General features: G+C 41.5%; 5 protein-coding genes across 9 annotated transcripts; 2 read left to right on the plus strand and 3 right to left on the minus strand.

The window, feature by feature from the left end:
• Positions 1–2,218: 2,218 nt before the first annotated feature.
• POMK (protein O-mannose kinase) lies at positions 2,219–6,343 on the minus strand. Its single transcript, XM_058838222.1, has 2 exons — positions 6,050–6,343; positions 2,219–5,503 (listed from the first exon to the last, which is right to left on the minus strand). Exons 1-2 carry the CDS (start codon positions 6,335–6,337, stop codon positions 4,730–4,732), a joined length of 1,062 nt encoding a protein of 353 aa, XP_058694205.1. The 5' UTR covers positions 6,338–6,343; the 3' UTR covers positions 2,219–4,729.
• A 338-nt stretch (positions 6,344–6,681) lies between these two features.
• On the plus strand, positions 6,682–18,921 carry HGSNAT (heparan-alpha-glucosaminide N-acetyltransferase). The gene is made up of 17 exons (XM_058838221.1): positions 6,682–6,933; positions 7,207–7,346; positions 7,868–7,989; positions 8,916–8,985; positions 9,587–9,656; positions 10,713–10,819; positions 11,276–11,352; positions 11,966–11,996; positions 12,863–13,023; positions 13,376–13,485; positions 14,214–14,335; positions 14,731–14,857; positions 14,977–15,063; positions 16,195–16,272; positions 16,384–16,454; positions 16,593–16,705; positions 17,722–18,921. Exons 1-17 carry the CDS (start codon positions 6,682–6,684, stop codon positions 17,901–17,903), a joined length of 1,920 nt encoding a protein of 639 aa, XP_058694204.1. The 3' UTR covers positions 17,904–18,921.
• A 106-nt stretch (positions 18,922–19,027) lies between these two features.
• INTS10 (integrator complex subunit 10) lies at positions 19,028–39,891 on the minus strand. Of its 4 annotated transcripts, none has more exons than XM_058838273.1 (18): positions 39,716–39,891; positions 38,780–38,847; positions 37,978–38,081; positions 36,837–36,976; positions 36,260–36,341; positions 35,816–35,956; positions 35,234–35,405; positions 34,613–34,782; positions 30,935–31,068; positions 30,028–30,181; positions 29,309–29,391; positions 28,317–28,469; positions 27,089–27,197; positions 26,654–26,733; positions 26,005–26,167; positions 25,089–25,182; positions 21,292–21,369; positions 19,028–19,409 (listed from the first exon to the last, which is right to left on the minus strand). In XM_058838273.1, exons 1-18 carry the CDS (start codon positions 39,842–39,844, stop codon positions 19,253–19,255), a joined length of 2,211 nt encoding a protein of 736 aa, XP_058694256.1. In that variant the 5' UTR covers positions 39,845–39,891; the 3' UTR covers positions 19,028–19,252. The 4 variants fall into 4 exon arrangements, with proteins under 4 accessions (XP_058694256.1, XP_058694255.1, XP_058694254.1 ...); XM_058838272.1 differs by having other exon boundaries at positions 30,028–30,184; XM_058838271.1 differs by lacking the exon at positions 21,292–21,369.
• Positions 39,892–45,214: 5,323 nt separating this feature from the next.
• CSGALNACT1 (chondroitin sulfate N-acetylgalactosaminyltransferase 1) lies at positions 45,215–86,455 on the plus strand. 2 transcript variants are annotated; one of them, XM_058837987.1, is made up of 10 exons: positions 45,215–45,350; positions 45,836–45,904; positions 70,525–70,781; positions 72,365–73,278; positions 79,496–79,712; positions 80,886–80,987; positions 81,779–81,957; positions 82,308–82,402; positions 85,462–85,543; positions 85,896–86,455. In XM_058837987.1, the coding sequence occupies exons 4-10, from the start codon at positions 72,645–72,647 to the stop codon at positions 86,177–86,179; spliced, it is 1,593 nt and encodes a 530-aa protein (XP_058693970.1). In that variant the 5' UTR covers positions 45,215–45,350; positions 45,836–45,904; positions 70,525–70,781; positions 72,365–72,644; the 3' UTR covers positions 86,180–86,455. The 2 variants fall into 2 exon arrangements, with proteins under 2 accessions (XP_058693970.1, XP_058693971.1); XM_058837988.1 differs by lacking the exon at positions 45,836–45,904 and having other exon boundaries at positions 45,244–45,350.
• Positions 86,456–89,801: 3,346 nt separating this feature from the next.
• On the minus strand, positions 89,802–100,300 carry SH2D4A (SH2 domain containing 4A). The gene is made up of 9 exons (XM_058838948.1): positions 99,784–100,300; positions 98,858–99,017; positions 98,180–98,342; positions 96,055–96,120; positions 95,513–95,648; positions 94,084–94,300; positions 93,547–93,677; positions 92,923–93,143; positions 89,802–91,410 (listed from the first exon to the last, which is right to left on the minus strand). The coding sequence occupies exons 1-9, from the start codon at positions 99,956–99,958 to the stop codon at positions 91,318–91,320; spliced, it is 1,362 nt and encodes a 453-aa protein (XP_058694931.1). The 5' UTR covers positions 99,959–100,300; the 3' UTR covers positions 89,802–91,317.
• Positions 100,301–108,540: the final 8,240 nt, after the last annotated feature.

Here is a 108,540-nt window from a genome sequence, read left to right on the forward strand (position 1 = left end):
ACGCTAGAAGAACTTGAGAACCACTTTTTTCTTGTTCCCAGGGTCTCTTGACTGTTGGTAAAATGTTACAGTCATAATGATAGAATCGGTTTACAGTTGCATATTCTGCCAAATAGCTCACAAATTATATTTGGCAAACAACACTGCCTCTGTTTCACAAAGATAATGATCTGATGTTTTGTTTATGTGGCACCAAAGCTAAATATTATTTCAGAGCTTGTGACAGAATTTCAAAAACTTTGTGTGGTATTCTAAACTTCTGATGCATTTACAAGTTACCACTCTATTAAATACAGAGTAACACAGATTTTCAACCAGTCCTTCAAAGAGAAAAAAAAAAAAAAATCAAATGTTCAATTACATACATTGTGTCCATTTTATTTCTTCCATATTTACTCAGACCTACACAACAGGTGGTAGAGATATTAATTCACTACTTTTTCTGTCTGATGGTGTCAAACATACAGGTGAGTTTCCATATAGGCTTCTCACCCTTACAGGATTTAATGTTACAGGAATGCTTTCAGGATGTAGTCTGAAATCCATAGTGCAAAATGGGAAATGCTCCATCAGACTTGACCCCCCAGAAGTGTGCAGCCAGCAGGCATTTTGGAAAGGAAAACAGCATAACCTTGGCAGTGCTATTCTTCAGGTGGCTCCGAGGAGAAAATGAAAGGAGCAGCGGGGGGTTTGAACTGAATCTGGGACTCTGCTCTGAGACAGGTGGTTTCCATTCTGTAACCTGCAGTACAAACCTACCTGGTAAGAGCAAAACTTTAGTGGGGAATCCACTGGGAATTGTTTTGGCAACAGCATTGGGCCAAGGATAGATTGCACCATACCAGCAGTGGGCCCTGACACAGCTGACACACGCAACCAGACTGTCAGCAGGCTCAGTTAGCATGCCCTAAGTGTGCTGATCTCCACTGCTAGCACAGCAGTGTCCCAGCAGAGTTCAGTCTGGGAACCAGGTGCTATTTCTTGAGTCTGGGAGACTGCTTCTGCTTTGATTCTTTGTCTAGCAGCTGGGTGGGTGGTGGTGGGTGAAATATGTTGTGGGACTGCTGCAGGCATGGCAGAGGAGGCATTGCCCAAACCGGAAGGGCCAGGTGGTTACAACTAACATCAGCAAAAGGGTGGCCCTGTCCTTGGAAAGGGGTCAGACCGAGGGCCTTCATCTTGCTGATGACAGCAAACAAAAGCCCTGGAATGACTGGGATCACATCTGCCACGGCACTGACTACCTAGGGTGGTATGGGGAACCTTCTCTGAAGTTTCCTGAAGGAGATAAGCATCAGTAGCTGTCCTTCTCCTTGTGTGACCTGCACATCTGTGTAGTTTCTTTGACTGGACTTTTGGGATGGAAGAACAGTAATACAATGAGAAACATGGCAATGACCATCCCCAGAGAAGCATCTTTTGTGGGAAAGGACGGGGAATGTGGGACACTTGATCTGAGCTTGAGATAAGAACCAGCAGCTGTTGTTGAGGTTAGGCAGAACTGTGGCAGTGGTCTTAGCAGGGGAGGTCATGTCCACAGGTCTAGAGCTGGCTGAGAAACGGGTGAGCAGAGAGGGACTTGCAGGCTCCCAGCTGTAAACAGGCCTCTTCCTGTCCTCCATCTTTTGATGTTTTCCACTAGACAGATAAGAGCCGCTTGTACTGAGGCAGCAAAGTCCCTGAATGTTTATCAAAGGCTGTGATTGGTGCTAAAGACTGAAATGTCCAGAAAAGTGAATTGGAAAGAGGGGAGACTATTGCATGTAGGGCTGTCCTGCCTCTTTTCCCCCTTTCTGTGATGCCTTGCCTCCCTCTTCCCTTTAAGGGAAAAGAAGCTGGAAACTTGGGAAGGACTGGATTAATGCAATCTTGAGATTGCAGAAGGAGCTAGCAGGGAAGAATAGAAAGATGCACAGGGTACAACCATCTGATTTTACTGAAAGACTGGAACGAGGTGACACGCAAACTTGGTTTTCTGTTTCACCAGGTTGAGACAGAAACAGTTAAGTACACAGAGACCATGAGCAAGTAAAAGGGGAAGTGGCACGTGTGGCTAACAGGTCAGCCCCTTTATCTAGCTGTCTTGTTCCTTCAGACTCACTAAAGCCAACACAAAGAGATTTTTAAGGGGTTTATGGGAATTTGCTATGAAAATACCGGCTGCAAGGCCAGATTCTGGCTAGGTCTGGGCTTCAGAGGCGGCTGCTAGCAACTAATGCTTCTAAGTAACTGACCTTCATGCTCCATCTAGTGTTTCCTCACAGAGAAACAACATCCCAGAAAAGAAACTGCAGCTCCATAATGCTGTATTCAGAATAAATCTGATTTATTACTGTTGAAATACAATGCTGAACAACACACAACCTGAAGGAGAGGGAATGGGAAAGAGACATGGAGAAGCCACTGCTCAGGGTGAATGTTTAGGGAGACACCTTTCCTTAAAAAAAAATTGTAACTATTTCATCCAGGAGCAGAGAGGCAAGATAATTATTCCAAACAAGAATTTTTCCTAACATTTTTCACTCTATGAAATTAATATGGCTGTTTGCAAGGTGCAACAGTACACGAAATCCCAGCAGAAGCTTGTCTTAACAAAGAGAGACCAGCACAAGATGTTTGTCAGGTTCTTGTCTCTCCTTGCTACACTCATAAAAACCCCTCATGGGATGGTTATTTACAGCCATTTTGAAATTATGATTTCCTTTTCAAGTCCACATGATGGCTAATAAAAGGTAACAAATTATTGTGAGGGAAACATGCAAAAGATTTGGTTCTTGGCCCTTTAGAGCCTTATCCCTGGCTTCAAGGAGCTGTAACAGGAGACTTTTCCCACTGTTGCACATCCTTTTATTCATGCTGGAACTGTAAAACTAACCCTAACAATAACAAGTCAAGATTTCATGGGCTGGATGTTGCATTTACAACTGAGCATTTCTTTTCCCCATACTTCTTTTAGGCATTTTGAGTCAAAGTCCAAAACAAACCCAAAGCATCCACAAACACTGCTTATTTTTGGAGACTTTGATTTCCAAGCTTTGTCTCCTGACAACCTGAACAGGAAAGCTGCAAGGAAAGAATGGATAAGTGAAAAATGGCAAAAATCTAATTAAAGAAATCAGACTTCCCAGAGGGAAAGGAAAGACATAATCAGCAGCTTTTAAATGACTCCTGGTGGCATTGTATGATATCAGGAATGAATTAACTAACTTGTAGGAAATTTTTCCTATTTATAATAAAATCTTGGATTTGAACATTATGCATATGAAATGACTGCATGATCTCAGTACAGTCAGAATATGGCCGGTTTATGTGAAGAGGAATAGCAGCACAGAAAAGAACAGAACCAAACTTCAAAAAGGAGCAAAAAGGACAGTGTACTCTGCTTACAAATCGCCTCTCAGGTCAAAACATGGAAGTTGTCTCTTAGGCCTTGCAAAGATTTAGTCCACTGAAACAGAAGGTCCTGACAAAAAGTCCTCAAGTGGACAGTGGTGGAATCCATGTTTCTCATTCATATTATTCCTGTTTTTTCTCCAAGAGAGCTACATCCCAGATCCCAGTCCCACCAAAAAGAACCTATTGCTGGATTAAGGCATCATTGTTCTTCCTCTCCAGCTGCTGGTACCAGGCTGTTACATCCATGTAGGTTACCTCAAGCTTTTTCCTAACACACCAAACACAGCTACTTTTTAGCAGCCTTCTGCTATCCTTAGTGGACTTTGAATTCAGACCCAATAGAATTGTATGCTCTGAAAACAGGAATTTTCTTTTCCAAAGCTTGTGTTTTAACGCTCATTTCTGTGGAAGTCACATTTCTCTTTCAGTTCCTTGTAATCTTCCTTTCCATCAAATCATGATGACACTAAGCAAGGATAAGTGAATGGAAAAAAAAGACACACTTAAGCTCTCTTCCACAGTGTCCAGCATTTCTGTGGATTACAGAGGAGCAAGAGACTTGCATTTGACAGCTTCACCTCTCAAAAGCCCATCTGAGAATACCATAGGACAAAGGCTTGAAAACCAAGAACCTGTGTCTATAAGCAGACTTTTCAGAATCTGCATCATCTTCTTGCTTCCAAAGTGGCCACACACTTGCTGGTGTGGGATACAGGGCCCACAGAGCAATGACCATACATCTCCAGGAGCAACCTATGCCCCAGCCAGCAGGGAGAGACCGCCACTGCGGTCTGGCAGTGGGACTCACCAAAATCTGAAGTGAAATGGGGTACTCATTTCTAAGTGACCACTGCTTTTACTACATGGGAAAGTAGATGAGGGCTTTGTGGATACAACATAGGCCAAAGCCACAGCAATCAGCACAAAGCTTGTAGGGGGCATGCCATGGTCTCTGTTCTCCAGTCCTCTGCCAACAAGTTAAGGTAGACTAATATGTTTCTAGCTGTTTTTCTGTAATGTTTAAGATATTTTTTGTGTAAATGTTGCAAAAGAAAATTTATCATTTCTTATGGAACAAATTTTCCCTGCCCCCACACAACTTCATTTCTCTCTTTCCTCCTCTTCCAATGGTAAATTAAACATGCCAATGGAAAGCCTGCACAGCTCTTGGATTGGGTGGATTTTATTTTATTTTTTTTTAATCAAGAGGAACAAGTTCAGTTGTTTTTTTCTTCTCAGTTTTGGGGACAGAGATTTTGCCCATCAGGCAAAGCTACATAAATAGGAAGGACTTCAACCTAAATCATCAGTATGTTGTTTGTCTTGTGATTCACTATAACATTTCTCTAGTACTAGGCACGGCTGCCTCCCGAATAAGCAGAGTCAAAACTTTCCTATAGGTGTCTAAGACCTCTTGGGCAGAGGGTCGTTCTGCCGGGTCCTTCTTCTTACACGCTGCATGGATGTCAAACAGATGCAGTCGTACAATGTCACTTCCTTCAACATGGCCCAAGAAAAAATTGGAGACATCTGGGATTTTCCAGATGTCTGTTTTCTCATCATAGGGAGGCATGAGGTCATCTTCGAATGGCACATCTTCTCCATAGGGCCAACGCTGCTCAGGAGCTACAAACTCACCCCGGAGCTCCCTGTGACCACACTTCACCAGCCTGCCAGCACTCCTGTTCACAAGAGGCAAAGCGTCCAAGTCGTTCACCAGGACATGAAAGTCACTAGTTAGGAGATACTGGGAGAGAACCTTGTCCAGGTCATTCGAGTCGCACATCACTAAGGTGCCCAGGGGGCTGCTGTGCAGGTACCGAATGACACCCACATAGTCTATAGCAAGCATCAGCCTGCGATGCCAGGTGTTCATGCCCTTGTACTTGGGAATGTGGAGAGTTTCATTCAGACCTCTCAGTGAACCAAGAGGATGGTATTCGGTGAGGATTGTGAACTGCTGCTCACAGTAGCCAAGCAGACGGACAACATGCTTGCTCTGAAGGGCTTTCAGCATCTTCAGTCCATGGAGAAAATCCTCCTTCAGCTCTGAGTTGGTGAGCTGTGAAAGGACCACTTTCTTTTCCTTCCACTCAGAAAGGAAGACCTGAGAACACACAAGAAACACATAAGACACGTGGAGAACCTTCTGCTGTGAACTGCTACCATCTGCTGCTGAGCTCTTCCTGTGACTGGTTAGTCACAACTGCAAATTACAGTTGTAATTTAATTACAGCAGGCACACACCAGGCACAGTCAGCTTTAGGTAGAGCCATGTACCTGTCACAGCAAGCCCTTTCTGATGCCAGTCATGTCACGATTTCATAAGTTTTCTTTGTAATGGACAATGCATTTGAATAAAGTTATTTTGTGTCACTCAAATAGCCAGTCTTACTCTGCCATGATTGTACCAATCTGCGATTTTGCTTGTGTAGCTGGAAGTCGTTTGGTGCAGGAGAGGTGGCCCAGGTCATGCTCTCGTATCTGCTGTGTTCACCTCATCAGTAGCCCTATGGTCCTGGATGCCTACAGTAATTAGCTGCTGAGAGGACAATCATAACAGCAGTAGTGCATTAATTACATTAATTAATTAATTAATTAAACTGTGAAAGCTCTTTATCCAGAGGAGAGAAGAAAAGAAATCCAAACTCACCTTTTTCACAGCACCTTCACCAACACACTTGAGTTTCCTGACTTCCCTATTTATGGCCTCACAGGAAAGCCACGGGGTACAATTCTTCAGCGCTCCGAATTTGAAATGCCCAAAAGGGCAGAGGCCAGGGTCCGTTTCGACACGTCCCAGAGAGCTGTAAAACTTGTTGAGGTACAGGTAGAGAATGGCATTAAGGAGCAGGACGACCGCAAGCAGTAACGCCAGCGAGATGGGTGGCACCTCTCTGGGAAGAAACTCCCTCCTAACGAAATGCGGTTTCTTTTCCATGGCCGTGCCTTCCGCATCCTCGGTGAAAGACGAAGGCTAAGCAGGACCCTCTTCCCAGCCCGGGGATGAACGCCTGTACTGCTTTTTCAGCGCCGGCTGCCCAGCCGTCCCGCAGGCACGGCGGTCCGGAGCCCGCAGCCCGCGACGCGAGGCCAGGCGTGACGAGAGGCGTTGAAGGCGGCTGCGAGCTCGACGCTCTCCGCGCTGCGCATCCTCCCGTGTTTCCGCGCAGGCGGGCCCGCGCTGCGGGCGGCGCGGCCCGGGACGCCTGACCCCGGAAAGCAGCGGGAAGCGCGGGGAGGCGGCGGTGGCGGCGGCCCCGCCCCGAGGCGGAGCGCGGCGCGATGGCGGCGGCGGCGGGGCTGGCGGCGGCGGTGGCGCTGGTGGCCGCGGTGGCGGCGGCGCTGGGCGCGCTGCTGATGGCGCCCGGCCTCTCGCAGCCCGACGGGCAGGGCGCGGCCGGGCCCCGCGGCGAGGCGGCGGCGGCGGCCGAGCGGCGGCGGCCGGGGAGGATGGACCAGGCGCTGCTGCTCGTCCTCAACGAGCTGCCCGCCCCGGGCCTGAACCTCGCCGCCCGCTCCGGCTCCTGCCACCAGGTGAGGGGCTGTGCCGGGCGGGGGTCACCCCCCGGCCTCCGCTTCTGACAGCCCGGCCCCCGGTGGGGCTGCTCGGCTTCTCCTGCGTCTCCCCGTGGCTTCGTCAGGTCGCTTCGCTTCGGTTTTACCTTCGAGCAGCACGCAGGGAATTCCCGCAGCAGGAGATGCTCCAGCCCCGTGGCATCTTTCCTTGTCTTTGCCACCATGCAAGGGAGAACCCCCTTTCGCTCTCCTTTGGTATTAATGAGCTCCCCTCACCCTCTTCTTCCACAGTGCTTGTATCAGCTCCTGGCGTTTATCCCACCAAGCAACGAGAGCCTCAGAAAACCAGGCACGGCGTCGGTAATGGTTGATACCCAGCATCCACTCACCCTGCTGCTCAACAGCTCTGTGGGTGACAGAAATCTCTGCAAGTAGGTGGCCCAGCCCCGGGGAATACATGGAGAGCTCTGTCCTGTATTTGTGTTGGTTTGGTTTGTTGTTGCATTTTGTGGTTTTTTTTCCCTTGGAGCCATGTGCCTCTTCATTGCCTGCTCATCACCTGCTTTTTCCCAACTATTTAGACCTAGAGCTCAGTCTTCACCCCACTGCTGTAACAGTGGTGTACTTTGGAATTGTGCTGAAAGAATCCAGGTGCAAGCAGAGACAAAATGGTGTTCACTGAGGCAGCATGTGCAAGCACCTGGTTTCTCTTGCAGGGAGTCTAGTTCAAGAAGACAAATTACAGCAGTGCATGTGTGATAAAGAATTGGTGTTGGGCTAGGGGAGAATAATGCTTGGAAGAGGCAAGTTCCATGCTGGATCACAATGTTGGTCCAAGTTTTTGGCTTGCCTTTCATAAAGCATTCAGGCTTACAGCCCCCCTAAGTGCTGCAGTGGTACCTGCATGTACTGGGGGTGGCTCACCAAATTTTGTTTCCTTTATCATTTGCAGGATTCAGTATCATTTTGGAGAGTTTGGCAATTATTCCCTTGTGGTAAAGACCCTAAGTACAAGCACCCAAAGTGTTTCTTGTGACCTAATCATCAATGAAGGCCCTATCAACAGCTACCTCCGTATGTAGAACTCTATTTTTCCCTTTCATTCTACAACTTGCATGTCTCCCAGCAGAACCAGCTTCCTAAGAAGCCTGTGCAACCACTCATGCTGTGCTGAAAGAGTTGTCATGGTCCTGCTCCTTTCTCAACATCCTTGCCTCCTTATGTTTTATACATCCATCTTGAGGCCCTGACCAGGATCAGGCCTATTCACATGATGTACCGTCTGCCCACAACATTTTTGCAGCAGGCATTAGTACAGAAAAATCAGTGGGTATGTGTCTGGAGGGAGATATTAGTTCCTGTTTTTCTTCATGTACACAGAATCCTCCCTTTTCTTCCCTCTATCTTCTCTCACAAAATGGGAAACAATTCACACAGCGTTTGGATTTTTGTTTGTTGTTGCACTTTTAAAACCTGATCTTTTTGTTCATCTCTTATCCAGGACTGTTTCAAGCTCTTGTCTATGTCTATTCCATTCTTCTCCTATATTATTACATTATTCTTCAATCCTTCCAGTTTCCTAACTGTAAAGAAAAATTCACCATGCTTGCTAATGTAATGCTAGGTGTATTGCCCTTTCCCCTATCTTCTTCATGTTGAGGCTGTTTTTAAGTCTCTACTTCTTCAGAACATATTGCAGCACATCAACTCTTCGCTCACTAGTGTCTTGTGATGCAACGCGGTTTTATTTTGCTCATTTTATGCCGAGATGTGGAGTCACTGAGCTGCACTTTGAAACTAGCCTGCTTATGTGTTGGGTAGCTTGGGGGTTTCACTGTGGGTTTTTATTTTCCTCTGGGATTTATATTGCATGGATAAGATGGTATGATGATCAGTGAGTTGGGCTTTGTGTCATGTTGGTGTCACAGCTGGACAAGCCCAGGTCACTGAATGGTTTTGTTAGATGGTTTATAGAGTTGTGTTCTCCTCTTTCTGTGTAGCTATTCTCTTTGCTTTCCTGGTTTACATGGGGATCCTTGCTATCCTGATTGCTGGGCGTCTTCTAATGAAGTAAGTGAGCTTCCTTCTTGCACATGCCAGTTTAAGACCATGCAGCATAGTGTGGTAATGCTTTGGAGTCCCACTTGTAGCTCTGCTTGCAGATCAGATCCTGTTATCAGGTGCCATGTGCACATTGTGGCACATGTGGCAAGAAATGCAGAGTGATGCAGTTTCACTCAAGGGATATCTTGCAGCCTTGGTGGTTTATGTGCGGAGCAGCTGATGTTCACTGTAAGCTCACACACGCCCTGCTGCACCCTCGTGTCCCTTGTTCTTTGTCTAGCTCTGGATCAGTAATCCGAAGCAGTGGGACCAAAGTGCATGTAACAAATGCAGCTTTCTACCCTTTACTAAATGGTGTAAGTCATCCTTGCCTGTAAGCAACCTGAGAATAAAACCCCCAAACATGAGCTTGTGTCAGTGTAATTCCACAGCTGGACTTAACTGAGAACCTAGGTGCTGGCTGAATCTCAGTATTACCTGTGTGAGCTGTAAAAACAGAATTAGGAACTGTCCAAACTTGTTTTATGCTGCTAAAAAGCTTCTATTAAGGTGACATTAACTATAAATTTGGCTTTGTTTTGTGTTTTAAACTGTTACTCATTTTCAGAATTGATCCAGTCAGAAACTGGGTTTACAAGAAACTGAATCCCAGGGCAACTGATCGTATGATTAACTCCGTGAGTGACCACAGTATCTTTAGTTTGCGTTCTGTAGTGTTTTCATCTCTGAGAAACACATTCTATCTGGACATCTGGGGACTTGTTTATTACTAATCACCTTCCCCTTGTGTGTGTTCCCCTTAGCAAATCTTGTCAGATAGGCAATTTTATGTCAATGGAGAGTCCTAGACTGGGTTTCCATGCAAGTTTAGTGGATTCCCTGTAAAGCTCTTACAAGTTTTGAACATACAGCTTTGTGCCCCCATTAGTTCCCTTGAAACAAATGTGTTGGTGAAATGTCCCCTTCTGACACAGTCAGCGTAAGGGAAATCACAGCCCTCATGGCTGCTCCCAGCACAGCAGGAATTTTAGCAAAAAAATGAAGTCATAATTTATCTGGGACCCCTAGCACTAGCATTTCTGTGTGACCCTCATTTTGTACTAGAATATAGATAGTTCACCACAGTCTGGGCTTCAAATCTAAGAGGTCCAAACCTGCCTAGAATCAAAAGACTTGGAAGCAGAGCTCTACATCAATTCTTGTAGTTCATCTCTTACCACTGGGATATTGTGATGTTTCCTTCTTTATGCTGTCATTGGGTCTGATCAGAATGGTTTGGGAAGCTCAGTTGCAAAAAAGCCACTCCTGTATTTAAAAGGATTAGTTTTCAACTGGTTTAACTCTCAAAACAGTCTCTCCGTGGTGTCAGACAAGTGCTGATGGGTTGGGGCGGGCCCTGTTTGAGAGCTGGCAACCGGATCTGCTCAGCTTTGTTGCAAAGCACTACACAGAGTGTTGGCAAGCCTCTGGCTGATTTGGAAGGGACCCAGCTCTGATGAGTCTCAAGCACAGGCTCATTTCACTGCTTTTGTTTCACATTGTTGTTTCTACCTGGTCAGAGGTAGATTCCGGAGCATCTGCAAACGTTATTGTAATGTGGTGAAGCCACGGAGAGGAAGACAGAGAGAATAAAGACAGAGTGTGTGTGAAAGTTTGAGTTTACTATCCTTTGTTCTCTAGTCAGCTGGTGCAGCTGCTGACTTGCTCTTCATGTGTCTGGTTTGTTCTGGAAGGAGCTGGGATCCCCAAACACAACAGACTCCATTAACTGTGATCCTGCCCCGCAATCGTGGAGCACAGGCTCTCGGCAGCGGCTGCGTTCCCTTGACACGTTCCGAGGGTGAGCATAAGAGCTTGCTCAAAAGCAGCTCTTCCAAGGGGAATGAGGTTTTTCCAGTGGTGGTTTGACAGTGCATGGTGATATATAGCAGATGGACAGTTCAAGGTGGTCTCTTTTACTTGGAAGTTAATAAAGATTTTAATTCTCAGATTTTTTGTACTTTGTAATTGCTCTAATTTGAGGAAATGTTAAAGTTGAGGCAGAGCGTGCAAAAGAACAACGCGTTCAGTGTGAAAATGCAATGCAAAGGAGCTTGCTTTGGTTCACCACCAGTCATGATTTTTGAAACACGACTTACTGGTTGGTAAAGCTAGAAACCTTGGAAATCTTGCTTTAAAAATAAAATAAATCAAATCTCCGAGTCAGAAATGCATTAGTGGGAGTCGTAATCATTAACTTTGTGTTCATAAGTAGCATTTCATCATCTGATACTTCGTGGTTCTGTTGTCTTTTTAGGCTCTCTCTTGTAATTATGGTGTTTGTTAACTATGGAGGAGGAAAATACTGGTTCTTCAAACATGAGAGTTGGAATGGTAAAGTACAATTGAGACAGTTACTCTGGGTTTTAACTGCAGCCGTGTCTAGAAATGGTTGGTGTTGCAGCTGCTGCAGCAAGCTGTTGCTCAGCCAAAAGCTGGGGCGCTATGCTGCTTTGCCTCAGCAGGGAATCTGCTGGTTGTTAATGGGCAAAGCAGTGTATGGTCCTCCTCATCATGCAGGACAGGATGGTTTCACATCACAGTCTGTGTGTAACCTCTTCATTTGTGATACAGGGTCATATCTTTAACTTTCCTTATTGCTTAGTGACCACAGTCAGACTGATGTTGCTCAGTGCTGTAAAAACATAACGCCTTGATTGGTAATGAAGTCAAACATTGTAATGCCCTCGTGGAGAATAGCAAGGATCCCATCCCTGGAATCTTTACCAAGGCACAGCAATCAGTTCTGACCCTATTCTTGTAAAGTGCCAAATGCAGTGAAACAAGATGATTAGCTCTTTGTAGGTTTTGTTTATAACATGTTTTAGACTTTTGGGACATGAATACTTGCTAGCAGCCTGCAATTCCTCTAGAAACTCAACACTAATATTGTTAAATTTGAGGAGGGTTCAAGATAAATAACATGCTCCTTCATATTTCTCTGTAGGATTAACAGTGGCAGATCTGGTGTTTCCGTGGTAAGTTTTCCTCAAGAATAGTTTTTGTATGAAGTGATTCTTTATATTAAAAACTGCAAGTAGAACTTTGTGTGCACTTTGCCTCTATGTAGAAATGTATTTGGGTGTATTTGTGTTAAACAGTTAATAGGAATCTGCCCCTAAAAATAACAACATAACCCTTATGAACCAGTAGAAGAGCTAAGTGGTTTTGGTGCCCCACATCCTCCTCCTTCCCACACACAAGGCCCAGGGCTACCCTGCCAGTGGAAGTGCAGTATCCCTGAGAAGCTCAATGCCATGCCACTGTGTTAAAAGCTGCCAGTCTGGCAAGATTCAAAGCTGGACTGGTGTGTATCCATAGATAAAAGGGCCAAGTAAACTTTCAATTAAGCTAATATTTCTATAACCAGAGAATGGTCTTATGGGGAAGTATCTGCCCCTAACATGCTTCTCTACACCAGCTGTGGTTTCTATTGGAATAGGGAGCTGGACCTGGACTGTGAACCTGATCTAGAGGGAAGGAGAGGGTCAGTTCTGAATTTGAAACATAGATTTGAAGCTGGTGTTTGACTGATCTGAAGATGGTAATTTAATTTTGGGTAATGGAATTTTTTGGTAGCATATGAATTGCAGGAGAAAGAGCAAACTGCAGTTACAACCCTACTTCAACTGACCAATGAAAAAGGTAGAAGTGTCCCATAGTGCAAGCTCAGTAGCCTAGAAATTCCTAACAATCAAGAGGAAATAAAATCACCCAGTTTCACTCAGTGCATGCATCTCTGCTGGGCCAATGCAGGACGCTCTGTCAGCTTTAGTGTTTGCTGTTACTCATACATGTTATGAGACATCTGCCAGCTCCATTTCCCATCTGCTCTGTTCTCCAGGTTTGTGTTCATCATGGGGACATCAATAGCATTGGCACTGGGCTCCATGCTGAGGTGGGGAAGTTCCAAGTGGAAGGTGCTTAGAAAAATCCTTTGGAGGAGTTTTGTGCTAATCCTGCTGGGAATCATAGTTGTGAATCCCAATTACTGCCTTGGACCTTGTGAGTGGAACTTGCTGTCTTCCTTGCATTGCTGTAACTTTTTCCTGCCTCCTTGGCTGGGCTGTTGCAAGAACTGCAAGAACTGTGTCAGCAGTTTGATGGTATCTTGTGGAGTGCTGTTCAGTTCCGCACTGATTCAATTCTCTCTGTTAGACTCTTGTACTAACCACCGTTGATTGTCTTAGTGGCTTTCCCAGGATTATGATATACAGAAAATTGGGATGGCAGAGTGGAGGTGTCCCTTGTACCTGCAGGTGCAGTGGATCTCAGCTCTCCCTGAAGAAGGGTCATTCTTGTATTTACTGCAGAGCCCATGTCTGCTCCTCTTTCACATTGCTTGCATGTCTTCCAGTGTCCTGGGATAATCTGCGTATTCCAGGGGTGCTCCAGAGGCTGGGATTCACATACCTGGTGGTTGCTGCTCTTGAACTCCTGTTTACAAGAGCTGATAGTGGGACCTGGGTGAGTTATGTGGGGAGATGACAATTGAATGGATACTGGAGCAGGGTTTGGGAGCCTTTGCTCTTGTTTGGGCAAAAAGAACACATGAGAAATGATAAGAAAACATGAAACATCTTACTTGATGTGTGTGACCTGTGTGATGTGCAGTGTGACCTGGCAGGGGTCAGTGTTGGGTATGTACACCCTTCAGTGTCCCAGTCTGCATTTTGTCACATCTAGCTTTACTGTATTTGAGGATTTCACCAATCCATTCAGATAATGCTTAAAAACAGGCATTCCAAAACACTTTTGATGACTTTTCCACTGCCAAGGAAGCCCAGGGACAGCGTATCTATGCTGAATCCTGTAGTCTGTGTTTTGTTCAGTTAATTTTGGCAAGGTTTTTTTCACAGCAGGGGAAAGTAGTGCTGGGTTTTGGCCTTTCTAGAGTCTGTTTTCCCAAAAGGCTTTGTTCTACTCATGCATCAAAGTTCCTTTTGACATTTTCCAAGTTAAAAAACATTAAGGGCTTTTGTTTCGGTTTGTTTCTCCTCCCTTGCCCCAAGTAACTAAGTGTCTGGAAATTGCTTCTGAAAATGAAAGGTCTATTGGTAGAACCCAGTTTTGTAATGACATCTCCCTCTTTTATCTGGGGTGGAAGACTGCCTGCCAGGAAGTACAGGTTGTCCCCAAGGGCATGGTTTTTTTTTTACTTGCCAGATAACACCCCCTCTCTCTATCTCATGCAGGAAGGACGATTCCCTGCTCTGCAAGATATTCTGCCCTACTGGCCACAGTGGATTTTTATTCTGGTGTTAGAAACAATTTGGCTCTGCCTGACCTTCTTGTTACCAGTGCCAGATTGTCCTAGGTAAGACTGTGCACTTGGACAACTTAATGTGGGGTATCAGCTTGGTTCTCTTCTACTGAGTAGAAGGTACATTTTTTTAGCCATAGGAAAAGAATGAAGGGAAGAGCTTTCAGGCCAGCAGGGTTAAAAGAAGCATCCATCATGTAAAAGAACTTTACTTTGGCACTAAAGTACCAGGTGTTATACAGGTGATGTCATTCTTCCTTTCTATTTAAAGAGGATTAAAATCTCCCTGAAGTCTGTGTACAGCAATATATGATCACTGCAATGCCATCAATGTGTGCCTCTGGCCTGGGAAAACACTGAGCCTTTGGTGTGCAGGGTCAGTGAGCCAGCTGCTGTGCAGCTGGGCTGTAACAACACTATGTGCTACAACCTCTCTGCCTCTGTCCTAGGGGCTATCTTGGGCCTGGGGGCATTGGGGACTTTGGAAAGTATCCCAACTGCACTGGAGGAGCAGCTGGTTACATTGACCGTTTGCTTCTTGGAGAAAAGCATATGTATCAGCATCCCTCTTCAGGTGTAAGTAGTTTTTTGTTTGCAGTATGTCAGGAGTGGCTTGGGAATGATACGTTCAGGAGGATTTAAAATAAAGGAGTTTGTTTGCTTGGGTGCTCTGTAACAGCTGTTTTCTCTCTAAGGTGACTTACCAATCAACGATGCCGTATGATCCTGAAGGGATCCTGGGGACCATAAATAGCATTGTTATGGCATTTTTGGGACTGCAGGTACCTCTTTTTCTTTCTGGATCCATGCTATAATGGGAAGATTTGAAGGAAACTTAGAAGTGGGGAGGCAACTGGGTTTCTTTACTTAAAGCTAAGACTGGTTCTAATAAAACATTTTTCAGAGCAATGCTTTCACGATGACTTAGCCTGAGGTGGGTGCCAAAGTGGAAGCTAATACAGCAGTAGCTTGCATTAGGTACACTGAGACTTCTCAGTTTTTGTAAGGGATGGACACAAGAAACTTGCAAAATAGCCACCTGGTGTTTAAAGGTTGGGCTTAAGTTAGGATTAGGCTGGCTCTGTATGTTGGAAAATAAGGCTGAGACACACAAACTTCACAGCTTCATTGTAAGGGTTTCAAAAGTTGCAGGTGTACTTGTTCCCCCTTGCTGATTTTCTGCTTGTGCAGTGACAGCCATCTTGCACAGGTGCTGTGTGCTCACCTTCCCTGACAAAGAGATGCAGGCGTTCATACTGGTGTTACCAACACCAAAAGCTCGCACCGCTCACAACTGTTTAAATATGGCACTTTTTGATGCGGTTTTGATGCACTGCTGGCTTTTCTGACAGTGCAGCAGCTGTGAACCGAACTGGAACTCACTCTTCTGCTGGGAAAGGAATGTTACCACATGTAGCACTGGGTAAAAATTGATTTGGAATATCTGTGAGGCAGAGCTTGCAAAAGAAGTGTGACACTGAGGAGTGAATTATCAGGACACATTGCTTAGTGGCATACAAAAAGAAGCACATGCTCTGAGCAGGCCAGGGATGCTGTGGAGAAGCTCTTGGGGCTGGTTCTGGTGGTGTTCTTCATGCAATCTTTACCGAGGGAGAGGGAGCTCAACTTACGTTGTCTTTACCTAATTAAGATGCTTGTCCCCTTCCTCAGCGAACATAGTAAGAAAGGGAGAGAAAGTGCACCTCTACTGCTGATTGGGTTGCATTTACATGTTTTCCACTTGTGTGTCCATTCTTTACAAAGAGTCCTCATTTTGAGCCTTTCAGCAACTTGGCTGATAGAAATCCCATTTGTGGTCTCTGTCCTAGCTCAGGTAGCTGGTGGAAAATGTATCTGCCTCTTGAAATGTACTTATATTAATGGGCATTTTTTTTTTGTATTTTTTTTATAAGGCAGGAAAAATTACTTTGTTCTACAAAGACCAGCCCAAACAAATTATGAGTCGGTTCGTCATATGGGGCCTAGTAACAGTAAGTCTGATAGTTATGTAGCTCTTTTAAAGACATGTATTTTAATGCAATGCAAATATTTCTGAAACATACTGCAGTGGTTATATAAACTTTACCGACTTTCTATTTCAGGGAATTATTTCTGCTATCTTGACAAAATGTTCTAAAGAAGAAGGGTTTATTCCCATAAACAAGAACTTATGGTAAGCAAAGGGATGGAAGATTTTGTATGATTTTGTTAAAGCATTATTTTAGCTCAGGGAATGTTTTACCTTGTGTACATTGACATCTGTATGACATAGTTCTCTAAATATTACTATTTCTACTGAAAATGTTTGTAGGTCAGTATCATATGTGACAACCATGAGCTGCTTTGCCTTCATCCTCTTACTGCTGATATATTACCTTGTGGATGTCAAGAAATGGTGGTCAGGTGCTCCATTTTTATACCCAGGTCAGTAAAATCACATCAGGAGACATACTCCTTATGCAGATTCTTTCTGCACTGATACTTATCCTTTTGTTTTCTGTGCTTCCGTTGTCTGTAAGAGAGTAGGGATTTAGACCGAGGTAACCTGAAGGATTCCAGAATGATTAAATTGAGCGGAACCTTTGCACAGAACTGGGATATTTGAGACCAGATATTTAGGAGAGAGGGACAATCAGTTCTTTAAACTAGAGCTGCAAGCTGCTATTGCCTAATGACTGTTCTGAGTTTGATACCAAGTCAAGGTCCCAGTGAACAGCTGCCTAGTACCAAGCAAAATACCACAGCTGTTCAAAGTTGGTTTTGGAAAGGACTGCTGAGACTTGTGTAACCTAGTGGGAAACTCAAAGGCCTGTCAACAGATTAATACTGCTTCTGAAAATGGGGAAGACAAAATCCCCTGGGCGGCTGTGTAGGTTGTGTCTCTGTGATTTTAGATAAGCACATTTCCCAAAGTATCCCACCCTGGTTTTAACCACACTGGGCACACAACAAACATGAGTAGAGAATGCAGAGCCACAGCAGAGGGGACCTTTCAGCAGCTTTGGTCCCTGGTGTCTGGATAGGGAAATAGGCAGAGTGACAGCAGGGTATCATACCTCCTACCAGAAACCCCAGAGCTTTGGAGGGCAGTCAGCATTTGTTTGTAAAGGCAGCAGATCTGACCAGATTGGTTGGCACTCGTCCACCCTGGAAACAGTAACTGTTATTATTCTTATTATTAATATAATTGCAGCATACCGATTTGTTTGTATTTTCAGTTTAGCACAGAGATTATTTGTATTTCTTTTAATAAATGTCTTGGGAGAGAGAACCCCTCAGACTGTATTTGAAAACAGTGTGTAGCATCTTTGGGACAAATGACATTAGCTGTTGTTGCCTTGGTGCCACTGTCTTTTATAAGCCTGCCACGCCTCTGCCTCTTGCTCTGAAGCAAGCCCATACCTGCTATTTCAGATGGTATAACCTGTGCTTCCTTTCAGGAATGAACTCAATCCTAGTCTACATTGGACACCAAGTGTTTGCAAACTATTTCCCTTTTAAGTGGAAGATGCAAGACAGTCAATCCCATGCAGAGCATCTGACTCAAAACCTCACTGCAACAACTCTTTGGGTCATAATATCATATATACTTTACAGGAGAAGGATATTCTGGAAAATCTGATAGAGGTGGTCATGGTCTAGCAGGCCTAGATTCTGATGAGGCAAGGCAAATGGATTAACCTGAAATATGGTGGATTAGCCTGAAATATTGCTACTCACACTGTATTACTAAAAAGGGATACTAGTTCAAGTTTACAGTGCCATGGAAGTCCATCATCAAGACTTTTATGTGACTTAAGGGACAGTATTTTCCTATTTAGCAAAACTTACTATTGTATTACAGTTGCTCTGTTTTCTGTCTTTTGTAAATATTTTACTGATTTCCCTCCTTCACACAGAGAAGCTGAACATACCTTAACAGTTGTGCAGTCTAAGACACTCTGATAGTGAAGGAACTGCAAGGGATGGGGGTGGTGGCTGCAAGGGGTTATCAGAAAGGGCCCGTGGTAACAGTCCCTGCCTGTGACACCCCCTAACTCAGGTGCTCTGGGCTTTGTATGTACCCTTGGCACCTCTTGCGTGCCTGTCCCCTCTGGCTACTGGCACATTTAACTTGGCCAGTGACTACCTGGGAAAGCTCTGGGGCACCTCTGTGTCAGTCTGGTGGTGCTCTCAGGTGATCATGCTTCACTGTATTCTTCCCATTTCTTTGACCAAACCTCAAACTTTAGGTTTAGGATGCTGCTGAAGCCTAAAATCTCTTCTGTTGGCTTATTAATCAGCAGGCTGCTCCTACAGGTTTAGCAGCTCATCTGTGCATGTTCTGGGCCTTTGTGTAACACGCCTCTTGCATGGACAAGGTCTGAGTTCCACATGCTACACTCTAGGAGTGCAGAAAGGCCATTTCCTACTGACTTTGTATAATCACTTGGATATTACCAAATTTCAATCAAAACAATTCTCTTTCTACATGAATTTACTTAAAGACACTGAATCCGAAAACCAGCAATATAGGTAGAATTCTTCTGAGAAGGAAGACCTAACACACCAATTCAATGTAAAATAACAGTTTTTGGAAATTTAGGAAATTCACTTGTGCTGTGATTTCCAAACTAGTGCTAATAAAAAAACTGAAATACCTTGCTATGTTCTCTGTGTATGTGTAAAGATGGAAAGAACTATGACACACACCTTAGTATAATGCTATGGGAAAAAAAAAAACCCAAACAAATAGGATATTACAAAGACTTCTAAAACAAAGTTTTATTTCGAAAGTTTGATCTACTCACATAAGAAAACCAAGCAGTGAACAAACACTTGAGTAGTGTTTGTGTACTGCAGAACCTGTAACTTACAGGGAACTTCTTGACCATCTGAACAAGAGATTTTTCCACTGCTATGCTGCTTGTTCATACAAAGAAGAGCCTTCCCCTCTCTCCACAAAAGACACTGCAACAGGATCCAGTCCATTCAAGCAAGAGTCTGCAGCAGCAGTATTTTCTCGTTAATGCAGAACCTATGCAAGACCACCATCAGATTTTCCCCACAGCGCGAGACCTGGCGCTCCATGGCCAGGCGGAAGTCTTCCTTCACTCCTTTAGTTATACCCCGGGTAACTGTGTGGTGCCTTAAGCCATGAAGGAAAGAGAGACAGACAAAATCAAATCACGGTTATCTAGTGAACTACAGTCATTTAAAAGGTACTGCATGTCACTTATTATATATTTACGGTCCATGTCTGAGTTTATTTAATGAGAGTCAAAGAGCCTGTGCTATGCTATTTTTAAAAAAATCATGTTTAGTAGCTTACAAGTCTTTAAACAGTTAGAAGCTGCAAAAGAGTCTATATTCTCACTGCTTTGACTATGACTGCTGAAGGGGGAAATAACGTTAATGTTCTGGATAACAGGAAAATCTATTCTCTTAACCCAGCAAGTGGAGAGTTCTCCTTGGGGAAAGGAATTTTTTTTTCCTCTCTACACTTTGCTGCCCAGGCCACCTCCTCCCTGTAATCACTTCCATAAATGGTTGGGGTTGAAAGAAGCGTGAAAAGATGAACTTGCTTTCTCTGGAGCACAGGTGCCACCATAAAGAGCAGAGGGCATCTTCTACCAGTATCGAAGTGCAGGAAGGAGCTTTATAATCCTGTGGACACTGATATTGCTGTGACTAGTGAAAGGCTGAATGAGCAGCACTTCACAAAACCCAAATCAATCCAGGCTGCATCAGCAGAAGCCAGTGAGTCTGCATCAGTAGAAGCCAGCTCTTAGGAAGATACTAGACACCAGGCAAGGGGTAACATTTATTCTGAGCACAAGTTGAGGTCCAGCTACTGAGCAAGCTAAAGCAGTGCTGGCTGGGGAAACTTATGGGATATTGCCTTGTAAAGGCCATTTTAATGAACAGTTCTTTGTCCTCATGCTGGTCTCCTAAACCTTAAAACAATGTTCTGCAGCACCAAAGCACTTTGCTAGCACTGGTCCAGAATTGGGTAAGATTGATCAAGACTTTGTAACATCTACTTGCAAGCCCTACTTGGGAAGGGGAGAAAAAGACATGCCCTGAAATGAGAACCTTAACAATACTTGAGAACCAGCATAAACTAATTTAGAGAGAAAAGCATAATGCTAATGCTGAGATGAGTCATGGGTAAGAAGGGAAGAGCTGGTCAGAACCCAGCAAGCCTACTGAAGGACAGAAAAGAAAATAAAAAATAAAGGGTGAGGGCATCTGTGCCCATCCAGAGATGCTGGGAACAAGGAAGGGAAACACCTCAGAATTACCCTCAAGAACAATACTACCCAACTTTCATGTAAATAAAGAAGTCTGGCATTTGAGAAGAGTCTTCTCTGCCAAAACAGTAAAGACCTTTGCAATACATGAAAAAGGCAAAGTCTACTGGGCAATTCCTTGGTGAGCTATGCTAAGTGAAGCAAACCTGCACTGAAAACACTCCAGTATATTCAAAGGCTATGGGTAAGTGCTGTTTCCAATCTTTATTGTCTTAAACATTGTTGGCAGCTGAGTGCTATCTATGGTCAGTTACAGCCTAAAGGAGAATATGCAACCTACAGTTCCTGAGTGAGCCAGCAGCACTTTGGAAGATGTGTGTTGTATTACAGATGGAAAACACAAAACAGAATTCAGAACAACCTAAATGAAGGAAAGTTGCTACAAATGGATCCAGGAACCAGTATCTTGAAAATAAAGGGTTATGCTCTTGCTAATATATGACTGAACATCGGCAAAACTTTTGAGGATTTCTACATTATTGTTTAAATTCAATAGCGATTACTAAATTCAAAGGACACAGATACTGGCAACTTATGGGAAAAAGAAAAATAAATGTTACAATAGAACAACATGGTTTGCCAGGCAATGTAGGCACAAATGAAGAAATAATAAAAAAGAAAAGATAAATATTGAGTAACGAATTTCTGAAAACCATGGGCAGTAAAACATGTTGACAAAACACAGCACACTATGAGCAGGGTTTTTCCACTTGGTACCTGTCAGCAGTCTGTATGCTGGGCTGTAGCACAGGTATGAATTCCTGCTGCAGTAACCCCATGGGAGGGCTAGAGGTCCTTTAAAAAACAGCAAATAGCAGCATTCAAACACCCACACACCAACTCCCCCTCTGGTGCAAAACAACTCTCCAAAAAAGGAGTAACAGAAAACTAGGGTGAGCTCACACAGCAGTTTGACCACCTAGCAGCCAAAGGTGTGCAGGACTAACAGCATCAAACATGCAAATATCCCCAGTTTTCATTGCAAGGCTGTTCTACAGTTGTGGTCTAAATACATACACATATTTTTGGACAGTTACACCAGGAGAAAGGACAGCAGCAGGTGCAAAACCAGTATGCAGTTGTACTATGATGAACTGTCACAGCTCTTCCAAGGAAGCATGTCAGTCAGAAAAGATTTAATCATGGGAGTGCTGCAGATACCACAGCTTCCCTCCAGTACTGGCAAGAGCATGTCAGCAAACTGGGAGAGCCCACAGCTTGGAGTCAAGGGATTGGCTGCTGAGCCCAAGCCGAGTGCATGCACAGCGGGTATCGGCCAGGTTGAGAACATGGCAGTATTTGTTAAAGGTTGCCCAAGTATCTTTTCATTAGCCCACTGATGGGCTTTTCCACCTTCACAAATTCAAACTCCATATAAAAACAGCTGTTAGGGCATGGCACAATGCCAGAGCATAAATGCCCACTCAGAGCAACTTCCTATTTTTGACCAGGGCCACAGGAACTAACTACCAAAAGCTGTCTTAGCTGTAAGACAGTTTGTCTTATCCAGGAAATTAAATTTTTATCTCTGTGTGCTATCTAAAACAAAATTTCTGTGTGCTATGTAAAACAAGATAATAACAGAGACGCACAACTTGTACTTAGATTTGTGTAATTCTGAGTTAGGTGCCTACCTTCAGATCTCACAGGTAGGCATTTGGGTTAGTATCTACAGATATTAATAGATATGGAGCTTATAAATGTCAAATAAAGATGGGACATTTAACACTGTAATATAGCTACAATAACCTGAAATAAAATAGTCACAAAAATTATTCAATCAAATGGGATAATTTTTCAAGAGTTCTTGGCATGAGTAAGTCCAGTACTTGCAAGAATGGATATAAGAAGCAGAAAATACAGAGGACCAGCAAGATGTTATTGGTCCCAGAGTGGCAGATGATTGCAAAAAGATGATTGCAATTGTGTCTTCACTACTGTTTGCAAGATCTGCAGTCAGAACTAAGCACACCCATGTGCAGAGTAAAAAATTACACTTTCAAGATACTTTGTTTCACTTCAAAGCAACCTTCTCCATCCCCAAGGAGACGTGATGGGAATATGAGTAAAATGAAGGACAAAGCTTTCAGATCAAGTTTATGCAATTGGGTAGGCTAGATTAGATTAATTAGAGTAAGATTTATCACAAAGAGGAGTAAGATATTAAGCAGCAATTTCCTGCATATTGCTCTTTTCCTCTTTAGCCTCACCAGCTAACACTGTCCCTACTGACATGAATATCAGATAAACTGTGAAACTTTGCTTTTCTAGAAGGGAGCTCAAAAGCACTTCCTGGTGCTGGATTCAAAGCTCATACAACAAATCTTGTTAACGCCACAAACAGAATGAGCTGGCTTTATCACCAGTTAAAACCAAAACCACAGACCTTCTCATTCCCACAGTGGATGCCAGCAAAGGAAAGGTTACAAATCTATATATATATATATTTTTTGCAGAGACCAATTGTAAGTCTGCAGACTACCCAGATCTTACTTCATCTTTTGTAAAAGCACACTGCAGTTCGCTTCACTGAGTTCAGAAAAATGAATATAATTTCCTTTGAAGTTTAAAGTACTTAGAAAAAAGTACTGGAAGAAGAATGAGGAATTCACCTGGGGAGAAAATGCCCTGTAAGTCATCAAACAAAAAGCAGTCCTTATAAAAGACATATGATATCTGCAATACATTTCCCACCATTAAGATGCAGGATTGCTACATTTATGCTGAGAAAAGATCAGACAAAGAAACAACTGCTTTATCTTTGGCCTGTTGTGTCAAATTCAAGAGTCTTTCTGAGCATGAATGAACAGCATCTGAGCTGTCTCTGCTAATTCATGGGAGGATGGTGCAGCAGCTCATCCAACCAGAACTGGTGATAGTTTTAAAAGATGTAAGCAGTCTGCAGATACTGAGCCTACCAACATTGTCCCAGGATGTGTGGCTATACTGGCACACTATCAAAAACCCCAGCTGGGGAAGACTGTGAGCTAACCAGGTCAACACTGCTGGGTGACACCATCCCTGGGCCTCACAGACAGTCCAGCTAAAAAAATATCTGCGGTACCAGGGGAGTAGACATCATCTCCGACCAGTGGCCCATGCCCTGAACTATCCCTTCCATCGGCTCCCTGATGAAGTGCTTCCAGCCCTACACAGCCACATAAAGGATGCTGTACACAGCTTTTCCAGCTGGACAGGATATTTGACTGTTTTGGCTCAGTGAGCACAAAGAAACGGACTTCTCTTCTACAAGTCTTTCCCTCATTGAGGAAACATCACTGATCAAAAGGAGGTCAAAGAGAGATTCTGTCCTGCTAGAAACACTTCTCGCTGCCTCCTTCCTGCCTGGGGGAGGTCAGAACAGAAAGTAACTGTGGCCACGCCAATCAAACAGAGCCAAGAGAAACAGCGCTGAACTACTGCAATGAAATGGAGACAGCAGGTAAGAAGTTACCAGATGGAGTCTTCATAAGCTTGCTGGCAAAGCTTATTACTTAACACCATATGTGGTTCAGCATGCCCTGAAGCTTGTTTTCATACAGCTGGTTACAAGCAGTGAGATATGGCAAGGGTAAGAGTTTGAAAATCTAGAGCTTAAAAGAAAAAATTCTCCATCACATAATTAAGCATTTGAATTTCTACTTTTCCTTTAATTACACCTAGTATCTCATTTTTGTGTTGGTTATCTAGATCTCTGGAAAATCTATTTACTGGTTAAAATTTGGATCCTGTTGTCTGACGTTAGGCTCCCATTTTGAAAACTTCAGTCCACTTCTGGTTAGTAAATAGCCAAGTGAAATTTCAACAAACTTTAAGCAGTCCCCCTTTTAGGAAGCAAAATACTACAAATTCTCAGAAGCAACCAGGATAACCCAAAACATTCTGCCACTAAAACCCTGCAGCAGACAGTTCTGAGTCAAGATGGAGTAAGAAAGAACACCTAGGAAGCTAATCCAAATTATTAATTTGCTTCAGCATCTTGTAATAAGCTAAGCAGAATAAGATGACCTGCTAATTCAAACAAAAAGGTTACGGGAGTGTAGCTGGAGTGCAATTTAATTGATATTTTATACGGAAGTATTTCATCATTCAGTGGTCTTCCATAGGAAAAAATAAGCAAAATAGTGCTTTCTGCTCAGGATTACTTTTCAGCAAAATTACAAACAATACCTTGCACTCATGCCTAATTATTTGAAGAATTCCTGCAAAGCGCAACTGTCTACTTGAAAGATCACAACTGTAATCACTTAAATATCTACCACTCTAAAGCAAATGCCACACTCAGAAATAAAGTCCTGTAAAAGCAGGAATTAAAGCTGAAGAACCCCCCCCAAAAGAATACACAGATCGGCAGGAGAGTCAGAAAAAGAAACTCGCGGCCTTGTTTGAACTCCTTGAATTTAAGCTCAAAGACATGACAAACTAGCCAGAAGATAACATGAAAGCAAAGACAACCAGAACATACTCCCTTTTTTTTTTGCCAAAGAAAACACTAAATGCTTTTTTATCCTTACTTGATCAACATTGCTTGATTTGGCAGCAGTTCCAGATGAATTTTTCCTCCTTCCTGTGTTCTTAAATAAGCAAATTCCTCCAACATATCAATATCTGAAGAAAACGTTAAAGACTTGAGTAGGGAAACAATGATTGAGAACATTCTTTCTTATGCCTCACATCTGAGGCCACATTGCTGAAAGGAGAGTCCACCTGAAAAGCTACTGATGCACCTCATTATTAAAAATGATAGAGAAGATCACAGCATGTATTCCTAATCCTCCACAAACTGATAAGAAATGGCTTTTCAAAGGTTAGAACACATCCGTTAGTTTCTTTTCTTTCTTTGTTTCTTCATATATATTCAGAGGTAAAGATGACATCTCAAAATTCCCTGAGTTTCACTTCCTTTTTCTGCACTGCAGGTTATGAAAGCAGTGCAAACTGAGGCTGCACCTGAAGCAAGTGGCACTTTATAACACTTTTTAGTTTTCTATTTTGATCTCTTATTTAGCTGCTTGTTTTGTTCTTTCCTTTGGGTTTTTTTTTCTTTCTTTTAACACCACACCTTATTTAGTTGTCTCAGATAGGAGTTAGACTCCCCTGCTTCCTGAGGCCCATGGCTGGATGTCTATCTACCACTTTGTCATTTTTGTTAACAGCTGTGTACATAATGCCCTATATTTCTTAATGAAGAGATTGCTGCCACGTGCATGGGCAGCAATGGAAATGCAATGGCAGTGTACTTAAGGCTACTCTCAAATGCCAGGAGGCATATTTACAGTCTATTGTGTACTGAGCCTCCTACAAGAGGTTTTCCTGGTGTGAAAATAAATACAGAGTATGATTCAGGGAAAGAGCTGCTGTTCAAACTAACAGCTTTTTCAACACTACAGCACAGGATGTGAAAGACATTCTTGGTTAGAGAAAGGATACTTGTGACATAGTTGAAAAAATTCTCATACTGGAAGTTTCCTTGCTGGCAGATTTTGTTGATGGCTTTCAGGAACAAGTTCTCACCCCTTGGCCACTCATGCTGAAGCAGAACAACTACGTGGCCCAGGGCCATATCATCTCTGCCGTCTGTGAAAGCTCTGAGCTTCAGGGAAAAAAATTACATTCAGACAATCAGGAAATACATGTTGCTTTCACAAACATACAGGATTTATCTCACCTAGATCTGTGCAAATAGAGAAGTTCTTTAAAAGTATATATACTTTCAAGGCAGAATTATTTTTACTTTAGAAGTGTATTCACTTCTAAAGTAGGTTGGAAATTTCCAGCTAAAATATCAAATCCTCCCCACTAACCTATAAGAGAAGTCTGAAGAGAGACAGAAATTTTGAGATCTGTTATGTCTTCTCTGCTCAAAACTCAAACAAATAGAGAAAAAAAGAGAAAACAAACCCTTCTTCATCAACACTCCACTCCCCTCTCCAAAAGAAGACCCTCCCCCAACCCATTTAGGCAAGAAGGATTGAGGCACAGCCCTTCAGTCACAGCACTGGGATATGGCCATGCAGGAATTTCAGGATACATAAACTAGGCCTTAAGGACAAGAAAGCTCCAACTGACCCTACATTACCTTGAAACAAGCTAACAACAGATGCAGGCAGTAAGGCATGATAGCTCTACTGGTACATGGCCAAAGCTTCAAATCAGACCCTGCAACAGAACAGTTCTTTAGAGGTTTCACAATAGGTAGGTTGAAAGAAATTGAAATGGAGAAAAACAAATTCAAAGTTACCCCATTAGGGAGGAAAGCTTTGAATGTAAATTATGACTGATTCAAAATGTGAAGTTAAACATGTAAATTTTTCTTCTTCACTTCTCTTTTCCTGTGGTAGGACTTTGCCACCAATATACTTTAAAAGGTACAAGCAAGAAAACCTCGATACAAGAGTGAATAAAGAACTTCCTCCCTTTTTATAATACAAAATGAGAATAATTATATACTCAACCAGAACACATGAACTAAAATTGAGCTGACACTGAGTTTAGGGTAATAGCAACTCCATACCTTTCCTGAATTTTGACTTGACTTTAGGTTGCTCCTCTTGTACTTTACCTCCTTCTTGTATTGGAAGTAAAATACAGCACATGAGGTCAAGCACTTTTTCACATGTTTGCTGTAAAAGAAGGGACATGATAATGCTGAATTAAAAGTTCTTAAAAATACGTTAATAACAATTAAAAATTTCAGACACCACAAAAGGAAAAACAAAAATAATCACAAAATTCTTTGCTAGAACTTGAACTGACTTAATACACAGTACTGTCTGGCTAAGCAAAAAGACTTAGCTGTCACTAAACAGCCTCTGAGAGCCTATATACATCATTTTAATGGTGAAAAAATTATACTGGTATTCTTCATTTCAAAAGGGTAAGATCAATATAACTGCAATCAAAAATTATTTTGAAGGATTAAGTTTTCAAAAGAATTCTTAGAATAGTTTTGTAAAATATGTTATGTTAATGGTAAAAATACAAAGGAAAATGGCAATATGACAGCATGATAGAAATTCATTGAATTTTTATGGGTACTTCCTAGCAAGAGGTCTGTGGGAATATATGAACACATTTCCAGTGAAAAAGTATTAAAGTGGAAGGGACAAAAGCACTTGTCCAGCAGTACTAGGATGACGTTAGATCCTAAGAGACAGAGCCTTTATTGTCAGTGCTGACACTGACTGACCTCAGACCACCATGCACTCCTGGAATATTAAAAACACAAAACATATATTGCAAAAGTAGAGCAAGTTCAGAGGTCAGGGCAGACAATATTGTTCTGGTGTCTCTTATATCATCGGTTAATAACTAACTCTCTTTTAAGATGATCACAGAAGTTCCTTTACTTTTCCTTCCCCTGCCACATGAAACCTGTACCTAAAAGAATTCCCCCTCGATTTAAGGAAATAATTCAGTAAAGTTAAGGAATGCAAATTAAGGTTGCATTTACAGACAGCTCAAACACATGTAGCCATGAAAAGTCATAACTAACTCCCCAAATCTTCACTATCAAACAGACAACAAACATTTTATTTATTTATTTAAAGAGTTGCTAATGGACAATCAGTTAACGTGGCAGGAAGTATAATTCTCCCAGTAAAGCATAGATGTTTCAGTAGACCCTGGTTTATGTTCGATATCCTGCTGAAAGCAGGCTAACAGGAAAATTCTGTGGAAAAAGAGAAATGGGAACCACAGGGCAGCTGATGAAGGCCCAGTGTGTGGAATGCTGTACATACCCGATATTCTCCAAGGGCAAAGTGGCACGATGCTAACTGGATTAGTGCTCTCTGATTTTCTAAAGATCCTTGTCCTGTAATTTGCTGGGGAGAATGAGAGCCCTGAAGAGCTGCCAAGTGATGTAGGCTGCTAATTGCTTTTTTGTACTGCCCCTTTGAAAAAGAATATTAAAAAAGAAACTGTTAGGGTCTTTTCTATACAATAAGTAGAGAGAGAAAAATAGTCTCTTACAGGAAGCTTTCAAAATGGAGTGTGTCCAAGTAACAAGGCTTCAAAATTTTAATCAAGACTAATAATCTCCAGTTATGAGTTATGTACAAGACTGTAGGTCAATCATTTGTAAGGCAGTCAGAAGACAAACAAAATTAAAAAGCCAGTTTACAAAATCATATTTGTAACTGAATCAAATAATTATATTCTTGAGTTAACTGTTACTTTATTTAGACTAATAAAGTTTGAAATAGCTCTTGTTCAGGCACAAGAAGAGGCAAAAATAAGACTTCCAAAAGAAAAATAAAGAACAAGCTTTCTTCTGTAGATGGTATTGGAATGAGCACAGTCAGCCTCATTTTTGTGAAGTACAGAAGTTAACTGAGACATGTTAAAACCTTCTACTGCTTGAAAATTCTCTCCCTTTTCAAATACAATGCTCTGACAGACTAATAAAATGCACTTATCTTCCATAACACTATGTATATATCCACTGGTCAAAATGCCAGTATAGATGTCTCTTCCACATGCCAAAATTAGCTGGACTCAAACAACAGCTATTGGGACAGGAATATACAAAGTAAGGTACCAAGCTTGTGGTGCAAACAGTGTAGTTCTATCCCCAGGAGTCATAATTTAAGGTATAAAATCAGTAGACACTATAAGCAGTCAAACTGGCTAATCACAATTACTATTTACAAGAAGGAAGTAAATTACTATTTACTAGAAGGAAGAGCAACACAATGGTGTTTTTCCTGATTTATACAATTTTTTCTTTTACCTGGTAGATGATCATGTCTGTAAGAAAGATTCTTAACCAAAGCCAGGTTTCTGTCTTCCATGACAAACAAATTCTGGTGAACTCTGTGTTAAGTGGTTACAGAAGAAAAAGAGAAGATGAAACATTTCACAGCTTTGGGTTAAACATCAATAATATATATAAAAAAGCTGAATTTAAAAATGGAAAAAATGGCACCAAATGGTAAGAGGATGAAATCCTTCACATACAGTATATTCTCTTCCTAGACAGTCGTTTTTTGATTATGCTTCTGTTCACAATGTCCAACAAACCTAAAAGCAGCTAGGTGGTACTGTTCACCTGCTTTCTACAAGAGAAACTTTTTTCAAGATTATCACACCAGTTATTATCAGAAAGGGAGGCACAGTAAAAACACATGTTCTTATTTGTGAACTAAAGAAGCCATTAGCAGCATGTCCTCACTGAGCACTATCAGCCCTACTGCTGACCTATTGCTCCAAGAGAACTGGGGGCGAGTAAACAAAGATGCCTCAAGAATGAAATGAAATACAGGAACAAAATCTTCAGAAATGTAACAACTGATAAAGCTTCCCTCTGGAACTTCTATCAGAAGTACTCAGGACCCTTTGCAATTTCAATTTTAAGGATTCATAATGGCAGGAATTCCATTTTAACAGTAAAAAGTGATTTCTACGCAGAGCAATGAAGTCCAAATGCAATTCTAAAAGCAGTTACCTTACCTTTGTCAAGTGATTCCAGAGAATACAGCAGCTCCCAGCTCTCTCTTGCCAGTTTGAAACTCTCTAATACTTCAATGGAGTTTGCAAGATCAGCCTTATTTACTGTAATATGTCGACTTCTTGCTTTCCCCGAAGGATCCTCATCATCTGAGCTCTGCTTAGAAGTCAGTATAAAACACCAAGATTAACTTCTTAATTTATACTTGTTTCAGAGAACTCTACAGTCACAGAATTTCCACTGAGCACAGGAAAACAACTGTGTAGAGAGGTGCCCTGGTCCTAGTTTAAGTGGCTTTAAGTGATTTTTCACTTAGTTTGTTCAAGGTTAGACCAATCTGGTTTGCTGTCAAGAACTCAGTGGCACAGTGTGATGAGCAGTATCCCAGACAAATTTATTCTGTTAAATGTGGTATACCACCACTGAGCTTCAGCCAGATTATCTGTTGAAGTACATACACACTTTACACTTTATGGCTCAGTTAAAGCCTACAGCATAATGCAAAGAAAATCCTTTATAAGAATTCTCTTTATAGCAGAGAAATTCTATAAAATAGTGATTTTCTACCATTAAATCAATAGATATATTGACAGTTCCAATCATGAAAAGTCAATTACTTTGGAAGTTTACCTGTAGAACATCTGGCTGCTATAGCTACCTTTTTAAGTGCCTCTGCTGAACTCCTTCAAGTTAAGCATTCACAACAGTACATGTATCTACAGCAACTGCTGCAAAAATGGTTTTATTCTTACTAACTGTAGGAAAAAAAAGTTTGAAAATTATGGTCATAAACAGCTAATTCAGGGTAGCTCTAAAATATGTCTTTTAGATCTATGTCAAAACCACTGCTGTCTAAATTCCAGTAGCAATGCCATTCTTGTTATGAATTAGAAAGTCTACAAAAGTTACCATTGTTTTTTCTCTTCCTTCAGCAAGTTTCCTTTTTTTGTGTATGTGTTTGTTACGATCAATATCTGTATCACCGTAGATGTTGGGTACATCCTCAAGAAGAACCAGAGGAGTTTGGTTTGGAGCATTTGGACCTGGATATAAAGATACATTAATTCACAAATGCCCTAAACTGATCTGAAAGATCTTATGCCTACAACAAGCTGAGTTTTTTTTTCTTCAAAAGTAATGACTATAATGCTACAGAAAACAATAAAGTCACTTAAATTGCTTAAACTATGCTGGTAAAACTATGGTTTCCTCAACACAGCCATGCAGTGAAGGTCAGAGTGCATTTACCAGACATCACCAGAGTCTGATCGAGAGTTTCAGAGTATTTTGGAATCCCTTTCTTCTGGAGTAGTCACAAGATATACCTGAGTATACCAGGTATCCAGTTCACCAGCAGGTGTCCTCTGATCAAGCATTATTTGCTTTTATGTAAGTACAATTATTCAACAGATAAACAACACAAATGGCTCTGAAGTTAACAGCCACAAATATGGCAAAGCACAACAATATTCTCAAAATATTTTTCATGAGAAACCAAAGCAATATGCTGAAAGGCACTGACCCCTCAAAGAAGTTTGTGCATTTTATGACAAGATTTCCTTAGTAGGATCACTCAGTGTCAGCTTTGCCACTGATTTTACAGAACAGAATTAAACCTTTAGTTAACTGCCAGAGCTCATCTTCACTCCCAAAAAATAGAAAAGCCTCATTTTGAAACACAGAAAACAATTTCTACTTTCACTGGTGTCAAAGAACATCCAGTAGGATCTGGTACCTGTTACCTCACACACCAATGCTTAACTTCATTAGACATAAAATAGGAACAATACTTCTTAATCTCAAACAATATTGATATGTAATCACTACTGAGACAGCTTTCCTTCCAAAAACATTTTCTCTTTCTGCACAATCAGGTTGCATATAGATGTGCAAAGCTCAGTCAAAGAAAATATAACGGAGAGAGTAATCCTTTAATGTTTTTTTTTTCATTCTGAAATCTCTGCCCAGTAAGACAGTAGTGCAAACAAGAATTTTCAGTTTGTGTATTTCTTCTATTTGCAGAAAGATATGAGGCTAAGGCCTCATTCATAACTAATTTGAGAGTTTAGTAGAAGGACAATTTGTTTCATCTCCTGACCTAAAAAAACCAACTTCTATCAAGCTTCTCCCATCTACTCAAAAGTGGTGTGTAAGGAGTTCACTACAATAGAAGCTTCTGTTAGAACAGCCAATCTGCTCTAACTAACAAATACAGGTCAATTAATCCAACCACAATAACCAGGTCAATAGATACCACCATTGAAATTGTACCTACAGCACATTGCAATCATCTCTCCTGTACCATCATGTATTCCACTACAGAATCTAATCTGTGTGAACTGAAAATAGATTCAAGACATAACACAGAAGATTCATATCTGATTCTCATGGATGTAAAGTACCACAGCTGGGATGCTGGAAGAGTTTCACCACTAGAACCTCAAGAGCTGCCTAGTTCTAACACCTGAGAAGAAACAAATTGGATTTTTCTTTTACTCATATTGACTTAAACTAACACCAGCTAAGTGCTTTGCCTTCCAAACAAGTGTTCTCTTCCCAGCACCAGAAATGCACTGTAGTCTTTATTCCAAAACCTCCAGTCCTAAAACAAAAGAAAATCCATTATCACCCTTGACTGGGGCTGCAGACCCTCTCTTACAGTACTGAAAGTTACACAGGGATACAAAGAGCAGCGTTGTGTTTTTCTGTCTGAGCTCTAGAATCTAAGCTTACAGAGTTTTTAATTATTTTCTAGCAGAGAAATATATAAATAAATTTATAAATAAACCTCCAAAAGCATCAGCCCAAATAGCAACTCCTGCCAAGCCTGGAGGCAGCCTCAAAGTTATGAGAGGTGTGAATTGCCTCATTCATTTCTCAAGCCTCCAGCAAAGCAGATACACATTATGTACAAGAAATGCATAGAAAAATCTTCCCTCGAGAGGCTTCTTGTAAATCCACGCACATGAGAAGAGAGTCACAGACCTAATCCTCACAGATGAGGAGACAGCGTTTTTCTCCGTGACCATGCCTCCAAAAATATCTAGGATTCTACATTTCTACAGTAAGCCCTCCAGAGAGAAGGAGGAAAAATTTGCATGATAGAAAAGCTATGAAAGGTACTGAATACCACTGGACTTCAATGCCAAAGCAGAAATGAGTAAAAGTTGTCTTGGAAATACTTTCCTGGTATCAGAAAATGACAGAGGGTACCAGCAAAGCTGCACCAAAGGAACTGCACTCTGTGACCTCAGTATACATTCTTTTTCTGGTGGTTCATTCAGAAAACATGAGCTTTGAAATACTCAATTGTACAACTTAGAAAGGAGCATTTTCATTAGTTCTTCTCTTCCTTTCTTCTTTAACTTGGAATCAAGCAGCTGAAACTTCATGCACACCTGAAGCATCCTCCTGCCCACCATAACCCTTTCTTCCTCTGGACTGAACAAAACACTTGACTCATTAGTTAATTAGTTCCTATTACTCTATGTTCTTTGCACACCAATTGCCATGTCATTTGTCCTCTGAGTATAGCTATCTACTGACATTGTTCAACTGATCACCTAACACTGTACAGTTGTTTAAAACCCGTCATTTGTATTGACTGCTTCCTTACTCAAATGATCATTTGCTCCATACAGAAAAATATGATGAAACTTATGATCACAAGACACAGAATTGAAATTGTAATTTTAACATCAATCAATAATTGTAGTATTAATAAGTATTAATTACCTAGGGTGACAATTGTTACTGTTGCAAGGAATTTCCTGTCACATTATTAAGAGTTGAAAATTCCTCTTTATGATGCTGATTATTTCAGTAAATTCTAAACAAAATGGAACTGAAAAAATTTTCCTCAGTTTCTAGACCACTCCTGAAAAGCCCCATCAGTCCCAGAAGAAGCAATTCAAGGTGTTCCAAGCAATCTAGTATGTCCCAAATGCAGATGTGAGTGGATAGGAAAATGCACAGGTAGCACAAATATGTTCAACATTCAATTTACAAATTAATTACAAATCAGAAGTAATGTGCAAAACACACCTCAAAGATTATGCTTTAACTATATAAAGAAAGACAAGTTGGAAGCTTGTGAACGTCAGGAAATCTTTTCCTATTCAGCTTTTTTTTGCTCAATTACAAACTTCTTGTGTGTTCCAAATGCAAAAGTATCTTCACTTACTTTGACTGAAGGAAAGCAGGAAAATTTCAGCTTCAAAAAAACAAAATCAGAGGAGAAAATGAAACAAACATGATGCTCATGGAAGGGTAGGAATCAACCCCAGGAATGTTTCCTATAATATCTGGTCTGTTACTTTTCTCCTTGCTAGACAATCAACTGCTTCTGGCCAAGGTTGAAACCACAATACTAAGCTAGATTGATCTTTGGTCTGCTTCACCACACATTTGTTATGAATTAGCGTTGGTAAGATTAATGGCTTGAGAGAATTGTAACAAGTTATAGCAACACATAAATGTTGCTTTGTGAGATGACAGTTTCAAAAGACTAATGAAAAAAGATTTTTAAGACATTAGCAATGAAATCACAAAGAGCTTATTACAGAAGTTGAAATGTTAGAAACTAACCTTGAAAGAGTGATGGCTGGATGTTGCTGACATACTGAAAAGCATTTTTAAAGAAGACCAACATCGTGGAATACACTACTTGATTCTTGTATTTAATGTGGGCTTCACTATCAAAGTTACTGATGTATCTGCAGAGATCCTTCATTCGATGCAAAATGTCACCGTAACTTCTGAGGGGAAAGAGATAACAAGAATTCAAGATGCTACACAGACTCTGCAACTAAAGAAAAGAATGCATACTGAATATGAAAATGGTTCTGCTGAGGATATCCTCCAGCATACAGTCAGTGGAAGCTGGGAATACATACTAGTGAAATTTCACAAAACATTTACCATGTATGTTTCTCTTTACTGAGGCATGTAGGGAAGGCTACCCCACAGCACTACAGTGCTTATGCAGGACTTTCATCATCAAAAGTTGATTTCAGAGACTAATTTGAAAGTGCTCTCTAGAGCCATGCTTTTGCTTTATATTGTGCAGTCTTGAAAGAAAAGCTGCTGTCAACTTACACAAAATGCTCTTGTGTTAAAATTGTTCCTCAATGAGAATTTATCTTATTAAGAATCAAAAAGCCAAATTCTCCATCAGGGGAAATATCCAGCAAAGTAGAGCTTTCTTACCTTCTTCCCTTATCCATTTGCCACTCACACCTCATTCCCACAACAGATAATATTTTAAACAGCCTCTCCCAAGGATCTGTAATCTGGGATGATTTCTCTGTGAGACCATCTATTACATATTTCTGAGAGCTGCGCTTGCTTGGAGACATAATATCAGAAGAATCTTGTGAACCTAGGAAAACCAGCACATTCTTCTCTTCATAAAGAAATCAAACTGATTAATTTTCAAGAAGACATGTAAAAATTATGTTGGAACTTTCAGGGTAACCATTCTTTACACAGAAGGCTAACAGGGAGCAGCAGGCATTTCTGCCTCTGTACAAGAGAGCTGGTAGGCTGGATAAGGGTATCTTGGACATTTTATCCCACTTCTCATATGCTGAAGCACCATGAGCATCACGACTAAGTAGCTGAACTAATATTTTGGTATTTTGGAATCAAAGAACTAAGAAACACTAAATACTACTTTTAATCCTTGTCTATGGGATACATTACATAAAAACAATGCATTTTTTAATTTGTGGACATCAGTGATACTAAGACACATTCTAAAAAAGCTTAATTTTTAAAAAGTATTCTTACCTTGATATTGACTTTCTGTCTGTGTAGATCTAGTTACATAATTAATATAAAATTCTGCTGCTTTATTCAGATATTTATATAACAAGCTGGCAGGAAGTCGTACATCAGGGTTGTTAATTATCAAAGGAAGGACATCACAAACTAAAATAGAAAACAAAAAAAAAAATCCTTTAGATTTGTGGGGGTTTTTGTTCTATTTCTCCTAGGTAAGTTTTCTCAATCAGCAATGTGAGCCTTCATCTCTGGCTGACCATACACCAGAAAGAACCTCACATGAACCAGGACCAATCTGTACCATACATTCAGCCTGGATTAACAAGGCCTGAGCCTCTTCTGACCAAAGCAGTTTTCTAACCATAGTACCATGAAGGAAGTCTACTGACCTCAGAACCTTGCCATACTAAAAAGTTGCACAGTAAAACAAGAACATTAGTATTTTCTTACCAAATAATTTTCTAAAACAATTCACTGGGGATTCTTGGTCTTCAATACTTTCAGCATCTAATAATGTTTCTCCAAGGCCTACCTGTGAGAGCAAAGGTGAAAATCAAACACCAGAACAGGGATTTTAGAAACTTTTTGAACTGCAGCTCAGTGGGGTTGAACACTAATTCAGTAACAATCCTATGGCAACAGCATGTGCAAGACTCCAAATACATAGTTAAACTCTCCACACTTAATAGAAGGTGAAAAGCAGTGTCAGAAGACAGCAAAACTAGATCAAGAGAAAAACTCTGCATAAAACTGTCAGTAGACATGCACAGACAGGTGAAAGCAATAGATGACTGATATTCTTTCATTTACAAAACAAAGGACTGTTTTATTTGCTTCCATTTGTATTCTGCCCAATCCCTTCCTGGTGGTAAGATCAAGATACAGCAGTCTGAACTATTAGTCACAATTAAACATGAATAAAAAGACCCACCCTCTCATTAAGGCAAAGGAAAACATGTTTCAGCAAAATCTCAAAAAACTGAGTGCCAATAACCTGAATAATTATTATGAGTTTCTCTTCTCTTACCCCATGCTGCACCACAGTCTCTGGGAAACGCCGCAGAAGGAGAAGGAGCATTTCTGCCCTTTCTAATGTGTTAAAGCACTGCTCTGTTGCCTTCAGGAGCATTTCACACTGGACCCGACCAGGAAGGGTCTCAAATAAGCCTTAAAAAAAAGAAAACATTTAACTTGTTGGGTCTGAATTGTAAAGATGACTGACAAAGCATAAAAGACCATCAATGTCACCTCACTATGCTTAACAAAAAGGGATTTCCTTATGCTTTTTCTGCTTTCAATACACACCTGGAAAAAATGTTTGTTTCTTTCAGAGAAGACCAAAAAAATATTTATATGTAATAGTGTTTATTTGGGTGCAAGGAATTTGAATTGACAAGACTGCTAGTAAGTGGAATACTCAAAAGCCTAATACTTATGTATTTGGCATTTCAAGATACTTTCTCCAAACTGTTAATTTTTTTACTTACATTCTACTTCTACGATTATTATTTCATTATTAAAATGTAGAGGTTTTTCAATTTAAACACCTAGTGAGGCACTAAAAAGAAACTCACATATTCTCCCTGTATGTTTCATGTACTCTGAAAAATAAACACACCCCATGAAAAATAAAATGTTTTCTTAACTGGAATATTCATAGAGCTTCTGAAGCACAGACTCAAACAGCAGATTATAGTTTGTCAGGTGTAAATCCTGCTTTCAAAATTGCCTGTGGTTGCCAGCAGTGAATGCCAAGCCCTTCTGGACACCATTCATTTTTTTTATATATTTTTATATTTTATACCTCACTATATAAATAAATAAGAATTCACCCCATTTTTACGATCATACACTGTTCTCTGCAATCTGTGGGACAATGATTTTTAAGTCCCATTCCACTCACTTCCTATCCAATTGCTCCTCTATGTGCTTCTTGTTCCGGCAGAGTAAGCCTACCCATATCAGAGATAAAGCAACGGGAACCAACTTATCATGTCCCTTTGTTTTCCTAAGCCTAACACACCAAATTAAGTCTCTAAAGCTGAATTGAGGGAAAAAAACAAACCCTGCACTCCACAGGCAAAGTAAGAAAAACTGACATTTACTTGTTGAACTGGATAAATAATCAGAGGGCTTATCTTTAGATTACTTCAGGAAAGAATCCTTACCTCTTAAAAACTGTGTCTGCTTGTCCTGGGAGTCATTCCTTAATGCTGATGTAATAACACTGATCTCCCTCCATACAGCAGGTTGGTCTGGAAAATTCACAAACCTGTAACAAAGTTTAAGGCAAGAAATTTACAGTGATCCCAAAATCTGTCTCAAAGACAAAACCTTTCCACAGAAGTATGTGTTTGGGCAAAACAGAAAATAAAACCTTCCTTTTTACAGTTTATTCTTAATTAATTAGCTCTTTTGTGCTTAATTTATCCGCACAGATTTCCAAAAATACTAAATTTATATTTTTTGGAAATCCAGACATTTATCCAGAGAAGGGCAGTGCAGCTGCTGCAGTGTCTGGAGAACAAGTCCTCTGAGGAGTAGCTGAGGGAGCTGGGGTTGTTCAGCCTGAAGAAAAGGAGTCTCAAGAGTGACCTTATCACTCTCTCCAAGTCCCTGAGAGGAGAGAGTAGCCAGGTGAGAGGGTCAGTCTGTTCTCCCAGGCAACCAGTGACAGGACAAGAGGACACGATCTGAAGATGCACCAGGGGAGGTTTAAGCTGGACATTAGGAGGAATTTCTTCACAGAAAGAGTAATTAGAATTGGAGTGGGCTGCCCAGGGAGGTGGTAGAGTCATCCTCCCCAAGGTGTTTAAGGAAAGACTGGATTTGGGACCTGGTGCCATGGTCTGGTTGGCAAGGTGGTATTTAGTCATAGTCTGGACTCAATCATCTCAGAGGTCTTTTCTAAACTGCTTCCATGAGTGGAGCACCTGGGATAAACATGGAGTTCCAGCTCTGATTACTTACATGTCGTAGAGCAGCCTGCCTGCAGATGCTGTCCTTTCAGCATTCCTCTCAATAGTGTACATCTCATACTGCAGGATGCAAGAACAGAACATCAGCTTTCCTGAATACATTTATCAATCACATTAGTCCTTCCACTCTAAAAAGCTGCCCTCGATTTGCCACAGCAGTGTGCATAACAGAAAACCAAAGGACTGCAACACTTTCTGGACAAATTAGAAAACATTTAGACTATTTAATAACATAAATTTAGGCATAAAACTCTGCATGACAATATACTTAATATTAGTAACACTAACAATGTGCTAGTATCTAAAGGAGGCCAACAGAGAAGTCAGAGAAGGACTCTTCATCAGGAAGTGCTAGGACGAGTAGCAATGGGTACAAACTGAAAGAGAAGAACTTCAGATTATATATCAAGAAGGAATTCTCTAGTATGAGTGGGGAGACACAAGAACAGGCTGCCCAGGGAAGCCGCGTGTGCCCCATCTCTGGAAGTGTTCAAGCCCAGGCTGGACGGAGCTTGGAGCAACCCAGTTAGTGGGAGGTGGCCCTGCCCATGGAAGTGGGGTTGGACTAGATGATCTTCAAAGTCCCTTCCAGCCCTTAACATTCCATGGCCCTGTGAACACGCTGGCTTAACTTTTACACAAACTGAAAACTTGGAATGCAAAGAGTTCTTTGCCCAGGGTTTGCACCCAGCCAAATGCATTGCAAAGCTCCCAAGGTGCCACAAAAGCCATAATCAGAAGAGGTACTTTAACTAAAAGTACTACTATTAGTAGTATTCTTTTGTTTTTTAACCGCGCAGTGAGGGCGGCAGCCAGCGGCCCCGCCCCTCCCCTCCCCATTGGCCGAGCTGCCTGTCAATCAGGCAGGGCCGCAGAGAGGCCGCGCGGGGCCCCGCTGCCGATCGTGTGCGACAGCAGCGCTGCTCACTTGTATGTTGAAGTCTGCGGGGTAGAGGCTCCGCGCTGTGATGAGCCAGGCCTTGGCCGCCCATAGGTCCCCCGGCACCAGCTCCCGGGCCCGCTTCACCAGGAACTCACAGTCCCCCTGCGCCGACATCTTGCACCCGCGCTCCGCCCCGGCCGCCGGGCGCCGCGCATGCGCCACGGCGCTCCCCGAGCCCCGCTCGCCCGCACTTCCGCCCCAGCCGGGCGCGGAGGGGGCCCCGGAGCGCCCTCAGCCGGCGGCGGCGCGGGAGCGGGCCAGGCATTGCCCGGGTTCCGTCACTGCTGGGAGCGGCAGCGCAGCGCTGCCCTCCTGAAACTGGGGTTGCTGCAAGTGAGAGCCCACTCTGAAAGTCCAAGGCACTGCTGCCTGGCCTAGTGCCTACAGTTCTTACAGTCCACTAGTAAAGTCACCACAGGCAAATGCGAAGGAAAAGCAGGACCTTTGACCACAGATGGGAATCCACCTTTCAGCTGCTTGGAACTGAGTCTTGCTTCTTTATCATTAGGTTTTAGTGTTAGAATGCTTGATTCCAAACACAACCTTTTACTTACTTAGTAGGAATTCTCTGTCTCTTTCCTTGTTACTTTCTTGTTTCCTCCTTTCAGGTGGGCTCTTTCTTTCTGATGTCGCAACAGACCTTACAGACTTTGCACATGAGGGCTTCCACTGATCAATTCCATAAATCTACAAAATAATGCAATAATCCCTTCAGCAAACAGTTTTAACAGAAATCCTTGCTTTCCTGCTGAGGTGACTGTGGCCATTCAGAGAGGTGACAAGGGCATTGCAGAAAGCCAGTCTCTCATAAAACAGGTGCCTCTTCCTCTTCTCCTGCTCTTGCTATCAAACTACAAACTGCTGTGGGACGGTCCCTAAAAATGGCTTCACAGCCCTGCAATCCCCTGCAAGAGCAGCAATGTTAATCACTGGCTGGTGCATAGGTCTACCCACAGCTCTTCCCCACATCTGTGCAGATGTATGCAGCCAAATTTGATTGAATAATAAAAATAATAATTTAATATTTTTGCACTGCGAGATTGAATATGGTAATAAAGTTGTGTATTCTGTCTCTTTGGAAGATGCCCAGCAAGAGCTGATGGGCTGGTTGGGGCTCCCCATATGCTGCTTGTGAGGCCAGAATCAGGATGCTGCAGGAGTGAAATGGATGGCAGGGTATTACCAAAAGTTACTTCTGAAAATTAATAGAGGTGTGAGGAGTGCCCTGAAAAATTGCTGGTGAAGAATTAAGACACCAGCTAGGCAGGGAGTTGGCAGGTTTTGAACCAGTTTCACAAGGTGTCCTGAAAGCATGTTGCTTTCAATGTATTTAATCCACTAGGCAAGGGGGAATACTTTCAGTAAATTAGAAACACCCTTTTATTTATTTGATTTTTTTGTGTATGTGTGCCTGTGTGTCCGCTGGACATTGGATTTTTTAATTATATTTTTAAAATTTATTTTAAAGCTGTAAATAATCTGGAGTGGGTTTTTTTTTTTTTCAAGTGAAGTATTGCAGCCTCTTGTGGAGATTTGTTGAATCCTTGCCTCTGTGGTCCTAATGGTCCATGTGTTTGCCAGTCTACTCAGCCCTTCCAGGCAAGGAGAAGTTGAGAGTTCACTTTTGTATGTTACAAACAGCATAACTTGACAGAAGAGAAGTCTGAAGGGGAGATAGGCAAAGATGGTTGAGGCTTGGAAGAGTTTAAACCTAAGGAAGGACTTTCATCAAGGCTGCCCAACCCCTGGACTTAGGAGGTAAAATTGTTTGCTCTGTGATCCTGACATAGATACAAAACAGGCAGCAGGATCAGACTTGCAGGGGATTGGGGCAAGTGATTCCACTGAGCAAGCAGGAAACACCACCAATGTTTCATTCGTGGATGGGAGGAAAAGAAGCACTGTGGTTCTTCAGAACATGGGCACTGTGTCTGCAACAGGTGACATAATATTTGAATGTACTTGGAACATAAGCTACAGTTTTTAGCCAGGCCCAGAGTTTAGAGCCACTGCTGTACTAAACTTGAACTACTGATGTGCCAGTGGCATTGCATGCTCATCTCGCATTACTAGAGCCAAGCATGTAGGTGGTGTTGAGTCTGGGCTATGCCTGTCAGGGTGTGAAGCTTCCTCTCCAATTAAAGCGGCATTCCTGAGTTCTTGCCCTGAATGTGCTGATTTGATTTCCTCAGTGCAGGGCATGCTGAGTCTCAACATTTTAGCCAGACAATTGGAAGTGCACACAGCCTTCTTCCTGCAGGAATACAGGACTCAGCTGAAATGCTTACATGAGCCTTGTTTTTCAGGAAGATGCTTTGTGACCTTCTATAGCAGGAAAGAGGCATCATTGACCTCAAGGCAGTAGTGAAGGATGATTTTTCCCTGAGAAGATCATCCCATTTCTTGAGGAAGGCTTGTGAGTAGCAGAGATAATGCTAGCTGTGGATTCAGGCAGTGTAGCTGATGCAGTACAGGGACAGACACATGATGTGTGTGAAGGCCATATTGTAGACCTTGGTGGTAGCGCTTCAAATTTCTTTTGCACCACCACAGTCTCCATGAGCCAGGAGAGTGGAAGGTGTTAAGCTGGCACTTGGCAGCAGCAAAGGGCTTTGAATGTCATTCTCCACCTACATTTCTGGATCAGTAAAATCCCAGGAGATAGCATCCATTCTATGTTGGATTTCCTGGCTTGGTGCCATAGGCTGCTGTCACTTACACAGGGACTGGTGTATTAACAACAAGCCCTAAGGGCACATAGGTTAGGGTTTTAGGTATGGGATTAAGTGGTCTTTGATGTGGCACTGCAGAGGTTGGGATAACTGCTGTGCTAAATGATGTGGGCTTGAATTGATAGTCATTCCTTAGGCCTGGGGAGCAGGAATTGATGTCTGGCACGGGTAACAAGGAACATAAATCTTGGCATAATACAGAAAAGATTTGAATAGGGTCATCTTCTTAATGTCTTCTGAGTGAGGCCTTGGAGAAGACAGTCTGTGTTGAGCTAGCAGTGTGGTGGAGTCTACACAAAAACTAGGGATCATGCAAAAGGTTTTGTTATTTTGTAGATTTTTTTAGTCAATTTTGCGTCCTTTTCTTTGTGCAGAGGGGTTTCTACAGCTGATGTAACTTGCCTGGGCTTTCAGTCACTCGTAATTCTCAATGTCTTCTTTGTCCCTTGCAGCTGAAAGACACTAAATTGAGATTGGATGACTGGGTGATAGATAAGAAGGGAAAAATAAAAGGAGATTGGGAACCCAAGGGTGGAACAGTAAGGGATGTGTGGGAACCAAAACAGCCCTCTCCATAAAGTGATATCCATTAGTGACCTCATAGATGGCAATATCATTACAAATGCTTATGGTTTCAACAGATCTGGTAGCTTCTCCTGAAGTTACGGAATGGAGATCTTTTGACTCTGAAACTGCAGTTGACAGTTGAATCCAAATTATGGCTTCAAAACACTGAAGCTGGCCACAGTCCACTTAATTTCTGTAATAGCCTAAGGCAGCTTTTAATAATTGACCTCATTTTCACAGAATCAAAATAGTTTAGGTTGAAAGGGACATCAGGACATCATCTGGACCGGCCACCTGCTCAACCTGCAAATCCATCTACTTTTATTATACTAAGATAAACGAAGAATCCATTTCAAGAAAAGAGCAAATATTACCAGTTTCCTTCAGCCTGTGGTTTGATAGTGTTGAGTGCTGGGGAGTCTGGATTTATAGGGGGAAACATTTAGGTAATCTTATGAGCAGGTATTATTATGAGAAGTGTTAAAGTAACTGCCTAGCTTTTAGATCTGGGAAACTTAACCAGGTTGTAATTATCTTCCACGCAGCACAGACAAAGTTAGAAATCACTCTACTCTCGTATGGCCAAATCTACACCCATATGACTCCAGTGACACTACAGCTGGGGCTTTGGACACAGTGAGTTGTTGGATATTGTGAGAACACAGTAAAGCAGCACACTGCTTGGTGCACAAATAGGACCGTGCATTAAATTTACCGGGCTAAAAGTTTAGAAAATACTGTATTTCACTTCTAAGATGAAGGTACTTTTTGCAGAAACTTAGTCTGTCATTTATGGAAACACTTCTTAGGAGAGAAATTCATTTTCACCTGGAAGGGCTTCAAGAGAAGCTGTTAAACCAGTATTTTTTCCATATAAAGTTCACAAAGTAGAGAAAGAACACAAATAGAGTATCCTGCATATAGTTCATTTCCTTCTGCTGCCTTCCCACACATTCAGGCTCATAATGTCCCTGTGGCAACTCTGAAAGATACAGAAATAGAAGAGAAATTCTAAATTAACCAGCTGCATATGTTTGTCCCCACTTTTAATTCTGCAGTCACGTTGAAAAGTGCATTCCACAGTTTGTATTTTCCCTTTCCTATTCCTGTCCCTTACCAATGCCATTCTTCCTTGCAAGTTCTTTCTGCACACATGTTGCAGGCATTCATCACCTTGTCATTTGGAGTGGCACTCATCTCTAAAAATGTTGCTGTCTGCAGCCTCTTTTTGGGAAAGCCTTCGTGGGTTCCCTTTGTAGGCAGTGAAGCCTAGAAGGTGGTTCAGTGGACCAGATGCAGGTTGGAATAGGTTGAACTGTGCTCTGAATGCCTTTGCTTAAGTCTCCATGGCTTGTAAAAGTGATGCAGGGCGGTGTCCTTACCTGCAGAGACCTATGTGGTGGTTTCCTGTATGTGGTGAAGAATGTGGCTCTACTAATGTTTAACCAGACTGCTCACTCTGTTCACCATGTGTACACAGATTCAGCATCCAGAGATGGCCTCAGTAGTGGAGCCATCATTCCCAGGAGGGACAGTTCACTCATCCCATGTAGCTGCAGTCTCTGGTAGCTCTGTGAGCTCTCTGCACTACACACAAAGTTGGGCAGCATGTGACTACTCATTTCCTTTAATCAGAGAGCATTGCTGGGGCTACAACGTCCCAGTGGAATTGCATTAGAGGTTTCCTCTCTAAGTACTGCGCCTTTCAGGATTGATTTCCAACAGCACAGTGAATGGTCTAAGTGGGGAAGGGAGTTTTAGCAAGCAGTCATTCTTCAATAGCATCCTGCTCTTAAGCCAAGGTAATGATGGCTAGTTTGAGTGTGCCTGCATTTTCCCCAAGTGTGTGCAGGTCTGCTCCTTGAATGCAGGTATGTGTACATGTGCAATTGCCTGTCTCGTGTGCAGCCAAGCCAGGAGAACAGTGTGTTTATAGAAACTGTCCTTAAGAGTGATTGCCTCTTGAAGGAGTAGAGCCCATATAAGAGGAGTGGGACTGTCTCCAGCCAGCCCTGGGAGACGATGCTGAGAGCATATTGAAAAGCTGTCTTCAGCAAAAGCTTGCCAGTTTAACAACTCTGTTCTCTGTTCCTATTGCACAGTGGGCTCTTTGACGCAACAGAAAGAGCTGCCTCTTTTTTTTTTTTTTTTTGCTTCCTCTTAAATCCGCCTGGCCAATTTAAAGCTTGTGGATATTTCTTCCCCCTCGGGGAAAGCTTATATGAGGATTTTCTTTTTTAACAGTTCATTCCGTGAAACCATTTTTTTTCCTTGATTTCTGTTAGAAAATGTTGGAGCTGAACATAAGGCTTTCAGTGCAGGTCAGTGACTGAACTCTTGACCAAAGTATTTAACATTTAGTAAGTGCTTTAGTAAGCACTGTAGTTTGGGAGAAAAAAGCAAGTTAATAAGGTTGTATCATGTGAACCCATGTGTGCCTACTACTGGAATAGGAATCTTTTTATGTGCTGAGTGTCTGAGTTCTGTGTGGATGGATTTATAATCTTCCTTTTGTAGACAAATGTACTGAATGAATATTTTAGTGAGAATTGAGGTAATATCACAGTTAAGTCTATATTATCTAATTCCTGAATGTCTCTACTCCCTTAAAATGCAATAAATTATACTGTGAATGTCAAATATAAAGTTCTTGTCATTTTAATTTGCAAGGATTGTCTTTTTGAGTTTTAATTTTTTAATTACTTTTTTACTTATTTTCTGCACACTTTACTGGGAAGTGTGTTATTCCTGGGCACATGTTCTCTGCAGGGAAGACAGTTATTTGGTATTTTGTATTTCTTCTTAGATTGCTATCAAGGGAACTAAAAGAGGATGTAGGCATATTGTTAATGTCTCTCTTCAGGCTGTATTTGAGGTAAGGCAATTTTTTATCCTTATCTCTGAAATTAGAATATGAAGTAAATGCAGTATTTATTTTCTTTATAGTTACTAAGATTATCCTGGTGCTATTTGATTTTCTTAATGATAAAATGTGTTTATACTTGTCACAAAACTGTTCCTTGTCTATGCGACACTTAAAATCCTGTATTTTTATTTCAACAATATCTACTACCTATCTGCATGTTCCTATCAGCTTGTGTTCTCTGGATCAATGAAAGGCTATTTCTTGTAATTGCTTTGGTTTTGTCCTCTATGCTTATCACAAAGCATGGGAGTGAGTGGATTTGTTTCCCTGGCTGGACAATTCTTATGCAAACTTTGTAAAACTGAGTTTCAAATTGTTTCCACTGTGAATCACTTTCCTTGTAAGAGGATGACTTTTATGGTAATGTTTAACTTGTGCAGAATTGTTTTCAAACATACACAATGTATTTTTTGTGTATTCTTTTTTAAGAGCAGTTCAAATAAAAAAGTAATTCATATCAAGCTGTTTACTTCCTTGTCTACTTAATGTTGCTTCTTAGAGGAAGTATATAGCTTTAAAAGGTTGAATCATTATTTATGAGCATCAGAATAGCTGAAAGGTGTCACTGCAACATTGCCCAATGCAACTGCATTGAAAATGGATTTGTGTGGGAAACCACTGTTGGTGAGTTATGATTAGTGCATGGGGAATTAGAAAATACTACTTCTTGTTCATATTTCTTTTCAAGCAATTTAAGAGCTTTCCATTCAAGGGATGTTAATTTTTCTTTACTGTATCAAGGTTACAGTTTTTATAATTCAAGATTTTTGTTCATGCTTTCTATAGTTGTCTCATTATTTAAATTAATCCATCTGAATATTTGGGACATCTCTTACAAGGGGAGTCTTTTAAGGCACACATGCTGTACTGCATGTCCAGAAACACTTTTGATTTAGCAAAGTGTTTTAAATCTATCTTGTTTGGCTCCTCACATTTCTGAAGCTGTTTGCTCTTTGAATTACACCTAGTGTTAACTCCATTCAGAAGTGTCCCTTAACAGTTTGTTGAGAGGTTTTTTACTTGGAAAGGGGTAAGGAATGATAGAGAGTAGAGTTACAAAGTTACAGTAAACGATTTTTAATTTTATAGAACAAAAATATTTACTACTATAATCATTTACAATACTTAAATTAAATTAATTCTAAGGTGTTTTAAAACCCATTTAGGTTTAACTTTCTGTAATCAACATTATGCCAAATCTTATTATTTTCTGTCATCTTATTTTTTGGAGCTGTAAATCCATATCGTGTCATCGTTCAACACTTTATGTCTGCATCCTGTTTTCTACTGTCCAAAAAATAAAAATCTCTCTTATTCCCTATTGTTAAAGTTATATGAAGTTGAATGTTCCTTAAAATTAAGAAGTATAATAAACTAATGCAGTCTTCATATGACATGTTTTCTGAACCTTTTTCTGAAAAAATTAGATAGGATCTCTGATCCACCATCACTGGCAGAGGGTGTATTGGGCTGCCCCCTTTCCCTTCTGATCTCTGGTTTGTGAGGTAGCCAGTCCTGCTTTTCAAAGACAATCTTATTAGCATCCCACCATGATGTGTTGACATTTCTTTGGACATAAATTTTCCAGAAAACATGAATGAGGAAGGAGGATAAGTGATGTGGGTAGCTTGGTGTGTTCTTTGGGATCTTTGGAGTTGATGCACTACTGATTTCCATCCCAACAGTTACTAGAAGGTATTTATTTGTTTTTCCTGATGTTTGTGGTGCCAGCTTTCCACCGAGTCAATGTAGCAGAGCTCATGGCTTGCTGTATTTCTCCTTGCATGCCCTAACTGGGTTCCTGTTACCTGGTTAACTGGGTGCTTGTTTTCTTACCCTTGTGACCTGGTCTGTATCTTGCCACGGCCTTAGTAAAGAAAGGCTAGTTAGTCTAAACAACGCACAAGTCAAGACAGGGTAAGAGGAAATGTTCTATGAACTTTTGTTTGTAACAGTTAAAATCAGCAATGCACTTAGAAACATGAAAGATATAGACAAAAAACATAAGGCAAAAATGCTGAATCTGTTTATACTTAATTTTTATTTTCTTTCACCAGGTCGTACTGAATTGATCCTCTTCTGACAAAATTTTCTTGTTTGCAAGTATCTTACTTTTCAGATCACATCTACTAGAAAAAGCCTGCTCACAATCTTCCATCAGTTAGTTACCCTCTGGTGAGAGAAAGCTCTGTCACACCATGTCTTTGGCCATACCAGCATATCTCAGGCCATTATCTGATTCCTGAAGAAACTCTCATTTTTTATTCAGTTGCACTATAATAGTTTTTAGACAGTGCAGTGTTAATCTTTCATCCCTAAACCGTTTCATTTGTGTTTATCCAGCTAAGATGTCATCATTGTTCTTAATGATTTCCATGTTAGGGACTCACAGATATCTTTATTAGTGTATGTGTTACATTCTTATACTTGACTGGTTAGTCAAAGCAGGAGTAAATGTCTTCACCTCCCTTTGGGACTTAGTTTTTAAAGAAAATGTCTTCATGATGTATTCTCTACCAATGAGTAAATTAACATATTCAATGTTGACCAGAGCTCTTTCTTTCTTCTGATACAGAAACAGAAAGTTGTTTGTCAGAAGATAGCAGAGAGCTGTGTGATTTTTTGGTTTTTTTAAGGTACCTCAGTTTCAGAGTAGTTACAGTTCTGGATTCTGTTTTCAGGTTCATCATCAACAGGTTCTGTGTTTTAGGCTAAACTGTACTATGCTATCCCTGTTCCATGCCAATGGGAATGTTCTTAAAAGTACATTAGCATTGAACAGTGTTCAAAGATCATCTAGTTCCAACCCCCCTGCCATAGGCAGGGACATCTTCCACTAGATCAGGTTGCATTGCCTTGATAACAGAGAAACGTTATTCAGTCACTTGGACATGGGCAACATCTTCCTAAAGTAACAGAACTGTGATAGAAACTCTACTGAAGTTAAATCCTCAGAACCCTTTTTTCCTTTTTCCTCTCCATTGTGTGTCTGACAGTGGTTTGGCAATTTACTGGCAAGAGGACATGGAACAATATGCACTCCAGCAACCTTGGAACAGTATGCAGATACCCCTGGGAATTATTTCTACTGGAGGTGGTTGAGGCAGCAAGAGGTTTTTGGCTTGTTATTTCTTACAAGATTTTTTTTTTTTTAATAGCTGATGCTATAAATAGTTGACAGTTCTTAAATTGAATAATCCCAGCTTCCTTTCCAGGATAAGAAACTGGATCAAGATTTTCAAAGCCAAAACTCTGCAGCTCAATATATCTCTTAATCATCTGCTTATAATGTTGCTCAGATTTTGAGGCAATTCTCTTATTGTTCCTTTTTTTTTTGTGCATGGCGAAAAATCTCAGACAGAATCTTTCCAGTGGGCCAGTGGCAAAACCAAAAGCTGGACTTAAATGTCCTGCATTTAAGGTCAGTTTTGCCTACTAGATCATCTTTTATTGTATAGCCATATTTAGAAATTAGAATCACTTAGTTTTCAAACCAGTCTAGCTATCTGTAACTCCACCTAGTTTACTAAGAGATCATTTCTTTTGGAAGTTGTCTTAATAAGAGTTACAGGCCAAGATGTTCAAACCACAGGAGTGTTTGAACATCCAAAGGCCTCCTAGGCACATGCACCAAGGCAGAGAGCTTCAGAGGGTTTCATGTTACCCAGACCAGTACTGATGGTCACTGGTTTGTGTTGCACTCACATGTTTTTCTGGGATGTGAATTGTGAAAGGTAAGGAGATGTTGTGTCATCTGTGCTGCCATTTCTGCTACCAAGCTGGTACTTCAACTACATCTGGAAAGGCAGAACATTCCAGTCTTAAAAGTGGGGCTTTAATACTTGTAGGGTTTTAAGATTTTTTTTTCAGCATTTTCCCCTGTGAATTGATTTCACAGAAGGTAGTTATTAAAGTGCTGGCCATGATCATAACAGAGTTAGAGCTACATGTGCCAGGGATCAATGGTAATCACTCAGTGAACCAAGTGGCTTCCAGTTTTGAAAGGTGCATTTGGTTCATTTCTATTTTTTAGCTTTTGTAGCCAGTCACCCAACCTCTGATAGGACAGTTAGATTTCAACTTGCCCAGACCAGAGTATGTGTATATTTGGATTCTTTGGATTCATGATATTTTCATTAACATTTAGAATGACCACATACGTACCAACCTCCTTCACAGAGGGAAACTTTCAGTTGTATTGATTTTGAAAGGAGGAGCTTCACATCAAATAGTCTTTCCTGTGTGTGCTTTTAATGTGGAGCCAGTATTTTAGAAAAGCATTCTTCTTCGGTTAGAATAGTCTGAAAATCGAGGTGACAGTTTTGAAACACCCTTTATACAGGAAACTTTGTATTATTTTATTTGTGAGAAGGTGTAGCCTCTTGATTTCAGGGAAGAGATTTTAAATAAACTTTGGGAAAACTTGTAAAAAGCTATTAGCAAAATGTATGGTGGTGTGTATTGTGAATCATGTTGCCTGCATTGATTTTTTCTCATCATACTGCTATTAGGTAAAAAAACTATCTGATGATAATATGTAATAAATCATAATATTACCTCTAATCCTAGCAAATTTAAACAGAAATATTTTAGATTAATGAATTCACTGTGTAAATAACGGTTGCTAGTTTAGAAACTGATACAGAGATTTGTTTGAGCCACAGGGATAGAAAACATGCCACTGACCTTTTAATTTACAGGATAGTGTAAGGTGATTTTATGAGATAAAAGTCAGTGGTGAAGTTTTCCGATGCTTAATTGAACCATGTATGTAAATTTATGAATTAATAAGATATTCCAAAAATATAGCGGCTTTCTCTGAAAATTGTTCAGGAAATGAAAAGCACTTATGTAATGTTAAAGGAATGAAAGGAAAATTTCTTAGCATTACAGAAAGGAAAATACAGCTTCACTCTAAAATCCTTAGGAACTAACTACACTAAGAAACTAGATCTTTGCAAATGTAAGGTCCATGCAAAACTGTTTTGAGAGTACATCTCAGGACCTTTTAAAAATTTTGTCATGAATTGGTAGCCCTAGTTTTCAGATGGGGACAAAAAATGTTTAGAATTCTATATGCATGCATGTTTGCATTTGTCCAGTGTGGTTTAGACTTAATTTTTCTTCCTTGCTATTGGATCTGCCTTTTGCTATGACAGCCAGGTAGAAGAAGCTGAAGAAGAAACAAGGTTGCTGTAACATCTTGTTTGCCAGCAGTTCCAGGGAGTGGCAGGAGAGGTAGAGCTGTACGGGGCCTGGATGTGCTGCGTGCTCAAGCTGCAGGAGTATGTGGGAAGCAGAGCACTTCAATTTCACCAAAACACCTCTTATACTGGAGTGCTGGTTCTTCCTGGTTAGCACAGGTGGGAAAGTGAGTCACATCCAAGGGAAATATATGCCTTTTTAAAAAGATTTTACGGACATATGTGACAGAATTTTTCCAGTAAAGTTCAAGACTGTAATTTTCTTACTTTCTTTGCAGTGTGTCTGCTTGAGTTGGTGAAAACAGGCTCATCTGGTGGTAAAGCTTTTTGGTTTTCCTAAGGTACTTGTCCATTTCTCATACTCTGATTAGAATCTTTTGGGCTATTAACTACTACTAAGGTCAAAACTTCAGAGCCCAAGTAAAAATACGTACCTTCCAGCTACTTAGTAGTCTTGTAAACCTATTAATCATCAAGAACAAAAGAGACACAAAGGTGTAGATTAGAGTTATGAATTAGGATTTAAAATAAAATCTCAGTTTTACCTCTTTCCCTGGAGAAAGGAGCCTGTAAAATGCATTTGAAAAGGCTTTGCCTCTCTGTTGGAACCCTCTGGCATTTTACTGAAGTAATCTTGATTTGTTTTCTAACCTCTATTACTGATATCAAGGACTTTTCACTTGTTTAATATTACACTGTGATTTCACTTTCATGCAACTCCAGCATGCCCTTTATGTGGGTCACATATTCTTCGTCCTCCTCTATGTTGGTCTAGGATATCCAATTATTTCCATATTCATGGAGCTCAGTCACTACACAGCCAATTGAAACAGGCAGGCTGCTCAATGTCTTTTCCACTCCAGGAGTAATTTAATCAGGGAGTGACTGCATTATATTTTCAGAGAGCTGAACTGTGTGTGCCAGGTGATCTGCAGTGGAGAACAGCATCATTATTAAAAGGCTTAGACATTCCATGCCATTTGTGCTTCTGCGACATATGTAGTGCAGGTAATGGTACTGTCCTGATGTTTTTTCTCATGTGCATGATTCAAATATAGTCATTTAGAGGAGGTAGAAAAGAGGGTGAGTCAGGGGACTGTATTTATGCTGTATGAGATTGAGTTTCAAAGATGTTGGGTTGTGCGAGATCCTTCATCACTGCTGTGTTTGTTTTACAGAAGTGCTGGTACTAACAGAGCAGATTAAGCATATTTCTTTAGTTTCCCTCTGAAGTTCCATCCTAGAATTAAAAAAATCTTACATGGAATTTTGATATTGGTACATTTGCACATAAATATTTCAACTTTCATAAAGCAGCAAAGGAGAGATTTGGCTGTGAGGGAAAAGTCATCAGGGAGTCCTTGCATCCATTATAATCTTCATCTGGGCTGATGAATGTGCTCAGTCGACCAGAGGGAACAGGTAAGCCTTGGCTGTCACAAGTACCTTAGATCTGTGATAATTTCCACTGAGAAGAGTTAAAAGGATGTCCCTTGCTGTCAAAGGGTATCCAAGGGAAGGATAAGCTCTTTTCCAGAGTTACCAAGGAAGGAGAGAAGGTGTGGGTGAGGCAGATCACAGAGTGCTTGTGTCATAAGTAGCTATGCTGTGTCAATTTCTTGCTGCTGGGGACATTATTTAGATGAACATCAGGTACAGGTGACAACTACATTTTTCTTTGGAGTCCCTGGGCTGGATTACAAGCTTGTGGGTGTGACTTCATGCTGGAAGAATTGCACAGGTGAGGTGAGCATTGCCTTGGGAGTGCCACTGCAAAATTGTCCTGAGTCCCCCTTCCAGCCTGGTATTCTGTGATTATATGATTACTCAGTAAAACTTTTCTGCTGCTTCTTTTAGGACTTGTGTTTTCACTTTTATATTGTCTTTCAAAAAAATAGAAATTGGAAAAAATCTATGGATTCAAATAATTAGAGTCAAACTGTGTCCACAGCTCCTCTTTGCTGAGTACGCACCATCATTAAGGTCATTGGTGATAAAATCATCTGACTCTTAAAGAAGTCTTGAACCTTTACACTGGCATGTTAAAAGCTTTCATGTTGGTCTAGACTTCTTTAGTTTCTTGTTTCCTCACTGCAGCTGCCATGGGCATCTCCAGTCTGGGCACATTTCCCCCTTCCTCTTTGAAGTAAATAGACATTTTCCAGTTAATATCTATGATAACATACCTGTGGAGTGGGAAAAAACTCCACCTTCTAAATGTGATATTCTGACCTAGAGGTGAATTATGATATTTCACTTTGAGATTTTTGGAGAAGTGGTATTCAGCATATTAATAATGATGCTAACTCTTACACTGCTATGGTTGAATCTGGATTGTCCAGTTCCAGATGCATTTCAGTCAATATCTTGTTAAGCTTCCTTGAATGAGTTTGCATGATAGTCAAAGAAGAGAAGAAGCCACAGCAAATTATTTCTTCTTAAGTACATATCCACTTCTGTTTATTTTCATCATCTAAATGCATAATACAGTGGGCATCATCAATATTGTCTTTGCTACACCTGGAAATATCAAGAAGACAGGGAAATGACTTGCACAGGATCATTTAACCTTCAGGATGGAGACCTGGCTTGCATATGCTGCTGTTCAGTCCTATAACATAGTGACATATATATCTGTCATCTAGGAATTCATCAGGACTACCTTCCAGACCAGTTTCCAGACTCTTTTGCCCTTGGAAAGATATTAGAATCTGCTCTGTACCTAGAAAGTACAGTAGTGTTTTGGAAAGTTCTGATGTGCTGCATGCTGGTCACCTCAATGCACTGAGAGCTTTTGATCTTCCTTATAATGTCCTTTTGTTTTTATTTCCATTGGCTTTCTTCAAGAGAGGACTTCTTTCCCTGTGTGAAGGCTGTAGTATACTTTTGCCTGCTGAATAATACAACTTCTGAGCCGTTTCTCCTCAGCTTATGGTACACACTTACTACCAAACTTTTGGTCTTTCTGATCAAACTGATGTGTATGGTCAGTAGCAGTTCAAGGCAAATATTTCCGATCTCCTAGGACTGAAACAACAAAGCATTGAAGCGTGTTTTTGGTAGGAAGTGAGTAAAGTAGGCAAGAACTATTCACAGCCCTTTACCGACACTTTTCATATTGCACAGGGAAGTTTCCATTCAGCTACACCTGTTTTCTGGCTAAATATTTATTTGTTTTCCTTGGATATTATGTATTTTTCTTAATTTTGATCTCTTTTTAAATTTTTATGCTCTTTCATCTTGCTGGTGATCCAGATTAAAATGAAGAATTCACTTGCATTCCCCAAGATTGTATCAAAGTAGAGGAGAAGAATTTCTAAATTGCATTGGTTTTCATATGACATGAAAACTTAGCAGTAGAAAAGATATGTTGCAATTCACAGAGGAAAAAACAGAGCTGATGTCTCTGTCTTGGGATACCTATGTCAAAATTAAGGCCTGAGTCTGCATTTGATTCCACATAAGCTGCAGCTAGAATTGGATTTTTGACAGTCTCCCAAGCTAAAACTGACATGGAGCTGTCTTTGTTTTAACAAGTTCCCAAAATAGCTGTTTTAAAATTAATTCAGAGAAGGCTGAGGTGATACAGGAGGTAACACAGAAATGAAGAGTTTCTGGTTTTCCCAGTGTATTATTCATCAAGCCTAGGATACCAAACTGGGCTGCAGTATCACCATTCTGATATACTGGCACTATTGTCAATACTGCACTTTTCTATTCTCATCTATTGATAATCCTATTTAATTCTCAGAAATGTCAATTTATACTGAAATCTGGTAGGTCCCAGTAATTGAATTTTGACTAATGCTGAGACCAGATAGTGATTGTAAGTTCTTACTATGTTTCTGCCTTTTTGGTGCTTCACACTTTGTGTCCTCACACCTGTCTCCAGAACATCGTCTCCTATGCTGAATATTTGTTTTGATCCAGATTTTCACCAAGTGGACAGCCTCCCTCTTAGGCTGGCCTAAATCATGATGCACTTACCACAATAATTTTCATCTTTCCTCAGGAATTTCAGTATGTGCAGTCCTGGCAGCCAGTACTTGATGTCTCTTTCCAGGGTTCATTTGATTTCTCCTATTTTTTCCTCTGTCTTGATGTGTGATTAGTTTGATGTAGTTTACATTACTGTATTGTGATGCTAACTGCATTAGCTCTGAGTAACCTGAGACACGCAGACCAATATTTGATTTTCAGTGGAATAGTTACTGGGGAAGAGGTCTGGTTTGTCTTCACAAATATATTCAGATGCAACATATATTGTCATACATTATTTGTGCAACGATAGGCTGAAAAGCTCTGAAAGCTATGAAAGATGAAAAATAATAATCAATTCTTATGAAGTGATGTTGGGTGCTTGGCAAGCAGTGCAGGTATGTGCAAGGGACCTGAACTTCCACATGGTGGGAGGAAACACAGTGAAGCTGACAGAGATCAAAGAAGTAACACTGATAACCTATAAGGAACTGGCATGTTCCTCTTCAGTTTCTGTAGAGGAATCTGGGTTTAAGATTTTTAGGGATATTTATTGTTCTCTGTCCTAGGAACTCAGTTAGGAGTCCAGAGTGCTGAGCTGAGGCATGCTTTTGGTCAGAGAGCAAGTGCAAATTTATGCCAGAAATTCCCTCAGAAAATGATTATTCCATATGGCTTGTGGGAGATATCTAGGCTATGTTTTGACCTTATATTTCAGGCTCTGTTGCTGCTCACCATGGCAATGGGAACATAAGTGGGGAAGTGCTGGTCATAAATAAGCACTGATACCTTCGATTCAACTGCATCATGGGACAGGTGACTAGGAGTGCCTGAAGTACAGAGCTATGGGCTAGGGGAGAGTGGCAGAAAGCTAGATAGCAACACCTGCCTAGGGTCAGAGAGGAGGAATAATCTTTCTAAGATGAAGGTATGTGGGGATGTGGCTTTTCTGACACTTTTTTTTTTTCCTGCCTTGGTTTATTAAGTTCCAGTAAACAAATAAAATATATTCTCTTTTTTATGTAGCTTGGCTGAGTCACTACATTTCATAACAGTCAGAGGTTCCCAGAAAGTCTGTTGTAGCTGGATTCAGGCCCATTGGACTTGCTCAGATAAATACACTTGGTGGAAAGAGGAGTGTTAAGAGCTTTCTAACCCAGCCTACCTTTTGGCAGAACAAAAGCTGGTAGAGGCTGCACAGGGAAAATAAGAGAGCAAATTGAGTAAGGGTCCCTGTGCACTCATCACTCCTTCCTGAGAAGAGGTGTGGTTCTCATCCAAGCCCTGTTGAGCTCTCAAGGCTCTCCTGATGTTCTCTGCAGATATGTACATCTTGAAGATGTGAGAGTTTTGTTGTTTGGTTGGGGTTTTTTTCCCAAACACATTTCAGAATCCAGGCCAGCTGCTACAGCTGCTTCCCTTCAGCAAAACCGCTTCAAACCATGTTGAGGTTTTGTGGCTCTTTGTAGCTGCAAACCTACTCACAGCCAATTTCCTCACATTACGGGATTATTTTAGCAATGTAGTCATTCTAAGTGGTTCCACAAATGCCCTCATCTTTTATCTCCATTTATTTACTCCTTACTTCTTTCTTCTAAACATGTTTTTCCATCCCTTTAGCAAAGCAAAGTGAGTCCTGGGCTCTGACAAGGGTATATCAATGCTAATGGAGGAGACTGGAGGCATGCTTGAGGACAGCACAATCCACAATTTAACCCAGTCCTTTCTGATTCGTAGGATGAAGGTTTCAGGTTTAAGCAGAGTGGTTTGTGTTTTCACAATCGTATGGCTTCTTTGCATGCATGTGGTCTGAGCATTAAGCATCAGCAATCAGATCCTGCAAACAGTCTGATGCATTAGGAAATCTAGACTGTGCTATTTGTTTACTTTGAGTATAAATGTCATCTTGGCAAGTGATCTCCTGTCTTGCATACACAAAGTTTGTAAGTTGATTGCTGAGCTTAAATGGCATAGGCTGGGTAATGAATTTTAAAGTTTGCGTTTCAGTTGTTTGGTGACCCTGTGTGCATGACATGAAAGCAAAGTGCCTCTGAAGCTCCTTTCAGATATTCAATCACAGTGTATGTGCTGAGCTAATCAGAGGGATTTGACATTTTGATATTGAATAGATGAACTAAGGACTAAAAAATTTATTACTGTAATTTCCAATGAAGTCAGGCAATGGACTGGTCTTAGTAATGGCTCTTGTCAGATGGTCTACTTGCAATGTTCATTAATAGCAGTTACTACTACTGTACTGATGTTTTGGACTGACAAAGAATTCTTTACAAAAGATTCTTTACAAAGAATCAGTATCAATTTGCATTCAGCAGATAATAATGTTCTATGCCTTGAAAAGAACATTTTTTTTCCTTTAAAATTAAACTAAAACTTCCACAATAAATCATTATGACCTTGGCAATAATTTAGTTTTTCCATTTAAGTGATCCATAGATACTCTTTGCATTTTTTTTCTTCCAAGTAATTTGGGAAATAAGAAAACCCAAAATGTCCTGATCCCCAATCAAAACGGCATTCCAGAATAAAAGGGAAAATTGCTGAGAACATGCCCACTTGTAGGGGGGAAAGTAGCAAAAGTTAACTACATGTATCTAGGTATAAGACTCTAAAAATAATTTTCATGTTATGTCTGCACCTTTGAATCTACCAAGGATGCATATAACCAGATGTGTTAAAAGCTTTGATTTCTGTCACTACAGCTGATTTGCTCTTAGTAGGAAATTACAAATTATAAATGATTTCTCATTTGATTTCTTGGTAGTTCATGTGACTTCCTTGTGTTACCTGACAAGTATTAACAAACTGTAGTGTCAGTGTTCCCGATGTTATGTTTCTTTGAATACTGAGTATTTTGTCTATGGCACAGCTAAGTGTTTCTTGACAGTTTTCAGTTACCGTAGAACTAGTACTACACATGACAAATGTTTCTCTTCTAATATCACATCAAATTATATGTATCTAGACTCATGTCAAATCAAATTTAGTGACCATCCCAGTAATATCCTTTTTGTGAGATTATTATTTTTTTGGTCATGTTTCCACATCTCTCTGATGAAATGCAAAGTTGAGTTCTACTTTCACAGTGAACCATCTCCTTTTAGCATCCCCTTTGAAGTAGTCTGTGCACTGTTTTAGTTGTGTGACAAACCTTATCTAGATACCTCATTCCTACCCTGGTGAAAGTAGCAGTGTGTCCTTTAGAAAGCCTTCTTGGTGTTCCCAGGCATGGATGCAGGGTTTCCAGATAAGATTGATCAGGTGTTTATTACACCAGGAAATGGCCATGCCAGGGTCTTCAAAATCATGTGCTTCTGGTGTAGGAAGTATTTAAACTGTACAGCTGGGCTGTCTTCTGCAGGTGTGGTGGAAGCATTTCCTCATCATTTTGTGATTTTCTTCTGGTCAGCTTTGCAGACTGAAGTGGATCATGCCTGGGAACTGACCTGTCTAATGAGTATAGCCTGCATCTTGCATTGTTGTGCCAAAGTGTGGGTTTGAGCTGAGGGATTGCTGTGTTTTCCAGTGCTTTGGAGCATGAGCAGTTGAACTTCATTTCTTTGCAGACTATAAAATGTGCTGCTAACAAATGCTCTATTGCATGAGCCTCTAGTGCAGTGTGTACTCAGAGAAAGACTCTTAGATTGAGCTACTCTGGAAAAGGAGACTGCCTCAAAGAAAGTCTTCCCACCCATTACAGCTAGTTTTAGTTTTTCCCCCTTTGACTGGACCACAGGGGCCCATATCTAGAGAGACTTCCAATTGCAGTTCAGCATCTGAGGAAGCCACTTCTCGGCTGCTCCTCTTGTCTCTCTCCAGGCTGGGAATCCTTTTCTACCTGAGCTAATGGATATAGAAGGCCCATCCTATAACTGCAGTCTGGGGCAGGGGTTGTGTGTAGCTGCAGTCCTTCAACTGCAGTTTTCTGCTCATAAAGGAGAATGTGCTTGGAGGGAGTGAATTTCATGGGGCATCTCTTATGGAAGTCAAGAAGAAGTGTACAGAGCCTCCACCCAGAAAATGGTGCACACATCAAAATAGTCATCCTAAGGGTGTGCCCTTCTTAAAAGAAGGAAGTGCAAAATGATGCTGAGAGATCACAGCAGGGGTATTTACCTCACATTTGCTTCTCAAATTCCTCCTAGTGTTCCTGTGTGACAGACATGTGAAATTCCAGATCTGCCAATAAATGAGGAACCTCACTGTGTAGCTGCAATACGTGCACAGTATTTAGTTTTAGACTCCTGATTTGAAAGGCTGGATGAGATTACAGAGTTCTAATTTCAAGGTATTTACAATTTTCTTACCCTTTTTCCTCTGGGCTGGAGTCATAGTTTGTACCATATTTAAGATTTCGAGGTTGATTGCCAGCACTAGTGCGTCATTTCAGTAGACCAGCCAGGGCCTCTGAAGTGGCCTGCACATCTGTTAGGGAGAAAGAAGAAGCTATGGGCCACCATCTGGTATTTGATTCCTTGCTGTCACAACAGATTCATTGAGGGCCCAACTGGACCTGACTTCCACTGTGCAAAGTATAGAACAGCAAGGAACACAATTGGTCTGGAAAGGTATGCTGTGGGGAGATAGAAAATGGGTAGAAAAAACACCTAGAGAGTGTTCAAGGAGTGACAGGAAATTGTGTAGCTTTTACCTGGAGCAGACCCCACTGCGTGGGAATCTGGACATTCTGAAGGGAATGCGGCAAGACCCCACATAGAGCAGTTGGTTCTATCATCGCTGATAATGATGGCAATATTTGCCTCTGGAAGTTTGGATTAAATTGCTTTATTTCTTTAACCGTCTGTTTGAAATATCTTCTTACCATCTTTTTTTTTTCATCCACAAATTACTTTTATATCGACATGCCACATTTTGCTGTTCTAAGAGCTTCTCAAAAGCTTGCTATTTTTAGACTTGTAATAATGGATGTGTGCATGACTCCTCAGCTGGCAAGCAGCTTGTTAACTCAGACTGGTGCCTGGTTCTTGCATCTTTTTATATTTTGAGTCAGTTGTACCTTTTGAGGTAGGATATCTGAAATAAAGCAGTAGATGTATAAAACCAAAGGGGAGGCCCAGAACATCTGATTTTTGTTATATTCTTTCCTTTTTGTGCTGAGTGCATACTGGATCGGTTAGACTTGCTGGAGATACACTGAACTATTGCACTCTACAGGTTGGCTGATGTCTTGTAATCCTGTAAAAGTAACTGAAGTTACAAATAAAACAAATAAACAATAGAACACTGGATTAGTCTTACAGGAGGCAAGTCAGTGTGTGAAACCTATCAGGAGGTTTTCTACTCCCTGACATGTTACCTTAGTCGAGTCGTGGTTTTCTGCAGTAATGAACACGCTTCAATTATGTAAAAGAAGTTAATTGACATTGTGTGATGATGGCTCTTCAGTGAAATAATCGTGTGGACCAGGTGGTCTGGGGGAGCAATTGCCCCAGCCACCCATAGACAACTAACAGACTAGTTGGTTAAGTTAATGTTGAGGGTTAGGTGTCCTTTTTTATTGTTTTTTTTGTTTTGTTTTGTTGTTCTGGCCTGCCCGTGGAATTTTTACCCATTAGCTGCGGAGACAGTCTAACTGTGGGTATTTAGTGGGTGCTCGATAAAGGACAAAGAGTGGCCGGGCCCAGGGGGGGAAGGGGGCAGGAAAGGAGGGTGGGGACAGTTTTTGGCTGGCTTTCTTCGGCTTCGGGGAGAGACATTCTTTTGCTGGGTCACGGAGCTGCTGCGGTGGGGAGAAGGGAATTTCGCCATCACCCAGACGGAGCTGCTGCTTCTCCTTCCCTCTTTGTTGGTGGCCTCGTACCCCCTGTCCTGCCGGGACGTGTGGCAGTGCCAGGCACCGCCGCGGAGCTGCTGATCCACCTCATCCACCAGCCCAGGATCTCAGCTCATCGCTGCTGTTCCAACTGAGTGTTCCACAGAGCCCCGCAGGAGCACCGGGACTGCCCATCCGAGGGGTTTGTGAAACAAGCCTCTCCTCCATCCCGTCTCAGCCGAGAAAGCTGTCACGGAGCCTCTGTTTCTGTTCTCTTGTTATTGCTGTAGTTATTGTTGTTTGTTTGCCTTGTTATAAATACTAGTAAAGAACTGTTATTCCTATCCCCAGATCTCTGCCTAAAAGCCCCTTGATTTCAAAATTATAGTAATTCGGAGGGAGGGGGTCTACATTTTTTCATTCCAAGGGAGGCTCCTGCTCTCCCTAGCAGACACCTGTCTCCTAGAACCAAGACAGTTAGCCAGGTAAATTCCCTGGGCTCCCATCAGGAGCGTGGGTAGATGGAGTCCAGGAGACAATTCAGGAGGTAAGTGCAGGAGCCTGACCTTAGGTAATGTAATAAATTAGATCTGTCAGCATGTATGTCTCTTACAGTAAACAAGGGAGAGTTCTGCCTATGATTGTCTATATGATAATCATGTTCTTTGAACTTTCCAGTTATTACCATACACAAGTGTATTAATACATTTTTCTTTGTCCTTTTTGACTGCAACTTAATAGAATCAGGTGAAGTACCCATCAAGAAGAGTAGCTATTGAAATTGGCTGTCCTCTTTCAGAAGTAGCTAAAAGCAGTACCTAAACATGTAGTAGCATGCAGCTTCTCTGACAAGGAGATGGAAAAATACCAATTTTGAAGCAATGGAGGTCAAAATAATGGTAAAAATCCAGAGAAGTAATGAAGGAAAATTACATGTCCCAAACAGAAGAATTGTTTCTTGTGCATATCTGGTACAAAATACAAACTTATGCTTAGGGACTAGATTGATCATCAAAATCACAAACATTAAAAATAGTTTTTTGGTATACAAGATCTTTTTTCACCTTCCAAAGCACTTGTGTCCTCTAAGAGATGCAATGTAAATCATTACATAGATTACATAGATGGCTGATGTCATCTGATGTCTGCTCTATTGGGCAGATTTTCTAATCTATATTTTCCTTTAAGAACATAGGGATTTTCCACAGCTTCTTCAGTTTCACTGACATTTTGTCATCCTTTCAATGCAAAGATGCGTGCCACATGAGAGAATTAAACAACCAAAATCCCCTGTACATGCACTAACCTAATGCTTAAAAATTCTTCTTCTATGTGAGTTTTGTTTAAACCAGGTATGATTTGCTTTTTTGTCACATGATCATGCTGACACCATTTGCTCATATTTCATTCTTTCCTGTAGGAGCTTTCAGCTGCTGTTTTCCAACTAACAGGTTCCACCAACAGTTACTTTCCTTCCTCTTTTAGACAAAAGGTTGTTAAATTCTCTTGACATTTGTCCTTAAGATGCCAGTTCTGGAAAACTGCCTGTTATTTTGACTGCAGTTGGAAAAAGGAGATGCTTGTACATCTATAGGAGAAGAATTTTTCTTTTCGGGACTAATAAACTATTTGTAGTGAGACATTTCACTGCTGTTTCTAATAGACCTTGTTGAACCCTTGTTCTGGTAATAGAACAACACAAGGAAAGAAAATAGTGGAGATGTAAGGAGTTAAACTGAGTTAAGCTGCTACGAGCTGGTGCTGAAAATGATACGATTTTAATATTCCACAGAGAACTGGATAAAAAGGAGGGAAAGGGAGAAAACTGTAAAGACACAGCAGCAATTTCTTCTTTTTGTTTCATTAGCTTACATAGCTGTGCCAGCACACATCCTAGCCAATTTTGTTAAAATAAAAATAATGCTGTCATTTGCAGACAGGTTTCCATGTGGAGAGAAACAAAGACTCAGTAGCATGAAGCTTCATCTCATAAGGAAATTTCTTTTCTTCAAGTATTCTGGTAGGCTGTGAGTTTACACTTTTTTCCCTATTCTTTTTTTCTGAAAAACATTGCATGTGAGGAACAAGGATAAGCAGAAAACTGTTTTCTTTAAAAAAAAAAAATTAACTATCCATGAAAAAAAAAAAGATATATATATATTGTTTGCATCAACTTTGATACAAAGTTACCTTAAACCAAGTCAGATACTTTTGTGGTAGAATGAGGAAAAATGTTACAGAGTAAGATCATATTGTGTGCCTTATTTCATAACTTCGCATGAAATTATTTTGGTTCTGATTGAAGCCTGAAGTTCTTTCAAGAGATAGGCTCTTTGGAACTTTTTAGGAAATGCTGAACTGACTGCAGGGTGTACTTCTGTTTGACAAAAGGGGAAAAAAGGATAGCTTTTGCTGGTAAAGGAAACTGGCTTTACTTATGTCGTCAATCAGCTCTGTGTTACAGAACCAGGATGCCTCTTGTGTGAACTGTTAGCATTTAACGTGTTTCTAGCTGAATGACTGGGTTTAAGAGCTATTGACAATGTGCAATAACTACAATTAAAATCTCCTTAATAAACTACAGTTTTAATGCCAGATACCAATAGAGTCAATGAGGGAACTGAAATTTCTTAAGGACCAATGAGAAAATATGTTTATGGCTGTAATTTGGTATATCAGAGAGCTGTAAAATAAAACATCAGACTGCTTGTTTGAATTGAGGTTTCTTATAAAGAAATCAAAAGACAGATTCCATTTTCAGTATGATTTGAGATCAGAGATGAAAACCAAAGTAACTGTGAGCAGGTGTCTCATTAACACTTGAAAATGTGGTTTGGTTTACTTAACTAAAGGATATAGAAATTTTTCCTAAAATTAAAAGAATATTTTTTCTTATAGCCACTTGACCAAAAGCAGTTTTCTGTGGACCTGTGTCCATTCTGATACCTTCAAAGATACAAAAACTGTCAGGAAGTGGAAATTTGAAGCACTGTGATTTGTAAAAACAAAGTAGGCATTCACAGCCTATTGAAATGTTTTATTTAAAAATAAATCTGTGTAAGTGATAAAATGTCATACAATGATAAACATCTTCATTCTGTTGAAATGAAATTATCTGGATGAAAGTTTGTAGATATCTGTGTTTTGCAAGATAGTTCTTTAAATTTTGGTTGTCCTCAGGTTTTTGGGTTTTTTTCATTCCTTTTTGGAAGAAGAATTTCATGGTCAAGTGGATAGAAGACTGTATAATATTAAATATAAAAAAGCCTTCCTTTCTTTTAATCTCTGCCTAGGCTTTTTCTGCAGAGATTTTGCTGTAATTTATCTTTTCAAGTTCCCGTAGTAAAGAATTAGCTAGTTTAATGATGAAGGTGAAGTCAGTGAGATTCAAGTATTATGTAAGCCCCAAATAAAAAAATTAAAAAGAAAAAGGAAACTTTTTCTAGAGAGAGAAAAACTGTTTTACTGAAATAACTGAAAGAGCTTGGGCTTTTCAAAGAATTGCTAGGAGATTATTTCCTGGTATATCAAGGAAATGCAAAACCACGTATCAAAACAGTGGTGATGAACTAAGCGAGACCTTGTGGCATGTTGTTTCCGAGTAAGCACTAACCTGGAGGAGGAAGGAAATGGGGGCTGAATCAGGAGCCTGGCCTTTTCCTGTCGATCAGTACAGACCAGACTGACGGGGAAAAGCAGATCAGTGGAGCTTGGGGGTTGGTACATCAACTGTGAGAGCTATTAATGCTGCATGTATTGGTGTTCTGGGTAGCTTCTCTAATATTGAACCAGGTTGCAGTTGTTTTCTGGCTTCCTGGTTATTAGTTCGTAGCCTGAAACTTGATTTTCTCCTGTAATGTAAACCACAGATGAAAAGTAATCTTGGTCAGCAAAATTAGTCCCTGTCCTGCTAATTCTTGCTCAGCCTAGATAACCTACCTAATCCCTTGACTATCAAAATGTTTTTCTATTGTCTCCTTTCCTCTTAATTATTTTATTTAAAGCTGTGTATTGATACCACACTAGCCAGAAAATTTCAAGTACAAGGAGTTCAATATTTAGGGCTCTGCATTACCGTAAGAATATAGCATTAGACTTGTGGGAGCCAGATGTTTCTTCTCAGTTCCCACATGCTGGACTCAGAAGGAAGGAAACCTCTTCCCCTGCCAACTCTGCTGCAGTTAATGAAGTTCAAGTCCACATCTAGCTTTGTACAGAGCATTCTAGCCGTATCAAGGATTTCTGTCAAGGAGAAGACATAATCTCCAGGTCAGGCTGAATTGTCCAAACATCTTAAAACTCTATTGCTACCTTACAGGGACTTTGATAGGATAGATACCTCCAGTCACTGTTACTGTACTTTATCACCTCTCAGCTTTTTTCAAATCAGGGGGCTTTCACTGCACTGTGCACTTGTGGCTGAAGGGCTGAACTGAAGCTAAACATATGAGAGGTTTTATAGCCTTGACTAAATAAATCCTAGTTAAATACTGGAAGAGACACAAACTGCTTTCCACCCTGCAGCTCAGCCTAGATAGGCTTTCCTGTTTCTGAGCACAACTCAGCCATGCATGTTTGTGCATTTTTATCAATGGATAAATTATGCTCTTGCTTATTTAGATAGGTGCTAAACCTACCCTGATTCATGACCTACATCATAGGTGTACATACACTGGACGTCAGATTTCATTGAAAATCTGGCTGTGGTACTGTGGGATGTACATCTGGCAGAATCCTTGGGGTTCCTCACATAACATGACATTAATATGAACTTTGTACAAGAAAATGTTTTAAATAACAGTCATGAAGAGATGGGTCTAAACCAGCAAGCATTCACAGAGTGCCCCCACATGTGTGTAGATCTCATCAATTTTACAGGCCTTGCTGCTGCTGACCTGAGCTTCCTTCATAAAACTGTGGTTGTCATCATTCTTAAGAGGAATGACTGTTCATTCCTGTGGTGGCAGTCAGTTTTCTTTTGCTTGTGTAAATCACTGAGGGTGCATGTGTAAACATTTCAAAGTGAAATAGTGGCATTTTTTCCCAAGTCCAGAATTAAATGGATAAGCAAAATTCATCCCATTATTTGTTTTAACTAGGAAATACTAAAGGATTTTGTGCTTTATCCTTATTACTCTGATTCTGAGATATTTCAGAAGCTGGAATAGATTGGTGTTATGTTAAAGCTGGGTTAGTCTATCTGGAAGCTCCCTACATACAGAGAAACTGTTGAATTAGATCTTAAAATGAAGCAAATTGGAGTAGCATTATTCAGCTGTTCCCTGGCTGTAGCTTGTCCTTGTTTTGTTAGCTAATTTCCTACAAAAAGAAACTATTCTCAGCATGCTGCTATATTAGATGTTGTGTAGGGCTCTTGCAGCATCATGTGATTGGAGAAAAATGCTCCTCTTTTACACATCTACAAAACAGAGATGGTATTCACCTAAATGGATGTAAAAGTGTTGGTCATGTTCAGAAGATGTTGATCTTCCAGCTAAGTTGGACATCTCAGCTGTCCAGCCCTACCATCAATTTTTAGTTCTGGAAACTATGATGGTTTGCTAATTTGCTCTTAAAAGACCAGGCTAAATTCTAGCTCAACTCAAAAGTATCTTTTTCATCTCCATTTTAGCAAAGTTCAAAACATTTTTGGAGAAACTGTATTCCTAAAACTCCAGCCCAGAGCCTGGTAATAGGAAATGGACCTTTAGAGAAAAGCCTTGTCATTTCTTTCTTGAAGTAGCATGGATTAGGTCTTTGTGAGTCACAGCACCTCTGCAGCAGTGGTGCATGCTTGTCATCTCTTCTCTGCATTTTTTCTTTGGAGGATCTGTCATGTCCTTACTGGAGGAGGGACAGAGTGGTGAAGACTCACGGGAAAGTCTTTTGGAAGCATCCTATAGTAGCCCACTAACAGTTGCACTGAGGATGTGCAGGTTACACATCTATAGATCAGTGTGTATAGCAGAGAAGGGTGGTGTGTTTTGGTTGTAAAGTGGAAATCTGAGTACCTCATACAAAAAATAGCATTCCTAACTCAGACCCTTGCAATGGTTGGTTTCTGATGTCTGGAAAACTGCCAAGTCTTACACAGAAACATTGTTCTGGGGCAGAGAAAGCAGTTTTAGGAGTGTTGTAGTAACTTGAAATAATGGGGGTTTTATCAGAAAAAGTGTTATTGGTGTGTGGAGATAATTTTAGGTGTTACAATAGTTCTTTTCAGATGTTGTTAGAACTTACGGTTTAATCTCAGTGGTCTTTTTTTACTTTAAAACTAGTTTGATTAACAGTGGAGAAAGGAAAGCAATAGTGCTTTCACTCTTGTGTGTGTATACACATTGACAAACCCACACACAAAACAGGTATGCACTGGGAGGACAAAGGGACCTCAATACTCTTTCTGAGTGCTTTATTTAAAACAGAAATAATGATACTGTAGAAGAAATAATTATTACTGGATGTCTACTGTAACAGTAATAATGGTTGCCGTAAAAGTTGAAACAACTCTGGTATGTTTATTGCATATGACAGCAGAAGGCTTTCAGAGTAATCTTGAATTCTGTTCTGGACTGTCTTTGGGGAAGTTGCTTTCATGAGCAGTGAGACTACATGTAAGTGGATGGTCTAACACAAGTACACATGTACCTCAGAATTCAGCTTAAGTGGCACAGCAGATAAAGTTACTACTTTACCCTGATGAGAGGAGCCCAATTAAATTAGCAGAAATGAGGTCCAGATACTAAGAAAGGCAAAAGTTAGGACTTCTGCACTGGTTTTGTAGCTTCCAGAGTGAAAAGCCTATAGCTGTATACTGAATGTAAACTCCTTCTTGAATGAAGCAGCTACTTTTGGTTCCCTTACAAGAGGAAAATATAGTATTTCCAGGACTGTTAGAGCTTTGAGGGTTCCTTCTTTTGAAGACAACTTCTAACATTTGTTGTAACCTGTTTGTGAGATGATGAGACTGTAGTTATTTACAGACGGGAACAGTGTAATTGTCCTTGTGTGGGCAGGGTTGGATGTTGAGAATGTCTGAGAGAATGTGTGACAATGTAAGTCTGGAATCAAAGATTAGGAAATGAAGAGTTTTACTGTAAGTTGTCTACTGTCTTCAACTATTAGAATTTAACATTTTCATTCTGGATACTATTTCTCACTAATCCTTTATTTGAATTGAAGTTTGGAAACCAGACATTAAGACTTTGAGTGGTTTGTTTGGGATATGTGTCAACCCAAGAGGGAGCAATAGAATTTTTAACAAGGGACAATGCAAGAAGGTTAAGAAGGTGCATCCAGTCAGTTTATCAGACAGGCTTTTTTCTCTATTCAGCCTTTTGTTTAATTCAGCCCTGGACAGATGAACTGGGCTGAGAAGTAATCAAGAAATCATGATCTGGCCATAATTCTTTGCATAAATCTTAATCTTTGCATAAAGTGTGCAAATTTTTATGTGAGACTAAATTTTAATCCCTGTGACATGTCCTATTCTGCTGAGTGTCTTGGATTTCTGTTGGGAAACTAGGGGGAAAAATCTTGTTCCTAACATTTAAAGCAGAGTAATTTGTCTGCAGTGCTATGCACAGTCCTTGTAATTAAGAAGTTCAAGGCAAATTACAAGTGGCTACAGAATGCCTTTCTCTATTATCATAAGGCACTTAAAGTCTGGGTGGAACATCTGTTTCCTCCTCCCCACAGCTCATTTCAGAGATTATTATGATTCTAGTGAAATCTCACAGTGACATGTGCTGCTATTCAATGAAGATGTTTCAAACACCTACACAAAAGCTAATTGCAGCTTCTGCCACTTACTGCCTCTACTGAAAAAAAAAAAGAAAATAAAAGGAATTTCAAAGTTTTGTGAGCTAAAAATGGGAGTTGCCAGTCTGAGTTACACCTACAATAAGAAGCTGTGGCAGAAAGTACTTAAAAACATGGAATTATCTGGCATTGCTCATGTCACATGTGCTGAGAGATCGCTGCCTGTGCAAATATGACTGAGTTTTTGCCATTCATTTCTATCCTCAGCATGAGGAGTGCAGAAATTGTGGAGTTCAGAGGGGAGATACATATACAGAGATACTTTGGCTTGAGGCCCTTTCTCCTGCACAGATTCTCAGTGTGGTTTTTGAGAGTCAAAAATTCAGACTTGAAATACATTGGCATTTCTGTGCAAAGATGAATTTCCTGTATCTCTACAGTCAAATAAAAATTCAGATGCTGGTGAGAAAAAATAATGGATGCATACCATCTGAAATTTCAAACCACTTCAAACAACTTGTCATTTTTTGCCACTCCCTGTGATTGGGTGCAGCACCCTCCACTGTGCAGAAATGTTTACAGAGTGCTTAGAGTGATGACAGAATCTGCTTCTGTGTTTAGAGCATTTTTTTGGACCCAGGCTCCTTGAAAACAAGTGAAAAACACCTCTGTGAGCCGGGCTGACCTCTGGCTGGGCTAACAGGTTGAACTGAGGTTGAAGATGTTTTCACAAGTGAAGGCTTTTTTAGAATTAATGTCTCTTTCCTCAGCCACCAGACTAATCACTGTGTATTTGTTAACAGCTTCTCTTTGCTAAAAGACTAATACTGATGCAGCTGACTGCTGTGAAATACAGAGGCGTTTTTGTCAGTTCCTGGAAAAAAACCTGACATTTCAGTTTGTCTTCTCTTCATCTCAGTTGGTGTGAAACTGTGTTGGTCTGGTGAAATCAACAGAATGGTTGTTAGGCGGAGTTACCATCCTTGCCTGGTCCTTGCCTATGCAGCTGAGATGCCTTAGCTGTGACCACCTTTGGTGTTGATTTAAAGTAATCTGCTTTTTTTGGAATTGATCTGGATTTGGACTGCTTTCACAAGCATGCCCATGAGATAGTAGTACAGTAACAGCTGTATATTTAAGTGTCAGTCACTATAAGGCAATGCCACTGAAGCTACCAGTACAATTTAATAAGACAGATCCAGAGGGGAAGAATTGAAAGCTTCTTGTCAGGTTGCCTCCACTCATGATGATAAAATCCCTGTGAAGAAGGTTAAAATCCACATGGTCTCAATTCTTTACTATGAAAACGGTGTTTCAAAGAACAAAGTAACTCTGATAATTTACTCTCCAGAAATATTTATAAAGATGCATCTTAGATGGGGGAGATTTCAAACCAGAAAACTATATAGAAAAGAGATAGTACCCTGAAGAGAGAGATACTATATTTCAGTAAAGATAGCTATCTATTTACACATACATTCTAAGGTCCATGTTTGAAGAGCTCTTTGCCCAAAACTGAAATCTGTTGCTGCTTATAGAAATGGTATGCTTACAGAAATGGTATGTTTATCTAAGCCATTGAGATGTAATTTCAGTTTATACCATGTTAGTACAACTAATCCTTTCACTGATGTTCAGCTTCTGCCAATTCAGTCAATGGAGTAATTGTGTGAAGGGAAGCATACAAGCACAGCAGTGTTTTATGTACTACATCTCACCACTTCCTGACCCTGTCTCTCTGCACACTACCTTCTTAGAGTCTTCTAGCCAGATCTGTTGTACAGTTAGAAATGCCCAGATTAATTTTCCCTGCTTTGACAAGCTCCTTTACATTGCAGGAAGCCAACATTTTTAGTGCATCCATAGGAAGCATCTCCACTACAGCCTTTCACCACACGAGAGACAGACTGAAGATGTAGGCAGCTGACAAATGTGAAAGCAATGAAGAGGTGTTCTGAGGTTGACAGCGCTTTTCATAGTACACGCATTTTCTGGGAAAGGCATAAGAACGGAGATAAACAGGCAATGATTTTGGCAAGCTGAGAAGAAGCTGTAGCAGACCAAGATGTTCCAAAGAGAAGATCACATCAAAAAGGTAAGTGTGCCATCTTCATCCTGTCCTTTTCTCCTGCTGCTTGAAAATTTTCTAGAAAATCAGCAATTCTTCCTTTGAAAATGCTGACATTTTCTGGAGAATCCTATAAATGCTATAAAAGTAATTTCACATTACTTTGAAAAAAATACAGTACTATTTTTATGGCTCATTCTAGCCCCCTCAATTCCTGCTTGAAGTTGGGTTTTTTTCCCAGAAGCTCTGAAAACTGATAAATAATAACAATCCAAGCATCAGAAATATCTCTGTGTAACTGCTGCATATGGAGAAATAGTCAATCAAGACAGAGTGGGGGGAAAGTCATAGAGCAGTTTATAAAAAGTCCTACATAAGACTTTGATTTGAGACTAGAAATAACTGACAATAACTCTGAAAGTCTTATTCTTAGTCAAACTGTTTTTACTTAAGGGTGTGTCAGCAAGGATGTATGCCTAAAAGGACTGCGACTCTGTCAAAAGAGTGTCATGATGTCATGCATGCATACAAGGGGAGAGCATTAAGGGGTTAATTTGATTGTGTTTGTGTCTAACAATGTGTAATCTAGGATGTTACTCAACCTTGACCTAAGTATACAGTCAGCTGACGAAATGATGAAGTTCCTTGTACCAGCACGGGTTTGGGCCAAACCCACGGGATTCTGAAATTCCCTCTGGTAGTGCTCTCAGCACAATTGTTTTGATGTAGCATATAGCTAGATCAATATTCAGCTTCAATCATCTAAGTTTTTTCCCTTTTCTATATAAACTTGAAGAAGTTTAATTAAAAATTATAATGTTCCCAGTTCCACCTTCTCTATAGTCTATAGTCCTGGGCAGACTGGAAAACAGAGTAGTACTGTACATTTTTGAATGGCTTTTTGTAATGTTATGAGAAACAGAAGAGGGTCTTGAAATGTTAAACTACTGTGCAATGATGACAGTTTCAAAATTGTAACAAAGCTTCTGCTGATTTTGAGTAAAATCAGTCTGAGTGCTCCTGGAAAATATCCTCTTCCTCATTATTTGTTTTTTATGGGAGCATCTCATAGGATATGTCAAACAATGACAGTTGCAGTAATTGGCCTTTGATAACAGTTCTTAGTTTTCTGGTTATCAGATTTCTGTCCAGATCAGGCTTCATATATTTGAATGGACCATGCCACTTGGTGTTTTGGAAAAAACATGCCTGGAAGCTAAAATATATGTGGTAGGTGTGGGACTGAGTGCCTTCCTTTCAAAACTTGAGTGAACACTCCAAGATTTGAGAACATCTGAAGGGCTGTCAATGCTTAGATAAACTGAGTACTTCAGCATCTGATCACTAGACCCCTCCAGTAATTCTGAAGCATAGGAGTCCTTGAGGCCTGGACTAGTTTTCCATTGGCAATGGGCCAAGCCATGTTATTAACAAAGAAAGGGATGCATACAGGATTTTCCGTATAAGGATCTTGACACCTCTACGGTATTAGCCGAAGCACTTCACAGCTTTAAGATCTGCTAGGGAAGCTGAGAAACTAGGTAAATTACACTAATGAATGACCAAATTCTAACCTGTCTGTCTTTGTGATTTATCTTTCATGTTCTCAGGCTCCATCTGCCACGATCTGATCACATTGCAGCAACATAGGTGTTGCCATGAGGATCAGGAGGTGTCCTGTCTGCGTCATAACTTGTCTTCTGGTCCTGCTGGGTATACACCATAGGGAGCTCCATACAGAGGCAGAGCACACATTTCAAGACAGCTGACAAACCAGTTCCTGCACATACATGCATCTGTGTAAGACTACTGCAAGATCAGAGGCCTCTGTGGCACTGCATGTATATAAGAACTGTTGCATGTGTGGAGTTAGACTCTGCTTTTTGAGATATGATGGTCCGACGAGGATTTATTCTATTTCTTCCCCGACTTGTAGGCCTGCTGGTGGTGGCCTGTTGCTCAATGTCTATCGTTTATATGTTGGCTTGCACACCCAAGGGTGACAACCAGCAGCTTGCCTTGCCCAGGGTGCACAGTCCGACTGTGAAGGAGGGATATGAAGCCATTCTGCAAGAGCGAGAAGAGCAACACCGTAATTATGTCATCAGCTTGAAGAAACAAATTTCCCAGTTGAAGACTGAGCTCCAGGGCAGGACTGAGCAGCTTAAGGACATGCAGAACCAGTACCCAGACTCCTTGGACATTCAGCTTGACCACAGTAAACCAGAGAAGGCCCAGGCCAACCTGCTGGCTTTCCTCCGTTCCCAAGTAGACAAAGCAGAGGTGCACAGCGGTGTTAAGCTGTCCACAGAGTATGCAGCGGTGCCCTTTGAGAGCTTCACCCTCCAGAAGGTGTACCAGCTGGAGACAGGGCTGACACGGCACCCAGAGGAGAAACCCGTAAGGAAGGACAAGCGAGATGAGTTGATAGAGGTGATCGAGTTAGCAGTGGGGAGCTTGAACAAGCCAGATGGGGTCAGCAAAGCAAAACCCCATGTATACACAGCCTCCGACTTTGTTGAAGGTTCGTATGCAGAGAGCAGGTTAGAAGGTCCACACAGTGCTGGGGTAGAGTTCTGGTGTGACTGAGTAGCTGAGGGAGATGGGAGCTGTGTCAGAGCACAGATGTCTGGGATGGTGCTAATGCTGTGACCTAGCAATGCTGTCTCAGGCACAACTGCAAAGTGGCAGCCTTCCTGGGGAACAGGACTTTGTGACAACAAAGCCTGCCAGTCTCCTGTAGTGACACCAATGTGCGCTCACAGCTCTCTAGTCACGCACTTGCCTCAAAATTGACAAAGCAAGGAGTGACTGACCAGACTGCAATCCCAGATCTACTTCCACTGTTAACATTGGCAACTGCAGTTCAAATCCATGCTGTCATTCTCCTCCTTTCTGTTTGTTGCTTAGTTTATCTTTTCAAAATATGTTTCTACTGTTTTTATAGGTACTGAACAAGTATGTATGACTGTTTGGCACCAGCTCTTCCGTGCAAGAGCATGAGGAGACAGGAGATGTTTCCTGCCACACATTACTTAATATCAATTAAGCTGTTAGCCTGCCTTTATGCACAATCAAGAATCTTTGAGTGGGTACCAGTGCTGCGCCTCGGGAACAAGTGCAGCAAGATGTGAGGAAGAGATGAACCCTAGTGCTTGCTCTGTGGAGGTTCTTCATGGTTCTTCAATGGTCTTGTTGGCTTTCTTATACCATGGTGATATACTCCAGAGGAAGGAAGCCTTTCACATAACTCAGAGCTCAAGAAATTGGAGGCCTGTGTGCAGCTCAGTCTGAGCTCAAAGAACCTTCCTTGTGTCCTCTTGTCTGGAGCAAGTCCTTGCTTCTATAGGTGCAAGGGAACAAATTCTAATTCTCACTCATCTGTGCAAACTGGTTTGTTTGCAAACGTAGTGATCCATGTATTGGGGCTGGAAACAAAGAGACTTGGAAGAAAATTTCCCTGCCAAATCCCTTTGGAGGTCTCTTATCACCTTGTCACTCTTTTCCCCCAACTTCATTCTCCCAAGAATGGCAAAAACTGCCAATCAAAGGACAAATCCGTTGCTCTGCGTAACTTCAGTATGTGTAGGGAGGACTGAGTTATCTGTTCCAGTTCTGCATTTCAGGTAGAGCTTGGACTCTAAACTTGTTTTGGAAACAGTGCTCTGCAGGTGCTACTGCCTACACAGTAGGTGAGTAATAAACAGGACTCTGTGTCAGCTTCTGGCAACTTAGTAAAAGTCTAGCAACATAACAACCATAAATAAGTCCATTAATCCAGCCACCAAGCCAGCTGTTTTCATTCTCTGGAACTACCATGGGCATCTAGAAATTTCTGGGAGTGCCTAGATTTGCACTGAAAGTAATAGCACTTACCCTCTAAGTGTTTTCCAGCTGCTTTAGCAATAGCAGTGAACAAAAGCTGTGTGCCTCTCTTATGTTAAATATGGGGCTACCCCTCTCTTCTTAAGGCTGATCAGGTGGAGAGATGTACTGAAATGAAAATCAGGTAATCAGGATCAGAGATAGGATTTAAAATCTGAGCTGCTGCTCAGTTTGTGGGATTTGTGTCCTTGTTTCTGCTCTATTTAGAGATGCCTTTGACACCATCTTTACTCAAGTGTGTTACTGATCTTGAGTCTTGCTAGAACATAGTTATGCACAGTAATCTTGGTTTTTTGGGTCTCCTGTGTGGATTTTTCTGTTCTTGTGGATTACATCTGGCACCTGCTATCACTTTTTCAGTACTAGTTCATTGCTAGCATATGCCAACAGGCAGGGTGGTGGTGTGTGGCAATAAACTCAGCTGGGGTCTGTATCTCTTCCTTTTTTTAATTTTGTGCATTTATCCTTGTCTTTGCAGAGGGAAATGTTTCTTCAAACACTTCTTGCATTTAAGGAGAAATGTTTTGTCTCTGTGGCTGTGGTATCTTAAAATTAAGTGTTGCATCCTTTGCAGTTTCTAGACAGAATTACTTGTGTACGGAAATTAGACTATGACCCTAGTACCCTACATCCAAGTTAAACTCCTTCTCAGCAGATTTGCTGTTACATGAAATTTGGATAGGATTCACAGTTCTTCTTCCAGAGTAATAGCTGACACGTAGTGGAATTTTCCATTTTTCTCCTTTAATCAAAACCAAGAGAGCCACACCTTCTCCCTGGAGCTGGAGATGTATCCATCTGGCTGCTGCTCTGCTTAGCTTCCCTCTTGACAGAGGCACTTGGGCTGTTCAGCTGTTATAATGCTCCCCTCTCCCCCTTATTCTTCCCACTTATGTACCAAGTTCACTAGCTTTCTGCCAAGGGGAGCCAGTAAGAAACAGCATGGGAAAAAAAATCAGAAATTCCTGTGTATTATAAGCAGGCAAAGGACTGCTTTGTGTCCAGTAGAAAGCCAGTTTTTGCAGGAAGCAGCATAACAGGTCTGGTCATTAATTTATGTAAATAGCAGCAGGGCTGAATAGATCTGGGGGTCATTCATTTTCTCAGAAATGGAGATAATAATTTGGAGACTCTGACAAGCCTCAGTAGTGTGTTCCGTAAGTGATTGGGATCACTGCCTGATTATATTCTTTCCTAATATGAACAGTTCCAAAAAATCCCTGAATTGCTTAAGAAATGCCCTGCCATAACACCTTTAAATATACTGGATCATAGGTTTTCCTGCTTGAAGTATGTGTCTGTCTAATGACTGGAATTTTAATCAAGGTCTCAGAGGCAAATGAAAAAGGGGTAGTTTTGTTTTCTCAAATGGGCAGCTACCGGTGGTGTTTTATCTGATGGAATTTTGTTATGGAAGTTTATTGGGAGAAAGGAATGATGCTTTTCATCAAAGGATAAGATGCTGTATTTTACTGCATGTAAAGTGGGAAGACCATTGTAGTACTGAATTAAAATGAAGACAAAAAATTCTGATAAATCCTCATAGAGACCTCCTATATCATCTAACAGAAGGGAACTAATGAACATGAGTCCAGTGGGTGTTCCTAGTGACACTAGAAGACTTGAAGCCTGTAGTCTGTGGAACTGAGGCTAGAATTGTCATCTACTCAATGTATCTTGTTAAGAATGCATGGCTGTTTGCTAGTTAAACATTTCATGTAGATCCACGTCGGTGACATTTGTTAGCCTGCCCTACTGAGTAGATATCAGGCATTTTCCATTTCTTTAAAGAGCCCTGGGAATTGCTGCTCTGAAGACTGGAGACTTACTGCTCTTTCGGCAATTCTTCAGCCCAGGCCATTTTTGCTTCTCACTTTTTCTTTTCCTTCATCTTAGGGCCATTTTATCTGCTGACACAGAGCTCCTGTTTACTTTTTTACATTGGGTTTAACTTTTCTCCTTGCCTCTGAAAGAAATGGTGCATATTCTGAAAAATATCTGCTGTAATGGAAGCAATAGATGATCAATTAATCTTCTTTTATCCCTATTGAATATCTAGCCTCTCCAAGGCTTTCATTTCAGAAGCAATCTTTTAATGAAAAGGTTTTTTTGCTTACTTTTTTGAGACTGTTTTTTCCTCTCCTCATACTTCATATCTTGGAATTGAGGCTGTTTGACACATCTTCCTGAATCACGTAGAAAATCCTGGTGGCACAAATAAAGTAGAACCTTTGGAAGTGGAAAAAATTTGTAAAAGGCAGGATGTTCTGCTGGATGAGTCGCCAGAGTGACTCAAGACATTCAGACTCATTTCCAAGGCTCACTGCCTGCCCTTGGGCAAATCACTTTGTTCTCTGCTTCTAAAAAGAAGATACTTTAAATGGAAAGAATATGCTTAAAAATGGAAAACAAATGGTTTAAATATGCATCAAGAGTAGCCACATTTAATTAGAGGCATTAAACTTGCATATTCTCTTAAGTATAAAATGTTAGGATTATAAATTCTTGGATTACCATTTTGCACAAGGAAACCTTGCCTTCACCCAAGCTACTTGTTTTCAGCGGTAGTAGAAGTACTAAATAAGAACAAAACTACAGAATTAGAAGCAGCATCTATGTGCATAGCCCTAGGAGGGCCCCCAGCTGGGTCACAACTTGCATTCTTCTTTAAGGTACTTCTTATTTGGCAAGGCTTCCTTTATTGTGCAGTACATCTCTCCAGGGAAGTGGTATTTGTGGGGTCATTGTTTCTTGGCTGGAGTAGGTAGAAGAGAATGTAAAAGCAAAAGCTGAGATGCTGTGTGGTAGATACTATTAGATTTGTTAATTTAATTTAGATCTTTTTTATTATGAAAAATGTCATTTCACTGTCTCAAACATGTGAAACAGTCCTATCAATTTATCTGTAAAGAGAATGAAAATCATATTTAATTTAGAATTTTGTTTAGCTGAATGTCAAAAGGTTGCCTTAACCTTTCAAACACAAACTTCCTTGGTAAAACCTATGTTCAAAAACTGCCTGAGCAAATGAGTGCACCCAACAATGAACCTGGATCATCAGCAGGCTTTCTGTAAGAATAAATGGGTGAGCAGAATTCAAAGGCCCAGATTTCTATTCTCTGGCCACCAGGAGGAGGAAATCAAGGGACTATCAGGTCACTATTCAGATGAGCTCCAGTTCAGTAACAGATGTAGTTCATGGTCTGCAGCTTGGGCTGACTCTATGAAAAAAGCTAGGAGGAGTCAAGGGCATAACTTTGAAAGATTAGCGGTAAAATAATTATGGAGCTGCTATCTCCCTAGATTAATTTGCTATGCTAGAAGGAGAATTGGAGCATTTGTTGAATCAGCTTATATTAAAAATAAAACATGAAGTGAATAACAGATCAGTAAATCTGCATATATTATTAGCCAGCTGAAGTGTTCATTAAGAATAAAACACTTGGAGAATGATAGTGAAGATAAGACAGTTCACAGAACTCTCTCCAGATAAAATCACACCTCATTAGTCTTTTGATTATACCAATGTAAAAGCTGCAATACAAGACAAAGAGATTATGTCACTTTGGTCTTTGAAGAAAATTTTGACCCAGACCTTCACAAGAAATACAGACAGAGCTGACAGTCTATGGTCAGATGCCCAGCAATGTTACACATCAGGGAATAGCCAAGATTATATAAAAAAAAAAAGAAAAGAAAAAGAAAAAAAGGCACCTTATTTTGGCCTTGATTTTCATAACCAGAAGAAGCTCTGCTTCCTAGCCAGAAGGAGAGGGGGAAAAAAAAAGAAAATAAAAACAAGTTAAGGGGAGGAGATTTTTCAGGACATTTGTGCTTGTCTCTAACTTCTGCAAGAGATGGAAGGCATTACAATTATACTCTTGTACTGATTAAGTTGTTAAGATGTTTACAGTGGCTTAATGAGTAGTTAGAATTAGCATTAATTTTTCTTTCTTAAACCTAATGGATTTTCCAGTGAAAAAGCTTTATGTCAGTATACACTTTAGAGACTGAAGTATCATTTAGAGTGGGTAAAATCTTTAGGCTTTTTGCCAACTTGATCTCATTTAGGATGTTATAGTATTTCAGTGGGGCATGATCAAGGCTTTTATAGTTCATGCTGGCCCTCAGCATGAACCAGATCAATTTCACCCATCAAGTATGTTAAACATTCCTTCGATATAGAAAATAAACACATGATTGTATTAATTTGGTATCCTGGTCTAGCCTCTGACAAACTGTAGTGTCACCCTTTCTGACTATTACTTGAGCAGGAGTGGGCATTCATGAAGGAAGCAGCAGCCTCTTGAGGGCTGAGTAACTGGAGAGTTTTGTCCTGACTGGCAGTAGGTGAAGTTGATGACCGGGGCCTGGTTGAATAGTTCTATCAGGGGACTTTCCAGAGAACCTCCCAGTGCTCATCAGGAAATTGCATTTCTGGGAGATGGCCTAATCCCTCCTGTTGCAGAAAGGCAGGCTGCCTTTGCAGTCCCTCTGCATCTCATTACCATGGATGCCAGCAGTGCACAATTGGAACAGTCTGAAAAATAAGGACAGTATGTCTGCTGGGTTATACTGAGGGTGAGCAGTTTGTAACCTTCAGAGGTTTGTGATTCAACCAAGCCTTGGAATGTGCCTGCAAGAATACCAAACAGATCCTGCAACCAGGGCTGTGTCCCTGCTACAGTGATGGCCTCTTCCCAATTATGGTGGACTGTGTATTGGTTTAAAAGTGAATATCCCATTGCCTCTGCTGTGTTTTCAGCTTAGGTGTAGCAATGTAAGACTTTCTCCTTTTTTTCCCCCCAGGAGTCCAACTTTAATCTAAAAATCTCTTCATTTTTGTTTTCATGTAGGGATCTACCGCACAGAAAAGAATAAAGGCACATTGTATGAGCTGACTTTCAAAGGAGATGTAAAACATCAGTTCAAGAAGATTGTTTTATTCCGGCCATTTGGTCCTGTAATGAAAGTGAAAAATGAAAATATCAATATGGCTGACACACTTATTAATGTCATTGTGCCATTGGCCAAGAGAGCCAGCAAATTTCGACAATTCATGCAGAACTTCAGGTGGGTTTCCTTCAATGCTGCCTTTACTTTTTCTTAGTTGGAAAGATGCAGTTAAAGGAGTTATTAAGACCTCACTCACTGCTACTTTTACATAACAGTTCATTGTGCCACTAAGTGATTTTTGAGATTACAGACTGAAAGGCATTTGGTTGTTTAATGCATTGTGATTAGGAGAAAAGGCAATTATATTCCCGTCATCAGGGTTTCTGATTTGCATGTACCTGATTTAAGAGTCTCAATCTGTTTGCTGGGCACATACAATTGTGGCAACATGAGAATTTCATGCAGTGGTTGCAAAAGAGCATTTCTGAGGAAAAGGGGAATCAGTGTTCCCAGACACTTTGCTAGGCTCCATTAGATAAAATATTAAGGCAACAGAAGGCAAGAAGGAAATGTGTTTGAATTTTCAACATAGTTACTCTTAAACTATTATTTTTCAGCATAGACATGATGTTCAGAGGGAGAACTTAACTGAGATGTAGCTTTAAATAGCTACCCAGAAAAGACTATGTTATCAAAAGATACTGACTCTTACAATGGGATGTTTTGTCTAATTACTGCCATCTAAAAATAGGCTCCTTGTCTAAATTAACCTTCTGATTATCTTGTTTTAGACTGGGAGAAATCGCCCTCTGGTCATGCTGATCTCTCTGCTGATTATAGATAAACTCTTGTTAGCTAAACTTAGTGCAAGTGAGGCATGGTTCTAGCATTTGTTCAGATTGGTCTTACCCTTGAGCCACAAATTTGATCTCTGCTTAATACTTACATTTTAGTAAATGCCAAAGATCTGAACTCTGAAATATCTGTTACAAAAACTCAAGGCAATGAGGTAGGGTATTATAAAAATCTCCCTCCTCATATTCTCCTGGGTGCTGAAGTTATTGCCTGCCTGATCATTCTTCCTGGGGCTTGATGGCCTCTTTTAACAATGTCCTATTAATATAATAAATGCTGCTTAGAAAGCTTGTACCTAATCTGCTTGAAAGATAGACTTCTGTCCCTTTTAAGGGAAGAAAGTGAGCTGCTTTGTCAGGACAAGAATGTCTGTCAATGAATCATGTCCCCAGGAAGGCCTCCGAGGTTCACCCTACTCTGCCTTCCCCAGCTGCTGTAGGTTATTGAAGGAAGCTAACTTCTGCGACAAGTCACCAATCTGTCTCTTTTCCCCAGGGAAATGGGCATTCAGCAGGATGGGAGAATTCACCTCACTGTAGTTTACTTTGGAAAGGAACAAATGAATGAAGTCAAATCAATACTTGAAAATACCTCTAAGTAAGTACCTGAACATCTGGCGTGTGCTGTTCATATACAGGGATCCTATGTGGAGATCTGAAAACTCAAAACTCATAGTTCTTCCAAAAGGTTCTAAAATGCATTGCAGAAAATAGCTTTCTTTTCATATCAAATAAAAATGGTGTTACGCAGAGTCTGATAGTGGTCTTTAGAACTGCAGAGCAGATTTTAACTCAATTTACCTCAGTGCAACTGCTTTTTTTTCTATTTTCCTCCCCCACACACTGGTAACTCTTCAGTTCTTTGCAAATGACTTTAACTGTTAGGACTGAAAGCTGACTTCCAGAGGCAGTGGAAGACAATTTCAGTAGAGCACAAAGGAACTGGGTATTTTTGGCCAGGTCTGCTCTGTTGAGTTTGGTTACATAGCTGTGTTTGTCAAGATCATGTGGCACTGCAGCCTATTGCTTGTCTTTTCTGTATAGGAAGATGACCCTTGTGTAGATACAGTAATGTAACCACAGGTAATTGAAATTTTCATACCGAAGATATTTTTGTTAATCTAAACCTTGCTGGGATTTTTGTGAGATCTGCCCAAAGAAAGTCTGTGACAGGAATGCTAGTGTGTGAGTATGCAGGCCAAACTCTGAATGTAGATAGACGTGGTGGAAATCTCCTCAATAGTCAAACAGGACATCTCTTCCCTCCAGCTGCTCTCAGAACCGTGATACTACAGATTTCTGCATTAATTCTTTCATATGGGATTCCCACCCCCGACATGTATTAAGAGCTGGATGGACAGGGTAAATTGCTGAATATTTTCCTTCTAGGTCAGCCAACTTCAAGAACTTTACCTTCATCCAGTTGAATGAAGAGTTTTCCAGGGGCAAAGGATTAGATGTTGGTGCTCGATTTTGGAAAGGAAACAATGTTGTTCTCTTTTTTTGCGATGTGGACATATATTTCACAGCCGAATTCTTGAACTCCTGTAGACTGAACACACAGCCAGGTACTGGTTCTCATGAAGTGCACTGTCTATCAATAGGTTCTACCTATTTTGTAGAATCCCTTACCAGAGTATTCTTGCTTTTGAATTGGTAATGAAGCTACTATAAATCAGTAACAGTTCCTGCTCCCAGTGTGATAGAATCTCTTGCCTTCAGCACCTGTGCTTTCTGAAATAGGAACATTTTATTAATTATATCCTTATATTCACATTCTCATGGAAAGAACACAGGCTCGGTGCAAAACCTGTGTGACTTTGGATTTAGTCAGGCCTGGACTGTACCTTGTAAGAGACAAGTGTGTTTTATACAGCTTTTTTTTTTTTTTTTTTAAATAACCCATTGTCATTTCCAGGGAAGAAGGTATTTTATCCTGTTCTCTTCAGCCAGTATAACCCCAGCATAATTTATGGTCACCATGATTCCATCCCATCTTTAGAACAGCAGCTGGTAAGTATATGCTTCTCTGAATGCCTGCTTTTATTCAAACAAAGCATTTTTTAAAGGTACATTTGCTCTTGGATAGCATTTCCCTGTTCCTTGTGTTTAGTGACCATCACACAGACAAAATTAACTATAACACTCACCTTACTGTGAGTTCTGCAGGTATGTTTCACTGGGAAGTATATTTATGCCATTTATTTTAAACCTTTTTGAAGTTTTTACATGGAAATGAAGAATTTTAAAAATGTCTGCTTCTCTGCTAAAAGGAATTTCCTAACTTGTGAACAATTCCTCCATGGTGTGCTATCCTGGGGTGACAGTCTTTGACTTGCTTTGATTTATTTCTTCCTATCACTGAATATTATTTGCATTGAAGACCTGACATTTGTAAAAATCATAACTGTCCTCAGATCAGTCAGTAAAAAGAGAATTCCAGGGGTTGTCACAGTTATTCCCCCACTTACTTGAACACCCTACAGTGAGTAGCCTTCACATGACTTCACTCATGACTGAATGGCCTGTGGGCAGACAGTGTGTTTCTGAAGTGTCTCAGAGTCAAATCACATGCTTGGAGCTGTCACTTTTTTCTGATACAACACAGCACAACTCCACTGATTGTCATCTCACCTGCTTATTTTTGATGTGAGAACAAAGCAGTAAAAACATTGCCATAAGGCATATGATTAAGATATATATGAGTCTCCTGGATGAGGAGGGAGATGTTGCGAGGAAGAAAGAGCACACAGATGGGAGGTTCACATGAATGTTTGTGACCAAGCCATTGCTTGGCACTGCTGCAGACACTGTTCTCCATTCTCTTGTGGGCTGGTGTTGCACTGTTGTTGAGCCTAAAGAACTGACAGAAAGGAATCTTGCTTCTCTCCAGAGTCAGTGGATCACAGTCCTCTGCCCACTAGTGCTGCTAAGTGGCTGAATTCTCAAATTGAAACATAAGCCAGCTATGCAGCTTCATTCAGTCGCTCTGGGCCAGGTCCTAACCTGCACATCTGCCTCTCTTATTGCCAGGCACCACACTTACTAGGACTCATCCTGTCCCAGGCTGGACACTGTCCCCAGAGTACCCCAGCTTCTGTTGTTGTTTTGGGTAGGTAGGAATTAGGGGTGGTGTGAGCCCAGGGACTCAATTGAAAAAGTCAGTTGAAAAAGATCACTTGGGGTCTGAGTCCAGTCTTCTGTCATCACTACCCCCACCTCGTGCAGTTGCTCTATAAAAATGAAGAATGAGAATCTGAAAAGTCCATCCAAAATATTTTGAAGTATGTTTTTGTCTACTGCTGTCTGTGTTATATATAGCCAGAAAGCCTTTTACTGAAGAGTCTGGAAAATCCCTTTTACTTTTTTTTTTTTTTTTTCTTCTCAGAAGAACCTTGTTCTGATCATACCATGAGATTCACATAAGCTTTTCTCTCTCTGCTCAGAGCCTGTCAGGGATCCTCAAGCTTGTAAGAATTGCACTTAGGGAATGAAATAGAGTTTAGCTTTCAAGCTAGCATAAATTCCACAAAGTACATTGTCAGGATTGTGGAAATATTTATAGCTAATATTTGAATCATAAAATGTGATGCTTATGTCAGAAAAGCTTCTTGATTTAAAGAAGTGCAGCCAATCACATTTTTATGTATATTTTTATATTTTTAGCCCACATTAGTTGCCAGTCATCAGACCAGATCTATGCCAAAAGAACAAGACAGTGTTAGCTCTCTATCCTGGAACTTGGGCTATTGAGGAGAAAAAACAAGAAACCTTCAAAAATCTTCAATAGAATTTGATTTGTGCAGCAGCCACTTGCCCTAATGGGAAATAATAATGCTAATGCACATGAGTAGCTTGCTGCAAGGACATTGTGATAGATGCTTCTTGTTACACTGCAGGCCTGACAGATACAATCTTGTTTCCTTTTAATTTGCTTTTTCAGTGACTTGACTTTTTCAAGGAAAGGAGAAATGAGAAATGAAATGTATAGCAATGTGAGCAGTAAAATAAATTTTTTTAAAAAGCATTTGAAGTGACAGGAGTTATGAACAAAAATGGGAGGCATGGATGAGAAATCAGGAGAGAAAATTTTGGAAGAGCCATTTCTTCATAAAGGGAATACTGGGATTTGTAAATCCAGAAATGGAAATTCTCCTCCCTCATCTTCTGAAATTCTGTCACAAGGAAAGTTAAGATTTTCCAAAGCAGCTGCTAAGGGATAGGTTTCTAACCAGACATTCAAGAGTGTAAAGTACTGCTGACTTGCTCAGAAGATTTAAATGCCTGTCCCAGTCCTGTGAAGCTCTTGGATGTCTCACAGATTGGGTTAGGTCACTCACATGCATGAATTATGACCTTAAGATCTGTACTTGGATATCTCCTTTTCAAAATTATAGCCATGGTTTCTCAGTTCTCTGATTTTCTACCTGTAATACATAATGTTTCCATTGTCCATCTCAGGAAGGCAGACCATTCATTTTCACAAAGGCTTTTATGGGACATATATCTATCACCCAGCATTTCTGGAGTTCAATTTTAGATGGATATATCAGTTCTGTAATGGAAAATTATTCTTGTTACTCAAAATTAACGTAATCCAAAAGGTGTCGGTTGTGTGATCAGGTTGGAACCACTGTTTTCTTTCTTGTAGTACACAATGCAGATGCCATCATCTGCTCTGACAGCAGGGTCTGGATTCCCTGGTTTACCAATATGTTTCTTACATCAGGTGTGAATCCCACAGAAACCAACAATTTTGGAGAATGCTTTGCCTGCAAAGAAGTAAACTCCAGAGGTGTGATATTGTTCTACTTGGTCTACAACAGCAGGAGCAGAGCAAAACCTGTTGTTCTGGATCAGGAGTGTTATCCATGATAGCTAAGAACACAGATGTTTCGGGGTGGGGCTGATATATCCAGCGAGTATCTACAAAAACAGGTTCAGAACCAGCTGTGGATTCACGTGGGGAAGAATAAAAGGGCAGTTGCTCCTATTTCTGACCATATTCAGGTCAGAATCTCACTCTGAAATAATTTCTACTTCTATGTAAACATTCCTTTCTCTCCATGCAGATTATTAAAAAAGAAACTGGATTTTGGAGAGACTTTGGTTTTGGGATGACTTGCCAGTACAGATCTGATTTTATCAATATAGGTAAGAAAAATAACACTCCAATACCCCTGCCTTTTTGCTAAAACATAGAAAATTATGATCAGTCTCCCTTTCCTTTGCCAGTATATCTGTGTCACTAATTTGCAGCACTGCTGTGGTTAGATTTTCCTAGGTGCCATAGAATTATTAGAATCTAAGCACTGCTTACAAATAAAATTACAAATAAATAATTTTTCTCTAATAGTGAAAGATTTGAAAATGGGAAATTTGATGTTCACAGAAAATTTGTGTGTTTTAAAGGGTTGGCTGGAACCATAAAAGAGCTGCAGTGCAATTAATAGCATCAAGTTTGCTAATGGATTTCTAGTTTTATTTTGAGTTTTGTTTGTGTCAGGTGGCTTTGACCTGGACATTAAAGGCTGGGGTGGTGAAGATGTGCATCTGTACCGCAAGTACCTTCACAGCAACCTCATGGTGATCCGAACACCTGTCAGGGGTCTCTTCCATCTGTGGCATGAAAAGCAGTGTCTGGATGAGCTGACTCCAGAGCAGTACAAAATGTGCATGCAGTCCAAGGCCATGAATGAGGCTTCTCATGGCCAGCTTGGGATGCTTGTTTTCAAGGAAGAGATTGAGACACACCTTCATAGACAGAAATTGAGCAGTAAGAAGACCTGAATCCACAAAGGGAAGTTAAAAGCCTCTGAACTGGACTTAAGGGTGTTTTGGAAAAGAGGTTTTAACTGGAAAAGTTGGGATGAGACTGAAAGAGGATGGAGATTCCAGCAGGATGGTAGCAAAAGAAGAGGGAAAGCATCTATCCTCCCTACTTTTGTTTTTATTCTAATGGGGCTTTTAAGTACTCCATTATCCTGACTGTTCAGCACTTGCTTCTGGAGAAGACTTGAAGACTTGAGATTCAAGGTCACATCACAGAGACAATGAACATTATGTGGTATTATGTGACCAGTGTGGTATTCACACTAACAAATGCATGTGCTTTTCCTTTGAAATGTTTGTAAGATGTGTACAGTTATTTAAAGGACTGACCTTTTGGTGGGCCATTATTTACGAGTTATTTTCTACATTTAACTTGACATATCTAAAAAGGGCTATTTTTGAATAAGTACAGAAACTCCTGCTCTGAGAAGGACATCTGATTGTTAACCATGGTAAAACTGGAGTGACCAAAAATAATTTTCCTTTAAGGGGCTGGGAGGGGGGAAACAGCAGCAGTGCATTAACAGGCCATTCCCAGTTCATCCAGAGAAAGAGGTTTCTCAGAAAGTGCTTTCTAAAGTTAAGAAAGAGAAAATCTTACTGGTCAAGTGTGATGGTTGAAAAACACTGGAGTGCACTGTTTGTTCTTCTCTGTGTTCAGTGAACCAAAAGCAATGAGCCACATCTGTATCATGTGAATAAGTTAGTGTAATTCTGCTTTAGAATGCTGTATGTATTTCAAGATTTATTTTTAAATGAAATTTGTTTCCCTTGGGAATTATTTTGCTATACTTCAGGTTTTCTACTTCTAGCCTTAGTAAGAAATAGTACAGCCTTCCAATGCTTGGAAAATACTCTGCAGATCTGTTTCTGTGGATGGGAACTGGGTTCAGATAAATGATTTTTCTACACAACCTGGGCACTGGAAGGCAGAAGCTTTATCATGCAGAAGAAAAGGAAATACATATCAACTTGCAGTACTGATTTAGCAGGAGGCTTTAAACTCCAAATGCCAGATACCAACAGTGATGAACATTTTCTGGTTTTATACCAAAGTATTTCTTCTAAACCAAATACAGAGTCTTGCCCAGGGTATGGAAAGCTTTTTGTAATTAACAAAATAAAGTTTTGTGATGGACTACTGGACTCTGCAAATTCTCTTATGATAATTACAGGTACTAATTGTAAAAATTAGCCATCTTCTTAATAGTGTTTGTTGCAACTGCCTAAAACTGTTGAAAGTCCGAGTTACTGCTCTTGTAAAGCATTTTCTTTTCATGCTGATAGCTATTTACCATTTTAATATATACTAGCCAACAAAAACTGCATGGGCTTGTAAATCCCATTTGCTCACCTAAATGCTGTTTCTCTGAGCAGTCTCTTTATTTTATAGATTCAGATTAATTCAAGGCAGTCTGAACCAGATTCTAATTTGATTTTTGGCTTGTAAAAGCTGGGGAGAAGAAAGGTAGTACTGAACAATAAGTGAACCACTCTTTGTTGTGCAGCTCTGCAATAGAAAGAGCACTATGAACCTCTTTTGAAAGCACTGTGTGCACGTTCTGCAGACAGAGACCATGCTGCTGTAAGTACCTTTTCCTTGGACAGGTTTATATGTGTTTGTCTTTTGTTGGTGCAAAGGATCTGCATTGCACTTGCCTTGCAAATGACGAAGTGTCCAAAAGCACAAAAAGGATAGAAACTTTGTGTACTTTAAAACCTCAACCCCCAAAATACATCACTTACTACGGAAACTTCAGCAATCACTCAAGTAGATCCTTCAAAGAACTGTTTTGTTCCCAGAACGTGTGACAAATTATTTATAAAGTATTGTATTGATGAAGTAACTTTACAAACATTATGCAATTGGAGGAGACAGGTATGGCTTGTTGAGTGCAATATGCAACTTGGTAGCTGTTTCAAGGCAAAAGTTGTTCCTTCTGTCCCACTTAAACCTGAACTTTAAACTGGGTGTTGTATACTATGAAAGTTTCGTAATCATAGCCTACCTCAAGCTTCACCTTAACTATTTCCATGATGGTTTTATTCAGTGTTCCCTGAGCCGCATTCGTAGAGCAGGACTAGACCAGATGATCTCCAGATGTCCCTTCAAACCTCTATTAGTCTCCAGTTCTAAGCACTGGGCAGCTGTAAATTCAGCACTTCATTACTTGGGGTACCTTTGCAAACACGTCATCTGGATCCTGTCAGAGTTTCGCAACTTATGTTTTTAAATAGCACCTTTGTGATTTTCATGTGTATCCTTTTCCACAGAGATGCCATTCCTCTTACCAGGAATAATACTGTCTATGCAGTTTCTGTTCCTTGGCTGCACGAGACAGTTTTGCAAGAGCTGAGATGGTATCAGTGATGGAGAGATGCAGCCCTTAGTCATTGGCCACATCAGTGATGTGCAGGGCAACCAAATCACAGCAGAGATCTGGCAGGGCTCTCTTAGAGGTGGAGACTGCACTGAGAGGAGAGGTGAAGAACAGCATGAGAAAGGGAAGCTGCTGTTACTTACGTTTCTGTCAGCCAAGTGGAGATCTAACTGGGTCTTCCAGCCCAGTGAGAAAAAGGTGAAGTCCAAAAAGAGCAGCCAACAGAACAATAGATTTTGTTATGAAGGTCTCTATCTTCCTTGTCCCCAGACCAGCCTGTGATCTTTCTCAAAATGACAACTGATTAGATCTTCATTGAGGAGGGGCTAGAGATGGCTCTGTGCAGGTGGGGAGGCCATCCATGGACTCCTTGTTCTTTTACTTTTTGATGACTGCAGCATGCTCTGGCTAAAGGCATTGAGCAAAACAAATCACCATGCTCCTCCAGGATTCATGATCTCTCTAGCAAGCAATTTTCAAATTGACTCCTCTTGTAATCCTTGCACAGCATCCTTTGAAGAAGGAAAGATTCTACAGAGAAACTGCCAAAGTCATGTCATCACCCTTGATTCTCAACTGCTCTAAGGCATCCTTGTTACACAGACTTTCAGAGTAACTGGATTTTGGAGCAATAGAAGAGCCAGCTTTGAGGGGATTTGTTCTAGCAATGTAGTTGCCTTCACAGTCAGTGCAGTAATCTAAATGTTCATATTTCTTGCCTCACAGCAGAAAAGTGGGTCTTTGAAAAACTGAGGCATGACTCAAACATGTGGGATGATGTGAACATGTATAGTGGTTTTCCCTGAGCTGTACTGAGACAATATTTGCAAATAAGTAATCTAAAGTAATCTAAAGGCAGTGAATCTACTGGTCCACTTGTCAGCAGGTTCAAGCCCTGAGGAGTTTTACTAAAGATCTTAGAGCTAAAATTGATTATGTCCTGCTATAGCCATGCCAAATCGGCCTGCATATTATTTTGCAAGTTAACACCCTGCATCTCAAAATGCCTTTTTAGACCATATTTTTCCCTTGTCTTTACCAGCCCATAGGTCTGCAAAATACTTCACAATTTGTCTCAAGCAAGATATCAGCTATGGCACATTCTTCACATGAAAACAGATGTTTTTCTGAAGGACCTTTCATTTTTGACCATATTTTTAAAAGAAACAGTTCATAAAGAGGGAAAGAGGGATTTCCCCCCCCCCCCACAAATAATCTATCACTCTTTCTCAGGATTGATGCAGATTATATTGAAATTATCTCTCTGATACATGCGATGTATTGCTCAAGAAGCTCATTAAGTCATTTGCAGTGGCAGAGTGTTTTTATGTTCAGAATCTCAGTTTATATTAAGGCTTTATTTCTAGCAAGTGACACCTGCTGTGACTGGAGTGCAGTTATCCCCTCTTTTTTGGAATGGAAACTGCCTATCAGCATAGCTGTAAATTTTAAGACCAGATGATCAAAATTTCTTTAAATCTGTATTCTGCAAAACCCAGATTAATGCAAGGCTGAAAGATTTGACTGCTTCTTCAAGTTGAGTAGCCCTGATCTAACAGAAAAAAGGGAACAGGTAAAAACAGGTAAACAACTGAAACAAGATCAACTCTTGTTCACTATTTGAGGATTGTGCCTCTAAAAAATGATGTTTGCAGATTCACACCACAACCCTCAGCTGCAGAGTTTGTCACGTGCAACAACATGAGTGAACCTGTATGAAGATTAATTTGTTATGTGATTCTGTCCAGGCTCTCCCCCAGTCTTCGGAATGATGTATTTAAAGAGCATTGTAACAGATAAGAAGAGAGAACATTATGTTGAAAGAACAAGTTCTATGATGAAGTTTACACCAGATGCATCTCAGTAATCGGGACACAACTTGCAATAAATAGCTACATTTTGGAAAATAGCACTCTTTACTGGCAAAAACTCTTCTGTAAACTGCATTAATACTGATATAGGTGCTCCTTCTTACATATTTAGGCTCTTTACATGTGATAGTCATTCATACAAATGCCTTTGTCCCACCTCCTTTCCTTTTCAAAAAGGATAATCCCTCTCAATGCAGAAAGGCCTGTGTGGGAGTTAAATATAGGTTAAAAGAGTGAGGATTCACAGGCTAGAGGAGTTTTAAAAATGCACTCTTCATGGAAATCTCTTGTCACAGAGAGCACTTTTCACTGAAAGGCACTCAGGGTTTGCTTGGATGTTTGGCTGAACATCCTTCCTTCCAAGGACACAGCATATTATAGAATTAAGCTTCACATTGTGCAAATTATATATCAAGATCAATTCAACTCTCCAAGTGGTTTTGAGCCTTCAGGAAGGTATAATCTCATTCAACTGTAGGTACTAATCTATTTCCCAGATGGCACACAACCTTGCATTCAAGAACAAAAGGCAGCTTGAATACAGAAATCCTCCAAGTAACATACAAAACCCACTGAAAATCCATGGCAGTATCTCTCTGTTCAAGTGATTACTTCAGCAACTCATTCTCTCCATCTTGTGGTACGTATTCAGGTGCTTTGCAGCTTGCTGGGCTGATGCATCCTGTAGCTCACAACAGTACTTATCCTCCTACTATTTTTTTTGTGAAGGACACAAAATAGAGGCACATATGGTTTCAGGTACATATCAGCAGCTCTAGTTCCAAGTTCAGTTCCAAGTTCTTTGTGAATACATGTCTGGGGCTGCCCAGCGAGATGGGGAGGTTTACTGAAAGAGAGAGATGTAATCTGGCTCTTGGTCCTCTTGGCCACATGGGTAAAGCAGCAGCTCCTTCCCCAAGGAAGTGATGGGTTCATCCTGTTAATATAGGATATGATCAAACACCAGCTTTCAAACAGACCCTGCCTGTCTCAACTTCACGAGGTGGACAGCAGTCTTCCTGCCTCTATTATGGTGTGGATGTGTTCCCACCACTGTGTGATACAGCTCAGTTCCTGGAGAACTCAGGAAAGGGCCCTCTGCCCTCTGTCTCCATAATACACTCTCTGTGCTCTGTGCCATAACTCAGTGACACAACTCTGGCAGTTCTAGGAAAGAGCTGTGCTCATCCCTGAGGAGACTACAGCTTCTCTGACATGGAGTGGTGCCCTGCCTAGAAAGTGCTGGAGCCAGGACTGTGCAGCATGCAGGTAAAGCAGAACCAGGGATTGTGGACTGTGCTTCTGGCTGTTTGTGGGAGGGACAAGGGTGGATTCCGGACAGAGCACACACCCTTTACTTAGGCAAGTCCTGTTCTAAGCAGGGAATTCCCTGATAGTACAGTCTCTGCTTCCAATGTCATTCTCCATCCTAGCAACAGATGCCTGTGGGGACTGCCTTCTTCCATGGACACCTAGTGGTGATAAACAGAACCCAATGTGGCACTTTGGCAGAGTGGGTTCATCTGCCCACACATGCTGTAGTGCAGGGGGTCGGCAGGATTCTTTGCAGACTGTGGGCTTGACTCCGTATTTTATGTAGCTATGCACAGCCAGGCTTTAAATCCTTTAGCTCTGGTAAAATAGCTGTATAGCTCTTGCTTTTAATACTGTCAGCCTGAGCTGTAAAAACCATGCAAGAAGCAAGTTCAGGCAGTCCAGGCAGAGTTCCATAGAGCAAATGAGCACAGCTATTGTTCTCATGTCCAGTTTTGTTTAGCCATGTCTGTATTAAGCTAGGCACTTCTTTAAAAGAAACAGAGATTTTAAATGAACCTATGAGAAAAATTATTGTTCTGTCTCTGGACAGATCCTACAGTAAAGAAATGAACAATCCATCTGGCTCTCCTTGAAACCCATGTAACTGCGGTCAGCACTGGTAAACACCACTGTTATTGTTGCAAGAGCCTAACAACCTTCTTCCTTCCCTTCTGTATTTTTATCTTTGCTCAATACCACCCTTTGCCTGCTTTGAGATTATAAAGATACCTTGCTCTTTTTTGTGCTGAAGCTGAAGGTAAGCAGGTTTTCATGTTTACCCAACTCGCCCCTTAACCACAGAGGGAATACAAAAGAAAGAAGTTTGCATGAGTATGCTGTCACCTCTCATCAACATTTCTACTAAGTAGCTTGTAAGTAACTTGGGCCCTGCATGCAAGGTATTCTGTGTGCTTGATGGTGAGTGAGCCAAGTCTAAGATACCTGTGATATATTAGGTCACTTGGGCTGTACCAGTCAGGCTGACATACCCTTCTGGAGCAGCGCACAGGATCCCCAGCAGCAAATAAAATGGATCTAGTTACTTACTTCAAAACAACTGAATCTATTCTTTCTTATTTCAAAGTGTCCTGAGGCAATTAAGCAGTTAATGAATGCATTGCTAATTGTTCACCTTGTGGTAGTCTACAAGGTCAGCCAGCATTGAATGTTGCAGCTGGTCCACTCCCAGGAAGCTGTAGGAATCACTGGAGGCATCAATGAGGAAATGTTTACATCCTTCCATAGACCGATAGGAGAGCACATAACCTTTGATTTTCTCACTGACCCGGATCAGAAAACTCCCTGGTACTGTTTTATTCAGAAGCTCTTCTGCTTTCTTAGAGGTTAGGATACCTATTCAAAACCAAAACACAAAACTGAAGAGAGAAAAGCATTTGTGCAGGACTGGACAGAACAGTTCTCACAAGAAATCTGCTCTAAAACCAGTCCATGGCACTTCCATCACTTTCACTGTTTTCTTGCCCAGTAGCCCAGGAAGAAGAGTGCTGCCATTGCTAGTAACAGGCCATGGCCAACTGCTCTTTGTTAACTGTTGAACTCTTGGCCAATGATGAATGACAAGCATGGAGAGCTTGAAAGGGCTGTTGCTGTGTTGTGAGAGAGAATGGTATTGTAGTTGTTGTATGTTGATTCCAGTATAGAAGCTTTACTCCCAAGCCCAGCCTGTGTTAGCAGCCATGTTAGCAGAAAAAACTCCTTGAACAATTGGGTTGGGTTGGAAATTCCCAGGACTCACCATGGAACCAAGGTGCTATTGTGTCTGTAGTTTTCAGATAGCCAGCTCGGAGAGGGAATTGCTCCTCTTTGAACCACTTGATGATACTTTCTTCTGTGGAATTGGAGATTGTCCTCTGGACTCCCTCTTTCCTGTTAGAAAAGACCTCTGGTTTGTGCATCAGATTCAAATGACAGGTTTTGAGTCCCTGTGCAGGACTTATATTTTGCTTAGGATTTTAAGACCAGTCCTAAACAGGCAGCTTACACCAGTTCAGGTGTATGGAATATGGTTTTCAGTGGACATCTGTCATCATAGCAGCTCTATGTGTTCCAGGCTGAGGACACTACTAACTAAACCAGTTACCCTCCAGGAATGAACACTTGAAGGCCTCATCACACCCTAGGCTAGGAATATAGCCTAGGCTCTGTATTTTTCCCTGCTGGGAGTCTCTTCCACACAATGGGGAGAGCTAACTATTCCCTTCTCAACCATCCCATGCTAGAGCAAAAGAATCTCATCCCTTCTCCTTTCCACAGTGCACAGGGGCTTCCTTACCTAATCACTCTCCCATTTGCTGCAGCAGGAGGTGGAAGTTTAGGCTTGGGGGGAAGGGGTGGATATTGAAGTGGTCGCCGATCTCCTGCTGTGGCACCCTTGGAAATATCTGCCTGCTTCCCTCTGTGGATGCCCTGCAGTGAAAGTCTCCTGTAGTCATCTCTGGCTTGCCGTGCAAGGGAGCGTCTCTTCTCATCTGCTGCCTTGGATTTCCGCACTGGAACAAAAAAGGAGTCTCACAGGAGCAAACAAGCAGCAAGTTTAAAGCTTGCTACCCTTTGGCCATTTTCCTGCTTGATGAAATGGAAGAAGAACCCGTTTCACAAACTGAAAGATTTATTCAGTTGTGAGACCATTTGCCACATGTCTCCCAAGTGTTAAGTGTCACAGTTTTTATTCTTTTAAAAGATTAAAAACCAGTTTTTTTCTGGGACAAGATTAAAAATCTGTGCACTTTTTCTTGGTAGCAGGTCCCTTTGTACTTAGAGACTTCTTGGTTTTGTTTCAGATGCTGACTCCTGGTTCAGACATGGATTTCTGTAGTGCCTTTCATGTAAACTGTTGGGGATGGGCTTATGGAGTTGAAGCTGCTGAAATGACCCCAAATCAATCATTTGAAGGACTTGAAAATGCTAATTAATTTTGGAGGGTGGGAAGTAGCCTTGCTGAAACTAATATGGAAAGTGGAGAACTTGACTGTGTTTTTGTTTGGGTTTTTTTTCCTGAAAAGCTGCTTTGATTGTCTAGGTCCATCTCACCCTGGAGTCTGTACAAGTAACCAGCTCTCCAGTCAGTGTTTTTTTTTTATCAGTGAGAAAAATAAAACCCCTAGACTGAAGTGGAAACAACTGGTGGTACAGCATTGCCATCTACTGAGCAGCAGGAGAGGAGCTGGGAAGGAAAGTGCATCAGGTTCTCCTTCAGGAAGCATTTGGCAGCAGTGATGGATGCTACTGCAAGTCTCATGCTGTTTGCCATTTTTCTTTCTATCATTTGGATTCATTACATGAGACAGTGCAGCAGGGCTTTACTTAGGTGGGATCATGCTGGAATGACAGGGAAGCCCATTTTGATTAGTCCCTGTTACCCATTATCCTTGTCCTCAAGAGCAACGTTACTGCAAAGTCCTACAAAAGGCCAGCTTCTAGTTTAAAGTTAATTGTAGTGGCTATGCTCATGTGGCTCCTATCTGTTGCTTGTTTTAACATAGTGTCAGTTGGAAAAGCTTTCCATTTCCCTGCCCAGGTCTAGTCTCAATGCTGCATGGACCCAGAAATATTTCTGTTAATACAGCCCTGTATTTCTTGGCAATACTCTCCACCCTCTGACCTATTATTCAGTTCTAGTATGGCAGGAGAAGGGTTGAGATGACCCACAGAGCCCTAGGATTTCTCAAGCCTTATAGGAGAAGGTAATTTTAAGATCTTACAGAATTCCTGCCATTCAGGCTCATTCTCATCTGATTTCTGCAGCGTTCTCTGGCTCTCTGTGCTGGAGTGGCTCTGTGGTATTGGCTCCTGGGGGGCTGTGATCTCTTCTGAATTTTTCCTCTGTGCTTCCTTCATCTATGAAAGAAACAGTATGTTCAGCTTTGTCTCAGGCAAGTTTTAGCCCTGCTTTTTAGCTATCCTTGAAATACTGAGAACTCTATTCTTTACAATGAATCCCTCCAATTTCAACAACATAGAAACCCTCTGTCTTTACTGCAGGTAACAACCAAGGCAGGAATGAAAAACACCGAAAATCATCAGGAGCATCTCCCTGTGCTACTCCCCAGTCTGCCAGCCTGGCCTGCTTTGTATCATCTCCAAATCATCACACCACACATGAGGAGCATGGCAATACCGGATAAAACTGGTCCAAAAGGTGACAACATTCTTGGCTCACATGAGGCTCTGAAGCTGATTGGGACTTTAGGATAAAGCACTGACCCCACTCAATGTGTTAGGAACATCATAGGTTGCCACTTACCTGTTGGAAACTATGCTTCCTCACATGGCAATCTGCCAGCATCTGATGAACATTTCTGGTTCCCCTCTGAGCAGAGCAAAAGAGTAGTGAGAAATAAATGTGACATTAGGACAATTGCTCTTTTTTGGTGCAATAGGTGTTTAAGGCAAAAGCAGTTATGTGACATTTGTTAACTAATTTTGCCAGCCTGCTCTGACAATCACTGGGGGCGTTTCCCATCACACTTGGCCATACATGGCACAGGAGGAAAACTCAGGTGTGTCAAGATTGCCATAAGCATGCCTAGATTTGCTAAGCAATGCTCACAAGTGCTCCCAGGCAGCAGTCCCTTTCTTCCCTTCCTCTAAAGCAACCCCTTGCAGAACCTGCTGTCTACAGCTTTACCTGCCTGTGCATGTTTGCAGCTGTGGCTGGGTTGCTGCAAACTCATACTTGACAAACTGATCCAGCTGGCTGGATATTTTGTGTTCTCTCTTCCCTGAAAACCAGCCAAGCTGCTCTGCCAGCAGCCCCTAGCTGAGAGCTGCCTCTGCAGACAAACTGTTAGGTTTGGCTTTCAGTAAACACCCACCTACCTCCCCATCAGACCCCCCCTGCCTCCCATGGCACAACAACTGATGAGTTAATTGTACTATACTGCTTACCAAGGTCACACTTCCTCTTAGCTCCATCAACTACTTGGCTAATATTTAATATGAGCATGGCTTTGCAATTTCCCCTGTCCTCAACAGGAAACTAGGAACTTCAGATATGTGTGAAGCAGCATTTTTTCATAGATCACCCCTATTCCCTGCAGCATGATACCTGGATCCCTCTGGTTAAATCAGAGCTAGATCTCAGAGAAAACATTTTAAAGCAGGAGATGGGAAAATGCCTCTCTAGGAAAAGGCCTAGAAAATACAACAGGGGACTTCAGTCTGGAGCCCTCCTTCTAACAGCAAAAGGCCCAGAAACCTGGGAAAATTTACTAATGATATGACAGAAAGGAAAGGAAAATATACAGTCCCCATCTATTTCCATGTGCAAGACTTTGAAGGGAGGTTAGATTTTTGGTGGTGGCTTGTTTGTTTTTGTTTTTTTTGTTTGTTTGATTGGTTGGTTTGTTGGTTTGGGGTTTTTTTGCCAGCTTTGACTAATAAGTTCCTTCGAAAAAAAATCTCCCACATAGTTGCTCAACTTCAGCAAACAGTGCAGAGAAAAACCCCATGTGACTCAGAGGCTTTTGATAAAGGAGACAATCACTCTGAATTCCATTCACTGTTTTGGTAGCAGTAGGAGAGCATTTTGCCAAAAGCCAACCTTCTGTTATCATACTTTTTCTACCAAAGTATGGAGTGGCTGTACGATAAAAGAATATACACTATTCATACAAGTTCATGAATGAAAACTGCAGAATGAGACTGGACTTCTCCCATTAAATTGGCAGGGTGTCCTGTTCCTTTTGTTCAACTGTGGTTGCATGGGTAGTTAATTTAACTCTTCTTTTTTTCCTTTCTCTGCAAATGGCTTTTTGTAGTTAGTTAAAAAGCACAAATGTATTTATTGCTGGAAAAAATAGTTCTGTAAAGAAACACCACAGGAAAGCAGACACTGTATTACTGCATTTGGAGCTGTCCTATGCTATTAAGGTCATAAGCTTTTTTCTGTATTAGAAGATAAAAAACCCCAAGAACCGCCTAAAATATGCATGTCAGATGATGCTGGTAAAATTATCTTCATTTGTTCTTTTATAAAAGTAAATGATTTGTCACAGGGCTGTGATCTTCCATTTAAAGATCCTAGGATAGCCTCCCTGGTCTTGCCCCAAAAGCAATCCAAACCAGCCAAAGTGCAGAAGGGAAGGTACTGCACTCCTTGTTTTATCCACAGAGAATGAAAGCAAAGGAATTCAGAGTAATTTATCCATTGATGCAGAGCAGATCTATCCCAGCTGAGAATAGCACATGGACCTCCCGAGTCTTAAGGAAGGATGTAACAACATGGTTTCCTCTCTTCTGTAGAAGAAAAACTTTTACAGATAGATGTATTTCTCCTTCAGATTTGTGTTTACAGCAACCAGGATTTGCTGGACTCCCTAGACCTCAAAAAACATGTGTCTTATAGTTATGGGAAAATGGAAAACTACCTTTGCGAGCTCCTGGCTTTTTCCTACTGTATCAGTATCAGTCATTCTTCTCTCATGTTCCTCCTTTTTCTCTGCAGTGTGTTTTTTATTCCCATGAACATCTGTCTCAGCCAGAAGTCCTGGCTGTGGGTGTAAAGACCATGTTGCAGAAGAGTCAGTCTCTCTGAAATGCAAGAGAGAGAAGATTTAGGAGGGAGTCACTTTCTGATGTCTGAGCATCTTGTGAGGAGGCTGCATGTGAGCAGAGCAGGGCTGCAATGAAGCCACATGTGCACAGGCAGTTTTATCTACAGATCAGGTAGGCGAGTAATTAAATTAAAGACTTGTGGTGAGTAACTGTTGTCCAGCTGTACCTGCACACCTGCTGGTGAATCAGAGCGATCCAAGCCTGTCACCTGCTGCAGTAACAGCATCAGCATTTCCTGTGGTCTGCAGAGGGTCCCACGCAGAAGCCATGTCACAGGAGACTCAGTGAGCTGGGGCAAGTCTCAGGCTGCAGCTGGTCTCTGCTAGCATTGTGTGCCCTCTCAGAAAGCCAGCCTGAGCCTTTTGCCAACAAGGCTAGTGTCACAGTGCTAACCACAGCCCCTACAGAGAAGACTCCAGCTCATGTGTCCTCAGACAAAAGCCTCCTCCTCCATATTTCCTCACTGAGTCCTTCAGCTGAAGGGTGCTTACCTGCCCTCCTGGCCTTGCTCTCTCTCTAAGCGCTTTGCTCTTTGTGCCTGGATCTCTTCACAGATGGCTGCATAGGATTTATCTGAAGGATGCTCACCCATCACCCAGACCCACACTTCATTGTCAGCACCGAGTTTCCACGTCACTGACTTCCTGTTGGCTGGAAAAGAAGCAGCTCTTTGGCAAATGCTCTTTGCTGGGTAAGTCTTTGCAGGGTCTGTGTTGCACCTGCTGTGCCCTACCAGCTGCTGTTGGTGAGTCCCCCCAAAAGCAACTGTACATGAAAAAAGCTTGACTGGGAGGCAGCCCACACTTGCCAGTTTTTTCAAACCCTTGAGCCAGGTCAGTGAAGGAGGCATTTCTGAGTCTGGGAGCAAAGAAGAAGAATCACCACTATTGCTTTTCTTGCTTTAATTCCTGACCACTGTCCTCTCCAAACTGTGTGAGAGTGAGCTACCTGCAAATAGAGGATGTGGGGAAGATCTGGAAGAAGAGATCTCTCTTCCTAGCAGCTGGAATGCTGTGCAATCCTGGGAAGAGAACTTCAGATCTAAAATCTCAGTGGGAACTGCCCATCAGATCTGGTGCCTCAGGAGAGATATTCAAATCCATGGTTATGTTAAAGACAGATTTGGAGGCACCATTTAGTGGGAAACTTAATGAGATGCATCTCCTGGGGGCAAATAAGCCGTGTCTTCCCAGCTAGGGCAGTTGAGCAATTTGGTCAAGGACAGAATGTCTGGGCCAGGGAGTAAAAACCATTGTGTGCCTGGCCAAAACTACCCTGTCATGTTTGGAAATAAGCCTATGCCATGTCCCTTGGAGAAGAAATTGCTCTAAGGATACATTATTTCCTATTTCTAGGAAGCAGTTGACTAGGCCAGATATGTGCCAGAGGATGAAGCAGCCAGGAGACAGAGACTTACCTTTTCTTGGCAGTGGCTTCTTTGCTGAAATCTTTTCTGCAGCAGCTTCTCTTTCCTTCCACCGTCTGATCTGTTCCTGCCTCATCTTGAAGAAAAGGATCTGCTTCTGCTCCTCGCTGAGCTCTGCCAGCAGCTCCGGATCGATGTACATGTCTGATAATATCTGTTTCAGCATGGCTGCAGGTTTCACTTACGCACGTTCGTGGCGATGGTCTTCAGGGATCAGATCCTCTTCCTGGCTCCGACAAGAAAGAGTGCCTGCCCGTCTGAGACTGAAGTAGGAATGCAGGCGTGCCAGAGCAATTATACTTCTGTCTCTTTCCTTTTTTTTTTTTCAGCTCAGACTTCCTGCACAGACCAAAAAAAGTAAATAAGTAGCTTAAAACCTGCTGTTAAGATTCCTTGGAATAAGAGGTGAGCTCAGCTCTCATCCAGACCCTTCCCGCTCTGCAGTGAGAGCTGGCCAGAAGGGGCGAGGCCTGGAGTGGGGAGGTTGTGTTGATACTCTGATAAACCCAGCTGATAGTATATCAAAGAGAGAGAGCACTGCCTGTTAGTCATCAGAGGTGCGGCTTGGCTGTGCTCAAGAAAACATTCTTGTTGGGCAGGGAATCAATGAACCCATGACTAGTGGCTCCTCCTCTTTCCAAACAGGAAAACTTTGATGATCAAAAGCCCAGCCTGCCTCAATTTACCAAAGAAAGACAGGGAGGACCTTCGACTCTGCTTTTGAGGTGGGAATTTCAGGGTGCTCCCGTTCATCAAAGTCAGCCTCCCAGCAAGTCAAGGGAGCACAAGGAGGGCAGCTGGATTGAAGAAAGGTGATTTGGATAGCCAGTGTCCAAGACAGCTCCCACTCCAATCATCTTGCTGTTGCACCTGCCCACATGGTGAGCCTGGCATGGGACATCTGTGTCTGACAGGATGAAACTGGTGGGGAGAAGGGGCATCCCTGTTCCTGCCCATGATACCATCTCATGTCTAGTGCATGCTGGTAAGGTACCAACACCCACACAGCCTTGCTTTGTGCTCATGGATTTACATTTACAACGGAGATTTTACTGAAAAATTGGAAGGTCTCCTGTCACTTGGGAAGGTGACAAATGAGAAAGTAGAAATGTGGACTAAAGACCTTGAAAACAACTATTTTCCTTATCTTATCTGGATAATCTCAGAGAGATCAGGAGATTGGTTGGCAGTGCTTTTGGTGACATGGGGAGTCTGACAGCCACATATTAAGTGCAACACCAGAGCAGGGTGCCTGAATGGCCAGAGGTGGCAGGGGCTTCCTGGATAAACTCTTGGAAAATGTTGCCATCAGACTACAAAGAAAGTTAAAGCAGTGGGATTGTTCATGTCCTTCTGCACAAATCCTGAGAGTCTAAGGAACAAGCATGCTAGAACATAGCACAGTAGGTTGGAGGCAAAGGGTTATGGAGGCAGTATTGTGGAAATACAAAGGACACAGACATGGCAGAAGGAGCTGTGCCAGGGTGAAGTGGGACTACATATTAAATCAAGTTAATGGGATCAAATCAATTAGCCATCTTACAGGACTGGACTTCTAGGAACCCAAATGTTGGAAGAAAAGTGCTGGGAGCACCTTCAGCTTCACAGTATGACTGCTTGCCTCAGGACAAATAAAATAACAAAGAAGGAGTAGTAGACAAGCCAGCAAGTGAAATACTGAAGCTTTCCAAGGAGCACACACAGAGCACATAATTATTTATATCAAATGGGACAGCTCAACAGCACCCTTCATAAAGTCAGACTGTCAGATCTGCTGCATTGGTCCACCTACCTCCATCTTGCACCCATGCTGGGAGCAAGCAGTCTGTCCCAAGCATCCCCCTGCTTCTGAATATGGCTTGCCTTAAAACTGCCAGAGACAGAGCTGGCTGGAGCCCACTGCAGTGAAATCCCCATGCACTTTCAGCAGGAGAAGCTTGAAAGGAGCTTGGAGCAGGGGAGGAGCTGTAGACAGGGAGACAAATTGCTCCTTAAGGACCTCAAGGCAACAACAGTGCAGATCATGGTCCCAAACATGCATTGTCTGCAGCAGAGGCCAGGAGCAGGAGCAAGAGTTGTGGGGAGGGTGCAGTGACCCAGGAGTTGGTGTTGTCTTCTGATTTCTATTTTGTTTCTCTGATTACAAAATACTTTCCCTGGTAAAAATGTTAACTTCATTCTAGAAGGAAACATGAAGCTGCTGCTCCAAATCAGTATGGATCTTATTTAAACAAATTATTTATTGATTTAAAAAAAGGTTTTTAGGGGAGGTGATCTGACTTGAGAAATGCTTTCTAAGTACCCACTTGATGGCAGAGTTTTTTCATACAAAGGGTCTTGGGCTGTCCTTGAGCCATGGAGGTGGCAGCTATAGAGAAGGAAGAGTTTTCTGGGACATGACACATGAGAATCCATCAGTAGAATGCATGCAGCAGCATGTCCATGGTGCTCTAGCTTCTCAGGAGTGGGAATGGCTTTGCTATGACATTTACTTAAAAGGACACAATGTGCTCTGCCATGTGCCTTGGTGACAAACCGGTCCCTCTTTCCATGCCTGGGGACACAGTGTGTTGGCAAGATGGCAAGGATGCTCAGCAAATGAGCCTCTCAGTACTGATGCAGTTTTGCAGAGTTGGATCTGCTTGTAAGACTGGTTGTAAGTGGAGATTTATAATGCTGTATGCCAAAGGTACCCTTTAAAGCACCAGCTGTTTTAACACTGGGAAATGACATCAGCATCTCGAGAGGTTTGCGCTATTTCTGTTTTAGCAGTCACTTCATTAAAGATCTAGGAGCTGGAAATCCTTGTAATCCGTCATATACTGTTCCCAAAGCCTGAATCAAAGCCATGTTACTGACACCTGGCTGGAAGTGGTTTTGCAGATGCTGTTCCAGCTGTAAGTAGCATATTTACAGCTCAAACTTAGTGCAGCCAAAGACTGCAGTAATGGCAGAGGGACCTTCAAGCAGGTAACTTGCAGGAAAACTCTGGTAGAGGTCCTGTTAAACTTTCTACTGTTTGCATTTTTTTCATAGGAGGGTAGGTGGGAGCTGGTTTTGTGGAGGAATAGAGATGGGAGTCACCAAAAATAGCAAAAACTAAGTGGGGGGATGTGGGAAGCCAAACCAGGGCTTTGTGGCTCTGCCACTCATATATAAGATACCCAGCCTGAAAGCCATAAGGGTAAACACAAAGCCTAAAATTCAAAGCCTAAACGTGCAAGGTCACACAGCATTTAGATCTCCTACTGGAGAGCAGCCTCTGCTCTGTGCTCCTGTAAATCATCTACCATGAACAGGGGAAACAAGTCTATGAATACACATGAAAGTGCAGTAGCTTTGAGAAGAACTGGCACGAGCTCCAGCTCACGTGTGCAGTGGGTGACACTTTGGACACGACAGGCTCACAAGACACTCCCACCTGGCCATACTAGTCCTGGTCCTCAGCATGAGTGCTGCCATCAGAGGAAAAGTTCCTCCAAGAAAACAATAGACAGACACAGAAAATCATAGATATGATTATCACCAAGAAATCAAACAGGACAGTGTAAATGTGCTCATTTTCAGCTATATATAAGGAGGCAGCTTATTCAACCTGCTGCACACATCTCCACTGTAAATGTGACAGCAATTGTAAACTAAAAATAACCCAAGAAACCCAACGGTGAGGAGGAAAGAGAACATAAGAAAGGCTGCTTCAGGGTACAGGCTGATTACCTAAGAGGATTTCTATTCTCATAAAGTAGTTTTCCCCTTAAAAGGCAGATTTGTTCAGTAAATGGTGGAACTATATTATTTTGAGTCAAGAGCTTCTCCTTGGAGCTGATTATTTGTTTAGTGAGAAGTAGCTTCAGAGACACCATTGGCAATTATTTTCTCTGATCAAGAGGCTGGACTGTGAGAATTCAACTGAATTTCCTTTCACTTGCCAAACAGCCTTGTAGCACTAGGAGGCTCAGGTTTTACTGGATTTCTCCAGTTCCAGCCACTCCAATGTCCTCAGCTCTCTTCCAGACTTTATGAAGTCTTTATTTCCCCAACCTTGCTCTGAGTACACAAGCCTTCATGGGTTAACTCTTACACATTGGTTAATAATTGTGTCAGAAAACATTTATGTTAGCAGCTGCACCAGCAAGGTTAGTACCAAAATATCCTTCTGTGCTTTGGGGTTTGGCTGTTCATTTGTTTGTTTTGTTCTTGTTTGTTTGGGGCTTTTTACAATCCTCATCCTGTTCTAAATAGGGGCGTGATTAATTCCTCTCTTTCTGTTTAATTTTGCTTCAGCCTACTGCTTTTTGTTTTTGTTTTATTTCAGGAAGGAAAACAACTACTTTGTGTATAACAGAAGGAAAACACAACTGCAGAAGTACAGCTCCCAAAAGACAGAACCAGCCCTGTTTGTACCTTAGAATTATGGAATGGCTTGGGTTGGAAGGCACCTCAAAGATCATCTAGTTGCAACCTCTCCGCCACGGATGGGGCCACTACACCAGGTTGCTCAAAGCACCACCCAGCTTGCTCTTGAACACTTCCAGGGATGTTCCAGTGCCTCAACACCTTCACAGGGAATAATTTCTTCCTGATATATAATCCATACCTGCCTTTTGTCAGTTTGAAGCCATTCCTCCTTGCTCTATCATGCCATGCCCTTGTTCAAAACTCCTCTTCAGCTGTCTTGTAGCCCCTTTATGTACTGAATTATGAATTATGAATTCTGTGTAAGGCTGGCATATAATACTTGAAAGAACAAAACCGATGAAGCCACCATAGCATAAACTACTTTGAAATTACCTATAGCTGAACGGACTTGCCCTCTAGGTCCCTGATATTGCTGGAGGGGGCAGCAGTTATCATGTAGCAGGTAGAAATGGATAGCAGTGGCTAGAAGGAAAAATAATTTGATACAGCAGCAGCCACTGAACACAGTCTGAGGCTGCAGGGCTCTACTTTCAAGGAAAGTGTATCTTCCCTGCTAGATCTACATGCAAACATTTCTTGGATCATCTTCCTATATCAAAATTACTGAGGGAATCAACAGTGTGGTGAAAAGGGTGAGAACTTCTATAGGTTAACATACAGGATCAGGTACTCAACCAAACTCAGTTGCTGTAAGAAAAGATATTTCTTAACGTAATTATGACATGTAATTTGATTTACTGTTCTGCACAGAAGAGATGAGGGGTTGTAAATCCCAGAGCCAGCACCCCAGGCACAACCTTAGGCTGTGAAGTCTTACTTAAGTCACTACTTGGCTTGTTATTGGCTCCTCCTTTCTCTACTTCAAATTAAAGTCATTGTGTCCCAAGGAATCATTGTCCATGCTCGGTGAGTGGCAGTCTTTTTGCAGGGGGAGGTGCCTGAGCTGGGGTGTGGTTTTTACTATTATAGGGAGCAAAAGTTCATCACTGGAGCAAGTTCTCACTACAGAACTAGTCAAAACTGGGGATTTTTTTAGTTCATCATTACACATTCTGGATAAGAAGGGTGTTATCTTACTGTGTTTTCCCTCTTCAAGAACCTAGCCCATAAATTTTCTGTCTTCCACATTCCTGTGATTATTGCTTCCATTGCTTAACCACTTTGTTCTTTACCTTGTTTGGAACTTCATTCCCATTATTCATCAAGGTGGTGAGAGGAAAGGTGGGTGACAGTATTGGTGTTAACGTCTTTGAAATGGGTCTTAATGTCTGTACTAACTTTGGGCAGCAGGTTTGTTGCAGAGACCAGACAACTTGGCTCCTGAAACAGCCAAGCGGGTCTGCACAAACCTGAACTTCTGAACTTTGGGGTAAAAGAGCAGGTTCAAGGGGGGAATATGTGGTAGGCAATTTGGGAAGGCTGTACCTTCCTATTACCTCAGCCAATGGGGAAAGGAAGAGGCAACATGCAGCTTAGGATAGAGGCTGCACCCTCCGAAACCTTGAGAGAGAAAACCCCACAGGTGTGTGCCCCCGTGGACTCTCTCCCTTTATTCAAATAAAGTTGAAGGACTCCTCTGTCTCCTTTATAGACATAAACTTCTGGCATTTGTGAATTTTCCTAACAGTGGGAACCGGTATGGGAGCGCCTGTGGGAAATCCCACTGGAGGTTGAAGGTCCACTTGCATTGGTCCAAGAAGCTTAGTCCATCTTTAGACAAAGTACAATTATGTCCATTCATATTTAAGTTATGATAGTGATTGATTTGTGGCTCTGTCAAAAGCCAAGATAATTTGAACAAGCACAAATAGTAATGAGCCAGAGCAGAATTGAACTGGAGCCACAGACCAACTGAGCATGGAAACAAACTGGAGCTACAAATAAGCTGAAGCCGAAATGAAGCCAGGGAAGGTGAAACCAAACTGGAGTCTAAAACATGCTGGAGGCACGAACAAACCCTATGAGCTGAACCGGAGACAAACTGGGGACAGAAACAGATCACCTGAAGCTGCAAATGAGGTGAAGCAGAAAGTAGAGGGAGTCTTCCCCGAGCAGGAGACGTAAACTAACTGGAGTCACAAAGGAAATGCGGCCGCCAGCTCCCCACAGCATCTCTGTGCGGGATGAGCGGGATGTGCAGGATGAGGTGGGCGCTAGCAGGGCCGTGCTGAGGGCAGGCAGCAGCAACATCGTCCTCAGTGCAGGCATCCCGGCGTCTTCTTGGGGGATCCACACCCGACGCGGGTCGCTCGGGCGCGAGTGGCTCCGGGCGCGGCCAGTCCGAGCTATCCTGCCGGGTTACAGCAGAGCCAGCGAGGTGCCGAAGGGCTCGTCCTGCCGGCAGTGGCTCCGGAAAAGAGCTGGGGAGAAGAAACCAGGTGAGGCCGGGTGGCAGGAGGGGGGTGACCTGCAGCTGCTCCCCGGGACGGGACCCCCGGGAAGGGCCCCTCAGGCTCCCGCGGCCCCGGGCGGCGGCGCCCCCTGGCGGCCCCGGGCGGCGAGGACTGTGCGGAGGCGCCGCGCGCCTGCCCCGCACCGGGCGCCGCCTGGCGGCCGCAGCACAGCACCGCAGCACAGCACCGCAGCACAGCACCGCAGCAGCACAGCACCGCAGCAGCACAGCACCGCAGCACAGCACAGAGGCACAGCACAGCAGCAGCACAGCACCGCAGCAGCACAGCACAGCAGCAGCACAGCACCGCAGCAGCACAGCACAGCACCGCAGCAGCACAGCACCGCAGCACAGCACAGCAGCAGCACAGCACCGCAGCACAGCACAGCAGCAGCACAGCACCGCAGCAGCACAGCACAGCAGCAGCACAGCACCGCAGCACAGCACAGCAGCAGCACAGCACAACACCGCAGCAGCACAGCACAGCACAGCAGCAGCACAGCACCGCAGCACAGCACAGCAGCAGCACAGCACAGCACCGCAGCAGCACAGCACAGCACCGCAGCAGCACAGCACCGCAGCACAGCACCGCAGCAGCACAGCACAGCAGCAGCACAGCACCGCAGCACAGCACAGCAGCAGCACAGCACAACACCGCAGCAGCACAGCACAGCACAGCAGCAGCACAGCACCACAGCACAGCAGCAGCACAGCACAGCACCGCAGCAGCACAGCACAGCAGCACAGCAGCACAGCACCGCAGCAGCACAGCACCGCAGCAGCGCAGCACCGCAGCCCCGGGAGCGGCCCCGGCACCCCCTGCCCACACCCATCGAGGTGCAGCTCTGGGCCATGTGCAGCAAGGTTGCATGAGGATAAGGCTGGCCATCCGCTTATGGGGGCCATTACCAGAGAGACAGCTCCGGGAGGGACACTGTTAGGAACATGACTCCACGATGTCAGAGGTTTATGTCCAAAAAGGAGACAGAGGAAACGTATGACTTTATTTGAATAAAGGGAGAGACCGTGGGAATTTCCCATTGGGTCTCTCGGATTGCTGAGGGTCACGGCTCCCTTTTTATCCCAAGTTCCTGGCTGCATCACCCTCTTCTACATTGGCTGAGGTACTTGGAAGGTACAGACTTCCCGAATCACCTCCTCTATACCCCCCTCTAATACGCATCCCCCTTTTGTTATATTATAGAAAGAAGAAAATAAAGCTATTCACAATTCTATTAAGTCTTTGTTCTTTTTCTCTAGGTTCAGGAATTTAAAACGGCCTTGGCTAAGCAACAGTCCATGTTGATTAATAACATTTTCTAGAACTAATAGTTTCTTCTGTTACTTCCTTATCTATGAATTCCTAGGCCGATTTACAAGCAGATTCACATGGTCTGCTTGTAAAGACATACTCATTCCTTTCAGACACCATGCCTGGGATGGACACTGCAGCCAGAATATGGGCACTGTAGTTTGAATATGGACACCATAGCTGGGATATCATGTCCCCAAACATGCCCTGCACACGGCAGAAAGACCCTCACACCCTCCCTCTCCCACCTTCAACCCACGAATAACCAGCCACAGCCATAAAGAATTTGTGAAAAACCAGCTTTGCCACTTAAGTCACTTGAGAAAGAAAACAAGTTTTCCATGGCTGGAAAGGTCTCATGGAAGTGTCTCATGTCTCCACCCAGATATGTCCCTCTCCATGGCCCCTCTGGCCATGGGCCTCTCCATGTCCCATGTGCCAGCCACACACTCCTTCTGCCTCACTCAAGATCTTTCCATGCTGGCCCTGGCCATGTTCCCCTGAGGCACCTCAAACCAGCCACATTTACCCTCGTGTCCTCTCCCAGCCGTGTCCACCCCGTGCTCAGGAACACACATTCCCTCCCGCATTTAGATTCCAAAACTGTACTGTGCTGCGCTGCCAC

This window comes from Poecile atricapillus, chromosome 4 (assembly GCF_030490865.1).
Source record: "Poecile atricapillus isolate bPoeAtr1 chromosome 4, bPoeAtr1.hap1, whole genome shotgun sequence".
Taxonomy (NCBI): domain Eukaryota; kingdom Metazoa; phylum Chordata; class Aves; order Passeriformes; family Paridae; genus Poecile; species Poecile atricapillus.

Bases quoted from the DNA above. Each gene is read 5' to 3' on its own strand.
- POMK (XM_058838222.1), bottom strand. From the start codon at position 6,337: ATGGAAAAGAAACCGCATTTCGTTAGGAGGGAGTTTCTTCCCAGAGAG. The intron at 5,504-6,049 runs GTGAGTTTGGAT...GTGTGTTCTCAG, and splicing joins GTGAAGGTGCTGTGAAAAAG to GTCTTCCTTTCTGAGTGGAA.
- HGSNAT (XM_058838221.1), top strand. From the start codon at position 6,682: ATGGCGGCGGCGGCGGGGCTGGCGGCGGCGGTGGCGCTGGTGGCCGCG. The intron at 16,273-16,383 runs GTAAGTCTGATA...TTTCTATTTCAG, and splicing joins TCATATGGGGCCTAGTAACA to GGAATTATTTCTGCTATCTT. The intron at 16,455-16,592 runs GTAAGCAAAGGG...AAATGTTTGTAG, and splicing joins CCCATAAACAAGAACTTATG to GTCAGTATCATATGTGACAA.
- INTS10 (XM_058838272.1), bottom strand. From the start codon at position 39,844: ATGTCGGCGCAGGGGGACTGTGAGTTCCTGGTGAAGCGGGCCCGGGAG. The intron at 26,734-27,088 runs GTATGGAGTTGC...GTTCTGTTGCAG, and splicing joins CAAGTCAAAATTCAGGAAAG to GGTCTGATTTGAAGCTTTGG. The intron at 26,168-26,653 runs GTAATGTAGGGT...TTTTCCCTGAAG, and splicing joins TGTTGTTAGCTTGTTTCAAG to CTCAGAGCTTTCACAGACGG.
- CSGALNACT1 (XM_058837987.1), top strand. From the start codon at position 72,645: ATGATGGTCCGACGAGGATTTATTCTATTTCTTCCCCGACTTGTAGGC. The intron at 73,279-79,495 runs GTTCGTATGCAG...GTTTTCATGTAG, and splicing joins AGCCTCCGACTTTGTTGAAG to GGATCTACCGCACAGAAAAG. The intron at 81,958-82,307 runs GTACTGGTTCTC...TGTCATTTCCAG, and splicing joins TAGACTGAACACACAGCCAG to GGAAGAAGGTATTTTATCCT.
- SH2D4A (XM_058838948.1), bottom strand. From the start codon at position 99,958: ATGCTGAAACAGATATTATCAGACATGTACATCGATCCGGAGCTGCTG. The intron at 96,121-98,179 runs GTAGTTTTCCAT...TGCTCTGCTCAG, and splicing joins AAAGCCAGGAGCTCGCAAAG to AGGGGAACCAGAAATGTTCA. The intron at 95,649-96,054 runs GTAAGTGGCAAC...TTTCTTTCATAG, and splicing joins GGAAGCATAGTTTCCAACAG to ATGAAGGAAGCACAGAGGAA.